Source organism: Tachyglossus aculeatus, chromosome 10 (assembly GCF_015852505.1).
Source record: "Tachyglossus aculeatus isolate mTacAcu1 chromosome 10, mTacAcu1.pri, whole genome shotgun sequence".
Classification (NCBI taxonomy): Eukaryota; Metazoa; Chordata; class Mammalia; order Monotremata; family Tachyglossidae; genus Tachyglossus; species Tachyglossus aculeatus.
The window spans coordinates 32,889,482-33,033,660 of record NC_052075.1 but is presented as its reverse complement, the minus strand read 5'-3'; the positions used below and the strand labels follow the sequence as shown (position 1 = coordinate 33,033,660).

The 144,179-nt window shown below is 44.7% G+C and overlaps 1 protein-coding gene and 1 non-coding gene across 2 annotated transcripts; both read left to right on the top strand.

Annotated features, from left to right (window-relative positions):
• Positions 1-364: 364 nt before the first annotated feature.
• On the top strand, positions 365-504 carry LOC119933799. The gene has a single exon (XR_005452669.1). It is a non-coding gene; the product is annotated as a small nucleolar RNA SNORA7 (small nucleolar RNA).
• A 69,979-nt stretch (positions 505-70,483) lies between these two features.
• BMT2 (base methyltransferase of 25S rRNA 2 homolog) lies at positions 70,484-142,517 on the top strand. Its single transcript, XM_038751972.1, has 7 exons — positions 70,484-70,545; positions 77,606-77,802; positions 77,850-77,951; positions 113,727-113,868; positions 121,076-121,249; positions 137,593-137,707; positions 139,320-142,517. The coding sequence occupies exons 1-7, from the start codon at positions 70,484-70,486 to the stop codon at positions 139,947-139,949; spliced, it is 1,422 nt and encodes a 473-aa protein (XP_038607900.1). The 3' UTR covers positions 139,950-142,517.
• The last annotated feature ends 1,662 nt before the right edge of the window (positions 142,518-144,179 follow it).

Below are 144,179 nucleotides of genomic sequence, written 5' to 3'. Positions count from 1 at the left end.
GAGATGAGAGTGGTGATGAGTCGGCACTCATCCAACCTGGAAGTCTTGCAGTTTGAGAGGTAGATTCCTTTAATATTCTCATAGGCAGGCAGAGGAAACGGTGGACTCTTCAGTAGCTGATCATTTGAAAGTGGGACAGACAGGCCAAGGGCTGGACCAGATGACCTCTCGAGGCCCTTTCCAAGATTCTGACTCATCGGGATTTTTCTACTTCATCACCGGTGAAATACATACCTCAAATCACTTCGGAAGAGGTAAGTCCTCAGCCCAGTAGGTAAGTAGAGAGGACTTACTTCAGCTCATCTGCCCCAGGTTAATTCATTCATTAAGTCATTATTCATTTATTCAACGGTATTTGTCGATTCCCCTCTCAGGATCGCACCGGGAGAGTTTCCAGTGCTCTCTACCAGTCGCGGCTACGGGAGGGAGAGTTAAGCAGAGGCCTATCCATTCCATTCCTAGCTTGGGCAGTGGCTAGCGAGTGGAAGACAGTCTGCTACAAGTCAAAACTCACCTGTGCTGGACGTGAGAGAGAGTCAAAGGAGGAGACGGAAGTTCACTGCATGGAAGAAGGCAATGGTAAACCACTTTCATATTTTTACCAAGATAACTCTATGGTTACACTACCAGAACAATTGCAGATGGAGGTGGGGTGTTCTGGGAGAGATGTGTCCATGAGAGTCGCTATGAGTCGGCGACAGCTCAGCAGTATAAGACAAGACAAATTTATTGAGTGCCAACTGGGTACAGAGCACTGTACCTCAGGCCTACTCTGTGCAGATCACTGAACTAGGTTTTTGAAAGCAGACAATAGATGTAAAAGACACGATCCCTGCCCTTGGAAAGTTTCCAAGTCTAATGGAGGAGAAAGACAGGCACAAATTGTCTACCGACAGTGGGGAACAGAAGGAAAATCTTAGATAAAACCAATTACAGCAATAATGTGAGGTAAAAGGAACAATCAAATACATAAATGACTAAATCTAGACCATATGCTCATTCTAGAATATAAACTCATTCTAGACTGTGAGCCCTATGTGGCCAGGGAATATGTCTGTCAACTCTTATTACATTGTACTCTCCCAAGCGCTTAGTGCAGTGCTCTGCACACAGTAAGTGCTCAGTAAATATGATCAATTCATTGATTAACAGAAAGATTGAAAAATGAATAGAGTACCGTAGAAATGAATTTGGGGAATGCCTTCTGAAAAGGGTAGGCTTTGAGGGAGGGCTTTGAAGATGGAGAGGGATAAGGTCTAGTGGATGAAGCAGAAGGAAGGTTGCTCATGAAACTGACAAATGGAACAAACCCTGTGGTGATAAAGCTCCCAGTTGGGACATTCAAATGACATGGAGAGAGGCAAGGGGATCACTTGGTTGTGCTTGGCAGGTTCAGGGAGATTTCTTTTCTCAGAGGGAAATGTCTCTGCTGGAGGCATGGGCAGGGGTCAGGGAAGGACCACTTTTACCTAGTTATCTACTCTAGCTAGGGAGAGACGAGGGGGAGAGAGAAGAGGGAATGTTGTGAATTGGAGGAGAATCGGAGTCGGATTGTTCTCCAGTACTAATTGTTTTCTCCAGTGTGTTGTTCACAACTGGATGCTATTAAACCTAATAATGACTGTTAATGAGTTCATTTAAATGAGCCCGCACGTATTTCTCCCGCCTAGCATGCTGAAGGTGTTGTGAGAATGGGGTGTGCCTGCAAAATCAGCAGCAGCCCTGGGGAGGAAGAAAAACCCTAATTTAGTTCCCTTGTCTTTCCCTGGTCTGAGGAATGAAAGGAAAGGGAGTGGAGTGCAGGGGGATACATTTTAGTTCTTCCCCAAAGGTTCCTTGGATCATGGTGATGAAAGGCAAGTTGAGCTCTGTGGGATCCTAGGTGACCAAGGGGTAGGAAAGGGCACGCTCCTTTCGCTTTCCTCTCCCCCATTCCACGGATTTGGTCCCCAACTTCAAGGCAGGAGGCCTTGCTGCCCAGCCTGAGCCTGGAAACCAAGTTCATCAGGAGAACCTGAGCTAGCTATCATATCCTCTACAGTCGTGTCTCCCCTACTAGACCGACGGCAGAGATCATATCTACCAACTCTGTTGTAGTCTCCCAAGAGCTGTCCCACATGGGGTTCACAGTCTAAGAGAGAGTAGGATTTAATCCTCATTTTACAGTTGAGGAAACCAAAGCACAGAGAAGTTAAGTGATTTGCCCAAGACCACAGAGCAAACAATTGGCGGAGCAAGGATTAGAACACAGGTCCTCCGAGTCCCAGGCCCGTGCTCATTTCTCTATGAAGGGCTCAGATGATAACTCTGATCACGAAAGACCTCCTAATGTCCACAATTTAGTGGAAAACCAATAAATGAAATGTTTGTCACTGGCCTCAAAATGAACCCCATCAGAATCATTGTGATGGATTTTCCTTATTGCCTGTCAAGAAAGTGGCATGGCATTGTAGAAGGAGCACAGGTCTGAGACTCAGAGGACCTGGGTTCAATCTGCTACTTACCTGCTGTGTCACTTTGGGCAAGTAACTTCACTTCTCTGTGTCCCTTATCTGCAGAACGGGGATTCAATACCTGTTCTCCCTTCGACTTAGACTGTGAGCCCCATGTGGGATCTGGTTAACTTGTATCTACCCTAGTGCTTGGTGCATAGTAAGAGCTTACAAATACCACCATTATTATTATTAGTAGTAGTAGCATTCCTAGACAGATGTTTACTGTGTTTATAGCTAGCTGCCATAATAAAGGTGATCATGGGAAGCAGTGTGGCTCAGTGGAAGGAGCACGGGCTTTGGAGTCAGAGGTCGTGGGTTCAAATCCCGGCTCTGCCACTTGTCAGCTGTGCGACTTTAGGCAAGTCACTTAACTTCTCTGGGCCTCAGTTCCCTCATCTGTAAAATGGGGATGAAGACTGTGAGTCCCACGTGGGACAACCTGATTACCTTGTATCTACCCCAGCGCTTAGAACAGTGCTTTGCACATAGTAAGCGCTTAACAAATACCAACATTATTATTATTATTATCATCAGCAAAAAAAAGCCCTCCTTTTAAAAATGGAAAACTCACCTGAGGAAAGAGAAGACAAAAAAAGCTCATAAAGAGGGGAGGAGGGCAGGTGCAAACAGGAAATCAAGCAGACATAAAGGAGTATGAACAGATTCTTTCAAAGGATGGAAAAGATAATCACAACAACAAAAAATCCTCAGATCCATTCACTTCTCTTTAACACATGTTATCACTGTGGATTTTGAATAGAACACGGATAGGGAATTAGGCAACAGCTTTCCAAACATGCACGTACATCTGGGTAGTATATACAGATATATATGTGTGCGTATGTTATATACTGGATATATAGATATTAGATATTTTATAATTAGATGTATACAAAGGATATATAGATATATAGAAATTAGACATAATATATAGACATGTATGGAAGATATATGAATAATATATATGCATCTACATACATATATATAGAGAGAGAGAGAGACAGAATTATCCTTCATAGATGACAGAAACAGCACTTTGGATAAAGTTTACCTGTGAGAGAGAGAGAGTGTGTGTATGTGTGTGTGTGTGAGTGGTTGTAAAGGTCACTGTGGGACCCATGGTCCTGGACACAGTTTCCACACAAAAAGGTTGTCCCTAGTTGTGTTGTCTTGCTTAGTGTCTGCAGGGCCTGGAATATTTTTCTCTTTGCCTCTGTGTCTTTCATTCCATATGCTCGAAGAGAGCCTCTCCTTTCTTAATAACTGCACGCAAAGCAACGTCAGAAGGCCTGGTCGTGTGCAATAATGTGGTGTTGATCAAGGCACACCTGCTACAACACAAGTTTAATAATCATGGGATTATAAAACTCAACTAAAAGCTAGGTTGGGTAGGTTAAACTAAGAGGCGGCTAAAGGGTAGGAAAGAATAAATATCCATTTTTTGGAAGGGTGAAGTGGTCGTCTAGCCACAGCCATCCAACTGATAAAAACATCTCCCTCTCCTTAGCTTCATTTTCGATCCTAAAGGCAACTCTCCATGAAAGAGGGAGTGCACAGGGAAACTTCCACGTTTGTGGATGATGCCGAAAACTCTTCCTGGTGGCTAAATGCCAGGTAGATGGGATAAACTGCAGAAAGATCTCACAAGACTGGGTGAGTTGGCTAAAAGATGACTGATGAGGTTTAGTATGAACAAGCGCAAGGTAATACATTTAGGAAAAATAATCTAATAAAACTGCATGATGATGGGTTCTGAGGTATCAATCATGATTTAGCAAAGACATCAAGGAGTCACTGTTGCCTCTCCTGCCAGATCAGAAGCAATGTAACCTAGTGGAAAGAACATATGCCTGGGAATCAGGAGACCATCGTTTTAATGCCACCTTGCCACTTGACACTTGTACAGCCTGGGGTACATAACTTCTCTGTGCCTCAGTTCCCTCATTTGCAAAATGGGAATTAAATACCTGTTCTCCCTATTTAGGACAAGGACACGTGTCTGATCTGGTTGTAATGTGTTCACCCAACATTTACTACAGTGCTTGGCACCAGGTCAATGGTAACAAGTTATTATTATTACTATTCATTACTCTGAGTGTTAGCAGAGATCTTGGCAAGACTGTGGGTTTGGCTGGAGTGAAGTGACTTGCCTAAGGTCACACAGCTGACAAACAGCAAAACTAGGATCTTAACCCAGGTCCTTCTGACTCCCAAGCCCGGGCAAGGTGGCAAGGTGAGGAAATGTGGTCCTAGATAGACCCATTCTGGGTCCAGGAAAACCTCCTTGGTTTCCCCACATGTTCATGCCCCTTTGCCCCTCCTCAGCATCATCTGTTTCCTTGAAAACCCAGCAGACGTTTCCTTGAAAACCCAGCAGAAACCACCTCACGAAGCATACTTCCAGTGAGGTAAGTAAACCCATCTCCACCTTCCAGCCCCTGCCCCCTCCTCGCCTGGTCCTTTCTTTCCCCTGACATAATTCTCCTCAGACCCCAAACCCCTTCCCGTCTCCTTCAGGTCCCCTGTTCCTCCCTTCTCCTGCCAGCCTGAATTAAGCAGAGGAGCAATGTGGCCTAGTGGAAAGAGCGTGGGCCTGGGAATCAGACAACTTGGGGGTCTAATCCCAGCTCTGACACCTGTCTGCCGTGTGACCTTGGGCAAATCACTTATCTTCCCAATTGCTTCAGTTACCTCATCTGTAAAATGGGGATTTAATATCCATTCTCCCTCTTACTTAGATTATGAGACCTGTGGTGTCTGATCTGATTTACTTGTATCCTCCCCAGTGCTTAGTACAGTACTGAACCCATAGTAAGTGCTTAGCAAATACCATTCAATTCATTCAATCGTATTGATTTAGTGCTTACTGTGTACAGAGCACTGTAGTAAGTATATACCACAATTACTGTTATTACGGTTACTATTATTATTTTTATCAATCCCTGTAACTGGCCTAGCTTTTTCATTTTTAAATTTTTTATTTAAATTTAGCAACCACTAGGCTGTGATCACACTTCCTTTCCTTAAGGGCAGAGAATGTGTCATTTCTTCATTCTGTACTTCCCAAGCAATTAGTTCAGTTCACTGCAACGGGATCTGGGTCCCCTTCTATTCTCCACCTACACCTAAACCTTTGGAGAACTCATCTGCTCCAATGGCTTCAACTACCACCTCTCTCTATGTGGATATTTCTCAAATCTACATCACCAGCCCCACATCTCTCTCCTTCTCTACAGTCTCTCATTTCCTCCTGCCGTTGGGACACTTGGATATCCCCTTCCCTCCCCTGACCCTGACAACTCAAACTTAACATTTCCAAGACAGAACTCCTCATCTCCCCACTCTCCATACCCAAACCCTGTCCTCCTCCAGACTTTTCCATCACTGTAGACTGCACCACCATCCTACCTGTCTCGCGAGCCCATAACCTCGGCATTATCCGCAACTCAGCTCTCTCTCGGTTAACCCCCACATTCGGTCAGTTACCAATTCCTGCCGGTTCTACCTTCAAAGCATCTTTAGAATCCTCCCTTCCTTCTCCATCCCAACTGCCACGCTAGTCCAAGCACTTGTCGATTCACACCTTTGCGTACTGCATCAGCCTCCTCATTCATTCATTCATTCGATCGTATTTATTGAGTGCTTACTGTGTGCAGAGCACTGTACTGAGCGCTTGGGAAGTACAAAGCGGGAACATACAGAGACGGTCCCTACCCAACAATGGGCTCACAGTCTAGAAGGGGGAGACAGACAACAAAACAAGTAGACAGGTGTCAATACCATCAGAATAAATAGAATTATAGCTATATACACAACATTAATAAAATAAATATAGTAAATATGTACAAATAAAATAGAGTAATACGTAAAAATATATACAAGTGCTGTGGGGAGGGAAAGGGGGTTGGGCAGAGGGAGGGAGGGGTGCGATGGGGAGGAAGAGGAGGAGAGGAAAAGGGGGGACTCAGTCTGGGAAGGCCTCCTGGAGGAAGTGAGCTCTCAGGGCTTTGAAGGGAGGAAGAGAGCTATTTTGGTCCTCACTGACCACCCTGCCTCCTGCCTCTCAACTCTTCAGTCCATACTTCACTTTGCTGACTGGATCATTTTTCTAAAAAAGGAGTTCAAGCCATGTCTTCCCACTCCTCAAAAACCTCTAATGGGTGCCCACCTATCTCCACATCAAACCGAAAGTCCTTACTACTAGGTCTAAGGCACTAAATCTGCTCTTCCCCTCCTACCTGACCTTACTAATCTACAACCCAGTCAGCCCACTTTGCTCCTTTAATGCCAGTCTACTCACTGTACCTTGATCTTGTCTGTCTCACTGCTGACCTCTTGCACACATCCTCCCTCTGACCGGGAACTCCTTTCCCCTTCACGCGTGGTAGATCACCACTCTCCCCATCTTAAAGGCCTTATTAAAATCATATCCCTTTTTTCACCTTTTTATGGTATTTGTTAGGCACTTAGGTTGGACGCGGTCCATGTCCCACATGGGGCTCACAGTCTTCATTTCCATTTTACAGATGAGGAAATTGAGGCCCAGAGAAGTTAAATGACTTACCCCAGGTCACACAGCACACAAGTGACACAGCCAATATAAGAACCCAGGTCCTTCTGATTCCCAGGCTCACGCTCTATCCACTAGGCCATGTTACTTCTCTTCTCCTCCAAGAAGCGTTTCCTAAGTCCCTATCCCCCCACTTTATTTTCCCTCCCAACTGCCTCACTCATGCACTAAGTCCAATCTCTAAGTTCTTAGAAACTCACCTCAAACCCACCCCATCCCCGACATGTCATACATATCCTTATACTTGGTTGCTGCCCTTACCTATAATTTATTTTAATGTCTGTCTCTCCCACTGGACTGTAAGCTCCTTGAGGGCAAGGATTAGGTTTACCAGCAGTATTGTACTCTTCTCGAGTGCTTATTGCACCGTTCTGCACTAAGTGTTCAGTAAATACCACTGAATGATTGGAAGGCTTCCTGGAGGAGATGTGATTTTTGTTGGGCTTTAAAGTTGGGGAAAGTGACGGTCTGTCAAATATGAAGGGGGAGGGACTTCCAGGAGGGAAGGAGGGCATGCGCAAAGGGTCAGCCGTGAAAGAGACAAGAGAGACTAGCTTGAAGCACAGTAAGTAAGTTGGTTTAATGGAGCAAAGTGTGGGAGCTAGGTTGTAGTGTGAGATGAGCAAGGACAATTCGGGGGGAGGGAGCTGATTGAGTGCCTTAGATCAGGAGTTTCTACTTGATATGGAGCGCTTACATAGTAAGCGCTTAATAAATGCTATTATTATTATTATTATTATTATTGTTATTATTATTATTATTATTATCAGCCAAAAGGAATTCTTTTCTGAGGTGGAAACATTTCATTGAAATGGACACCAACGAAAAGGCTTCCTCCAAGAGGCCTTCCCAGACTGAGCCCCCTCCTTCCTCTCCCCCTCCCCATCACCCCCCCCAGCCTTACCTCCTTCCCCTCCCCACAGCACCTGTATATTTGTATATATGTCTGTACGTATTTATTACTCTATTTTATTTGTACATGTTTATTCTATTTATTTTATTTTGTTAATATGTTTTGTTTTGCTGTCTGTCTCCCCCTTCTAGACTGTGAGCCTGCGATTGGGTAGGGACCGTCTCTATATGTTGCCAACTTGTACTTCCCAAGCGCTTAGTACAGTGCTCTGCACACAGTAAGCACTCAATAAATATGATTGAATGAATGAATGAATATGGAGGGGAAATTTCTCTCCCCCTCTAGACTGTAAGTTTTTTAGGGGCAGAGACCATGTCTGCTAATTCTGTTGTACTCTCCCAAGTGGTTAGTCAGGTGGTCTGCCCAGAGTAAGCACTCAATAAATACGATTGATTGCTTGATTGATCGATTGATATGGAGGTCGACGGGCAACCATTGAAGGATTCTGAGTAGTGGGGAGACACGGACTGAATATTTTTTAGAAAGATGATCCGGGAAATAGAGCTAAGCAGAGTGAAATGGTCATCTCTCTCCCTCTAGGCCGTAAGCTCGTTGTGGGCAAGGAATGTGTCTACCGACTCTGTTGTAGTGTACTCTCACGTGTGCTTATTAGTACAGTGCTCTGAATACAGTAAGCACTCAATAAATACCACTGATGATGATGTCCAGGATGATCATCTTCTGTTATTTGAATTCTTCCAAAACAAAGCTTTGGTTTCCAATCTGTCTCTCCCACCCCCTTCTCTGAATACTCGCCTTCCTGAGTAGCAGTAGTGACAGTACTGAGCACCCACTGGGTGCAATGTACTGTAATAAATGCTTGGGAAGACACATCAGAAGCAGGAAGAGCCCACTGTTGGGTAGGGAATGTCTCTATATGTTGCCAATTTGTACTTCCCAAGCGCTTAGTACAGTGCTCTGCACACAGTAAGTGCTCAATAAATACGATTGATGATGATGATGAGAAACTTTCCTTGCCCACAAGGAGTTTAGACTCCATTCATTCATTCAATCATATTTATTGAGTGCTTACTGTGTGCAGAGCACTGTACTAAGCGCTTGGAAAGTACAAGTCGGCAACGTATAGAGATGGTCCCTACCCAACAACGGGCTCACAGGCTAGAGAAGCAGCGTGGCTCAGTGGAAGGAGCCCGGGCTTGGGAGTCGGAGGTCATGGGTTCTAATCCTTACTCTGCCACTTGTCTGCTTTGTGACTTTGGGCAAGTCACTTAACTTCTCTGAGCCTCAGTTACCTCATCTGTAAAATGGGGACTAAGACTGTGAGCCCCACCTGGGACAATCTGATCACCTTGTATCCCCCCCACAGCGCTTAGAACAGTGCTTCGCACATAGTAAGCGCTTAACAAATGCCATCATTATTATTATTATTATTAGAGGGGGGAGACAGACAACAAAACATGTAGACAGGTGTCAAAACTGTCAGAATAAATGCAATTATAGCTATATGCATATTTATATAGAGTAATAAATATGTATGAGTAATAAATATGGACAATTATATACAAGTGCGGTGGGAGGGGAAGGAGGTAGGGCAGAGCTGGGGAGGTGTGATGGGGAGGAGGAGAGAAAAAAGGGGGCTCAGTCTGAGAAGGCCTCCTGGAGGAGGTGAGTACTTACCCTCTAACAGGATGAAATCAAGAGATAAAATCAAAACCGAAATCTAGTGTTGTTTCACCTGGCATCCCCCTCTGGCTTCTCAGGGCTCACTAAGCTAGCTTTCTTGTTGACTATTAGGATTTTTGAAGGTTCCAATTCTGGCTCTCCTGTGAGGGTCAGAGGAGGAGGCTGGAGGCCAGAGGAGTTTGCCGTGGGAATTTGGGTTTGAGACGAGAATGGGCATGAGACTAGCCGGAAGAGGCCAGGACGAGTCTCCTTCTTCCCAGACGCTACTTCATCTAGGCCTCCAGCCCTACTGGGACCAGATGACAAGCCCCTCCCAGCAGTCCTCCTCAATCCCAGTGGAAAGACCATGGGCCTGCGAGCCAGAGACTCTGGGTTCTAATCTCAGCTCTGCCGCTTTTCTGCTGTTTAACCTTGGACGAGTCACTTACCTTCTCTGTGCCTCAGTTACCTCATCTATAAAATGGGGACTAAGACTGTGAACACTAAGTGGGACAGGGACTATGTCCAGCCCAATTAGCTTGTATCTACCCCAGTGCTTAATACAGTGTGTGTCACAGAGTAAACACTTAACAGGTCCCATTAAAAAAAAAAATCCAAGAGTTTGGAAAAGGGAAAGGATTGTCTTTCTCAGAGTTGAAGCTCGACTCTTCCGCTCCAGAGTCTCCCGGCAGTAGCCCACTTGAGAGAACTCAGAGTGTACAGCAAACTGACCCCATCCCCTCCATAGACCGAGGAATTGTCCACCTGCCACTGCACCCCCAAAATACCCCCAAAGTGCTCTTAACTTCTCTTCTCAATTCTGCCTATGGTTGCCCTTGTCCCTCCAGACTCCCTCATATGGTGCTCTGCATCTTTGGGAGTTCAGCCAGTTGTCCAGCCCCCATGGCTTCCAGGCTCTGGGAGCAGAGGGAGATGTTTCTCTCCTCTTTCCCACAAGCCTGTATAGGTGCCCCTCGTCATGGGCTTAGTACAGTGCTCTGCACATAGTAAGCGCTCAATAAATACGATTGATGATGATGATGGGCTGCAGTGAGGCAGCATGGTCTAGGGGGAAAGGCAGGGACCTGGGTTCTAGACTTAGCTCTGCTACTGGCCCGTTGTGTGACCTTGTGTAAGTTGCTTAACCTCTCTGAGCTTCAGTTTCCCCAGTAGTAAAATGAGAAGAACAACTTTTGCCTCCCAGGGGTGTTTTGAAAACAAAATGAAATAACTGATGTGAAGACATTTTGGAAAAAGAAAAGCATTTGTAGGAATTCACAATACTGTTATTAGTAGATAATTTGACTGCAGCCCCCTCCCATATCCCACGTCACTGGGGCCGAGTATCAGCATGATTTTTTTTTATGGTGTTAAGTGCTTACTATCTATGTGCCAGGCATTCATTCATTCATTCATTCAATCGTATTTATTGAACAGTTATTGTGTGCAGAGTGCTGTACTGTTTGGGAGAGTACGATACAACAATAAATAGACACTTTCCCTGCCCACAATGAGCTTACCATCTAGAGAGGGTGAGACAGACATCAATACAAAGAAATAAAATTACAGATATGTACACTGTTCTAAGAGCTGGGATAGGTACAAGGTAATCAAGTTGGACACAGTCCGTGTCCCATATGGAACTCACAGTCTTTATCCTCATTTTACAGATGAGATAACTGAGGCACAGGTAAGTTAAGTGACTAGCCGAGGGTGACACAGCAGACAAGTGGTGAAGCCGGGACTAGGATTCAGGTCCTTCTGACTCCCAAACACCAGAGGCCATCTCTGAAAGGGACAAGCTCTAGGAGGGAAAAGCAATCCTCCAGGAGGAAGCCAAGGGAAAAGCAATAGTTAACTGAGCAGGTCTAAAGGGCATAAAGTCCACAGCTCATTTTCCGAGCTGAATTAGAACGCAGTCTTTGTCTGAATCTAATTTTGACTTTTCCGCTATCAAGGCTGGATGGATGATAAATCGTGACAATCGGCTGAGCCCCATTTTAGAGGTTCAAGAGGGATCTCTAACTAGTCTTCTGGACTCATTCAGAGTCAAGGGTGCGCGTGGAGGCTATTAGTCATGATTAGAGTCATTATGGTACTTACCGGAGGAAAATCTGCACATGCCAGGAATGATATTCCCCCATGACTCTGTCAGTGTCTTTTTCTTCATCTAAAATTACTCTAGTGAACCTTTGTTGTGCCAAAAAATATTAACTGAGGAGTCTGCTTCCTTGGGTTACCTGCTTCTCTTCTCTCATTTTCCATCCTATTATGTCTGCAAGGGAGAATTTAATTCCAGGTTTTCCAAAGCTGAACAGCAAGCAGTTTTTCAAGTTACTCTCCAATAAGAAAGGAGGCTTATTGAGACTAGCCGTCAAAGCTAATGCAAGCTCTTAATCTAATCATTCAAGCAGCGTGGCTCAGTGGAAAAGAGCATGGGCTTTAGAGTCAGAGGTCTTGGGTTCAATTCCCAGCTCTGCCACTCGTCAGCTGTGTGACTTTGGGCAAATCACTTAACTTCTCTGGGCCTCAGTTACCTCATCTGTAAAATGGGGATTAAGGCTGTGAGCCCCATGTGGGACAAGCTGTTCACCTTGTAACCTCCCCAGCGCTTAGAACAGTGCTTGGCACATAGTAAGTGCTTAATAAATGGCATTATTATTATTATTATTATTATTATTATTCATTCAATTGTATTTATTGAGCACTTACTGCGTGCAGAGCACTGTACTAAGCACTTGGGAAGTACAAGTCAGCAACATATAAAGATGGTCCCTACCCAACAGCGGGCTCACAGTCTAGAAGGGGGAAACAAACAACAAAATAAAACAAGTAAGACAGGTGTCAAAACTGTCAGAATAAATAGAATTATAGCTATTTGCACATCATTAATAAAATAAATAGAGTAGTAAATATTCAAGGCCCTGCTGAGAGCTCACCTCCTCCAGGAGGCCTTCCCAGACTGAGCCCCTTCCTTCCTCTCTCCCTCGTCCCCCTCTCCATCCCCCCATCTTACCTCCTTCCCTTCCCCACAGCACCTGTATATATGTATATATGGTTGTACATATTTATTACTCTATTTATTTATTTATTTATTTTACTTGTACATATCTATCCTATTTATTTTATTTTGTTGGTATGTTTGGTTTTGTTCTCTGTCTCCCCCTTTTAGACTGTGAGCCCACTGTTGGGTAGGGACTGTCTCTATGTGTTGCCAATTTGTACTTCCCAAGCGCTTAGTACAGTGCTCTGCACATAGTAAGCGCTCAATAAATACGATTGATTGATTGATTGATTGATAAATATGTACAAGTAAAATAAAGAAAGAAATAAATATGTACAAATATACAAGTGCTGGGGAGGGGAAGGGGGTAGGGTGGTGGGGGCGGTGATGGGGAGGGGAGGAGAGGAAAAGGGGGGCTCAGTATGGGAAGGCCTCCATCATCATTGGTATCTATCAAGTGCTTACTTTGTGCAGAGCACTGTACTATGCACTTGGGAGAGTTTAATACAACAAAATTGGAAGACCCGTTCCCTGCCCACAGCAAGCTTACAATGTAGAATAGTTTGGGAAGCCCCCATTCCCTAGGGTCCTTTTCAGATTTTCAGTCTGAATTTAAGAAGCTGATACATTCTCCGAACAGAGACCAGGTATGTCAAGTTCAATTAGAGGCACCTTTCAGCCATGAGTTACTGTTGAAACCCCTTTGATATCCATGGGTCAGAATATATAATGTAAGCTCTATCAGGGCAGAGACTTGTATTATAGGCTCCCAAAAGTTCTCAGTACAGTGATTGGCACCCAGAAGATGCCCAGTACAATCAATCATGCAATCATTCGATCGATTATTCATTCAATCAGTGGACTATATTGAACCCCTACTACTAGGCTTGAAGCATTTTACTTGCTGTGGCTTGAGAGTCAAACAGAACCAAAACACACATTAACCGCTCTCAAGAAATTTACAGAGGTAAACAGACACAAATTAATACAAATGCGGGGCCGGGGCGGGGGCAAGCAGCAGGCATGAATGTGTCAGGATGAAATAACTAAATATATAATTGAATACACAATTGAATGTGGATATGTGTATAAGTGCTGATGATGGGCATTAAATTAGAGGGACATCTCCTCTGAATCTAATTTTGACTTTCCTGGTATTAAGGGTGGATGAATGATAAATCATAGCAATCCCCTCAGCTGAGGATAGGTATTAAATAACTAAATGTTAAAGGTGGCAGTTGGGTTGATGCAACTTAGGGTGTTGGGAATTAATAAGGGAAGGCTTCCTGAAGGAAGTGGGATTTTAAGGGGGCTTCTAAAATGAGAAGAGTTGTCATCTGCAAGTCCCAGGCCAGGGGAACAGGGTAGACAAGAGGCCCAAGGCAGGAAAATTATGAGAAGTACAGTTGGAAAGTGAGCTTGGAAGCAGTGAGGAGTGTGACCTGGAGAACAGAGGGGGAAGAGGGATGAAACGTAGGATAGGGATAGCTGATGGAGGGCACTGAAGCCACTGGTAAGGAGCCCTTGATGATGAAGAGAGAGGTGGATAGCAACTGAAGATGTCTGTGGAGTGGATAGATGTGTGCAGAATATCATTTCAGAAAGAGAACCTTGGCGGGACTAAGCTCCCTGTGGACAGGGAACATGTCTACCCACTCTGTTGTATTCTCCCAAGTCATTAGTACAGAGCAATGCACACAGTAAGTGCTCACTAAATACTATTGATTGACTGAAGGTGGGAGAGGCTGGAGGCAGAGACACCAGTGAAGAGGCTAACAGTAATTTGACCATGATATGACAAAAACTTGAACTAAGACGTTTTGCATGGAAAGGAAAGGGCAAATCCAGGAAATGTTGTGGAGGAAGACGTGACGAGGATTAGCAGTACAGTACTTTGCCCTCATTCCAGTGCTTGCTGCTCAAAGGTGCTCAATAAATACTGATGGCAAAATGAATGGGAATAATAGCCTGGTTACACTCACCTGCCTCAGTTTATGAACAGTCTCTGGTCTTGCAATGCAGCCAATCTGCAAAAGCTCAATCCATAGTATTTATTGAGCACCTGCTATGTTCAGAGCACTGTACTAAGGCCCTTCAGAGAGTACCATAGAATTAGTAGACATGATCAAAGCCCTTACATCAATCAGTCAGTGTTATTTATTGGGTGCTTACTGTATGCAGATTACCAAGTGCATGGGAGAGTAAAATGCAATAGAGTTGGTAAATACGATGATGATGGTGATATTTGTTAAGCGCTTACTGTGTGCCAAGCACTGTTCTAAGCGCTGGGGTAGATACAAGGTGTCCCACATGAGGCTCACAGTCTTAATCCCCATTTTACAGAGGAGGTGACTGGGGCACAGAGAAGTTGAGTGCCTTGCCCAAAGTCACACAGCTGGAAAGTGGAGGAGCCCTGCCCACAAGGAATTTTCTGTCTAGATGAGGAGACAGTCATTAATTTAAATTACAAATGGAGTAAATGTGGAAGAGTATAAAGATACAGACAAAGGTGTTGTGGGGTTGAGGGTGGGTTGAATATCAAGTGCTTAAAGAATACAGATCCAAGGGCACAGGTGAGAGAGAAGGGAGAATGAGAGGTTAGTCAGGGAAGGCCTCTTGGAGGAGATATGACTTTCGCAGGGCTCTGAAGATGGGGAGAATGTTGATCTATCAAATATGAAGGGGGAGGGATTACTAGGCCAGGGGGAGGAGGTGGGCAAGGGGTCGATGGTTAGAAAGATAAGACTGAGGTACACTGATTAGGTTGGCATTAGAGGAGCGAAAAGTCTGGGCTGGGTTATACTACGATATCAGTGAGGTAAAGTAGTGATTGAGTGAGTGTGTACAATATAGTGGGGAAAACAGACACTAAAATAATTTACAGATAGGAAGAAGAACAAGGGCATACGAAAGATATTTCCAGAAGTCCCGTGCTCAGCCACTGACAATGACAGCATTGTAACTTTTACACCCAACAACAAAAGCAACACTAGATTGGGGGTATAGATGAGTCTACCCACAGTCGCCCCACCCCTACCCGTAGGAATGTCCTGATCTTTCAGGTAGTCACTTGGACCCCGAGATCCAAACTCTGTTGGCCCCTGACTCCCAGGAACAAGGAATGGCCTCCTTTAGAAATCTGGTGGGGATACCCACCTTCACCTGCATTGCGATACTCTCCTGCACCTTCCCAAATCCAGTTTTCAGTTTTCCAGATGGGAATCAAGACCTCCCTCCTTCTCAGGACCGTACCTGCTGTGTCCACAGGAAGCCCTCAGTGAATACTACCAATCAATAAATCACTGGTATTTATTGAGCACTTACTGTGTGCTGAGCACTGCACTAGATGCTTGGGAGAGAACAATGCAGTGAGTTGGTGGACATCTTCCCTGCCTAAAAGGAGCTCAATGAGGTCTAGAGGGTGAGACAGATATTAAAATAAATTACTGGTAGGAGATTTGATTCTACACTGTAACAGAGGCTGTCTTTGAAAGTTAACCTCGGAATGAATGACTGAAATATTAGGGCCAAAACTGTTTAACAAATTAGTTTCATTCTTGCCCCAGAAATTAAAGTGAACACAAAATTGTAGAGAAGCAGCGTGGCTCAGTGGAAAGAGTACGGACTTGGGAGTCAGAGGTCATGGGTTCTAATCCCGGCTCCACCACATGTCTGCTGTGTGACTCTGGGTAAGTCACTTAACTTCTCTGAGCCTCAGTTACCTCATCTGTAAAATGGAGATTAAGAATGTGAGCCCCACGTGGGACAACCTGATCACGTTGTATCCCCCCCAGTGCTAAGAACAGTGCTTCATACGTAGTAAGCACTTAATAAATGCTATTATTATTATTATTATTCACACAAGAGATCAGAGATGCTGCTTTGTGGTTGCTTTAATTCTTCTTAAAATAATGGGTGAGGAATTAAGAAGACAGGCTAATCATAATATAGCCACCCAATTTTGCTAGAATGTAGTTAAGCATTTTTGTGAGTAAGAGTAAATCGTCCTCTGCTTTTCAACTGACATGAGTGTAATAGCTGCTTTTCTCACAGTCTCTTCTGAGTTTCTGCTTCCTTTTCTTTCAGAGGATTCTCTCGTTAGGATGTCACATCACAGTGTGGCTTCCAGGTTATTTAATTCAGCATTCGGCTTTTCTCAAGAGCCTTGGCATCCCTGGCCGCTCAGTTCTTTAATCGCTTCCAATGCGAAACTGGCATCCCACTGATTCACCGATGGAATTTTAAAATACCCCAATGCTCTCGTCCTCCAAAGGGGAAGTCAATTTCACATCAATAGTCCTTTCAATGATAATTCTTTATCTCCAGAAAGAATAACTTCCCTGGAGCGAAGTCCAAAGGGTGGATCCATACAGAGCTGAGAAAAAGACAGAGCCACTCACTGGCAATCCAAGAGAAAGGGTCCTTGGCCAAAGGGCGCTTAGCTGTTCTTCTCCAACCTGTCCATATTTGAGGAAGGAAACAAGGATAGCAGTGGTGCTCTTGGAATCCAACAGGAATCTGTGTTCCAGTGCCAGCGGGACAAAGACCACTTAATCATATGTCATCTTGTCAACAAGGAGTGGTGAGAGTAAAAAAGAGCATTCAAAATCCTCTCTGCTCATTTACCCCTTTCAAAGAAAGTGAGCTTGAACTTGGGAAGAGAAGTTCCCACCCTCATCACCACATGTCCATCCCAGTGAAATGGCCTTCCCCGGGCTCTACGCAGAGCGGGAAGATTGGACCTGGGAGACTGTACCGGAGACCCTTCAGTGAAGCTGTGTGAGGAGGTTGAGGCCCAACGTGGACCCTGTTTTCTGAACTGGAATAAATCCAGGGGGGAAGTTGTGACATTTTCTACAGAGGGGAGGAGTCAAGGCCAAATACTCCAGGAATATCCCCAAACTATTAGTCTGTATCCAACTCCCCACACATCACAAAGCCAGATGGTACCGTGAGTGAAAGCCTGAAAACTTTGGTCCTCCCTGGAACTTCCTGACACAACCCCTGAACCATCTGCTTCTCCTGTTTCTGCATGCAGATATTGAGGACCTACGGGGGAAACACCATATCACCATCATCTTCACCATCATCTCCACTGACAGAACTCTTCATTAACTGTTCCCTCCTTTTTCCCCCCCTTTCTCTTCATTCTCCTCTTGCCCCTCCTCTTTCTTATTCTCTCCCTTGCTCATCTTGCACCTCTTCCACTTCCTCTCCTTCCTCCTCCTCCTTCTCCTTCTTTCCCTCCTCCTAGTTAGTCAGGAATCCATTTCCCTTCCAACCTCCTACCTTCCTCCTCCACACAATCCAAACTCCTTCCATTCTTTTTTCCTTTCTGTCTCTCCTCCACTAGGACATCAGTCCCTAACTTGGTCCACCCCCTGTTACCCTCAATAGATTCTTGTCTCTGGACCCAACTAAGCCCCATCACTCACCTCAGTGACTTCCTCTATGTCTTGACCGCCAGAATTCAGATGAACATAGGTCTGACATTTAACATTCCGAAATGGGGTCCTTCCATACCCAGTGGTTGGTAAGGAAGTGGGGAGTGGAAAAGACTCGGTAGTGGAGGCAGCCAGTGCTTTTTAGGCCCTCAGTAACAACTAGGGCACAATGAGAAGCAGTAGTGGAAAGAGCACAGACCTGGGATTCAGAAGTCGTGGGTTCTAATGCCAGCTCTGCCACTTACCTGCCGTATGACCTTGGGCAAGTCACTTAACCTCTCTGTGCCTCAGTTTCTTCATCTGTAAAATGGGGATTCAATACCCTTTCTCCCTCCTACTGAGGTTGTGAGCCCCATGTGAGGCAGGGACTTTGTCTGACCTGATTAACAGTGCTTGGCACATAGTAAGCACTTAACAAGTACCATTATTATTATTATTATTAACTGTATCTACTCCAGATCTTAGAACAGCACTTGACACAAAAGAAGCAATAATAATAATACTAATGAAAGGGCAGTGTGCTTAGTCTGCATCCTGACTCTGAATCCCCCCAAAAAAGCGTATATTTGGGTCATGATTCTGGATCAAATAACGGTACTCACCTTTCTGGGAAATTCACTAAATCGGGCCTGGATTCTAGAACAGGCTACAGACATCATGGGAAGTCCCAGACACTGTCATTCAGAAGTTGTTACTTGTGGATGCCAGTACCCTAGAGACACTCATCCAAGAAAACTTGCAGCTAATTGGGAGCCTCTTGGCATAGAATCTTCTAGGAATTATAGATTGATGATGGGTCTGATGGAATCTGTACTAATGTATCAGCCTTCATGAAGGAAACTCGGCACAGAACCCAATTATCTTCATTGGCAGCATGGAACTGTGTACCATCACAGAACACAATTGCCTCAGCATCTGGCTATCCGACGATGCTACTTCCTATTCCAGGAAGCAGAAAATGGATTCAAAAGACTGCATGTGCTTTGGGAGACTACCAGAGTGAGGCAAAAACAAGAAATCAGCCTTTGACAAAACTGAAGCTCTACCGAGCTGTAATAATAATAATAATAATAATAACAACAATAATAATAATGGCATTTATTAAGTGCTTACTATGTGCAAAGCACTGTTCTAAGCGCTGGGGAGGGTACAATGTGATCAGGTTGTCCCACGGGGGGCTCACAGTCTTCATCCTCAGTGACCTCCTGCTCGCCAAATCCAATGGCTCATACTCTATCCTAATCCTCCTCGACCTCTCAGCTGCCTTCTACACTGTGGACCACCCCCTTCTCCTCAACACGCTAATTGACCTTGGCTTCACAGACTCCGTCCTCTCCTGGTTCTCCTCTTATCTCTCTGGTCGTTCATTCTCAGTCTCTTTTGCAGGCTCCTCCTCCCCCTCCCATCCCCTTACTGTGGGGGTTCCCCAAGGTTCAGTTCTTGGTCCCCTTCTGTTCTCGATCTACACGCACTCCCTTGGTGACCTCATTCACTCCCACGACTTCAACTATCACCTCTACACTGATGACACCCAGATCTACATCTCTGCCCCTGCTCTCTCCCCCTCCCTCCAGGCTCGCATCTCCTCCTGCCTTCAGGACATCTCCATCTGGATGTCTGCCTGCCACCTAAAACTCAACATGTCCAAGACTGAACTCCTTGTCTTCCTTCCCAAACCCTGCCCTCTCCCTGACTTTCCCATCTCTGTTGATGGCACTACCATCCTTCCCATCTCACAAGCCCGCAACCTTGGGGTCATCCTCAACTCCGCTCTCTCATTCACCCCTCACATCCAAGCCGTCACCAAAACCTGCCGGTCTCAGCTCCGCAACATTGCCAAGATCCACCCTTTCCTCTCCATCCAAACCGCTACCCTGCTCGTTCAAGCTCTCATCCTATCCCGTCTGGACTACTGCATCAGCCTTCCCTCTGATCTCCCATCCTTGTGTCTCTCCCCACTTCAATCCATGCTTCATGCCGCTTCCTGGATTGTCTTTGTCCAGAAATGCTCTGGGCTTGTTACTCCCCTCCTCAAAAATCTCCAGTGGCTACCAATCAATCTGCGCATCAGGCAGAAACTCCTCACCCTGGGCTTCAAGGCTCTCCATCACCTCGCCCCCTCCTACCTCACCTCCCTTCTCTCCTTCTCCAGGCCAGCCCGTACCCTCCGCTTCTCTGCCGCTAATCTCCTCACCGTGCCTCGTTCTCGCCTGTCCCGCCATCGACCCCCGGCCCATGTCATCCCCCTGGCCTGGAGTGCCTTCCCTCCCAACATCCGCCAAGCTAGCTCTCTTCCTCCCTTCAAGGCCCTACTGAGAGCTCACCTCCTCCAGGAGGCCTTCCCAGACTGAGCCCCCTCCTTTCTCTCCCCCTCGTCCCCCTCTCCATCCCCACGTCTTACCTCCTTCCCTTCCCCACAGCACCTGTATATATGTATATATGTTTGTACATATTTATTACTCTATTTATTTATTTTACTTGTACATATCTATTCTATTTATTTTATTTTGTTAATATGTTTGGTTTTGTTCTCTGTCTCCCCCTTCTAGACTGTGAGCCCACTGTTGGGTAGGGACTGTCTCTATATATTGCCAACTTGTACTTCCCAAGCGCTTAGTACAGTGCTCTGCACACAGTAAGCGCTCAATAAATACAATTGATCGATTGATTGATTCATCCCCATTCTACAGATGAGGGAACTGAGGCCCAGAGAAGTTAAGTGACTTGCCCAAAGTCACACAGCTGACAATTGGCAGAGCCGGGATCTGTAGTGAGAAGCAGCATGACCTAGTGGAAAGGGCACAGGCCTGGGAGTCAGGAGACCTGGGTTCTAATCCTGACTCAAACACTTGCCTGCTGGGTGTCCTTGGACAAGTCGTTTAACTTCTCTGTGCCTCAGTTTCTTCATTTGAAAAATGGGGAGTAAATACCTCTTCTTCCTCCCACTTAGACTGTGAGCACCTGTGTGAAATAATAATTATGGTATTTGTTCCTTCATTCAATCGTATTTATTGAGTTCATTCATTCAATTGTATTTAAGTGCTTACTATGTGCCAAGCACTGTTCGAAGTACTAGGGTAGGTACAAGGTAATGACGTTGTCCCATGTGGGGCTCACAGTCTTAATCCCCATTTTACAGATGAGATAACTGAGGCACAGAGAAGTTAATTGGCTTGCCCAAGGTCACACAACAGACAAGTGGCAGAGCTGGGATTAGAACCCACATCCTCCGACTCCCAAGCCCGTGCTCTTTCCACTAAGCCATGCTCGAACAGAGACTATGTTTAATTGGGATGGATTGTATCTACCCCAGAGCTGGGCATATAGTGTTTAACAAATACCATAATTATAAAAAATTAATAGTTATATGGTTGTGGGATCTGGACCCCACCCCTTCAACATCACACCTTGGGCAGCTCCATGAATGTCACTTATGAGCCAAAATGCAGTCCTTAACAACTAACGTGATTATTATTCTCATTAGAATCACACACAACCAAGTCCTGGAATGAAGTAAATCTCCTAGCACTGAAGCTCTACTCACCTCGCCGTCACCACGCTGAGAGAACTGAGGTCAGTAGGGGATCCAAATAGCTGCTGTGAGAGAAACAGAACAAAAACTTTAAGGACAAAATGAAAGACCGCAGAAGCTCAGATGAAGGCCTGGAGAGAGCAGTTGCAGATAGTCCTGTTTGAGAATTGTGAAAGGACAAGAGTAGAAAACTGCTTGAGCGTAGAGATGGTGTATTGTCCTCTGCTAAGAGCTTAGTACTGTGCTCTACACAGAGTAAGCACTCAGTAAATAGGATTTATTGATTAATTGATGGATGGAGTGGCTCTTCTTCAGGAGCAGAAATTTCAAGAGACCCATTTTCAAACCCTATCAACGTTTTGGGCAATGACTCAGTCACTTGTTTTATTAATGGCAGAAATCTAACCTGAGTTCTGGGGTAGTTCAGCTAAATTCTTGAAAGAAGACATCTTGTTAGTGAATCTTTCACCGATTTGAGACTTTAGAGCCAGATTTATTACATTTCCTGACAAAACAGCCAAGTAGCACAGGGAACAGATACAACAATATATTGCTAAAGTAGAATCCACTTGATGAATCATCAGCACAGTTGTCGACGAAACTGTGGATTCCAGAAGGTTTTAGAGCCACTTGATAATGCTGTTGGGAGGATGCGACACAGTGAGGTTTTCAATTTCAAGATATTTTGCTCACCACGTGGAAAGTTGGAGAAGCCTGTTGGCTTGTTCTGGCCTACACTGTCAGTCGAGAGTATTCATTGAGCATTGGCTGTGTGCGGAGCTCTGAACTTAGCGCTTGATCCCTGCCTTCAAGGAACTCAATCTTAGAGAAGGAGAGAGATTAAAATGAATTACAGGAGAGGAGAAGCAACAGCCTTTTAAGACAGTGCAACAGAAGTGCACCAGTGGGTGAATACCAAGTTTTTAGGTGACATAAAGTGGCAGCAGAGGAAGAAATGGGGTAAGGAGATGAGAGATTAGTCAAGGAAGGCCTCCTGGAGGAGATGGGATTTCAAGAGGGCTTTGGAGATGGGTAGGGCAGAAGGGAGGGAAGGAGCAACAGATGAATGGCAAGATGAGAATATCTCTCATCTCTGGGGTGCTAGAGCCGAGACCACCCGTATTCCCTTCCTAAACCCCTCAAGACATTGGGGCTTGTGTTTAGTTACCTGCAACCCTGTGGGCTGGTTGGAGAAATCCCCTTGCTTCTGCTCCACAGCTGCTTTCTAAAACACTTGATGCTCTTTTCCAAACTCTTCGTGTTCCTGCATTCAAGAGCCTCCCTCTGGTGGCTAATTTTCCCTAGTTTCCTCTTGTTTAGGAATGTAAGTGTGGGATACTGGCCATACGTGATACGTGAGTTGGCTCTCGATATTGTGTCTGCGTCTCCTCCTCTTTCTTTCTGTCTGAACATTTTCTCCTGTTCCCTGTATCTCCCAACAACGAGAATACCAGCCTCTAGCTACCTGTGGAAGAGGCACTTAAACTTCTTTCTTGCCCCACTCTAAATCTGGATTTTCATGAAACGGTGCACAGAGGGCTAGAAAACAAAGAACCCATGCCTCAGTTTCCTTTAGGCCCCAGCTGGATGGCCTTTAAGCCAACCCAGCATCTCCCAACCCAGGGCCGAGCACATGAAGGGGAGAGGAAGTTTTGGGAGTCTCAGATCAGCACCACAACTTTCATTAAAGAGAAGACCCGCCGGCTGAGAGAGAGAAAGAAACGTCCTTCCAATTTCCCCAGCCATATTCCCTGGATCATTTTCCTGCTTGTCGGCAGGGAACATGTCTACTAACTCTGTTGTATTATACTCTTCCAAATGTTTAATACAGTGCTCTGCACACTGATCAATATGATTGATTAGGTGACTGAAAGTTTCACTTGCTAAGACAAATTCATTAAGTGCTTACTATGTGCTAAGAAATATACTAATCATTGGGGTAGATAGAAAATAACCAGGTAAGATACAGTCCCCATCCCACATGAGGCTCACAATCTAAGTGGGAAGGAGAACAGGTATTGAATTCCCATTTTACAATTGAGGAAACTGAGGCACAGAGAAGTTTAGTGACTTGCCCAAGGTCACATAGCAGGCTAGTGGCAGAGCCAGAACTAGAATCCAGGTCCTCCGACTCCCAGGTTCATGCTCTTTCCTCTCAACCACCCATGGAAAAACACCAATAACTGACTCTCTGAAACCCAACTACCCCTTGGGTTCTTCCCCTGCTCGAAGGTGGGACAATCCCTTGTTGGGACGATAAGCCCGGTGTTTTGGTGTCAAGAATTGATTGGACTCGGCAGCTGCCTTACAGATCGCAAAAGTCCTCCAAGACCACTGGGTTTTTCAAACTGAGAAATGATGGTCAAGCTTTACATGTCTGTCGAGACAGAGAAAGTCCAGTGAGTGGACTGGGGTCAGAAATCCAATGCTGAGCTGTGGATAGATTACCAAATACCTTTCAAGGGCTGCGTTTACATCCCTAGTTCTTTGGAGGGAGTAGGGAAGTGGAAAGGCATCACATTTGGAATGCAGTCAATCAGTATGTGTATTTTGAGTGCCAACTGTTTGCAGAACAGTGTACTAAGCCTACCATCAACTACCTTCCCTGCCTGGCTCTCCAGAACTTCTGTTTTCCTTTAGCAAGAAAAGGCCTTGGAGAGTTGTAGTCCCTCCAGAAATCTCCTGAGCAACCCCCACCTAATGTTGCTCAGCCCATCCATGCCGCACTGTAACCCAGAAGACATGTTATAAATTCATTCATTCATTTCATTCAATCGTATTTATTGAGCACTTACTGTGTGCAGAGCACCGTGGTAAGCGCTTGGAAAGTACAATTCGGCAACAGAGACAATCCCTACCCAACAATGGGTTCCTCAACTTCCAGGTTCAACCCTGGTCTTGAGACTGCCCCAAGTCTGGGGCAGCAAGTGAAAACTGCAGGAAAGCACAGCACGCTTGGGAGACAAGTAGGAGGGGGAGCTTTCTGCTCCAAGCATTTTGGGCATATGTATTCATCATCAGAATTTTTTGAGCAACTGCTGTATCCTGAGCACCTATACTGGGCTCCTGCTGAGTGCCAAGCCCTGTCCTCAGGGCTCACTCTATGATGTAGTTGAACTTAATTTACCATCCTAGCCAGAAACTTGAAAAATAATTTTCCAATCGTTATACCAAGATAGCCTCATTGTGTATCGATCTGGATTTGGTACAATAAATTAATGTCAGCCTCAGGCAGCTTCCTGACAGTAAAAGCTCTACTGCAATAAGACCACAGCCATGTTTTCACAGGTGAAATAAAGAGTAGTTGGCAGAGAATGTCATAGAATCCACCTGATCTTCACAGCACGGATGAAAACCATCCTACATTAAGGGAATCCGTTGTTGGGTAGGGATTGTCTCTATCTGTTGCCGAATTGTACTTTCCAAGCGCTTAGTACAGTGCTCCGCACACAGTAAGTGCTCAATAAATACGATTGAATGAAATCAGTGAATGAATTTATAACGTCTTCTGGGTTACAGTGCAGCGTGGATGGGCTGACCAATGTTCGGTGGGGGGTTTTGGAGAGACTGCAACTAATTGATCGCCACTCCTGGGGGCACTGATGTCTCCTTCCTGCCCACCCAGACTCAGGCATTGTAGACAGATCCAGCAAAGGAGAGAAAAGAAGCCTAACACGAGGATAATTCTGGCTCTCCTCATCAGGAGGGGAAAACCATCACCCTATCATGAATCCATGTTCACCACATGGTTAATAAAGTTTCAAAGCAGATCCTTCTGCTTAGTTTTTGGGTAACTCTGTGGGAGAAATTAGGGTTCCAAGCTGGAATTTTGTGGAGGCAAAGACTGGAAACACTGTGGTGGGTCCAACAGAGGCATTGTGCCGGGGGACTTGGGGGGAACCATAAGGAGTTTCCAACTGTGCCATAAACTGTGGTCAAAGAGGATGTAACCGTAACTCTTGGCATGGATGTGCCAAGGGTTCTGGATCCATCTGGCCTGTGCCCCTGCCTCTGGAGAAAGTCAGAGAATGGGGACAAGCCAGGTGAGCCTTTATCTGCCCTGATGGTGGTCCAATCTGCAGGCCTGGGGGTCTCTAGCTCCCCGTGTTAGTCAGACAGTCAGTCAGTCATATTTATTGAGTACCTAATGTGTGCAGAGAACTGTACTAAATGCTTGGGATAGTACAATATAACAATAAACAGACTCATTCCCTGCCACAATGAGTTTACAGTCTAGAGGGGGAGACAGACAATAACATAAATATACAAATTACAGATATGTACCTAAGAGCTGTGGGTCTGGGAGGAGGGATGAATAAAGAGAGCAAGTCAGGGTGACGCAGAAGAGAGCCGGAGAAAAGGAAAGGAGGGCTTAGTCAGGGAAGGCCTCTTAGAGGAGATGTGCCTTCGATAAGGCTTTGAAGGCAGGGAGAGTAATTGTCGGATACGAGGAGGAAGGACATTCCAGGCCTGAGGCAGGATTTGGACGAGAGGTCCGAGGGGAGATAGTCGAGGCTGAGGTACAGTGAGGTTAGCATTAGAAGAGCAAAGTGTGCAGGCTGGGTTGTAGAAGGAGAGTAGCAAGGTGACATAGGAGGGGGCAAGGTGATTTAGTGCTTCAAAGCCAGTGGTGAGGAGTTTCTGTTTGATGCGGAGGTGGATGGGCAACCAATAGAGGTTCTTGAGGAATGGGGAGACATGGTCTGAACATTTTTGTAGAAAAATGATCCAGGCAGCAGAGTGAAGTGTGGACTTGCAGGAGAGACTGGAGGCAGGGGAGATCAGCAAGGAGGCTGATATACTAATCAAGGCAGGATAGAATAAGTGATTGGATTAACAGGGTAGCAGTTTGGTTGGAAAGGGAAGGGCGGATTTTAGCGCTGGCCCTGACTCTGCCCAGAACCCTCCAGCCTCTTCCTTTGAGCAGTTTGGGATCTGCTGGAGGCCCAGGGGCACACGTTCAGGAGCCATCTTGTCATCGTGCCTAGCTTCTCTTCCCTAGTCTACAGGGGTTTTCTCTTTCAGCTTTGTGCTCCTCTAACCGTGGGTCTTCCATCCATAATAATAAATGTTAGACCCTCCAAGTGACTCCTTTTTAGACATAATCAGATTTCCATTCTGCACTGCACAGTAAAACCTAGTTACAGTTAACCCAGATTTCCCATTTCTGAGACAAATGCACATTGCTTTCCATGATTACTTCCTTCAGATCTGTTAGACTTTAGGGAGCTTGGAGAAGGCATATGAAGTGAATGCATGTATTATTTGGCATTTTCTGATAGTGCCCATACCAGCACCTCCTGGGTTCTTCAATTCTCAGTGTTGTTGACACAGATGGGTTTTCTGTTAGCTACATTAAGAGGAGGTCTATAATTAAGCGACAATCTTTTATTTCTAAAGGAAAAGAGATCTTTTTCTCCATCCAAACAAAATTAAAATTTTAGTCTCAATAAATAGAGATGACAAAAATGTACATTAGTTTCAAAACACAGAACCCTACACCAAATTTATTTCTCATTATTAGAGCCTTTATTTCTCTGAGTTATTCATCATCTAACAGAGCAGTATAATTTATAACTTAGTCATGAAAAATGTATATAGAGTTTATTTTTAATCACTGAACTTGTTGTAAAAGCTATTGTGGGATCCAAAATATTTCAGTCATTTCTTGCCAAAAATATAGTCTCATTTGAATAGCCAGAAGGCTAAATTTGTCCCAGGGGGATAAAAAGAGAAATATAGCTTCCCAAGACTATAATTTTGTTTCTGAGGAATGAGAAAGTCCTGGGCTAGATCAAAGAGACACTTTTCAGCAACTATTTTCAAGTATTCAGTTGGTTTAAGAAGCTAATTAATTTTGTACACAGTAACATTAATAAGATTGTTAACTAGTAAAGGCTTATAATATTCAGAATCTTTCCATTCGATTTCATGTCTGGCAACACCAGCTAGGTGGATGAGGTCCAAGAGTAAGGGAACTATAAGCATTTTGCATCATTTATCAGGAAATTGTTTGTATTAGTCTTTTGTTACTGGCCAGTTTACTGATAGTAAGTTATCAAGATTGTTTGGCCTTTTTACTTGAGTTATTGGGTGATTTCCTGGATAGATTTGTAGGCATTTGAGAGCAAGAGAAGCTGTAGGTTCAGAGCCCCCTCTGCAAGGGAGTCTCCTGCCACCGTGCTGGTCCAAACATTTTCTTTAATGGTATTTTTTTAAATGGTATTTGCCAAGTGTTTACTGTGTGCTAGGCATCATACTAAGCACTGGGTTTGGTACAAGCGTATCAGGTTGGACATAGTCCATGTTCCACGTGGGGCTCACAATCTTGATCCCCATTTTCCAGATGAGGTAACTGAGGCACAGAGAAGTTAAATGACTTGCCCAAGGCCACACAGCAGACAAGTGGCAGAGTCGGGATTAGAACCCAAGTCCTCTGATTCCCAGATCCATGCTTCCATCCAATAAACCACACTGCTTTTCCCCTCACGAACCTTTCTGCCTCCTGTCTCTCACCTCTGCAGCCCATACTTCACTCTGCTTCCTGGATAATTTTTCTAAAATGTCAGTTTGTCATGTCTCCCCATTACTCAGAAACCTTCACTGATTACCAATTTTTTTAAATTGTGGTACCTGCTAAGTGCTTACTATGGACCAGGCACTGTACTAAATGTTTGAGTAGATACAAGATAATCAGATTGGACATATTCCATGTCCCACGTGGAGTTCACAGTCTAAGTCAGAGGGAGGATGATTTAATCCCCATTTTATAGATAAGATAACTGAGGTATAGATCAATTAAATTACTTGCCCAAGGTCATACAAGAGGCAAGTAGCAGAGCTGGGCTTTGAACCAGGTTCTCTTGTGCCCAGGCCCATGCTCTTTCCACTAGGCCACACTGCTTCCCAATTCCTCTCCACGTCAAGCAGAAACTCCTGACAATCGACTTTAAGGCATTCAGTCAGCTCTCTCTGTCTGCAACATTCCCCTCATTCCCCTCCCACTAATCAATCAATCAATCAATCAATTGTATTTATTGAGCACTTACTGTGTGCAGAGCCCTGTACTAAGCACTTGGGAAGTACAAGTTGGCAACATATAGAGACAGTCCCTACCCAACAGTGGGCTCACAGTCTAAAAGGGGGAGACAGAGAACAAAACCAAACATACTAACAAAATAAAATAAATAGAACAGATATGTACAAGTAAAATAAATAAATAAATAAATAGAGTAATAAATATGTACAAACATATATACATATATACAGGTGCTATGGGGAAGGGAAGGACTAAGCAAGCACAATCCCTGCTCTCAAGGACTAGTCTAGCTGGGGAGACACTAGACACTAAAATTAGAGTTAAATTTAAAGTTAAATTTAGAGTTGTCTAAAATTATTTTAGAGACTAAAATTACAGTTAGTGCAAGGAACTGAGTTCAAGGATTTGTACATAGGTTCTTGGGCGTAGGAGGTGGGGTGAATATCTAAATGCTTAGTGGGTGGGACTAAGTGCATAGGTGAGGGAGAGGAGGGTGGAGAGGGAGTGAGAGCTTTGTCAGGGAAGGTTTCCTGGAGGGCTTATGCTTTTAGTACAGCTTTGAAGTCGGGGAGAGTAGTGTTCTGTCCGATATGAAGGGGGAGTTCCAGGCAGAAAGGAGGATATGAGCAAGGGGTTGATGGTGGAGGGGAAGAGAGCGGGATACATTGAATAACTTGGTATTAAAGGGGTAAAATGTGAGGGCTCGGTTGTAGTGGGGGAGGTGCAAGAGAGATCATTGAATGCCTTAAAATTAGTGGTCAGGAGTTTCTGCTTCATGAGGAGATGGAGTTGGAGTTACTCGAGGTGTGGGGAGATATGGGAACTATTTTTTTTTTTAGAAAAATGATCCAGGCAGCAGAGTGAAGGATGGACTGGTTAAGGGAGAGGCTAGAGGCAGAGTCAGAGTGGAGGCTGATGACAGGTTCTTGGCAGTAGTTTGGATTGAGAGGAAGGGGTAGATTCCAGGGATATTGTTAAGATAGAACTGACAGTATTTGGTGACTGAATATGCAGACTGAAGGAGATAAATGAGTCATGGATAGCGGCAAAGTTTAAAGGTGTGTGAGACAGGGAGGATGATGGTATCATCAACAGCGATGGGAAAGTTGTGGGGAGGAGACCCTTGAGGAAGGAAGATGAGGAGTTCAGTCTTGGACAATTTGAGTGTGAGGTGACAGCGGGACATCCAGGTAGGGATGTCTTGAAGGCCGGAGGAAATGCAAGATTGCAAAGAGGTGGAGAGGTTGGTACTGAAGGTGTAGATTTAGGAGTCATCCAGGTAGAAATGGTAGTTGAAGCATGCAAACAGGAGGGATTTCCAAAGGAGTGAGTGTGAATGGGGACTAGAAGGGGGTCACCAAACTGAGCACTTCAGCACTTCCATGTCAGGAGAAGCAGCGTGGCCTAGTGGATAGAGCACAAGCCTGGGAGTCAGAAGATCATGGGTTCTAATCCCAGCTCTGCCACTTGTCTGCTGTGTGACCTTGGGCAAGTCAATTCACTTTTCCGGGCCTCAGTGACCTCAACTGTAAAATGGGGAGTGAGACTGTGATCCCCCCATGAGGCAAGGACTGCGTTCAACCCGATTTGCTTGTGATCACCCCAGCGCTTAGTACAGTGCCTGGCACAAAGTAAGCGCTTAACAAATACCACAATTATAATTATTAACTATGCCTTTGGTAATTCACCTCCCACCTTCCTACTGGCATTTATGTACAGATCTCTATTCTTTATTGCTTCCCCTTACCTGTAATGTATTTGTGTCCATCTTCCCTGCTATATTGTAAGATTCTTGAGAACAGAGATCGTATCTAATAGCTCCGCTGGAGTCTCCAAAACACTTGGCATAGCGCTTGGCACAGAGTAGGTGTCCAATATTGACTGTTAATTGAATGGTAGAGAATAGAAGTTGTGTGTGGGGGGTGGGGGCGGGCACATTCTTGCCCAGGAAACTGTTCTGGGAAATTCTCTGGGTAGCTTATTGAAAATTTGGTCAAACTTGGGGCTGAAGAAAGTGAGCATGCCTTTATGACTTCAGCTAGAGCAGAGGTCAGGGCAGAAGCTTGGATACACTTGGGCCTGAAGCTCTAAGACCCTGGTGGTTCTGGTGCCCATGGAGGCTACCCAAAACCCAGGATTCCTCCCTCTTCCCGACAGACACAGTGGGAATCAACCCAAAATAATCAATTCTCAGGAAACCGGAAAGGTTGCCGAAGTTTCATTCATTCATTCATTCATTCATTCATTCATTCATTCAATCGTATTTATTGAGCGCTTACTCTGTGCAAACCACTGTACTAAGTGCTTGGGAAGTGCAAGTTGGCAACATATAGAGATGGTCTGTAACCAACAGCGGGCTCACAGTCTAGAAGCGGGGAGACAGACAACAAAACAAAACATATTAACAAAATAAAATAAATGGAATATATATGTACAAATAAAATAAATAGAGTAATAAATACATACAAACATATATACATATATGCAGGTGCTGTGGGGAGGGGAAGGAGGTAATGTGGGGGGGATGGGGAGGGGGAGGTGGGGGTTTGAAACCAAAGGTCACTTGTCTGGATCAGTAAGGCACAGTAAAGATCAGTTAGAGAAGGTCTCCAATTATTATTATTATTTAGTACTTATGTATTTTATATTGCCATTTGGGGCAGTTGGGATTATTAGAGTTTGATTTACCTTTTTTCTTGTTTGGATTGACTACTGCTTACTACTACCACCTTGACTATTGCATCTGCCTCTTAGGCTGACCTCCCTGCCTCCTGTCTCTCTCCACTCCAGTCTATACTTCGCTGTGCTTCCCAGATCGTTTTTTTAAAATAGCCTTGCAGTCCACATCTTCCCATGCCTCAAGAATCTCCAGTGGTTTCCCAGCTGCATCTGCATCAAACAGAAACTCCTTACCGTCGGCTTCAAAGCAGTCAATTACCTTGCCCCCTCCTCCTTTACCTCACTGGTTCCCGAAGCCCACACACTTCGCTCCTGTAGCAACAGCTTGTTCCCTGTACTCCAGGCTCAACTATCTCACCGATGAGCCCTTTCCCACATCCTCCCTCTGGCCTGGAACTGCCTCCCCCTCCATAGACACCAGACCGTCACTCTCCCCACCTTCCCAGCCTTATTAAAGTCACATCTCCTTCATTTAAGCCCTCTTTGCTCTGACTCTGTCTCCCTTCTGCATCACCTGTGCACTTGGATTGTACCCTTTAAGCTCTTGATATTCACCCCATCCTCAGTCCCTCAGCACTTATGTACAAATCCATCACTTATTTATATTAATGTCTGTCTCTCTCTCTAGACTGCATGCTCATTGTGGGCAGGAATGTGTCTACCAACTCTGTTGTACTCTCACAAGTGCTTAGGAGAGTGCTCTGCACACAGTAAGCACTCAATAAATGCCACTGATGGACTCAGTTATATTCCTATTGTTCTGTATGTCTGCCCTTCCCCACCTAGACTGTGAGCCCTTTGTGAGAAAGGAACTGTGCCTAAATGGATTATCCTATATCAGCTCCAGCTGATATAGTATTCAATTAATATTCCCACTTGGGCAAATAGTAGTGGCAATAACAATTATGATAATAATGATAATTACAATTCTCCTAGTATTGACAGTGCAATGGAGGCAGGTTGGAAAGTCACAGCTCTTGGTATACATGCCCTTCAGATTCGAAAAAGATAACTGTGATGATGAAGTTCACCTGTGTGTTTATGGGTGCATATGTGTGACTGGAAAGGCCAATATAGGATCCACAGTCCTGGCCAGATTGGACACACAAGAGGTTGTCTCTTACTATGGTTTTGAATTTAATGGCACTGTTTTCTCTTTTGTCCCCTTCTGTCTCTTTCCAAAAGAAGCTTTTGCTCAAAGAAAGCTACTCCCTTCTCGAATACAGCTCAGTCCTCAGCCCCTGATTCCCAGTTTTCAGCTGAGACTTTGTTTAACCATATCCTAAAAATCTTTCCTCTGCCCTTCTTTGCTTTTGGTTTCCCAATTTCAGGTCTCCTTACAGCAATTGTTTGAGTATCCTGCTGTCACTTATTCTCCTCACGTGCCCCACCCAGCATGGCTGTGTTAAGGTGAGCCTGGCTTTTTGCTAGGAGACTATTTTCCAGAACTCCATTGTTAATGATCTTGTCTTGCCATTTGATATGGAGTCTGGCCCACAGATGATGCTGGTGGAATTGCTCAAGGAGCTGTATGTGGTACCTATATGTGGTTTAGGTGTCACAGCCATTAGAGAAGGTTTGATGATGCTACAGCTCTGTATACCTGAGGTTTGGTCTGCAGACAAATAACTCGTGGCCACCACATTCTGTTTGATAGTCTCCTGAAGGATGTGCTGGCCTGGAGTCTGCTTTCCTTTTGCGCATAGTAAGTCCCTGATCATTATTCTCATTAATGCAAATAATAATAATATGAACAATAGTGATAACAATTCCCCCAGGCCCTGACAGATTCCAAAGGAGGCACATTAGAAAGACCTGGTATTTTTTAAGGCTTATAGAGTATCATGTGAAGTACAGCCTCTGTGACCCAATAAGCATGAACCATGCTGGCTATGTGGCTATCTTAGGGAATATGCACATTTATCGTTCCACCTAGAAGTAGGAAGGTGACTCGGAAAGTGACAGGGCTGGAAGAATCTTACTCTCAGGACTTCCTCTGTGCTATGGCATGCCAGGCCTCAGCTCCGGGATCTGTGGGAAGAGCCTTCGGATCCATCCTGAAGCCCTAGCACCTTGGGCAGAGCCCCAAACCGCTGAGGTGCAGTGGTGAGTAATCTGGAATCCACACAATTTAGAAAGAAGGCTGAAAGCCTCGACACTGAGTGGGCTCTCCCCTCACCTCTTGACCCCAGAGGTTGAGGGGCTGCTCTAGCTTTCTAGTTGACAAGGACTGATTCGGTGGTGGAATATGTTGATGGTGGGAAGGGTATTTATATTCCACTTAGCAGGGGAAGAGTTTTCTGCCTGCTCTCCTATTTTATCAGTGGTATTTTTAAGCTCTTGTGCCAGGCACCGTACTAAGCACTGGAGCAATTACAAGCTACTCAGGTTAGACACAGTCCATGTCCCATGTGAGGTTCCCACTCTTTATCCTCTTTCTTCATATGAGATACCTGGGGCACGGAGGAGTGAAGTGGCTTGCCCACGGTCACACAGCAGACAAGTGGCGGAGCTGGGATAGTTATGTATATAGCCATAATTCATTTTAATGTCTGTCTTCCCCTCTACACTGTAAGATCCTTGTGGGCAGGGAGCATGCCAACCAACTCTGGTGTATTGTACTCTCCCCAGTGCTTGGTACAGTGCTCTGCACGCAGTATGGACTCGACACATCATTTTTTCTAGTATTTAAGTGTTTACTAATGTGCCAGGCACTGTGCTAAATGCTGAGGTAGATTTTTTATGGTATTTGTTTAGTGCTAGGCACTTTACCAAACATTGGGTAGATACAGTCCAATGTTCTAATCCCGGCTCCACCACTTGTCAGCTGTGTGACTTTGGGCAAGTGTCTTAACTTCTCTGAGCCTCAGTTACCTCATCTGTAAATGGGGATTAAGACGTGGGACAACTTGATCACCTTGTATCCCCCCAGCACTGAGAACAGCGCTTCGCACTTAGTAGGCCCTTAACAAATACAAAAAATAATAATAAAAGCTAATCAGGTTGGACACTGTCCCCGTCCAACATGGAGCTCACTGTCTAAATTCCCATTTCACAGATGAGGTAACTGAGGCACAGAAAGGTTAAGTGATTTGCCCAAAGTCGCGTGGCAAGTAAGTGGTGGAGCTGGGATTAGAATCCAGGTCCTTTGGCTCCCAGGCCTGTGCTCTTTCCACTAGGCCACACTGCTTCTCAATTGATCAGCAAAGAAAACATTGATAAATAAGCTATTTTCTCCCACTTAATCACCTTCTTCCTCCATCTGCCAGTCACCTTGGGAGCCCAGACTCCATCCTGGCAGAATCCGGGGGTCTGGCGTCGTGAGAGCTGTAATGGACCAGTCAACTCAGAGCCTGCCTTTGGAAATGTTTGAATGTCGGGACGGCTGCAGTGGTTTGAAATCGAAGACCGTACTTGCAGTGGGGAATATCATCAGGGATGTCACCCATGAGGACTGACTATTTGTCTTGACACTTTGTTTTTCCCCTTGCTTGTGGGACTTGGCTTCTAAGAGCTCCTATTATCCGTCACCTTGTTTTTTTACATTTGTTTCTCTTTCCTGAATTTCGGTCTTCCTTCACTGAGATTATGAGCCCTCTGAGGGGCAGGGATTATGTCCAAATTAATTTGTATTCACTCCAGCCCTTAGTAGAGTGCTCAGCACAAAGCAAGAGCTCAATAAGTAAGATTTCAACTATTACCAAAATAATAGAGTATGTACAGTGGTATGTTCAAAGTGCTATGGATGGCTTGCGGGTACATAAGTACTGAGGAGGTAGTTTGCCCTGGGAGAAAAAAATCTGTCAAGGGAAGATCTCTCAGAGTAGGTGGAGTTTAGGAGGATTTGAAAGGGAAGAGAGTTGTAGGTAGGAGGAAGGGCATGAAAAAGGGGTCAACTCCCACCCCTATTATCTTTATACTTTAATCCTCTGCTCGGCGCTTGCATTTATTTCCCCACCCAATAGATTTTTTACTATTTCTCATGACTTTGACTGCTGTGGTGGCTCTCTCCAGAGTTGGGACAAGGGCTGTTTCTCCCCATGTTGGAAGGATTTGTTTATTCAGAAAGGCCTCATCTTCAGTAATAATCAGCGGGTTGAGGTGAGCATTGAAATGTTCTCACTGTCGCTGCAGGATTCATGTCTTTTCTGTGATGAGGCCGGAGTTGTCCCCACTCATTAGAGATACCACGAAGGTATGTATAAGGCCATATATCGTCTTCATCAGCATGTCAAAGTTCTTGATTCTGTGGCATCTGTTTAGCTATAGACCTCTTCAGCTTTGGCACAGCTCACAACACAGTTTTTTGAAAGCCTCATTCCTGCCTGAGTCATAGGATGCTGCAAGATACCGCTGATGCAGGAGATGTTTACTCTAAGCAGGCTCTTCATCTTTCAGTTGTGTTGAACCAAACCCTCTTCTCCCCTTCTCCCTCTCCCCTCTACATTGTCTGTGCACTTGGGTCTGTATCCTTTGGGCATTTAGTATTCACCCCACCCTCAGGCCCATACCACTTATATACATATCTATAAATTATTTATATTAATGTCTGTCTCCCCCTCTAGACTGTAAACTTGTTGGGGGCAGGGAATGTGTCTACCAAAGCTTTTATATTTACTCTCCCGAGCAATTAGTACAGTGCTCTGCACCTAGTAAGTGCTCAGTAAATATCATTGATTGATTGAACAAAGCCTTTGTAATTTCTCTTGGTCATAGCCAGTAGCTTCACAGCTGCCTGAAATATGGTGGCATGGGAACGGTCTTTTAAAGACTGTTTAAAGGCCAAGGAGATAGAACAGAACTCCATTGCTGCTTTAAGCAAGTGTACACACAAACACACACACACGCATGCACGCACGCATGCCCGCCTGCCCCCAGAGATGATTATCTACGTACAACATTGAACTCTATCTGCCAGCTACTCCTGGAAACTCATACCCATTTCAAATGACACCAGGGATTGCAGCTGACATCTTGCATGCCTGGATTATTTCACATGTAGAGATGTACCCCCTGCCCAAAGCAATGGCACTCAGGCCCAGAATCAAAACCCCCTGCTGAGATCACAAGATGTCCAATCCAGCCTATGATCCATGGGACCTAAATTCTGCCAAAGTGGCAGATTTTTGTTCTCCCACTCTTCCCACGCTTACAGTCTTGGAACAAATTTCCCCAACCAACTGGGACAGAGACATAGAAGAATAATTTCACTTTCATCTTATTAACTCGCACTTAACCCCAGCACTTAGAAGAATGCTTGACACATAGTCGTAATAACAATAATAATAATAATAATTATACACTCCCAAGCGCTTTAGTACAGTACTTTACACACACTAAGCACTCAGTAAATGAGATTGAATGAATGAATTCCTTTCTCTATTTGCTGATCATTTAACATGCCTCTGCTTAATGAGAAAGAAAAGTTAACTCCTTTGGAATGTAATAAACAGGTCTTATACTGAAATAATAAGTGAAAACATTTCTTTGCAACTCCCTTTAAATTTCTCTTAGACAATGTAGTAGATTTCTGTGATGTTCCTCTAGTAAAATGATACATAGACCCCTTGTTCTTTGGAATATCCAGGAGAAAAATTCAAGGAGGAAGATGTCCTCAAAGTTAATAGGGGGTGATTGACCCAAATCACTTGGTGGACAAGCCAAGAAGTGGACTGAAGGAGGTCCTGCGAGGAATTACGGTGTGTCCGAGGATGCTGCAGGAGCAGCCGGATGACGCAGCTGGCAAGAGCACGGGCTTGGGAGTCAGAGGTCACGGGTTCTAATCCCGACTCCATTACTTGTCTGCTGTATGACCTTGGGCAAGTCACCTCACTTCTCTGTGCCTCAGTTACCTCATCTGTAAAGTGGGGATTGAGACTGGGAGCCCCATATAGGACAGGGATCGTGTCCAACCTGATTACCTCATATCTACCCCAGAGCTTAGAACAGTACTCGGCACATGGTGGTAGTTGATCTACCTGTACCCTGGATCCTGGTAGAAGTCAGGCAGGGAGCCTCCTTTCGCTGCCGCCAAGTACCGTGACGCGAACAAGTGTCGGTCAAACCCTTGACCTGAGGGGACGGAAGAGCAGCGTGGCTTGTTAATGATGTGCATCTAGCTTTATTTCTATTTATTCTGATGACTTGACACCTGTCCACATGTTTTGTTTTGTTGTCTGTCTCCCCCTTCTAGACTGTGAGCCCGTTGTTGGGTATGGACCGTCCCTATATGTTGCTGACTTGTACTTCCCAAGCGCTTAGTACAGTGCTCTGCACACAGTAAGTGCTCAATAATTATGATTGAATGAATGAATGAATAGTAAGTACTTAATATCATGATTATTATGAAGGTTAGCTGGTCCTGCAGGCTTATGGGACAAATGGGTGAAACCAATCACATCCATGCGCCCCTTCCAAGATGAAAACTGGCTAAGCCCCAGAATTGCATCCTAATAATTGTAGTACCTTTTAAGCACATCAATGTGCCAAGCACTGTGCTGAGTGCTAGGGTAGATAAACGATCATCAGGTCCCACAGGGGGCTCACATTCAAGTAAGAGGGAGAGCAGGTGAATGAATCCCCATTTTGCAGGTGAGGGAACTGAGGCACCGAGAAGTTAAGTGACTTGCCCAAGGTCACACAAAGTTGTAAGTGGCAGAGCTGGGATCCTCTGACTAACAGCTGCTTCCACTAAGCCATGCTGCTTCCCCACCTGCAAGAGTTCACTCAAAAAGTGAACTCCTCCCTGATACACAATGCTGGATCCTCCCAGACATCCTCAGACCCTCTGAGCAGAATGATCCACGAAAGCAGACCCTAGGAATTGGAAAGGAGAATCTCCATCTGCATGAAACCAGGTACGTTTTTGTGTAGAACCAAAGGGATTTTCCTTGTGTATGCTATTAATAGTTTCCAGGAGCAGCCTGCAGGTCTAATTCAGTGTTGTATGCAGATAGTCATCGCTTGGGAGAGCATCTGTGGAGGTGTGGGGGGTGTGGGGGGACTTAAAGCAGCAATGGAGTTCCATCTCCTTGGTGCCTTTAAAGACTGTCTCCATAGCGACAGCCAATGAGAGGGGTTTTGCAGGCTGCTTGCTTGGTACCGACACATCTCTTTCTGTGCCCTGGTGCTCGCTTCTGATCCACTGTAATGGCTGCCTCCTTGACAACAGGCAGGGAAGCCCTGCTGATCCCTGGGCACCTTCTAGGGTCACTCCTCTGGGTGGTCCTTCGGCGGGCCCCACATGGCCTCAAAGACATCATGGCACAAATGTGTCCAGTGAGGTGGTTGCCTCTCGAATTTCTCACAGTCTTCCCTACTGTTTGTCATCTCAGCATAGGGAAATTGTCCCAATCTAGATGACTTCACTCCACCCCGGCATGCTATCCTCTCTTCTCACCGTACCTCGTTCTCGCCTGTCCCGCCATCGACCCCCGGCCCACGTCATCCCCCGGGCCTGGAATGCCCTCCCTCTGCCCAACGGCCAAGCTAGCTCTCTTCCTCCCTTCAAGGCCCTATTGAGAGCTCACCTCCTACAGGAGGCCTTCCCGGACTGAGCCCCTTCCTTCCTCTCCCCCTCGTCCCCCTCTCCATCCCCCCTTCTTACCTCCTTCCCTTCCCCAAAGCACCTGTATATATGTATATATGTTTGTACATATTTATTACTCTATTTATGTATTTATTTATTTTACTTGTACATATCTATTCTATTTATTTTATTTTGTTAGTATGTTTGGTTTTGTTCTCCGTCTTCCCCTTTTAGACTGTGAGCCCACTGTTGGGTAAGGACTGTCTCTATATGTTGCCAATTTGTACTTCCTAAGCGCTTAGTACAGTGCTCTGCACATAGTAAGCGCTCAATAAATACGATTGATGATGATGATGATGATGATGCCCTGGGAGCCTGAGGAGCAGAGATCTCTCGGCTTTGGGTTACCCAGGGCCTGGTGGTTCCTGGTAATGCTGGTGATAAAATAAGAAGGGCCAGTCACATGCAGGTGTGTTTCCTCAAGATCGGGGCAGCTGATTCTCCCTTTCATACTGCCTCTTTTCATGCGTCACCCGCAGTAAGCGCTCAATAAATGCAATTGGACGAATGAATGAATTCAGCATGGTAGCAGGCAGAACGGGAGCCCCTTTCGCTCCCCGTTTTCACGGTCAGCCCAATTTCTGTCTTGACAAGTGGAGCCACGGTCAGCCGTCTGTCCTGAAACATGATGAGCCTCATCCTGGGAAAACCAGGCACAGGCTCTTTCCCTCCTCTCAGAGACATCCGGAATGTTCTGTGGAGCGGATTGCAGGTATTTGGAACTGGGAATGCTTTGTTTTGGGTGAGATGGGATGGAAGTCCCAGCTGGTATAAGAAATCATTTAATTTATTGTATTTATTTATATTTATGTCTGTCTCCCCCATCTAGACTGAAGTTCACTGTGGGCAGAGAATGCGTCTGTTTATTGTATTGTACTCCCCCAAGGGTGTAGTACAATGCTGTGCACACAGCAAGCGCTCAATAAATACAAATGAATGAATAAATGAATGAATGAAGAAATCATGGTGGAATTTGTTAGGTGCTGACTATATGCTGAAGTCTGAGTGCTGGGGTTGATTCAATGCGATCAGATTGGACACAGTTCCAAACTTACTGTCTAATGGTATTGAATTCCCTTTTTGACAGATGAGGAAACTAAAGTGCAGAGATGTTATATGTTGCCAATTTGTACTTCCCAAGCGCTTAGTACAATGCTCTGCACATAGTAAGCGCTCAATAAATACGATTGATGATGATGATGATGATGTTAAGTGACTCTTCAAGGTCATTCAGCAGACAAGTGGTGGAGCAGGATTTAGAACCCAGGTCTTCTGACTCAAACTTCTTTCAAATTTTATGATCAACTGGATCTTGGAGTCATCTGGCCCATCTTTCTCTTCATGAGGGTGCAAACTCATATTTGTGCTCTTGGGGGATGGGGAGAGGAAGCTCATTTTCCCACCCTATTGACCCTCCCTTCTGCATCTTTTATGCACTTGAGTCCGACCCCCTTAAGCACTTTGATACTCACCTCATCCCCACCCCCTTAGAGCCTGGGCTTGGGAGTCAGGGGTCATGGGTTCTAATCCCAGCTCTGCCACTTGTCAGCTGTGTGACTTTGGGCAAGTCACTTAACTTCCCTGTGCCTCAGTTCCCTCATCTGTAAAATGGAGAATAAGACTGTGAGCCCCACTTAGGACAACCTGATGACCTTGTATCCCCCTCAGTGCTTAGAACAGTGCTTGGCACATACTAAGCCCTTAACAAATACCATGATTATCCGGTGCTTAGAACAGTGCCTGACGCTTAGAACAGTGTTCCAGTGCTTAGAACAGTGCTTGACACATAGTGAGCATTTGGCAAATACTATCACTATTATATACAGATCCTTATATTCTGCTCTTTCACCTATGTGGTGTATTTTAATTTGTCTCCCCCTTAGACTGTAAGCTCCCTGTGGGAAGGGATCATGTCTACCAACATTATTGGATTGTTCTCCCACAAGCACTTATTTGAGTACTCTGCAATCAGCGTCTTTGATGTATTGACTGATAGATGGGATCAGGCATGGGTGACCAGAGAGGAGGGCTCCATCTCTGCACTAGAGATTGTTGTACCTACAATGGGAAGCGAGAATGTAGCTGGCTGGGAATCCTATAGATTTGCGTCCGGGTCAGGTCATTAACTGGGATGACTGAGTATCTTCCTCATGTGAGCCCTGGTTTAGCTGCTGCAGGGAATTACAAAAGAAAATAAGGCCTTCCCTAGACTAACTCACTGTGGGCAGGGAACATGTCTGCCAATCCTGTTATATCATACTCTCCCAAGAGTGTAGTACAATGCTCTGCACATCGTAAGTGCTCAATAAATATGAATATGAATATAAAATGTTTGAGGCATATAAGCAAGGGCTAAATAATAATAATGGCATTTGTTAAGCACTTACTATATGCAAAGCACTGTTCTAAGTGCTGGGGGGCTATACAACGTGATCAGGTTGTCCCACGTGGGGCTCACAGTCAATCCCCATTTTACAGATGAGGTAACTGAGGCTTAGAGAAGTTAAGTGACTTGCCCAAGGTCACACAGCAGTCATATGGTGGAGGTGGGATTCGAACCCATGACCTCTGACTCCAAAGCCCGTGCTCTTTCCACTGAGCCACTCTGCTTCTCTAAAGAGATCTCGAGTGGAAGTTGTAGCCAGGGGCTGGACTGGGAGTAAATTCACAGAATAGAGGGAATTTAAGAATGTGGTTTGATGTGGTTTGGCCATGTAAAGGAAGGAAGTGGGGAATATCTTAGTAGTTTGGTGGGAAGGTGATGAGTAGGTTTGGTTGGGTGAAGTGAAGATCATAAAGAAAAGGAGATCATTGAAATGACATTTATGTATATATGTATATATGTTTGTACGTATTTATTACTCTATTTTACTTGTACATATTCTATTTATTTTATTTTGTTAATATGTTTGGTTTTGTTCTCTGTCTCCCCCTTCTAGACTGTGAGCCCACTGTTGGGTAGGGACCGTCTCTATATGTTGCCAACTTGTACTTCCCAAGTGCTTAGTACAGTGCTTTGCACACAGTAAGCGCTCAATAAATAAGATTGAATGAATGAATGAATGAATTTAGGAAAGCAAATCTTAACTGGATTAGGGTATTAATCGGAAGGAGTCAGTGGAAGACAGAGGAGTACAAGGACAGACTCAGGAACAAGCTATACCGGTGCAAGGGGCTGGGTTCTAATCCTGGCTCTGACACTTGCCTGATTTGTGAACTTGGGTAAGTCACTTAATCAATCAGTGGTATTTATTGAGAGCTTACTGTGTGCAGAGCACTGTACAAAATGGTTGGGAAAGTACAACCGTGAGAAGCGGTGTGGCTCCGTGGAAAGAGCACGGGCTTTGGAGTCAGAGGTCATGGGTTCAAATCCCGGCTCTGTCAATTGTCAGCTGCGTGACTTGGGCAGGTCACTTAACTTCTCTGGGCCTCAGTTACCTCATCTATAAAATGGGGATTAAGACTATGAGCCCCCCGTGGGACAACCTGAGCACCTTGTAACCTCCCCAGTGCTTAGAACAGTGCTTTGCGCATAGTAAGCGCTTAATAAATGCCATCATTATTGTTATTATTACAACATAACAGATTTGGTAGACATGGTCCCCGCTCACACGTCTCTGTGCCTTAGTTACTTCATCTGTGAAATGGGGATTAAATCTTCTTCTCTCTAATTTAGACTGTGAGCTCCATGTAGGACAGGAGTGTTTCCAACCTGATTATCTCGTATCTACCCCAGTTCTTAGTACAGTATCTGCTGCATAGTATGCACACTTAACCAGTATCATTTTTTAAAAAAAGATAAAAACGGTAACAGGATGCTAAATTGGATAAATCCAGAGGTCGAGAAAGAGCCACAGGATAAATGTGTTTATTTCCAAAACCAGCTTGGGCTGTTGAGTTTTTCTCTGTGAATGCATCCCAATATCACTGCCAATTGCACGAGGCTGAAGGCGTTTTGATGACTCTTCACTATGAGCAGGGCTCTTTCAGAATGCCCTACAAGCATTCCTTACCCCGGTCAACCCTTCTGAGCTACAGGATTGTGCTCACTAGGTCCCTGGAATTTCTTCAACAGGGACCCTGCAGTAGAGCCAAGTGGAAGACTCGCTGAAACTTTTCCCCTTTTCTTATTCTTACCTCATAGCTACACTTCCACAGCTGCCCGCAAGCTCAAGAGTTTTCCTTCTAATTGTATTTTCCATCTCCTGCGATGTCAGATTTGCCACCGGGTGCTGAGCTGGCCTGCCGGATCTGGAAGGACATTTATAATCGTTCTCTGCTTTTCCCTCTTTGCCACCTGCCACTGCACGGAAATTGTCCTGACCGGGCTCATGGGGCTTTCGTTCTGTCTCCTTTTGATGCCGACTATTAAAGTGTTGGGAAAAATCAGGGGCTTTTTCGGGAAGCAGAAATGGCCTTTTTTCACGCACAGTTCATGCCAGGAACACCCATTTATCCATGCTACTGCCTCCTTGATCTGTGACTGAACCTACAGTTAGGTAAGAGCAAAAGTCTTAATGTTTATAGGTTATGCAAACACATAGAAATTGGTTTACGGCTGCGAAGAATAGCATTGCAGTTCACTTAGGTAAGAGCTTAAGTCCTTTTCCTGGAAATCATAGTTTATCCGATTAGGTGATAAACGTTAAAGGCATTATAATTTATGTGCAGTACTCTGTTGAGACCCTTGATCTCCTCTCAGACACCTGTAGGGTAGAACTAGACCAGAGAGTTTTGGGAAAGTCTGTTGTTCTGCCAAAATGACTGAGGGGTGCCCAGAGAAATGTCAGAAGCTGCAGCCCCACGGAGAGGCAGTGCAGATAGTTCCAGCTCAACCCTCATGGTATCCTGGGGCCTGTCTACTAAGTGACCTTGGGCAAGTCACTTAACTTCTCTGTGCCTCAGTTCCCTCATCTGTAAAATGGGGATGAAGACCCAGCCCCATGTGGGACAACCTGATTACCTTGTATCTACCTGAGTGCTTAGAACAGTGCTTAGCACGTAGTAAGTGCTTAACAAATGTCATCATTATTATTATAGATGAGGTAACTGAGGCACAGAGAAGTTAAATGATTTGCTCAAGGTCACACAGCAGACAAGTGATGGAGCAGGATTAGAACTCAGGTCCTTCTGACTCCCATGGCTGTATCTTAATCCTTAAGCTATGTTGCTTCACATTCTTCTGGATCTTTCTCCCCCTCAGTGGCAAAAACCCAACTTCTTAAAAATCCTAGCCCCTGGACCCTAAATTTCCAGGGTATTCTAACCCCAACCCGGGATCATTTCTGATCCCTCCCTGTGCCCCGGGTCTTTCCAGGGAAATATCTCCAAGTCCACCCCATCTAGACTGTATAGTTTTTGACGTGGGGGAAAGGTGTCTACCACCTCTACTGTATTGTAGTCTCCCTAGGGCTACACTAGTGTTATTTTACTTGTACATATCTATTCTATTTATTTTATTTTGTTAATATGTTTTGTTTTGTTGTCTGTCTCCCCCTTCTAGACTGTGAGCCCGCTGTTGGGTAGGGACCGTCTCTAGATGTTGCCAACTTGTACTTCCCAAGCGCCTAGTACAGTGCTCTGCACACGGTAAGCGCTCAATAAATATGATTGATTGATTGATAGGGCTTATCACAGTGCTTGCACACGGTGGTCTTCCTGCATGCAGTGTGGAAAGAACTCTGAGTCCTCGATGGTGTCATCTCTGATAAATGAAGTTTTAGTTCTGTGGGAACTGTTCTGTTCTTTCCCCCTTCCTGGACCATAAGTGTCCAAGCGATCAGGCTCCTTGTTGAGGCCCCATCAAGTCCGGCTAAACTCCAGAACACGCCTTTCCCCTACCCCTTAGGGTTAATAGCACCATAATGGGACCACACTGCCTCCTCTGAGAGATCATCGTCATCATCATCAATCGTATTTATTGAGCGCTTACTGTGTGCAGAGCACTGTACTAAGCGCTTGGGAAGTACAAGTTGGCAACATATAGAGACGGTCCCTACCCAGCAGTGGGCTCACAGTCTAAAGGGGAGAGATGAGGAGAACCAGGTGCCAGACAAGGCAGAGAGCAGCCCAGAAGGCAGAGGATGCTCCCGCCCCCTCCCCGTCCCTGGGGAGCTCTGGATGAACTTCCAGGGAAGCAGTGTGGCCTAATGGATAGAGAATGGGCCTGGGAATCAGAATCGGGTTCTAATCCCGGCTCTGCCACTTCTCTGCTGTGTGGGGCAAGTTACTTAACCTCTCTGGGCCTCAGTTTCCTCATCCGTGAAATGGGGATTGAGACTGTGAGCCCTGTGTGGGACAGGGACTGTGTTCAATCTGATTAGTTTCTATCTCCCCCAGGGCTTAGTGCAGTGCCTGGCACATATTAAGCACTTAACAAATAATAATAATAATGGCATTTATTAAGCGCTTACTATGTGCAAAGCACTGTTCTAAGCGCTGGGGAGGTTATGAGGTGATCAGGTTGTCCCACGGTGGGCTCACAGTCTTAATCCCCATTTTACAGATGAGGTAACTGAGGCCCAGAGAAGTTAAGTGATTTGTCCAAAGTCACACAGCTGACAATTGGCGGAGCTGGGATTTGAACCCATGATCTCTGACTCCAAAGCCCGGGCTCTTTCCACTGAGCCATGCTGCTTCTTTAACAAATGCCATAAACACACAAAAAATGCCCCACAAAACAGCTCACAAAAGAGCAAGGTGCCTTAACCCACCCACACGCACATCAGCTGCACAGACGCTATAAAACCTCTGCATCTTCACCAACCAGGGACCTCTACAAAATAGTGCAGGTGTGCAGTCAGTCAGTAGTATTTATTGAGCGCCTACTATGTGGAGGGCACTGTACTAAGCGCTTCGGAGAGGACCATAGAACAATAAACAGACATATTCCCTGCCCACAATGAGCTTACAGTCTAGAGGGGGAGACAGACATTAGTATAAATAATGAGAAGCAGTGTGGCTCAGTAGAGAAGCAGTGGAAAGAGCCCGGGCTTTGGAGTCAGAGATCATGGGTTCAAATCCCGGCTCTGCCAACTGTCAGCTGTGTGACTTTGGGCAAGTCACTTAACTTCTCTGTGTGCCTCAGTTACCTCACCTGTAAAATGGGGATTAAGACTGTGAGCCCCCCATGGGACAACCTGATCACCTTGTAACCTCCCCAGTGCTTTGCACATAGTAAGTGCTTAATAAATGCCATTATTATTATTATTATTATTATTATTATTATTATTATTATGTGTGTGTGTGTGTGTGTGTGAGTGAGATTCCAAGTCTCTATGCTGGACCCTATTTTAAAAAGTCACACCAGTAAAGGGAAATGGAGAGCAGGGAAAAGCTAGGAGTGGCACGGGCCTCAGCAGGCGGTGGTGATAGCTTTGTTTCAAGGGAGCGGGCAAGGCTTCCATCTGCTCCCCCATTCCCAAGGCTCCCCCCCGGGTGCTTGACAGGAGCCGGGGGAGAAGCCCCGTTGGCCCCTCCGAATGAAGGGATCTAGGGCTGCAGGGGAAACAAATTAAAGCTAAGCTCTGCGTGGGGTTCAGCGCGGTTTCGGAGTCTGCAGCCAAGCAGAGGCCTGTCCCATCGCTTCACCACTGACTGATGGCCGCCTCCGGGCCCCCGCCACCCGAGGCCGGCCACCCCTTCCCGACAGGAGCCGGTGAGTGTTGGGCCTGGGGCGGGTGGGTGGGACTGTAATAATAATAATAATAATAATGATAATATATTTATTATCATTATTTTTATTTATTTTTATTTAATTTTTATTTATTTATATTTATATTTAATAACATATTTATTACTCTATTTATTTATTTATTTTGCTTGTACATATCTATCCTATTTATTTTATTTTGTTAGTATGTTTGGTTTTGTTCTCTGTCTTCCCCTTTTAGACTGTGAACCCGCTGTTGGGTAGGGACTGTCTCTATATGTTGCCAATTTGTACTTCCCAAGCGCTTAGTACAGTGCTCTGCACATAGTAAGCACTCAATAAATACTATTGATGATGATGATGATTGATTGTTGGTGCTGCCACCCTCCCAGTCCCATCCTTGCCCCTTCTCCTCTTCCACATCTCTATTCTAACGGCTTCTCTGCCATCGGACTGCCACTTTCTCTGCCGCTACAACCCAACAGTGGGTTTCTTTCATCTCAGGAGAAAGATGAAATGAATGAAGGAAGTCAACATTTTCCTAACAAACGGTCTTCATTGCTGAGTAAAAGATGGGCGCGTGTTCCTGTCCATGGGTAAAGTGTTTCGCCGACAAAAAGCTGCCAGATTTTCTCATTTTTTAGAAACCGTGCTAGCGTTCGTCTGGCTGCGGGAACAGCTGTCAGCTTTGGGAGCGGGATTTAGCAGAGTAAATGGGTAGCTCAGACTCAAAAAGCCATCTGTGGCTTTTTGCTCCAATTGAGTTGCAGCCCACCTGGCAGGTCCTGAAGTCTGAGGGATCGGAGTTGCAAGGTTCGAGCAGTAAGGGACTCAGAATATAAGAGCTGTTCTGGGAGGGCCAACTGCTTCTCTTGCTCAAGAACTAAAAGGAATTCCCAGGTCTCTTTTGTTATTTTTTATCCAATGCTACTGTGCAGTGTTTGCCTATGAACATGAGGCAAACACGAGTGATTCTTTTCACTCTCCAGGTATCAGTTCCATCTGTACCTAAGTGTAAATCTCAATTAAAATGGTATCAGTTCTATCTGTACCTAAGTGTAAATCTTAATTAAAATAGTATTTCCTCCAGGAAGCCTTCTCTGACTGAGCCCTCTTCTCCCACTCTCTCACTCTCCAGGTATCAGTTCCATCTGTACCGAAGTGTAAATCTCAATTAAAATAGTATCAGTTCTATCTGTACCTAAGTGTAAATCTTAATTAAAATAGTATTTCCTCCAGGAAGCCTTCTCTGACTGAGCCCTCTTCTCCCACTCCCTCACTCTCCAGGTATCAGTTCCATCTGTACCTAAGTGTTAATCTCAAAACAGTATCAGTTCTATCTGTACCTAAGTGTAAATCTTAATTAAAATAGTATTTCCTCCAGGAAGCCTTCTCTGACTGAGCCCTCTTCTCCCACTCCCTTCTGCGCCACTCATACTTGCTTCTTCACCCTCTCTCCCTTCCCCATAGCACTTATGCGTATCTCTGTATATATCTGTAATTTATTTATTTATATTAATGTCTGCCTCCCCCCCACACTGTGAGCTCGTTGTGGGCAGGGAATGTATTTGATGTGTATTCATTCATTCAATCGTATTTATTGAGCGCTTACTGTGTGCAGAGCACTGTACTAAGTGCTTGGAAAGTACAATTCAGCAACGCTTTTGTACTCTCCCAAGTGCTTAGTACAGTTCTTTGCACACAGTAATCGCTTAATAAATATGATTAATTAACAATTATAATGATAATGTTCAATCATTCATTCATTCAATCATATTTATTAAGTGTTAATATTAATTGAGTGTTAATGTTAATTAAGTGTTAATGTTAATAATAAGCAGTGTGGCTCAATGGAAAGAGCACGGGCTTGGGAGTCAGAGGTCATGGGTTCAAATCCCAGCTCCGCCAACTTTCATTCATTCAATCATTTTTATTGAGCACTTACCGTGTGCAGAGCACTGTACTAAGCGCTTGGGAAGTACAAGTTGGCAACATTTACAGATGGTCCCTACCCAACAGCGGGCTCACAGTCTAGAAGGGGGAGACAGACAACAAAACAGAACATATTAACAAAATAAAATAAATAGAATAAATCGGTACAAATAAAATAAATAAGTAAATAGAGTAATAAATACGTACAAACATATATGCATATATACAGGTGCTGTGGGGAGGGGAAGGAGGTAAGGCGGGAAGGATGAGGAGGGGGAGGAGGGGGAGAGGAAGGAGGGGGCTCAGTCTGGGAAGGCCTCTTGGAGGAGGCCAACTGTCAGCTTTGTGACTTTGGGCAAGTCACTTCACTTCTCTGTGCCTTAGTTCCCTCATCTGTAAAATGGGGATTAAGACTATGAGCCCCATGTGGGACAACCTGATCCCCTTGTTTCCTCCCCCGCGCTTAGAACAGTGCTTTGCAAATCGTAAGCGCTTAACAAATGCCATCATTATTATTATTTATTATTATTAATGGTGAAGATGGATTCTTCCATCAGAGATGAAGTCACATAGTTCAGAGTGTTGAAGGCATTGGGACTGAAACTCTGCAGAAGCACTGTGGCCTAATGGAAACAGCACAGACCTGAGAGTCATGGGACCTGGGTTCTAATCCCAGCTCTGCCACTTGTCTGTGGAATAGACTCTGGGTAAGTCACTTAACTTCTCTGGGACTCAGTTACCTCATGCGTAAAGTGGGGATTAACACTGTGAGCCCTATGTGGGGCAAATTCTGTGTCCATCCCGATTATCTTGTAACCACCCCAGTGCTTAGTAAAGCGCCTAGCATTTAGTAAGCGCTTAATAAATAGCATTTTTGAAAAAATCCCATGGGAAGGAATGGATTTTAGAGCTAGCTGCTCGCATTCCACTATCCCTGCCAGTTGTGTTCCTGCTGGAGCAGAGGGTGCAACAAGTGAATAGGCAGATAGATGGGTAAGCAATCAATCAATCAGTGGTGTTTATTGAGCACTTACTGTGTAGCCCAATGCAATATGCCTCCAAGAGTTATGCATACATCTGGCCCAAAACACTGCCAAAGCGGCAACCTCTGGAAAGAGTTCTTCCTGAAAGGAATATTTTTCTACTGAAAAGCCTCAACAATTTTACTAATCATCAACTTTTCCACTGTGCTACTTTTAAAAAAAACCTAGGATTTGTTAAGCGCTTACTATGTGTGAGTCACTGCAGTAAGTGCTGGGGTAGATACAAGATAATAATAATATATATGGTTGTACATATTTATTACTCTATTTATTTATTTATTTATTTATTTTACTTGTACATTTCTATCCTACTTATTTTATTTTGTTGGTATGTTTGGTTCTGTTCTCTGTCTCCCCCTTTTAGACTGTGAGCCCACTGTTGGGTAGGGACTGTCTCTATGTGATGCCAATTTGTACTTCCCAAGCGCTTAGTACAGTGCTCTGCACATAGTAAGTGCTCCATAAATACGATTGATTGATTGATTGATTGATTGGTATTGGTTAAATGCATACTATGTGCCAAGTACTGTTCTAAGCACTGGGGTAGATACAAGGTAATGAGGTTGTCCCACGTGGGGCTCACAGTTTTAATGCCCATAATAATAATAATGACATGGTATTTGTTAAGCGCTTACTATGTGTCAGCCACTGTTCTAAGCGCTGGGGTAGATACAAGGTAATGAGGTTGTTCCACGTGGGGCTCACGGTCTTAATCCCCATTTTACAGATGAGGTAACTGAGGCACAGAGAAGTGACTTGCCCAAAGTCACACAAGTGACCCCCCCGCCAAGCCTGTGCTCTTTCCACTAGGCCACACTGAATAATCAGGTTGGAGGCAGTTCATGTCCCACATGGGGTTCACAGTCTTAATCCCCATTTTACAGATGAGGTAACTGAGGCACAGATAAGTTAAATGACTTGCCTAAGGTCATAAAACAGATAAGTGGTGGAGGTGGGATTAGAATCATTCTCCACACATATATTCCTTCTTTATTCTGTCTTCCTGCTTCTGGGGCGCACCTTTGGGTCTGCTGGGGTTCTGGATGGTATTCAGTGTCTTAAGGGAGTTAAAGGAGAAGGTAATCAATCAATGGTATTTATTGAATATTTAGTACACGCAGAGCACTGTACTAAGCGCTTGGGAGAGTACAATACAACAGAATTAGCCGACCCATTCCCCGCCTATAATGAATTTACAGTACAGAGGTTATCGTTTACAGTCCAGCAGTTAGAGCCTGGGCAAGTGATGGAGCAGAATCGCACAATGAAAGCAGTCACCCTATGACTGGGGCAGACCCCCCACTGGAGCCTGAAACCTGGGAATTAGAACCTGTAACAAGTCTCTATAATGTTGGGAAGGGTCTTCTCGCTATTCCTAACCAAAAGGACTGCTGCCCTCCCCTCCCAGAATTGTCCTGGCTAATTATTTTAATGTGTCTCATTTGGATGGTTTTAATCTTGAGTGTATTCCCAGTGTTGTTTGTATGTTTTTGTTTTGGGCAACGCACTACATCGATCAATGTTTCTGTCTTTCCCTTTAGACTGTGAATCCCCTGTGGGAAAATTTCATGGGTTAAGTGTTTATCATGTATCTCCCCCAGGGTCTAGTGCACTGCTAGTCCTAAGTGCTCAATAAATACCTCAGAAATGATCATCTGAACCCAAGTTTTGACAGGTAGGGTGCAGTAGGTTCTGAAATTCTTCCTGGAAAATCTCTGGAATAAAGGCCTGAGAATGAAGGGAAAGGGAGGATGGATTTGAGCAGAAGGAAAAACAGCATGGGTTAATGGAAAGAGCACGGGCCTGGGAATCAGAGGACCTGGGTTCAAATCCCAGTTCTACCACTTGTCTGCTCTGTAGCCTTGGGCAAGTCATTTTACTTCTCTGTGCCTCAGTTACCTCAGTTGTAAATATTTGTACATAATAAAATAAATAATAAATAAGTTTGTACATATTTATTACTCTATTTATTTGTTTGTTTTACTTGTACATATCTATTCTATCTATTTTATTTTGTTGGTATGTCTGGTTTTGTCTTCCCCTTTTAGACTGTGAGCCCACTGTTGGGTAGGGACTGTATATGTTGCCAATTTGTACTTCCCAAGTGCTTAGTACAGTGCTCTGCACACAGTAAACGCTAAATAAATACGATTGATGATGATGATGATGTAAAATGGGGATTAAGACTGTGAACCCCAGGTGGGAGATGGACTGTGTCCAACCTAATTAGCTTGTGTCTACCCCAGTGCTTAATACAGTGCCTGGCACAGAGTAGGCCCCTAAAAAACACCATTTAAAAACAAAAAGTTCCTTTCCTTTTGGCAGTTTTTTTCTTGAAGACTTTAGAGCTGTCTGGATCTTGTAAGGTGCTTCCAGCTTCATCTCCCAACATCTTCCATGGCCCAAGATGACCTTTGGAGTCAATGGCCCACTAGAATTTTTCTGGTATCCTGGGGCTGCCATCTGTAAGGGACACTGGATAAAAAAACCAAGGTGGCAGCTGAAATAATCTCCCTAGTCTAACAATTAGTTTTACATGCCTAGGTATTTTTAACATTGCTAACCTTTTTGGATTACCTCAAAAATAGTCATATAGCAGGCTAAGAATAACATTCTGATTGCCTCCTGCCCTTTATCATCTTTCTGCCAATCATGGCCTTGATTCTTTTCTCATCTTAGTCGTTTGGAGAATACCATCCCATTTATCACTGCCTTTTTCCTACTGTGCATTCTTCAGGAAATATATCGTACATGGTTCAAATCAAGTTGAGCAAATCCTCCCATCGCATCACACTCCAGTTACCCTATAGTAAAGCAGTAGGAACCTCGGTTCAATTTGAAGTTACTCAGCTGACAAATGATCTCTGTGTTCCTCTATTCTAATTTAAAACTGACAGAACCCAAAACTTAGTACAGTACACTAGCCCTCATAAGTTATACATAATAGGGGATGAATCGAATGTCCAGGAGGAAGAACTTGAACAAAAACATTCCTCTCCAAGATCCTTCAAGGTGAGAGCTTTTATCTTGGCTCTTCGGGAGTTGCAGTCTTAAACCTCACCGGTCTTTTCAGACCTCAGACAGTCCCCAGATCTGTGTAGGGCAGTTAAGGACTCCCTCTTTCTCAACCAACAGCCTTTACCTCTGTCCCCCTCATATTACACGCGTCAATAACGAGGAAAGCAGTGTTGTCTAGTAGATAGAACACAGGTCTAGGAGTCAGGGAACCTGGGCCCTAACTCTGGCTCCACCCCTTGTCTGCTGTGTGACCTTTGGCAAGTCACTTCACTTCTCTGGACCTCAGTTACCTCATTTCTGAAATGGAGATTAAGACTGTGAGCCCCACGTGGGACATGGACTGTGTCAAACCTGATTTTCTTGTATCTAGCCCAACATTTAGTACAGTGCCCGTCACATAGTAAGTGCTTAACAAATACCATTAAAAAAAATAGTCTAAGATCCAGGCCCAACTCACCTCTGATCTCTGAAGTCACTTAGTCCATCTGCCTCTGTTTTCCCATTCTTTCTGTTTCCCATCCATGTTGTGAAGACACAATAAGATCATTTATGTTTGGTTTTGTTCTCTGTCTCCCCCTTTTATACTGTGAGCCCACTGTTGGGTAGAGACTGTCTCTATATGTTGCCAACTTGTACTTCCCAAGCGCTTAGTACAGTGCTCTGCACACAGTAAGCGCTCAATAAATATGATTGTTGATTTATGTGAAAGCCCTTTGGAGAGAGTAAAAAAGTTCTATTTAACCACAAGATAGTAATAACAATAGTAGTTGTTGTAGTAGTAGTAATAGGAGAAGGAAGGAACTGATGCTCCTCTAGACTGTAAGCTTGTTGTGGGCAGTGGATGTGTGTTTATTGTTATATTGTACTCTCCCAAGTGCTTAGTATAATGGTCTGCACACAGTAAATACTCAATAAATACAATTGAATGAATGACTGAATGAATCTCCCTCAGTTCCCTGCCAGCCCATGAAGCGGTATCTTGCAGATGGCCTCCCCTGAAATTCCCTTCTTTTCGAAGGATCTCTCCCCTAAAAAATCTTCTTGTCTGGAGCGTGGAAAAACTTGGCTCCAGGATTGACATCCAGATAAAGACAGAGCAAATAGACCCACATGTGGATAGAGTTGGTTAGCAATTTTTTTTATCGCTGATGCAGGGGGAATGGACTTCTTTCATACAATGGCCTCTGGGTAATTCTGATAAAGAACCCTTCAGGGTTCAGCTTCTGAATAAGTAATTGACCTCAGCCAAGGAATAGACTGACAATTTTCACAAAGATGTCAGGCCCATCCAATTATCCTTGACATTTAATGGAAGCAACCTCCAGAGGGGAAATTTCTCAGTATGACTAGATAAGCAGTTATCTTCTAAACTCCTATGTGAAGTTTCCTTATTCCTCATTTTAAATGTTAGAATCATTTTCTCCTTCTGTTGGTGGCATGTTCTTTAACTGCAGTCCTTTCCGTTTTATCACCCTTTTGTCTTATTCCAGAAACTCAAGATCATTTTGCAATCGGCTCTTTATTGTCCACACAATCCTTTTCATTTGATGTTATCTCTGACCTAAGAGTGCAAAATTACTTCATGTACATAGAAAGCTCTCTCCTTGATGAAGGTTTGTGCAGTGAATAGTACCTGTCAAAAATCAAATCAAGGCAATGACTAATTCAGACGCCTCCATGAAGTTGATTTCAGGGAGGCAGAATAATGAGAACGCTTATAGTTTATTTTCTTCTGTTGTCCTTAAGAAACTTGATAAGCAGTCACCCCAGATAGTCAGAACCATCCAGATTCAAACAACCAAATCTTCATGTGCTCTCCTATATTTTATTTCCTGGATCTGGCCACACCCTAAAACCAAAGCACACACATATCTCTGGCAAGATTTTCATGAATAATGCAGCCACAGACCTTTAGGACAGATTTTCAGGACTACTCTGTGAACCCCAAAGTTTCCGGTACATGTTTCCCTCTTGGTGTCACAATTCTCCCAAAATATTTGCTCCAAGACAGTAAGCTCACTTTGGGCTGGGAATGTGTCTACCTACTCTTTTATACTGCACTCTCTTCCCAAGTGCTTAGTACAGTGCTCAGCACACAGTAAGTGCTCAGTGAACACCATTGATTGACAATCCTGCCATTTCTCACTGCTGTACACTAAGCTGATGAGCTGCTGGCATCCAACACTCCACTGATGATACATCACCTTTTCAGGTTCTGCTTCACTGCTTCTTTACAGCACCTCTCTCTCTACAGAGCCATTGTTTGGGAATCTTTCTGCTGCTCATTTTCTTCAAAGATTCCATTAAAAAGCGTGATATGCTGTGATGAGAAACTCTTCAGAGCTAGTGATCTACTAGATTGTAAGGTCTTTGAGAGCGCTGACTGCTTAATACAGTGCTCTTCACCGAGTAAGTGCTCAATACATTCTGATTGATTGGTCCAGGAGGACATTGCTTGGGATCTAGTCATGAGATTAAGAATTGGTTGTAGGTAGGGGTGGTGAAGCAGCTTTAAAGGTCCAATGTGACTTCGGAGAAAGGACTCAGCCATTAGGAAGGTTTGACACTACAATGGCTCTGAAAATCCCCATGCTGATGCCATTTTGGGCCCACGTTTGTCTGTTTGTCAGTCTTCCAACAGACATACTAGGCCTCTGGATTCAGTTGTCTATCTCCTGACTGGACAATTCCTAGAGACAATGCCTAGAAGACTGAAATGACAACCTAAATCTCTGGGTCACCAATGGAGAGCCTTGATTCTCTACAGTATTTGCCAGACTAATTGCGGGATCTGAGCATTGGTTCAAAGTCGCCTACTAGTTTTCTTGGCTGGGCGCTGGGATATAAGTGATTCAAGGTTTTTTGATGATGTTCTTTTTTTACAGTATTCATTAAATGCTTACTATGTGCCAACCCTGCATTTTTCAATGGCTTCTTCCCCACCGCTTTCAAACAAGTTCACGTATCCCTTATCCTAAAAAAGTGAAGCGTCAAAGGCAGCTGAAAGATTGGGGAGGTTTCGGATGGATTAGTGGCCGTTGGATTTAGCAAAAAGGAGCTCACTGATGATCTTTGAGAGAGAGGTTTGTGTGGAAAGAAAGGGGTGGAAGCCAGATTGGAAGGGGTCAAGGAGAGAATTGGAGGAGAGGAAGTGGAAACAGCAGGTGTAGAAACTTGCTAAAGGGCGTTGAAACATCAACTGCTTTCTTTACATTTATCGTCAACTCATAATACCTGGATGATTTAGTTTGCAACCATCCACATGTCTTCTTGAGTGAGGGTCTCTATGTTGCAGTCATCTCCTTTCTTTTTTTTTAAAATGTAATTTCTTAAGCGCTTAACTCTGTGCAAGGCACTGTACTGAGTCAAGCGCTTAGTACAGTGCTCTGCAGACAGTAAGCGCTTAATAAATACGATTGAATGAATGAATGAGTCCTGGGGTAGATACAAGCTAATCAGGTTGGACACAGTCCATGTTCTATGTGGGGCTAAAATCTGTACCCTATTTTCTGATGAGGAACCAAGGTACAGAGAAATTAAGTTACTTCCCCAAGGTCAGAGTAAACAAATGGCGAAGCTGGGATTAGAACCCAGGTCCTCTGTCTCCCAGGCCCTGGCTCTTTCCACTAGGCCAAGTCACTTCTCAAATTCTTGAATTATAATTATAATTAGCATTGTGATGATATTATGGTATTTAGAAAAGTACTGTGGCCTAGTGGATAGAGTATGGGCCTGGGAATCAGGAGGACCAGGGTTCTAATCCTGGCCACTATGTGTCTGCTGTGTGACCTTGGGCAAGTCACTTAGATTTCCTGTGCTTCAGTTACCTCATCTATAAAATGGGATTAAGACTGTGAGCCCCATGTGGGACAGGGACTGTGTCCAGCTCAATTTGGTTGCATCTGCCTCACCGCTTAGTACATTGCCTGGCACATAGTAAACACTAAACTAATACCACTATTCATTCATTCATTCAATTGCATTTATTGAGCACTTACTGTGGGCAAAGCACTGTCCTAAGTGCTTGGGAGAGCACAATTATTTTTGTTATTATTATTACTACTGTGTGTCAAGCACTCTTCTAAGTGTTGGGATTGATAGAAGTTAATCAGACTGGATACAGTCCCTGTCCCACATGGAGTTCAATGTCTATGGGTGAGGGAGAACAGGTATTGGACCCCATTTTCCAGTTGAGGAAACTGAGGCACAGAGAAGCTATGTGACGTCTAAGGTCACAACGCAGACAAAGGGCAGAGAGCCAGGATAAGAATTTAGATCCTCTCACTCCCAAGCCTGCACTCTTTCCACTAGGCCACCTGTTTCTCCAGGCCTCGCTGCTTGAATAAGATCTGTAAATACATTCAAAGTCCTTCTAAAACCCCACATCCTCCAACCAGCCTTTCCTGATTAACTTCCAGGACTCTAAGCCATATTAACTCTTCAGCCAACTCTGGCCCTTAGGAATTTATTTCTACCCTCCTTGGCACACAGGTAAATGAGTGACTCAATTATTTACTTTGACCACTCTCATTGTAAATATTCTTGTGTTTTGTCTCCCCCATTAGACTGTAGACTGTAGCTCTCCATCACCTTGCCCCCTCCTACCTCACCTCCCTTCTCTCCTTCTACTGCCCAGCCCGCACACCCCACTCCTCTGCCACTAACCTCCTCACTGGACCTCATTCTCGCCTGTCTTGCCATCGAGCCCTGGCTCACGTCCTACCTCTGGCCTGGAATGCCCTCCCTCCACATATCCGCCAAACTAGCTCTCTTCCCCCCTTCAAAGTCCTACTGAGAGCTCACCTCCTCCAGAAGCCCTTCCCAGACTGACCCCCTCCTTTTTCCTCTCCTCCTCTTCCTCCTCTCCCTATTCCCCCTCCCTCCCTCTACCCTTGTGTCAGCTGCTTGCCTTGTCTGCTGTGTGACTGTGACTCTGGGCAAGTCACTTAAATTCTCTTTACCTCAGTTTCTTCCACCATAAAAGGGGATTAAACACCTGTTCTCCCATGTAGGACAGGGACTATGTCCAACCTGACTGTAGTAAGCGCTGGATAATCAGGTGGAACACAGCCCTGTCCCACATGGGGCTTAGAATTCATTCCTTCATTCATTCAATTGCATTTCTTGAGCACTAACTGTGTGCAGAGCACTGTACTAAGCACTTGGAACGTTCAATTCGGCAACAAATACTAATTTCAGATGCGGTAATTGAGAGAAGTGACGTGACTTACGCAAGGTCACACAGCAGACACGTGGCAGAACCGGGATTAGAACCCAGGTCCTCCAACTCCCAGACCTGTGCTCTTACCACTATGCCACGCTGCTTCTCCCCAATCTCCTCTACTTTGTTCTGAAAGCCAAGTAGGTTGGAACAAGACTTCAGGGCCCCACACTGCAACAAGGTTAAGGGTTTGATTCTCAATGGGAAGACTGTGGACAAGCCCATTGGAACTTGGTTTTCAAAACTCAAACATAAATATAAACATAATATAATATATAAACATAATATAAACAAAACATAAACGTATTGTTAAATCATTTTCTTTTACGTGCAAAAGGTAAGCTTGCTTCAGTAGTGTCATGCAGATGACAAACTGAAATGGCTACCGAATGGCTATCGATGGAGCAAAAATGTGAGATTCATAGATTAAGTTCTTATTTGGGCATGAATTTTAATTGGACCATATAGACCTTTTTGCTTAAACTCCTTCTTAATTGGACCATATTTTTTTCCATCCTTCCACTATCCCTCCCTCACCCATATCAGACTTTGTCTGTCTCCCCCTCTAGACTGTAAACTCCTTGTGGGCAAGAAATGTGTCTACCAACTCTGCTACATTGTACTCTCCCAAAGGCTTAGTACAGTGCTCTGTATACAGTGAGCGTTCAATGAATACCATTGCTTGATTGAGGAAACAGTAAATCCAAAGAGGAGGGGATGATTTAAGAAACAAGCAAAAGTTCCTGCAGGTAGTGTACGTCTTCCTCTCTTTCATTAGGGAAAGAAAGCTTCCCTTAATTTCACTGGACACCGAGCTGTGAAAAGAACATGTACTGCTGTCTATTTTTTTCCAGGAAATCCATTTTTACCATGAAGAAACTCCCCCCGATCCCCACATCTATTACTTCCTAGAATTTCAGGTGCCATTATATAGATGCAAATCTAAGATAACCATCCATCTGGGAAAAGCAATAGTAGCGGTATCGATTAAATGTTGACATTGTGCAGAGAAATCAATGGTATTTGTAGTGAACCAACAATAAGCTGCCTTTTTAGTGACTGACTGTGATCCCATGACCAACAACAAGGAAGGGATTTTGCAAAGTCACTGATGTGTGCTACCTGAGGCAGGTGATAGCGGGCCTGTGAGGGCGGAGTATGGAGGGAGACGGGGCTTTCTCTCCCTGTTCTACCCAGTAATGGGCCTGGACCCATTACTGTCACGTAGAGTCACAGCTGCCATGCCTAAGGCAGATAAAAGGCAGATGCTTTGAGGCACAGACAGAGGCAAGCAGCGGGGGAGCAACACTTGGAAGCAGAAAGAAGAAGCTTTGGCAGAAGGGGCTCCTTGGACCACACACTGGTATTGGACCCTTGGAGTGGAGTGAGTATGTGTCACTCCCTTGCACATTGGTAAAACTAAGTAAAAACCTTTCCATAGTAACCTTGGTGATCAGAAGTGTGGTTTGACTTCTACTATGTCTCACTGAGGCTCCCCAGGAAGGTCCTGGTTGGTATGAACCGGGGGCTCATGACATTACTGGGTGCACAGCATTGTACTAAGATGTTGGGAGTGTAAAAATAATAATAATAATGGCATTTATTAAGCACTTACTATGTTCACAACACTGTTCTAAGCGCTGGGGAGGTTACAAGGTGATCAGGTTGTCCCACGGGGGGCTCACAGTCTTAACCCCATTTTACAGATGAGGTAACTGAGGCACGGAGAAGTTAAGTGACTTGCCCAAAGTCACACAGCTGACAGTTTGCCGAGCCGGGATTTGAACCCGTGACTTCGGACTCCAAAGCCCGGGCTCTTTCCACTGAGCCACGCTGCTTCTCTTATGTGTACCACAGAGTTAGTAGACCCTGATTCCTGCTCATAAAAAGCCTTCAGGGTAGAGAACCCTGGGCTGATCATTGGAAAAAACACACGCAGGTGAAAATTAGATGGAGTCCTTGGCTCTCAGGGAGCTCACAATCTCAGAATAAGGGGAGAGGGTTCAAGTGACCGACACATAAAGAAGGTGGAATCAATGAAAACCACAAACAATATACAAAACAAGGACAATGGTATATACAAGAGGGACAGGGAACTAGAGGAGTAGTTTCGGGTTGCAGGCATACACATTTTCAGAGTTCAACTGTGGTCTTCTACGCTGACAGGCCTAATGGTATTATACTTCATCTTTATTTTCACTGTTTTTACAGAATTGTCTTTAATGATTTTGTCTAGCAACACACCTTATTCTTCCATCCTGGCTTCCAGACATGCAACCTTTCTGTCGATCTCATTAAGACTTGCACTCATTTTCTCAGGCTTCCTATCAATCGGGGAAATTGCTTCTTCCACCAAGCCCAGCCTCCTATTAACTGCCTCATTACTTTGAGCTAGAAGTTCAGAAACTTCTTCAAATTGCAATCACTCCAAAGTCCTGAAAGTGCTGACCCATCTCTCAGCCAGGCAATTTTGGTGGAAATTCACAGTTTTACTCATCACATCTTCACCCATGGCAAGTTCTCAGATCACTCAATTCCCTCTTAGCTCACTTCTCACCAACTTCTCAAAACACTGCATAATTATCTCTTCCCACCCCGACCCGTGGCAGGAGGAGATTTCCACCATATGCGGTATGGAAGGGGAAAAGATACCAATTAGCTAAAGCTCTCGTGCCCCGAAGATGGATATATCAATGATGACTCCATCAGGACTGCCCTGTTTTCAAGGCAGGAAGTGGTAACAGAATTTCTTTTCATTCCCTTGACTCCTCTGAGACTTTACTCTTCATTATCGCCAACCTCCACCTTGCCAAATCTAATGGGTTCTCTCCTGATGTTCTTTGACCTCTCAGCTATCTCTGACTTGTGGACCACTACCTCCACCTGGAAACACTATCTAATCTTGGCTTCACCCAGAGAGTTCTCTCTCAGTTCTCCTTCCACATCTCTGCCTGCTTTTCATAGGAATTTCAGTACCTCTTCAGCTCCTCACCCCCTAACTGTGGGAACCAGCCTCAAAGCTCTGTTCCGTAACCTTACTCTTGTCCCTTTATACTCACTCCCAAGGGGAGCCCATATCCTCTCATGGCTTCAGTTCCTAGCCCTAAGCAGAAGACTCCAAAATCTGTCTAGCCCCAACTTCTCTTCCCATTTGCAAGTTCAGATTTCCTTTCACCTGTAGGACATCAGGATGCCCACCAGCACCCTAAACGTAATTGCTTCACCTTGCCTCCCAAATCCTCTTCAGCACCTAAAGGCCCAATTACAATTGATGATACCATCTTCCCTATGTTTGAAGTCTGCAATTTGGATATTATCCTGGATTCCTCAGGCTTTCAGTTCTCACATTATCTGTTAAATCCTGTCAGCTTTTCCTGGCTCCACCCTTTCACCAAGTTAGTCCAAGCACGCATCAGGTCACTTTTGACTAGCATATTAGCGTTTTTCTTGATCTCTCTGACTCCACCCTCTCCAGCCTATATTTCACACTGCTGTTCAAATCACCTTTTTAAAAAAGTGGTTCCGTACACATCTCTCCACTCCTTCAAAACGTCCAGGGTGGTTACCCATTGTCTCTGCATCAAACAGAAAGTCCAGACCAATAACTTTGACACTCCATCGGCTTCCTCCCATCACCTTCTCCTTTCACACCTTATGTGGCACTCTGTTTCTGATGACATCAATGTGCAATCAGGTATATTTATTCCCTGTAGACATCTGGTAATTTTAGATCATAAACTTTCCAATGACAACCAAAAGCAACCTGTACAAAAGAACTTGCTGATAGGAAAAAAAAGTTATCTCCAAAAGTCTTTGGCCAGTTCAGACTCTGCTGGCGATATAGCCTGTGAATCATATTTTTTAAAATAATGGCCGTCAATTTTGGGCCCCAGCTGCTTAATTTTGAATATTAGCATTTCAGAAACTTACTTTATATTTCAGAAACTCTGGCCTGCTTCTAGAACAGTCACCAAGATGGAATGAGGCACTTAGAACAGTGCTTTGCACATAGTAAGCACTTAACAAATACCATTATTATTATTATTATTATTATTATTCTGAGGCAAAAAGTTTCACAAAATCAAATTCCCTGTCATTTTCATTCATAAATGAAATATGGTAGTGAGACTAAAGTTGAGAAACTACTCGAGTTTCTGGCTTTCTGTTATTTGGGCATGTCAAATATCTTCAATGCCTGTCTGCCAGGCAAAAGAGAAAGTAAAAATATCAATAGCAAATCTCACACAAGCAAGTCGGCACCTAACAAATGAAAAGTTTTAATAAAAATCCAGAGTTGTTGGCGGTTATGTTTGGAGTGTGACTAGCATAGTCTGAAAGTAAATTAGAAACATGATTGCTTTAATTAAAATACCACATGTGGCAGCAGATTAAATGTGGCTTCTGGGGAGAGGTAAATTATTATACTCTACCTCCTGACCTCTTATCCAGAGAGCAGGATATTGTCAGCAAGGCAGGCACAACTTTGAGTCTTACAGGTACCCCTCTGATATTAGAATGTGGGTTCTAATCCCGCCTCGCCACTTGTCTCCTGTGTGTCCTTGGGAAAGTCACTTAACTTATCTAGGCCTCAGTTAACTCATCTGTAAAATGGGGATCAAGACAGTGAGCCCCAGGTGAGACAGGGACTGTGTCCAACCTGATTACCTGTACATCTATCACAGCATTTAGAACAGTGCTCGGCACGTAGTATGCACTTAACAAATACCACAGTTATTATTATTATTCTCCCAAACTTTCACTCAGATCACAAAGGAGGTATTTTTAAGTATGCTCCATCCTCATTTGGGGATTGATAGTGAGCTCACCCTAGCCCCACAGGACTTAAGTACATATTTATAAATAATGTATTGTAAACTATTTTTATATTGATATTTGTCTTCCCCTCTAGACTGTAAACTCACTGTGGACAGGGAAAGTGTCTTCCAACTATTTTGTAATTGTACCCTCCAAGTGCCTAGCACAGTGCTCTGCACATAGTAAATACCACTGATCATGATGATCCTCAAACAAGAGAATGACAAAGCACTTCGGCGGTGAATCTTTTTTTAAAAAAATGCAAATCCTAACATTGGTGTAGAGTGCCTTGTAAACGTTGAAAATCAAACGGGGAAGATGAGCTAATTTTCTTGAGAACAGGCTCCCCCCACACAATTCTGTCTCAGTGAAGTGGCCTTTTCACTGGCCCTTAAAAACAATGCTTCTCTTGAAAGTTATTTTATCAGAACACCATTCCAACCTTGAAAAATTTCCCTTCTCCTCCACTGGCCGAGAGAGCAGGGGGAGTGGAGAGAAGGGAGAAATGAGGGATATAAACCTGCAACATTCTGCGACATTCTTACTACCCAGAATAATGGGTGCACTGACATGAATTTGGATAAAACATGTCCCGGCCTTGAAGTTCAAGGCCGGCATTGCAGGGAGTAATATGCTTGTGGTGAGGGCAAGCTAGGTTGACAAGTTTAACCAAGACAGCCCCAATTCCAAGGTATTTCTAATCTTCAAAAATTACTCATAACAGTTTACAAAGATCCAGACTACGCCATCTTAAACGGGATGTACGGTCAGCCTACCTTAAAATAAAGGTTCGGGCTCAGTAATTTAGCTTAGATGAGACCCTTTCAAGTCCTAATTATGTCTCCTGGAACAAAATCTTCCCTTCTTTCATCTGGAACGGATCCATCGTCAGCCCAGTTAATACTATTGAACTCAATTCACGAGGCAGCCCGTCCCAAAAGGACCATAAATTGTGAGGCTTCACTTCTTGAAAGGGAAAGTGGTTAGCGATGGTTATCATGAGTTATAATTCCCAAGAGTCTCATCACCATCCTACTTGTTAGACCAAGAAAATAAATTTTATTAGCTTTTTGGTTTTAAAGTGTGTTTTTATTTTTAATGTACTATCAGATGGTAAAGCAAACATCATTCATTTCAGGCCTATCATTTTAGACAACAAGATGGTAAAAAAAAAAAAAAAAAGATTTAGGGCAAGTAGTACGTACGCCAGATTCTGATTTCAAAATTATAGCCAACCATTGCCGAACATATATCTGGCCTTATTCTTATGCTCAGCTCTGACAATAGGTACTTTACCAATCATTTCTCAATATAAGTCCCCAGGTAAGTTCATTCCAAAAGATGTCAGAAAGGTAACATTTCTTTTCCCCAGCTCTAAACCGTACAATCAGTGTTAATACCTGGCTTCCCTATACTGTAATTAGTGGATGTTCTGGCACAAATCTAGGTGAATCAGAGAAAAGGAATTCTAAGTAAATGTTCAAAACTGATATTTCTTGTAGAATTTTTTTTCCAGAACCTTCTTTTCGGGAAATTTCCATTTCTAAAAATGAGGTATTTAAATCCATGAAAAAAACAGCATTTTAGGAATGCAACACATGAACCCTTCCTTTGAATATTATTAGACCCCAAAAGATGAACATGCGACAAACATCTTTTACCAATAAATGAAAGTACTATCTTTAGGACAGAGTTGGTTAAAGATTGACATTGTTTATTAAGAGTTTTGCCCTTCAACAATATAAGAACAAAAAGGAAAGAAGTATTTGTTATTTCCATCAGCCTAAGGTCATCTCCAAAACCACATAATGAGCACACTGCTCTAATTTTGGAATACTAAAGAGTATTTGTAGTCTTTTCTAAGCGAGATTGGGGTAACAAGTTTATGGAATTCATGGCGGAGAACAAATGCCCTTCGTTCTGTCCTATTATGAGTTAGACCATAATTAGAGAATGAGGGAACATTCTTTCAGTAATCCAAACCTGTCATGATTCAGCATTTTGTGTTACCAAAGAAATTGTTTGTGTTTCTGCAGGTGTGCCCATGGGCTTGGCGTAAGAGCGGGTGAGTACCTCAGCACGTGCTGTCCTTATTGTGCAGTTCCAGAAGAATACAACTGTTGTGTTATAGACCTGGGTGTAATCTAAAAAGAATGCTGCTCTTTTCTGAAATGAATGACGTTTGCTCTAACATCTGATAGTACATTAAAAATAAAAACACACTTTAAAACCAAAGCTTTCTATGCAGAAATGTATGGAGAAATTTTTGCTTGTGCCATTATTCATTCATTCATTCATTCAATTGTATTTATTGAGCGCTTACTGTGTGCAGAGCACTGTACTAAGCACTTGGGAAGTCCAAGTTGGCAACATCTAGAGATGGTCCCTACCCAACAACGGGCTCACAGTCTAGAAGGGGGACACGGACAGCAAAACAAAACCTATTAACAAAATAAAATAGAATAAATATGTACAAATAAAATAGAGTAATAAATCCGTACACACATATATACATATATACTGGTGCTGTGGGGAGGGGAAGGAGGTAAGGTGGAAGGAGGGGGAGAGGAAGGAAAGTCACACAGATGACAGCCCTAGAGTTGGAATCCTGCCACGGTCCTGAAGTGGGCACTTGCCAAGCTTTGAATCTCATCCCTTCTCAAAGCACTTTGGCCAGTGCCTTGATATTGAGTGCGAAATATCAGCATTTAGAACAATGAAAACAAAATGCTCATTTGGAAGCTTTGGATTACTCCCAGAAAACATGGTATCCAAGACCCCAGATATTTAGGGTCCTTGCCTTTCAACTTTACTTTCAAAATATGCAAATGATGTTAGTGAGAACTCGTTTTCAACACCTATCAAAGCACTGAACTACATGCTGACCACAAAAAAAAATTTATAAAGTCTAAGCTTTAGGTGACCCCCAACGATACAGGCAGTCTGGAAACTTGTCATGCATTAATTGCTGATTTATCTCAGGTTCTGTAAGCCCACCCCTGAAGTTTCATCCTCTCACTGCCAGTAAAGCAATCCTCTCTGTCCCCTCTTTCCCTCACACCCTCTCCTTCTGCTGTGTCTCCTGTCTGCACTGGTTTAAATTACTGACACACTCGGCAATATGCACTTCCAATGATCTCAGAGGGAGAGGGGCAGAAAGATATTCCCAGGATTCTGGCTGAGGCCCTTCTGAAGGCCAAAGGCCTGGACCCACTCCTTGTATCAAGTGGCTGAGAAGTCAGCTTGATTTGACCTGGATATCTGTCTCCCTCCTCTGCCTGGCGCTGACTAAACTTCTTACCTCTGGTCGCACGCACCTATGTTTTGGTCTCAGCAGTTCATCTCCCCCTCCCACCCACTTCCCACCACCACCCAGGTTTCTTCTCGAATGGATGAGCCCCAGCCCCTGGGGCAACGGGGCTGACCAGCCAAGCACCCTGCAATTTCCACCCCCTCAGAGGCTCTCCAGTGGCTGTCGTCAACAGCTAGGGCCTTGTTAGCTCGTTGGGATGGTGGTCACCACCACCGGTCTCCAGGGTGATACAGCTGACTGCTCTGCTACAGACAATGACCCCAGAATCAATCAATCACATTTATTGAGCGCTTACTGTGTGCAGAGCACTGTACTAAGTGCTTGGGAAGTACAAGAAGGCAACATATAGAGACAGTCGCTACCCAACAGTGGGCTCACAGTCTAAAAGGGGGAGACAGAGAACAAAACCAAACATACTAACAAAATAAAATGGACTAGATATGTACAAGTAAAATAAGTAGAGTAATAAATATGTACAGACATATATACATATATACAGGTGCTGTGGGGAAGGGAAGGAGGTAAGATGGGCTCCATTTTCCAGTTCACGAGAGAGAGAGAGAGAGGAAATCACGGGGGTGTTGAGTGGGAAGGAGGAGGATGGGAGAGACATACAGACATCAGTGAGAGGAGCCAAAGATTTCAGAGCCATTCTCAGGGGCCTTTGGAAAGACTCTTCAGAGGTGGGCCTGGTTTCAGGCAGGGAGCATGTCCACTAGTTCTATTATGCTTCGTACATAGTAAGTGCTCAATAAATACCACTGATTAATTAGTTGATTGCACATGGCTGACCTTGGTGGCATGGTTTCCAGAAGCAGCCACAGCAGCCCAAATGGGACTCTGGTTGGGGCCAGGAAAGACAGGCTGCTGAAACCACAGAGCCTGAGCCCATGGTCAGTGTGTAGAAGGTGGGAGCTTGACAGTGACTAGAGCAAAGGAGGTGGCCAGGTCAAACCAAGCTCTGCCATTTGGGGCAAGTGGGTGGGGCTGGGACCCAGGCATCCTGCATTCTTGGCATCAGGAGGATCCCAGCTGAAACCCTGCTAATATTTTCCTTCTCCCACTCCATCTGGAGGCAGCGCGTAGCTTGAGAAAGACTGCGTGCAACAGTGCTTTAAGAAAAACTACGGAGGATGGAGAAGAGAGCTGGGGAAGAGGGGACCAAGTACAGCATGGAGTCAGGAAAGCCGCTAAGAACAAGGGCGGGGAAGGGGATGAGGAGAGAATGGCAGAGAGGAGCTTACAGTGTAATTTTTACTTAACTGAAGGGCTCAGCCATTAAGTTGGGGCAAGTTCTGGAATCAAACCATCAATCTTATTTATAGAGTGCGTACTGTGTGCAGAGCACTGTACTAAGCATTTGAGAGAGTACAATATACTAGAGTTGTTAGACATATTCCCAGCCCATTAAGAGCTCACAGTCTAGAGGAGGAGCTTACAGTCTAGAAGAAATGGAATTCATTCATTCAATCGTATTTATTGAGCACTTACTGTGTGCAGATGGAACCTAATTGCATGTAAGTCTATAGGAAAATCTACCCCGCAATTCAGGCTCATTTGGGAGGAACAGTTTGTAGGAAACATCTGTACGCAGTCAGTTGTCTGATAACCTGATGGTTACGATCTCCAGCAGCTTTGTACTAGAGAAAACTCAATGGTGGTAGTAGTTGAGTTGTCTTTCAATTAAAAAATGGCAGCACCAATCAATCGTATTTATTGAGCCCTTACAGTGTGCAGAGCACACTGTAGCTTAGAGCACTACACTAACCATTTGGGAGAGGCCAATAAAACGGTTAGCAGATATGATCCCTGCCCTCAAGTAACTTACTGTCACCCATGAGTGTGACTGAGAGGAGCTCTTGCACATTTATTGAGTCTGTCTAGTACCATTTCAGGGAACTTACATTCAGGTTTTTGCACACACGTCTTGGCCGATGTCCAAGGCACGAACACACAAGTTTCCCCTGACATCATATCTTGTTTTATCCAGATACATATCTTTCAAAGAGCATTCCCTAATTCCCTAAAACACATTGGGAATATTCACTATGACAGAACACATTATACATATAACCTAGACATTGAGAGGGACAGAGAATGAGAGTGCCATTGCAAAAACATACAGGCACTTTCTTGCTGTACTGAAATTAGTTGTATCCAAGGCCTCCCTCTATTTTCAAACCATCGATCTGTTGTGCAGAGCACTGTACTAAGTGCTTGGGAAAGTATCATATGGCCCCTGTTGATAGGCACCATCCCTGCCCATGGGAACTTAGTCTACAAGGAAAGACAGACATTAAAATAAATTAGGGGTAGGAAAACTGAAGAGTATAAGGATATTTATGTAAATGCTGTGGGGTGGAGGTGAATATCAAAGTACTTGAGGAATATCTCTCTGTATCCTAAACTTCATGGAGACTCTGCCCAAGAAGAGCAATCCCTTTCTTGATTCCCAGGCAGGTCAGTCTGCCAAAAGCGTTCTCCGAACAGCCCACCACTTATCAAATTGTTTGAGACAGCGTTTTACTGGGATTTTGTGTATAGGGCCATCTGGGTGTCAGCTGGCATGCAACTGCAGGTTTTTGCAAGGCTATTGTCAGACTATAATGATGTACCAGTGTGGCAAAGTGATTCATAATCATCTCCATGTTTTCTTGTGTTTAGTTCTCAAGGCCCCAGTTTGCAGCCTACAGCAGTTCCGAGATGATGATGCTTTTAATGTGAGTGGGATGAGATCCTACTTGATAGGAAACATACTTGAACTCCAGTTTCCAGGTGCCCTGTTACATCCTCAAGTGGCATAGACTAGGTTACCGCACAGTCCCGGTTAATGCCAGTGGTAATGGTTAACCCCAATGGAACCTCCAATTTGCATCTCAACTGACTAGACTGATGTGAAAAATAGGCTAGGACTTTGGTGAACTTTCTCAGGGCGGCCAGGTTTACTGAGCAGTAGCCATAACGGTGTACCGCTGATAGCGTCAAATCCTTTTGCAAATGATAAGGAAACATTATAGAGGTCTTGGTACTTCTCCCCGCACTTTCCATGTCTCTGTCTTGCCGCAAGGATTGTATCTGTCGGGCTGCACTTCAGTCTGAGAGCACAGTGCGATTCACCTGGTGTTCAGTCAGTGCTCTGAACATTAATAAATAAATTGATTAACTACAGTCATCAATCCAGAACTGTCCAGAATTCTGGCTAGAATCTTGCCAGCTATGTACACAATCCTCCCTTCATTTCCACTGTCACCGCTCTCCCATCTCTTCTTGAAGATGATGATTACGCTAGCATCTTTGAAGTCTTGAGACATCTTCTAGACTGTGAGCCCACTGTTGGATAGGGACCATCTCTATATGTTGCCAACTTGCACTTCCCAAGCGCTCAGTACAGTGCTCTGCACACAGTAAGCGCTCAATAGATACGATTGAATGAATGAATCTTCTCCGGGTTCCATGTTGAGGAAGATTGCATATACTTTTCTGAGGAGTCGATGGCCTTCTGGGTTGCCAAATTCTGCTGGAATACCTTCAGCTCTTCCAGGCAATTTTAGGTGCCTTGGATGTAATCGTAGATGAAGGCCTTTGAAGGATTCCTCAGTCATTCGATGAATCAGGTTTTGGAAATAATAATTGTGATATATGTTAAGAGCTTACTATGTGCCAATGGGGTGAATAGCAATAATTAGATAAGACATAGTCCCTGTCCTACTCGGGGCTCACAGTATACAAGGGCAGGGAGAACAAGTGTTTATTAACCATTTTACAGAGGAGGAAATGAAGGCACAAAAGAAGTGATTTGCCCAAGGTCCATAGCAGGTGGTCCACTTGGCCATTAAAAGCAGCAAGACCTAGCAGAAAGAGCATGGGTCACAGGATCTGGGTTCTAAACCCGGCTCTGCCAATTGCACGACCTTGGGCAAATCACAGCTTTTCGGTGCCTCAGTTCCCTCAACTGTAAAATGGGGATTAAATACCTGTTCTCCCTCCTACTTAGACTTTGAGCCCCTTGCAGGGCAGGAACTGGGTCCCATCCAATCACCTTGTACCTACCCCAGGGTTTAGAACAGTGCTTGGCATGTAGTAAGTGCATAACAAATATAATAATAATAATAGTAGGCCATGCCCCTCCTCAGCATCAGATGTGTAAAATGGCATCATATCCTTTGTTAGTTGCAATTTGTAACAATTCTTTATCTGGCAGTGGGGCTCAGATGTAACCGAGGCATGTAATATGAAAGCAAGGACAGAAATATCACGAGATCAGATGACACCTCTATTGTTGACAGCTCTCCCAAGTGCTTAGTACAGTGTTCTGCACAAACTAAGTGCTCAGTCAACACCACTGATTCATTTATTCATTCAATCGTATTTATTGAGCGCTTACTGTGTGCAGAGCACTGTACTAAGCGCCTGGGAAGTACAAGTTGGCAACATATAGAAACGGTCCCTACCCAACAGTGGGCTCACAGTCCAGAAGATGATGAACTAAAGTTAGTTGCTCTCAGAAGTATAGGATCTGTCAGAACAGTCATCGCCGCTAATTTTCAGTTATTCATTGTTATGCGCTGGTTAAGATACACGCACATAATACGTGATTGGATCAATGATTGAAATGGCATTCTTCCAGGGAGCTTGCAATGCTACTGATAATCTGGAACAGAATGGGTCAGCTAGGGCTCCTAATAAATAAATTATCTTCCACTGAGTAGCCCTGCTCAGTGTGGGTGCCGTTTCGATTCAATTCAATTAGAGAAGCAGCATGGCTTAGTGGCCAGAGCATGAGCTTGGGAGTCAGAGGTCATGGGTTCTAATCCTGGCTCCGTCACCTATCAGCTGTGTGACTTTGGTCACAACTTCTCTGTAACTTTTTACCTCACCTGTAAAATGGGGATTAAGGCTGTGAGCCCCCTGTGAGACAACCTAATTACCGTGTATCTACCCCAGCGCTTAGAACAGTGCTTGGCACATAGTAAGCACTTAACAAATACCTTCATTAATTAATTAATTTCAAGGGTATTTGACTGCCATTATCTAATGGAAAGTTGTGTCATACTGTACAGAGGGCTTCTCCTGGAGAGGACTCAACCGTAAAAATTTAAGCAATGTTTACTTTGAAGGCCACAGGTTATATCAGGACTATTTTCTACTTATAATAATAATAATAATGACATTTGTTAAGCACTTACTATATGCCAAGCACTGCGGGGCACACAAGGTAATTAGGTTGTCCCACATGGGGCTCACAGTCTTAGTCCCCATTTTACAAATGAGGTAATGGAAGCACAGAGAAGTTAAGTGACTTGCCCAAAGTCACACAGCTTACAAATGGCATAGCTGGGATTAGAATCCATGACCTCTGACTCACAAGCCCGTGCTCTTTCCATTGGGCCACACTGCTTCTCTGCTTCTTCTACTTTTCAAATGCCAATATTCATCATGTCATGATTTAAAAAAAAATGTTAATCTGTTCCCATCCACCACCTCAAGCAAAAACTCAACATTGGTTTCAGGGCACTCAATCAGCTCTCTTCCCGCCTACTTCTTCGCACCTCTCCCCCTATATCCCAACCAACATACTTTGCTATCGCTGTGCTTTAAGCTCGTCTCTCAACACCAAACTCTTGGCACTCTCTCCCCCTATACATTCATTCAGCAGACCATTGCTCTCCCCCATCCTTAAGACCCTTCTGAAAAAAATCACATATCCTGCAGCGTGGCTTAGTGGAAAGAGCACGGGCTCGGGAGTCAGAGGTCGTGGTTTCTAATCCTGGCTCTGCCACTTGTCTGCTGTGTCACCTGGGGCAAGTCACTGAACTTCTCTGTGCCTCAGTTCCCTCATCTGGAAAATGGGGATTAAGACTGTGAACCCCACACGGGACACCCTGATTACCTTGTATCTACCCCAGTGCTTAGAACAGTGCTTGGCACATAGTAAGCTCTTAATAAATACCATTATTTATTATTATTATTATTATTTCTCCTCCTACTGCCACTTCAGCACTTCCACATTACCTGAGTACTTCTCATGTCTGTCTCCCCGAGTAGATTTTAGCCGCCTTGAGGATACAGACCATGTCTACTGAATCTACTGTACTCTCCTAAGTGCTTAATATAGGGCTCTGCACAAGATAAGCATTCGATAAATACTAGTTGTTTTATTTAATATTTTCCCGAGCATCCAGTGTCCTGGATATTGCAGAAGGAAAGACAAAGCACTCAAACTCCCCCATTAACATCCCTTGCAATCCTGAGTCTTTGATCTTCCACAGTAGAATCAGTTGTTTCTCTTTTCCCCATTTTTCAAATGACTTTCTTTGCCTTTTTTCTTTAGCTCTTCTCCCTCTTTTCAAAGTTCTTGATTGACTTAGGGATTCAGCATTCCAAACTATTTCTTCACTCCATGGCACCGCACTGGTATATATTCCCCAAACTGGAGACTTTGATTCATTTTTAAAAGGAATATGAAGTCTCTGATCTTACATTTTTTCCATATAAAGTCCCTCATTAAGTCTGGACAGATTGTTTTCCTTCCTAATGAGACTAACTCTGTTTGGTAGTTCCTTGAAATACATGTTTCATCATGACAAAACTGCCCAGGCAGGGGGAAGTGTGCAGGAGCTGGTCGGGTGATGCCAAGAATGAGGATGAGAAATCCAGTTATCAAGTTGGTTGCGGAGGTTATAACCCCTTCACAGACTGGCTTTTCCTGTTTCGCAGGGACAGCTAATTCTTCCTCCTCCTCCTCCTCCTCCTCACAGTCCCCCAAATGCCACCCCTTCCTTTATTTAATTTCAGCAAAGGGGGCAACAAAACTGAGCCAAAAGCCACATAGCAGGAAGGGAGGCAACGGCTATTCTCTTTCACTATACAGGGCAAGCTTCATGGATAAAGTCCTGCTGCTCGTACTTCAATCATGTCACCAAACATTATTCTGGAACACTGAAAACCTTCTCCCCAGTTCATTCAGTGGGATTTATTGAGTGCTTACTGTGCACAGAGCACTATACTAAGCACTTGGGAGAGTACAATACAACAATAAACAGACACACTCCTTGCCCACGAGCTTCCACCCTCTTTTCTCCCAAGAGTCTATGACTGCTTTTCATAATGCATGTAGGGGAAATGGGGAGTGGGAAGAAGAGGTGATGATTTGGGGGATTGGAGGGGCAATCAGGGCAGATATTTAGTGAGGATCTACTGAGTGCTTGGGATTACAAAAACCTGTTCTTCCCTCCTTCCTGAACCGTGAGCCCAATGTGGGGAAAGAGCTGGTAGCCAACCTGATTATCTCGCATACCCTGCAGTGCTTAGTACAGTGCTTGGCACAGTTATTATGATCACACCATTAGCAAGGCCTGTGTTCCCCACCCTCAAGGAACTTACAATTTAATGGGGGAAGACAGAGAGCAATGAATTTCTGATCCTCCTAAGCACCGTAGGTAACACTATCAACCTCCCTGCCTCACAAGCTCATAAACTTGGAATTATCCTCTACTCCTGTCTCTCACTCAACCCACATATTCAAGGTCATTAAATCCTGTGGTCCTATCTCCACATCTCTAGAATCCACCCTTTCCTCTTCATCCAAATTGCTTCCACGCTGATCCAGACACTCATTTCCCACCTCACCCACTCCAACAGCCTCCTCGCTGACCTCCCTGCATTCCTTCTCTCCTCTCTCCAGTCCGTACTTCATTCTGCTGCCCGGATCATTTTCTGAAAACTATTCATTCCATAGCTCTCTATATGTTGCCAACTTGTACTTCCTAAGCGCTTAATCCAGTGCTCTGCACACAGGAAGCGCTCAATAAATATGATTGATTGATTGATTGATTGAGCGCTTAATAAATTGATTGATTGATTGATTGAGCACTTAATAAAAATGATTGATTGATTGATTGAGCGCTTAATATGATTGATTGGTTGATTGATTGATTGAGCGCTTAATAAATACGATTGATTGATTGATTGATTGAGCGCTTACTGTGTGCAGAGCACTGTACTAAGCAGTTGGGAAGTCCAAGTTGGCAACATATAGAGACACTCCCTACCCAACAGTGGGCTCACGGTCTTAAACGGGGAGACAAAGAACAAAACCAAACATACTAATAAAATAAAATAAATAGAATAGATATGTACAAGTAAAATAATAAATAAAGAGTAATAAACATGTACAAACATGATTGATTGATTGATCTGCAAAATGGGGATTAAGATTGTGTGACTTTGGGCAAGCCACTTCACTTCTCTGTGCCTCAGTTACCTCATCTGGAAAATGGGTATTAAAGACTGTGAACCCCCCGTGGGACAACCCGATCACCTTGTAACTTCCACAGCGCTTAGAACAGTGCTTTGCACATAGTAAGTGCTTAATAAATGCCATTATTATTGTTATTATTATTGGGAGCCCCACGTGGGACAACCCGATCACCCTTGTATACGATTGATTGATTGATTGAGTGCTTAATAAATATGATTGATTGATTGATTGATTGAGTGCTTAATAAATACGATTGATTGATTGATTGAGCGCTTACTGTGTACAGAGCACTGTACTAAGCGCTTGGGAAGTCCAAGTTGGCAACATATAGAGACAGTCCCTACCCAACAGGGGGCTCACAGTCTAAAAGGGGGATACAGAGAACAAAACCAAACATACTAACAAAATAAAATAAATAGAATAGATATGTACAAGTAAAATAAATAGAGTAATAGACTTGTACATATTTATTTTATTTTGTTAGTATGTTTGTTAGTATGTTTGGTTTTGTTCTCTGTCTCCCCCTTTTAGACTGTGAGCCCACTGCTGGGTGGGGACCGTCTCTATATGTTGCCAACTTGGACTTCCCAAGCGCTTAGCACAGTGCTCTGCACACAGTAAGCGCTCAATAAATATGATTGATTGATTGATTGAGCGCTTAATAAATACGATTGATTGATTGATTGATTGAGCGCTTACTGTGTGCAGAACACTGTACTAAGCGCTTGGGAAGTCCAAGTTGGCAACATCTAGAGACAGTCCCTACCCAACAGTGGGCTCATGGTCTAAAAGGGGGAGACAGAGAACCAAACCAAACATACTAACAAAATAAAATAAATAGAATAGCTATGTACAAGTAAAATAAATAGAGTGATAAACATGTACATATTTATTTTATTTTGTTATTATGTTTGTTAGTATGTTTGGTTTTGTTCTCTGTCTCCCCCTTTTAGACTGTGAGCCCACTGTTGGGTAGGGACCATCTCTATATGTGGCCAACTTGGACTTCCCAAGCGCTTAGTCCAGTGCTCTGCACACAGTAAGCGCTCAATAAATACGATTGATTGATTGATTGAGCACTTAATAAATACGATTGATTTATTGAGCGGATCGTCTCTATATGTTGCCAACTTGGACTTCCCAAGCGCTCAGTCCAGTGCTCTGCACACAGTAAGCGCTCAATAAATACGATTGATGATGATGCTGATGATTGATGGATCGATCTGCAAAATGGGGATTAAGATTGGGAGCCCCACGTGGGACAACCCGATCCCCCCTTGCATCCTCCCCAGTGCTTAGCACATAGTAAGCGCTTAGCAAATAGCGCAATTATTTTCCTTCCTTCCTCTCCCCCTCGTCCCCCTCTCCATCCCCCATCTTACCTCCTTCCCTTCCCCACAGCACCTGTATATCATCATCATCATCATCATCAATCGTATTTATTGAGCGCTTACTGTGTGCAGAGCACTGTACTAAGCGCTTGGGAAGTCCAAGTTAGCAACATATAGAGGCAGTCCCTACCCAACAGTGGGCTCACGGTCTAAAAGGGGGAAGACAGAGAACAAAACCAAACATACTAACAAAATAAAATAAATAGAATAGATACATGCAAGTAAAATAAATAGAGTAATAAACATGTACATATTTATTTTATTCTGTTAGTATGTTAGTATGTGTGGTTTTGTTCTCCGTCTCCCCCTTTTAGACTGTGAGCCCACTGTTGGGTAGGGACCTTGTCTATATGTGGCCAAATTGGACTTCCCAAGCGCTTAGTCCAGTGCTCTGCACACAGTAAGCGCTCAATAAATACGATTGATTGATTGATTGAGTGCTTAATAAATACGATTGATTGATTGATTGATTGATTAATGGAGCGGACCGTCTCTATATGTTGCCTACTTGGACTTCCCAAGTGCTCAGTCCAGTGCTCTGCACACAGTAAGCGCTCAATAAATACGATTGATGATGATGCTGATGATTGATGGATCGATCTGCAAAATGGGGATTAAGATTGGGAGCCCCACGTGGGACAACCCGATCCCCCCCTTGCACCCTCCCCAGTGCTTAGCACATAGTAAGCGCTTAGCAAATAGCGCAATTAGGAAACTCCATCTGTCTATGGCGAGAGAGAGAGTGTGTTTGTGTGTCTGTCTAGATGGTGAGTCCACTGTTGGGTAGGGATTGCCTCTATTTGTTGCCAAATTGTACTTCCCAAGCGCTTAGTCCAGTGCTCTGCACACAGTAAGCGCTCAATAAATACGATTGATTGATTGATTGAGCGCTTAATAAATACGATTGATTGATTGATTGAGCGCTTAATAAATACGATTGATTGATCGATTGATTGAGCGCTTACTGTGTGCAGAGCACTGTACTAAGCGCTTGGGAAGTCCAAGTTGGCAACATACAGAGACAGTCCCTACCCAACAGTGGGCTCACGGTCTAAAAGGCGGAGACGGAGAACAAAACCAAACATACTAATAAAATAAAATAAATAGAATAGATATGAAGTAAAATAAATAAATAAATAAAGAGTAATAAACATGTACAAACATGATTGATTGATTGATCTGCAAAATGGGGATTAGGACTGTGTGACCTTAGGCAAGTCACTTCACTTCTCTGTGCCTCAGTTCCCTCATCTGGAAAATGGGGATTAAAGACTGTGAACCCCCCGTGGGACAACCCGATCACCTTGTAACTTCCCCAGCGCTTAGAACAGCGCTTTGCACATAGTAAGCGCTTAATAAATGCCATTATTATTGTTGTTATTATTGGGAGCCTTGAGTGCTTAATAAATATGACTGATTGATTGATTGAGCGCTTAATAAATACGATTGATTGATTGATTGAGCGCTTACTGTGTGCAGAGCACTGTACTAAGCGCTTGGGAAGTCCAAGTTAGCAACATATAGAGACAGTCCCTACCCAACAGGGGGCTCACAGTCTAAAAGGGGGAGACAGAGAACAGAACCAAACATCCTAACAAAATAAAATAAGTAGAATAGATATGTACAAGTAAAATAAATAAATAAACAGAGTAAGAATAGATATGTACAAGTAAAATAAATAAATAAAAAGAGTAATAAACATGTACATATTCATTTAATTTTGTTATTATGTTTGTTAGTATGTTTGGTTTTGTTCTCCGTCTCCCCCTTCTAGACTGTGAGCCCACTGGTGGGTAGGGACCGCCTCTCTATGTGGCCAACTTGGACTTCCCAAGCGCTCAGCACAGTGCTCTGCACACAGTAAGCGCTCAATAAATACGATTGATTGATTGATTGGGCGCTTAACAAATACGATTGATTGATTGATTGATTGAGTGCTTAATAAATAGTCCAGTGCTCTGCTCACAGTAGGCGCTCAATAAAGACGACTGAATGAATGAATGATTGTTTGGGGTCCCGGGGGCCGCTCCAGCCGCCCGCCGATTGGTGCGGGGCGCCGTCCGTCCCCGCCCAGCCCGCGGCCTCCGGCCAATCAGGGGCCGGGGCGGGGACTCACCCGCCAATCGGGGGCCGGAGGCGGGGTCTCGCCCGCCAATCAGGGGCCGGGGCCCCCCTCCTGGCCCCGCCTCCTCGCGGTCGTCGTCTTCATCGTCGTCGTCGTCGTCGTCGTCGTCGTTCTCCTCAGCGGCGCGGCGGGCCGGGAGCCATGGAGCCCGGGGCCGGGCCCGGGCCCGGGCGGGACCAGGACCAGGACCAGGACCAGGACCAGGACCAGGACCAGGACCGAAAGCTGGAGCAGGAGAAGCTGTCCGGCCTGGTGAAGAGCGTCCACCGCAGGCTCCGCAGGAAGTACCGGGAAGGTAACCCCGAGGGAGCGGGCTGGACCGCAGGGAGGCCTTCCCACACTAAGCCCCCTTCCTCTCCATCCCCCCCATCTTACCTCCTTCCCTTCCCCACAGCACCTGTAGAAATGTACATATGTTTGTACATATTAATTACTCTATTTATTTTACTTGTACATATCTATCCTATTTATTTCATTTTGTTAGTATGTTTGGTTTTGTTCTCTGCCTCCCCCTTTTAGACTGGGAGCCCACTGGTGGGTAGGGACTGTCTCTACATGTTGCCAGCTTGGACTTCCCAAGCGTTTAGTCCAGTGCTCTGCACACAGTAAGCGCTCAATAAATACGATTGATTGATTGATTCTCTTCCTTCCTCTCCCCCTCGCCCCCCTCTCCATCCCCCCATCTTACCTCCTTCCCCTCCCCACAGCACCTGTATAGATGTATATATGTTTGTACATATTGATTACTCTATTTCACTTGTACATATCTATTCTATTTATTTTATGTTGTTAGTATGTTTGGTTTTGTTCTCTGCCTCCCCCTTTTAGACTGGGAGCCCACTGTTGGGCAGGGACTCTCTCTATATGTTGCCAATTTGTACTTCCCAAACGCTTAGTACAGTGCTCTGCACATAGTAAGCGCTCAATAAATACGATTGATTGATTGATTGATTGAGCCCCTTCCTTCCTCTCCCCCTCGTTCCCCTCTCCATCCCCCCCATCTTACCTCCCTCCCCTCCCCACAGCACCTGTATAGATGTTTGTACAGATTTATTACTCCATTTATTTTACTTGTACATATCTATTCTATTTATTTTATTTTGTTAGTATGTTTGGTTTTGTTCTCTGCCTCCCCCTTTTAGACTGGGAGCCCACTGTTGGGTAGGGACTGTCTCTAGATGTTGCCAATTTGTACTTCCCAAGCGCTTAGTCCAGTGCTCTGCACATAGTAAGCGCTCAGTAAATACGATTGATTGATTGATTCCCTTCCTTCCTCTCCCCCTCGTCCCCCTCTCCATCCCCCCATCTTACCTCCTTCCCCTCCCCACAGCACCTGTATATATGTACATATGTTTGTACATATTTATTACTCTATTTTACTTGTACATATCTATTCTATTTATTTCATTTTGTTAGTATGTTTGGTTTTGTTCTCTGCCTCCCCCTTTTAGACTGGGAGCCCACTGTTGGGCAGGGACTCTCTCTGTATGTTGCCAATTTGTACTTCCCAAGCGCTTAGTACAGTGCTCTGCACATAGTAAGCGCTCAATAAATACTATTGATTGATTGATTCCTCTCCCCCCCCATCTTACCTCCTTCCCTTCCCCACAGCACCTGTCTGGATGTTTGTCCAGATTTATTACTCTGTTTCTTTTACTCGTACCTATCCATTCTATTGATTTTATTTTATGTACAAGTAAAAGAAACAGAATAATAAATCGGTACGAATGGTGGAAAGGGTGTGAACAATGAGATGCCAACATTAGTTCTCAATACGTTTGTGCATATTTATTACTCTGTTTATTTTACTTGTACCTCTCTATTCTATTGATTTTATTTGGTTATGTACAAGTAACAGAGTAATAAATCTGTACAGATGGTGGAAAGGGCGTGAACAATGAGATGCCAATATTAGTTCTCAATACGTTTGTCCATATTTATTACTCTATTTTACTCGTACCTATCTATTCTATTGATTTTATTTTGTTATGTACAAGTAAAATAAACAGATGGTGGAAAGGGCGTGAACAATGAGATGCCAACATTAGTTCTCAATACGTTTGTCCATACCTATCCATTCTATTTATTTTATTTTGTTATGCACAAGTAAAATAAACAGAGTAATAGATCTGTACGAATGGTGGAAAGGGCGTGAACAATGAGATGCCAAAATGAGTTCTTAATATGTTTGTACATATTTATTACTCTATTTATTTATTTTACTTGTACCTATCTATTCTATTTATTTTATTTTGTTAGCACGTTTGGTTTTGTGCTCCGTCTCCCCCTTTTAGACTGGGAGCCCTCTGTTGGGTAGGGACCGTCTCTCTGTTGCCAACTTGGACTTCCCAAGGGCTCTGCACACAGTAAGCGCTCAATCAATACGATTGATTGATTGATTGATTGATTGATGGGAGCCGCCATCCGGGCCTCTCCTTTCTTCCCCCTCCCGCTCTGGCCGCCGCCTGGGAAGAGCCAGCCTGGAGCCGCCCCCCAACAGTGGGCCGAATTGGGGGGCTCCCGCCTCAGAAAGGCCAAGGCCCGGTGGAGCTGGCGGCATCTCATCCCTTCGGGGAGTATGTTTGGTTTTGTTCTCCGTCTCCCCCTTTTAGACTGTGAGCCCACTGTTGGGTAGGGACCGTCTCTATATGTTGCCATCTTGGACTTCCCAAGCGCTTAGTACAGTGCTCTGCGCACAGCAAGCGCTCAATAAATACGATTGATTGATTGATTACAAAGGTACGGCCCGCCGCTTCCCAACAATCCCGGCGATGGTGCTTGGTGAGCGCTCACTCTGCGCCAAACACCGCTCTGAGCGCCGGGTGGGCCACGAGGCATCTTCTAGACTGTCAGCCCACTGTTGGGTCTCTATGTGTTGCCAGCTTGGACTTCCCAAGCGCTTCGTACGGTGCTCTGCACGCAGCAAGCGAGCGCTCAATAAATACGATTGATTGATTAATCAATTAATCAATCAATCAGTCGTATTTAGTGAGCGCTCTTCTAGACTGTCAGCCCACTGTTGGGTCTCTGTGTGTTGCCAACTTGGACTTCCCAAGCGCTTCGTACGGTGTTCTGCACGCAGCAAGCAAGCGCTCAATAAACACGATGGATTGATTAATAATAATAGCATTTGTTAAGCGCTTACTATGTGCAAAGCGCTGGGGGGGAAACAAGGTGATCAGGTGGGGCTCACAGTCTTCATCCCCATTTTACAAATGAGGCTCCGAGAAGTTAAGTGACTTGCCCAGGATCACACAGCAGGCATGTGGCGGAGCTGGGATTCGAACCCATGACCTCTGACTGTGAGCCCACTGTTGGGTAGGGACTGTCTCTATGTGTTGCCAACTTGCACTTCCCAAGCGCTTAGTACAGTGCTCTGCACACAGTATGCGCTCAATAAATACGGTTGATTGATTGATTGACTGTCTCTATATGTTGCCAACTTAGCGCCTAGTACAGTGCTCTGCACACAGTAAGCGCTCAATAAATACGATTGATTGATTGATTGACTCCGAAGCCCGTGCTCTTTCCACTGAGCCACGCTGCTTCTCTAATTGATTGATCAGGTTGTCCCACCACGGGGCCCCCTGGCTTCATCCCCCTTTTCCAGATGAGTTCACCGAGGCCCAAGGAGTGAAGGGACGGAGGGGCGGAGCCGGGATTAGAACCCATGACCTCCGACTCCCCAGCCCGGGCCCTGTGATGGGGTCATCGGAGGTGGGTGATCGTCCCAGAGGGACGATCGATTAACGTGCTCAGCGCTCGGAATAATAATAATAACGATGATGGTATTTGCTAAGCGCTTACTATGTCCAAAGCGCTGTTCTAAGCGCCGGAACGGTGCCTGACACATATTGAGCGCTTCACAGATGCCGTAAGGATGAACAGGACTTTTCTCCCCTCCCCTAAAGTGGATCCCTGCCCACCTCCCCCGTGCCCCTGGTGCGAATCAAAGCGTGATATTTATTGAGCGCTTACTTTGTGCAGAGCACTGTACTAAGCGCCTGAGAGTGTACAGGACAACAAGAATCGGTAGACGGTGGCCCTGCCCACAGTGAGCTTACAGACTAGAGGGGGTGGTAGGTCTTAATATAAACAGGAACCGATCCCTGACACATATTGTCACTTCACTTCTCTGGGCCTCAGTGACCTCATCTGGAAAATGGGGATTAAGAGTGTGAGCCCCACATGGGACAAACTGATCACCTCGTAACCTCCCCAGCGCTTAGAACAGTGCTTTGCACATAGTAAGCACTTAATAAATGCCATCGTTATTATTATTAGTATATTGAGCGCTTAATAGATGCCGTAAGGATTAACAGGGCTTTTCTCCCCTCCCCTAAAGTGGGTCCCTGCCCACCTCCCCCGTGCCCCTGGTACGAATCAGTCAAAACGTGATGTTTATTGAGTGCTTACTGCGTGCAGAGCTCTGTACTAAGCGCCTGAGAGTGTACAGGACAACAAGAATCGGTAGACGGAGGCCCTGCCCACAGTGGGCTTACAGACTAGAGGGGGAGGTAGGTCTTAATGTAAACAGGAACCGATCCCCGGGGAACTCTTGAAAGGTTAAATGCCAAACCGAGACGAGTCCTCATATAGTGTAGGAGGTGTTTTGATCTGTAATCCCGATACCTTGGATTGACACTTGAAGACCTTTTGAGATGTTCTCTCCCCATCTGGTATCTCGAACCATCGTATTTTTGATCTGGTCGTGGTTCCGAGCTGTTCCATTCAACTCCCGTGTGGGTTTTTTTTTTGGTTTTTTTAAAATGAAGCCACTCATGCGCTGGTCTGTTCAGTTGACACTCTCAGGATTGCATTCACTCTGCTTATTCTCTAGAAAGAGGTCAAAAATGAGATAAACAAGTAAGCCCTCTCATTTTGAGAATCTCAGGGTCACACAACATGAAATCGTTCTTTTAATAATTATAGCGTTTGTTAAGCGCTTATATTGTGTGACGAGACGAGCACTCATCTAAGCGCTGGGGCAGACACAAAGTAATCAGGTTGTCCCTCATGGGGCTCACAGTCTCAACCCCCATTTTACAGTTGAGGTAACGGAGGCACAGAGAAGTGAAGCGATTTGCCCGGGGTCACACAGCAGACAAGTGACGGTACCGGAATTAGAACCCACGACCTCTGGCCCCCAAACCCGTGCTTTTACCACTAGGTCATGCTGCTTCTCGATTAGTGAGTCTTTTAATCTTACTGACTTAAAAAAAAATGCTATTAGGTATGAATACTCATGAAGAAACCCTCAATTCTCATGGCCCTCAAGTGATAAGATAGACACTTAATTGTGATCACTTGACTTTGGAGGCCCCAAAGTCAGGGCTCACTTCTCAGAATTTTTGCTTACTTTTGCTATGTTTCTGTAAGTATTTTATGGATTGAGATTTTAGGATGGTGGGGAAAATTTAAGCATACAGAGGAAGAACGTGGCAAAATTTGCGATTTCTTTCTAGCAATAAGCAGTGATGTTTATTGATGATGATGGTATTTGTTAAGCGCTTACTATGTGCCAAGCACTGTTCTAAGCACTGGGGCAGATACAAGGTCATCAGGTTGTCTCATGTGGGGCTCACAGTCTTAATCCCCATTTTACAGATGAGGTAATTGAGGCACAGAGAAGTTAAGCGGCTTGCCCAGGATCACACAGCAGACAAGTGGCGGAGCTGGGATTAGAACCCACGTCCTCCAACTTCCAAGGCTGTGCTCTTTCTCTAAGCCACGCTACTTCTCTAGAGCAAGCACTTGGTGTGGTGCACTGTACTAGGCATTTGAGAAGTTTAGACTAATGAAGTGGCATGTTCCCTGCCCTCAAGGAGCTTACTTTTTTAAAAAAATTAGAAAATTCAGGCCTTCATTTTTTTTTTTTAACACTGTGCTTCATATCACATTTTTGCTACCGACACTTAAGTGAGCAGTTCAGGTTTCTAAAAAGTCACTTTTTAAGTTTTAAACTAAACACAAAGCACTGTATTTTTTTCCACTCATAGAAATCTAAAATAATAATTTTAGATTATTAGCACTATACTAAGTGCTTGGGAGAGTACAGTACAAAATCGTTGGTAGACATGTTCCCTGATCATGAAGAATTTACAGTCTGGAGCAGGTGGCGGACTTTGATAGAAATAAATACGTTCTGGATGTGTATGTAAGTGCTGTGGGGCTAAGGGTGGAGTGAGTATCAAGGGCTGAAAGGGTACAGATTCAGCTGCATAAGGGATGAGGGAAGGCCTCTCAGAGGGGATGCGATTTTAATAAGGCTTTGAAAGTGGGGAGAGGGGTGGTCTGTCTTATATGAAGGGGAAGGGAGGGTGTGGACTAGGAGTTGGAGAGAGACGAGATCGAGGCACAGTAAGTGTGCGGACTGGGTTATAGTGGGAAATCAGCAAGGTAAGATAAGAGGGGCAAGATGATCGACTGGTTTAGAGCCGATGGTAAGGAGTTTCAGCCTGATGCGGAGGTGGATGGGTAGCCTCTGGCCGTTCTTGAGGAGTGGTGGGGTGAGGACTGAATTTTTTTTTATTTTTTTTAACAAACGGGGTAACTGAGTTGGGTAAAGACTTAGAGTGGGGGAGGATCAGGAAGCGGGGAGGTCAGCAAGGAGGCCGATGCAGTAGTCAAGGTGGGATATAATTGCTTCTACAGCTGCAGGGGAGCAGTGTGGATGGAGAAGAAAAGCCCATTCTAACGCTTTACTCCTCTCCTAAAGTTGCGAAGCTTTGACGTTTGTGTGGTTTCGTGTTTGCGAGTTTGTGATTGAGCCGTCCCACTTCTCCAAACTTTGTTTTTGAACGTAATCGTTAGAAACTAGTTTCGTTCCAGAAGCCAAAACCAGCTTAATGAGAACAGGGCCTGGTGAGGCACCTCCAAAGGTAACTGCTGTTTGAGGATTTAGTAGGTAGCACCGGGAAAAGGGACTATGCTGATGGTGGAGTTAAGATGTTGAAAGTTGTTTTTTTAGAGGATTCTTTTTCTTCAGCCCACATCTTAGTCAATAAAAAGGAGCAGTTACCATAGCAACTGTTGCATCATTCTTGATCTTCAGAGAATGCACTTACATAATGGCATTTGTTTTAGATTTTTACATTGTTTAGAGAGATGTTGAAAGAAATGGATGGACTTTCCTTAGGTTTAGTGGGTGTTGATGACTTATCCATACCCTCCTAGTGAGATAGGCTTTTCCTCACCTTCCTAGTAAGATGAGGTGATTACATGGGGTAATGTAGCATTTCAATTCCTGACCTTCTTGATGAGTAGGAATAGGTATCTACTTAGTTTACGGGGGGTTGCTATCAGCACATGTGCGATCATCTTGAAAAGGCGTGTTGACACACGCTCACTGCTCACGTGTTAAAACCTGGATGTTAATCATGGGAACACCTCTTGTTTCTAATTAGGGTTCGCAGTTGAGGGTGATCCTGCCGGGTGGGATTTGTGAAGTTGGGAAGTGACCTGATCCGTTTCTGACCACCCACGACTTCTGGCAGTCGTTAGAGATTGAAAGCAAGAGATTGTTTCTTAATTACCTAAAGTGTTGGAACTTGGATTTTGTCAATAGTCTAGACTTCCTCTTCCTAGGTCCCAGGCCTTCATTCACAGCATCTCTCTGGGAGCCCAGGGGAGGGTCTCGAAGGCCAAATTGGCCTGGTGAGCAGGTTCTTCTCCATTTACAGTTCTGGCACATTGCAGGTCAGAACTCAGCTGCCATTTTATCACTAGGAGAGTGAGGAAGAAGGCCTGCAGGAGCAGCTGAGAAAAAGACTGTGAGGGCCTTTACAGCATAGTTTTTTAAAAAATTTGTGTGTGTGTATGTGTTGCCGGCTTTGTTTAGGTGATTTCTGATCATCTAATAATAATAATTGTGTTATTAAGCGCTTACTATGTGCCAGGCACTGTAGTAAGCGCTAGGGTAGATACAGAATAATCAGTTTGGACAGAGTCTCTGTCCCACATAGAGCTCCCAGTCTCAATCCCCCTTTTACAGACGAGGTCACTGAGGCACAGAGAAGTGAAGCATCTTGCCCAAGGTCACCAGCAGACAGGTGGCGGAGCAGGGATTAGAACCCAGGTCCTGACTCCCAGGCCAGTATGCTGTTCCAAGCAAGAGTAGACCTTTTAGGCAACCACTCGGGTCCAGATTTTTTATTCACGTCACAAGAGCCGTGGGCAGGCATATAATAAGAAACAGCATGTTTTGCCCTCCTTAACAAAGACTTCATTGTTTAATCAGATCAGCCTGATATCTACACCACCGAGCAGGGGGCTGAAGTAGAGGCATGTGTTATTTCAGATGCCTTTGCATGATTTTTCCCGTAATCCCACACTTTGAAAGAGAGCTTGCATCATACCCACTTTACTTGATGATACTTCTTCATGAGTTTAGTGTAGCCCTTGCCAGAATTCAGGGAAATATGTTGAAAGGAGCCCAGCACTGGCCCTAAAGTTCCCCCTTGCTTTTGTGCCGTGCCCAGCTTATTTTTTTTTTGTTTTTGTTTTCCAAACCTGTGATCCACCAACTGCACCTTGGCAGCACATCAGCCTTCCTTGTTGATTCCCCACATTCCTATCCTCTTCCCTGAGGGCTTCTTCTGTGAAAAATAATCCTTCGGGGAAGCCTGTCCGGCCCAGAAGCAACTACAAAGAACTGAGTCCGCTGGATGGATCTGCCCCAGTGACAGAGTTCCAAAGAGAATGCAGCCATTTTCACCACCCCAGGCCACTAAACTTGCAGTACAACAGGTTGGGATGAGGTGAAAAATATATTTTTCAATTAAGTCACTTCTTTCATGTAAAAAAAAAATCCCTGGAGGAGGGAGGGGAAAGATTGGGGGGGTTAAAAAAAAAAAAAACCAAAACCAAAAAAACCCAAAACTCCAATCAATCAATGGTGTTTAAGCGGTTGGGAAAGCATACGATCCCTGCCCACAAGGAGGCCTCTTGACTGGAGATGTTTTTAAACCATTATGGACAAGAAAGAGAATTTTCATGCTCATTTTCCCAAGAACAGACTTTTGAATTTCCTGTAGAAGATTGGGATAACCTGTCATTCATCTGTTTTTAATCACAGGTTTCTGGGCCAACTTTTTCCTTCCAAGGTTCCCTGGGAAATGTGGGGCAAGAGGGCCTGAGGCTGGAAAAAAGCAAGGCAACTGATTTAACTTATCCACTCGTGCCCGACAAACCTTAAATAAGCTTACCTTTGAAAGCTTTCCTTTTTCTCATTCATTCGTTCATTCAGTTGTATTTATTGAGCGCTTACTGTGTGAAGAGCACAGTACTAAGCGCTTCCAAACTAGTTCCTTCTCTGTCAGAGTAGAGCCCATCACACCCATTCGGGTAGAGGAAATCGGACGGGATTCCCTTCTAGGAGAGTGCCATGACTTAATTCAGCAGACCAAGTGAGGCGGAGAATGATTGTCCAGGAAAAGGCTAAGCGAGATGCAAAAAGCCACTCCAAGGGTGGAAGTTTAATAATCTGCCACACTAAAAAGAGAGGAAACACAAATAAAAAATAGTCACTGTTTGTTCACACCAGTTCGAATAGTTCCTTAGTCACTTGCCAGTTGTCACCCACATGTATGCATGGCTCAGTGGAAAGAGCCTGGGCTTTGGAGTCAGAGGTCATGGGTTCGAATCCCAGCTCCGTCACATATCTGTTGTGTGACCTTGGGCAAGTTACTTAACTTCTCTAAGCCTCACTTACCTCATCTGTAAAATGGGGATTAAAGACCGTGAGCCCCACGTGGGACAACTTGATCACCTTGTATCTCCCCACCAGCGCTTAGAACAGTGCTTTGCACATAGTGAACGCTTAACAAATGCAATTATTATTATTATCTTATTGATGAATTCTAGACTGTAAACTCACTGTGGGCAGGGAATGTCTGCTCCCCGAGCCCTAATTACCATTCTCTGTACATAGTAAGTGCTCAATAAATATCATTGATGGATTGATTTTTAATATTTTTAGCGGTTGAATTTTCCCTGTTGAAATCTCCTCAGAGCTCTTAGATGTTAGCTAAGAGTAGCTGTTATAGCCTATTCCATCAGCAGTTTTTCCCGTAATGTCACCTCTACCTGTAATCATTTTATAAATGGAACTGTGTTTGTAACAATGGCCACGTCAGAACGGGTCATGTGAAATTTTCGAAGAGGCTTTTTTCAGAATAAAGAAAAATCCTCTTATGGCAACTACTAGGGAGAAAATTAGCCTCAGCGAGGCTTATTCTATGCAATTAGGACTGAGCAGTTTTTGAGTGATGCACTAGTCATATCATGGGACCTCTGACACATTCACTCTCCCATCTCCATCTCCTACCTGTGTCCAACCCAATTTGCTTGTATCCACCCCAGTGCTTAGTACAGTGCCTGGCACATAGTAAGCGCTTAACAAATACCATTATTATTGTTGTTGTTATTACCTGTCTTCCTCTGTACATAACTAAGGTTAGGAGGGAGTATAGGGACTCCCGCCTTCTTGGGCCGACTGCTGGATTTAAGGGGGCACATTCAAGAAAACAGTTTCCTGGGAGAAAGTCCCGTCTGCACATTCTCAGTCTTACCTCTTTCACCCTTTCCATGCCTAGTGACAAAAGTCTAGTATCCCACACCTCTAACACAGGATTTCTCGGCAGGTCAGATTCTCTCAGCGCTATGAACATCACCTTTTCAACCTGTCATTAGTCAATCCAGCAATCTATAGTATTGATTGAAAACTGCAGTAGTGCGTGCAGAGCACTACTCTGAGCGCTTTGGAGAGTTGTTGTCCTATGCTGTCGAGTCGTGTCCGACCCATGGCGACACCATGGACATATCTCTCCCAGAGCACTTCCATCTGCAATCAGTTCGGTAGTGTATCTGGAGAGTTTTCTTGGTAAAAATACAGAAGTGGTTCACCATTGCTCTCTTCCGCTCAATAAACGAGTTTCTGCCCTCGACTCTCTCCCACAGGTTAGTTTTGACTTGTAGCAGATTGCCTTCCACTGCCCAAGCTAGGAATGGAATGGGAATGCCTCTGTTTGACTCTCCCTCCTGTAGTCGAGACTGGCAGGGTGATGGAAACTCTCCAGGTGTGACCCTGAGAAGGCTCTTGGAAGAGTTCAGTAGAGTTAATATACTCGATCCCTGCCCTCCAGGAGTTTACAATCTAGCGGTGGAGGTTTGTGCTGTGAAAACACATCCCAGCTCAAGGCTTGGCCACATTCCTACTGTTCCATCATCTTGGGCCGTCTCTGCCTCGACAGAAGTGTCTGTGAGAGGAGTCTGTGGCCGGGGCAGTCGGCATTTGGTGGCTGGTCAGGTGGGGCCCCTTAGGGCAGCGCTTGGCCGCGTCCATCCTGGCCAAGGACACAGCCGCACCCTGGATTAGAGCTGGGATCAATCAATCAGTTGTATTTATTGAGCGCTTACTGTGTGCAAAGCACTGTACTAAGCGCTTGGGAAGTACGAGTTGGCAACACATAGAGACGGTCCCTACCCAACAGTGGGATGCGCCCCGTGCTAGCCCTTGTCAGACCCAGTGCTCTTTGGAGGCTGTGCGGGGTTCTGTCTTGACTAAGCCATGCCATAGGTGGTCCACAGCTGCTCTGGCTTTGGAGTAAACTCACAAAGTGTCATCAGAGGATGATCGTCCCTCTTTAAAAATCAAAAAGCCTTTCATCCGAACTCAGCACTAGTTCCTTCATCAGACAGCCGCTAAGGAATTGCCTTCATTTTTTGGAAGGGGGAAAGGGATTTGAGGCGTGAAGACTTGGGAAGAGGAGGAAGGGGGCCGGGTGGTGGCGGGGGGAGCCCAATCCTGCATAGGGAAAGCCCAAAACTCTTGATAGACTAGGACTCTCCTCCCCAAAAGTTAAGAAGCTAGGCCTCTGTTGGAGAGTTTTGAAGGTGGCAGCCTACCCTGGAAAATGCCCAAATTTCAGTTACTTGCTGAGAGAATCACCAGGCCTCCTAGAGGATTCTCACCCCTTCCTTCCATGTAGCCTGCCTCCCCTTTCCACCCCATCCCCACCCAGCATTTGCCTGTTCCCAACCATACCTTGGGGGAGCACCCTCTATCCTGGAAACCCGTTGACCGGTTCTCTCGTGACTTGTTGCCCAATGACTAATTCCTTCTGTCTACGTGATAGACAGCCATTCCCCAGAGTTTGAATTTCTGAATTGTCAGCAACAGGGCTGCCCCTGATTTCAAGTTCACAAGGCAAAATATCCTCAAGTAAATCAGTTTACATATCACTTGGATCCTTGTGATTGAATAAGCTCGGTGGGATTCCTAGGTGTTGCAGTTTAACTCGGGTGGTTTGGACAGCTTTTCCCTTAACTATGAGTATTTACACCAGTTAAATTGTCCGAACTGCCTTGTAGGATTATGTGATTAAAAAGTTCCGCAGATACAAATCTTTGTGTGTGTGTGTGTGTGTGTGTGAGAGAGAACTCCTGATACATGTGATGTGTATTAGAATATTATTCTGATGGTATAAACTCTTTAACTTGATAATAAGCTTCCCTACAACTGAAGCACATCTTGTACTTGCTTTAAATTAGAATAGAGCAGAGGGTAATGATGGAGGGTAATGATGGTAATATCCTTGTTTTCTCCCTATACTTCCTACCCTGCCAGTCATTCACTATCCTCGTCAACTCCCATCTCATCCCTCCCTTGTCTCTTCCTCAGTACTGCTCCTCTTCCTCCAAATTCTTTCTGGGTAGGTTGGCAGCTCTGTTTAGCAGCTGTTTAGCAGGCTTCTCGATTCACTTCTGTAATATTGGTTATAAGATAGCAGCTGTGAAACTGCTCCCTTTCTGGAAGGACCTTCCTCCGAGGTTCCCTTTTTAATTACATGGCTCTTTTGTACTTTTAAAACAGATCCAATTTTGGTAGGGATCAACAGAGAGAGAGAGAGAGAGAGAGAATATGCAAGAGCTAGAATGCTATGAAGTATTTTCTGCCGTGGGAATTCAAATGGCTTTTTTCAAGCTTTTCCTATTCTCTGCATACATATAAAGCCATGCAAAATCATGTCATCCATGCACTTTTCTTTTTCTTTCCTTTCTTTTCCTTCTTGGGATGGGGAGATGTTCTGAATCATCTGATATGAAAATCTCTTTGCTTGTGTGCTCCTAGAGTGCTGCAGTATGTCCTCCACTGGCATGTTATGGGAAGTTGATTGTCCTTAAGACAGGAAATTAGTAAAGTTTAACGATAAAGAATGATAAATATGAAGAATTTTGAAAATGCTGCCCTTTAAATTAGTGTCAGTACTCTGGGACAGTGGAATGTCTGTTGCCTTCTTACGTAGGTTTTCCATTTGTTTTAACACTCTTTCTAAAAAGAGGAAATAACACACCCACATCAACAAAGTACTTAAGGCAAATCTGTCATACCGACAGAGTCAAACCACTTCCCTTTCAGCAGTTCTTGTTAACTTTTAATATACCAAAAAGCGTCTTACTTGCCCCACATCCTTTCAGAGATCATTTTGGCCTGGGTGATCTTAAAATAAAATAAAAATTGAACTCAGAGACCATTTAACTCCTTTTGAAATGTAAATATGTAATATTCAAATTGCAACCCTGATGTGAGTCTCCAAATGTAAACTATTCCCATTTAGCTCAATCAGTGGTATTTTTGGAGCATGTACTGTGTGCGGATGACTGTATACATGGCGGTATTTGTTAAGCGCTTACTATGTGCAAAGCACCGTTCTAAGTGCTGGGGGGGGGGGAATTCAAGGTGATCAGGCTCACAGTCTTAATCCCCATTTTACAGATGAGGTAACTGAGGCACAGAGAAGTTAAGTGACTTGCCCAAAGTCACATAGCTGACAAGTTGCAGAGCTGGGATTAGAACCCATGACCTCCGACTCCCAAGCCCGGGCTCTCTTCACTGAGCCATGCTGCTAAGCACTTGGCAGAGCACAATGCAATACACCTTCCCTGCCTACATTGAGCTTACAGACAGACATCAAAATAAATCATGGATACCTTTGTAAGTACTGTGGGGCTGAGAGTGGAGTGAATATCAAGTGATTAAAAAGTACAGATGCAAATACATAGGTGTTACAGAAGGACAAGGGAGTAGGGGAAATGAGGGCTTATTTGGGAAGGCCTCTGGGAGGAGATGTGATTTTTAATAAGGCTTTGAAGGTAGGGAGAGTGGTGGTCTGTCATATTTGGAGGGGGAAGGAATGCCAGGCCAGAGGGAGGAGGTTCCTGAAGAGTGGGGAGATGTGGACTGAATGGCTTTTTTAGAAAAAAGTTTAAAAAATAGTTTTTTTAGAAAAAAGCAGAGTGAAGTAAGAACTGACTAGAGTGGGGAGTAACAGGAGGCAGGGAGGTCAGAAAATAGGCCGGTGCAGTTGTCGAGGTGGGATGTGATAAGTCCTTGGGACAGCCTAGTGGCCTTTGGATGGAGAGCAAAGGGCCGATTTTAGTAATGTTGTGAAGGCTGAACTGAGAAGATTTCATGACAGATTGAATATGTGGATTGAGTGAGAGAGATGAGTCGAGGATAAATCCCAGATTATGGGCTTGTGAGACAGGGAGGAAAGAAGTGTTGTCTGCTGCGATGGGAGAGACTGGGAAGGGGCAGTTCTGTTTTAGACACAGCGTTGAGTTCCAGGTGTCAGTGGGGCATCCAAGTATAGATGTCCTGAAGGTAGGAGGAAATGTGAGACTGTAGAGAGAAGGAAAGAGGTCAGGCCTGGAGAGTTAGATTTGGGAATCATCCTCTTGATGATTTGTAGTTGAAGCTGTGGGAGTGAGTGAGTTCTCTGGGGGAATGAGTGTAGATGAAGAATAGAAAGGACTCTAGCGAAGCGCTGAGTTCCTCTTCCACAGCTTAAAGCTATCCAGCTTCATTATTATTAGCATCGAGTGGCCGTAATGTTCTAGGCTCTGTTGAGTGACCTAGAAGTGCCCAAAGTCATGGTGCCTCACGTCATCATCAACATCAGTGGTATTTATTGAACACTTATTGTGCGCAGAGCAGTGTACCTAAGGGCTTGGGAGAGGACAATATAACGGAGTTGGTAGAACCGTTCTTTGTCCACAATGAGTTTACAGTCTAAAAGGGAAGACAGACACTAATGTAAATAAATAATTTATAATATATAATTTGTAATGAATAATTTATAACCCCTGACACTAAAACTTCACCTTGACTTCTGTCACAGTTGTCTAACAGCTTCTAGATCTTCAAAATGCTGGTTCATTAAAAAAATGCAATGGGTCATGAAACACAGTCGAAGATGTTACGCTGCTGGTTAACTGTGGTGTCTGATAAACTGAAGGCCAAAAGCCTCTAGCCTCCTCTGCCCTCTCCCTCCCTCTGCTCCACTCTCCACTCCTCTCTGGCCTCCCAGCAGCTGCCTTTTTCAGGAGAGCCATGGTAACTTGGATAATAATAACAACTGTGCTATCTATTAAGCTCTTACTATGTGTCGGGCACTGTACTAAGAGCTGGGGTAGATAGAAGAAAATAAGGTCCTTGTCCCATGTAGGGCTCACAGTCTTAATCCCCATTTTAAAGCTGAGGTAACTGAGGCCCAGAGAAGCGAAGGGACCTGCCCAAAGTCAATCAATCAATCAATCAATCAATCGTATTTATTGAGCGCTTACTATGTGCAGAGCACTGTACTAAGCACTTGGGAAGTACAAATTGGCATCACATAGAGACAGTCCCTACCCAACAGTGGGCTCACAGTCTAAAAGGGGGAGACAGAGAACAGAACCAAACATACCAACAAAATAAAATAAGTAGGATAGAAATGTACAAGTAAAATAAATAAATAAATAGATAAATAGAGTAATAAATATGTACAACCATATATACATATATACAGGTGCGGTGGGGAAGGGAAGGAGGTAAGACGGGAGGATGGAGAGGGGGACGAGGGGGAGAGGAAAGAAGGGGCTCAGTCTGGGAAGGCCTCCTGGAGGAGGTGAGCTCTCAGCAGGGCCTTGAAGGGAGGAAGAGAGCTAGCTTGGCGGATGGGCAGAGGGAGGGCATTCCAGGCCCCGGGGGATGACGTGGGCCGGGGGTCGATGGCGGGACAGGCGAGAGCGAGGTACAGTGAGGAGATTAGTGGTGGAGGAGCGGAGGGTGCGGGCTGGGCAGTAGAAGGAGAGAAGGGAGGTGAGGTAGGAGGGGGCGAGGTGATGGAGAGCCTTGAAGCCCAGGGTGAGGAGTTTCTGCTTGATGCGCAGATTGATCGGTAGCCATTGGAGGTTTTTGAGGAGGGGAGTAATATGTCCAGAGCGTTTCTGGACAAAGATAATCCGGGCAGCAGCATGAAGTATGGATTGAAGTGGAGAGAGACACGAGGATGGGAGATCAGAGAGAAGGCTAGTGCAGTAGTCCAGACGGGATAGGATGAGAGCTTGAATTAGCAGGGTAGCGGTTTGGATGGAGAGGAAAGGGCGGATCTTGGCAGTGTTGCGGAGCTGAGACCGGCAGGTTTTGGTGACGGCTTGGATGTGAGGGGTGAATGAGAGAGCGGAGTCGAGGATGACACCAAGGTTGCGGGCTTGTGAGACGGGAAGGATGGTAGTGCCGTCAACAGAGATGGGAAAGTCAGGGAGAGGACAAGGTTTGGGAGGGAAGACAAGGAGCTCAGTCTTCGACATGTTGAGCTTTAGGTGGCGGGCGGACATCCAGATGGAGATGTCCTGAAGGCAGGAGGAGATGCGAGCCTGGAGGGAGGGGGAGAGAGCAGGGGCAGAGATGTAGATCTGGGTGTCATCAGCGTAGAGATGATAGAGAAAGTCACACAGCAGACCAGTGGCAGAGCTGGGTTTGTGCCCTCACTACCTTCAGAGGGAAGAGGCTGTGGGATGCCGCCAATCTGATCTTTTTTGCCCTTCTTCTTTCCCCGCCCATGTTCCACCAAGAGTGATGAGGTCTACAGAAACGGGAGCCGTGGAAGACCGCATTTCCATTTATGAGGTGGAAGAAGCAGCCCTGGAGATTCGCATTGCTTAGCCGGGTGGACTCTTTCCTTCCCCTTCCAACAATTTCTCCCGCTGCCCCTGCCTCTGTGGGATCAGTAGCACCACAGCGATCAAGGAGGTTAGGAGCGAGTCTCTGCCAACTCGGGTAGGCCGGGGAAAGGTCTGTGCCGGGCTGCACTGGCAGTTTGGAGTCACTGAGCTAGTCTGGCAGCTCCCTCTTCCCATCTCCTGATCAACCACGGAGACCTTTCAAACCACGGCTCTTTTGGGCAACCGACCCCACATTCTAAAGGCCTTTTACTGTAAATCCCATCGCAAACACTAAAAGAAATCAATTCTTGTGCCAGGCTCAAGTGTTGCATTCAACATACTTGGTTTTCATTTGGGAGGGTGACAGTGATTCCTTGATTTAGTTACTGTTATGATCTACTAAAACTAGATTAGGCATTGATGGCTCCAAAATGTAACCTCAGAATTTTGAGCCCATAACTTTGCGCCCAGCCCGTCACACCATTTTAGTAAATCACAACTCCTCATCCCTGCCGTTTAGCAACACGGTTCAGCAGGCTGAACCACAGACTGGAAACTGGGGCTCCTCAAGTTCTAGTCCTGGGTTGTCCACTCGTTTTGACGTTGGGCCCGTGGCTTATCCCCGCCGGACTCCAGGGTCCTGCGACACACTGGGAAACATTAATGATGTTGATGTCTTCGATCCAAGTGTGGTGGAGTCAGGTGTGAGGGAAAATGTGTTGCTGTAGAGTACTAGTACATTTCAGAGGGGTCTTACAGCCTGTGAGAAATAGCACCTTTTGGGCTGAGACTAGGGGTGGGAAGGTAGGAAATCCCAGCCCAGCTGGCAGTTCTACCCGTCGTCGTGTGACCTCCACTGCTCCACTGTCCCAGCGACAGCTCAGTGTGGCTTAAAAGAAACTGGAAGAGAGCAGAGTAGGTGGCAAGACAGGCAGCAGCCACCCTGAAAACGATTTTATGCTTATAGTGGATGATTTAGTTTCCAGGGGAGAACAGGTGGATCGCAGAGGGGAGGGAAGGGGAACGAGAAGCCCAAAGGATTGATTTTTTTTTTCCCCCTTGAATGCATCCCAAGTGTCTGTTGCTATGCCCTGGAGGGTCTTGGCTGACTGTGGTGTTTATCCATTGTAAGGCTCTTTGTAAATGTGTATTCAAAATAGGGGCAGTCCCCTTGCACATGAAAAAGTTTCTTCTGTACCCAAGTTTGCATTTTTTTCTCTTTGTTTCACAGTAAAGGAGTTACCTCAATCCAGGACTTTCTTGTTCAGGACAGGTGGAAAAACTTTTCCTCTCCCTGCTTCTCTCCCCTCTCTTCCTCTCTGATCTTTCTGTCTCTTCCTCATCCGAAGCTATCAGCTACTCTCTCATCCAGGCACCAGGCGTCTCATCCGCACTCTCCAGAAGGTAGCACTCGCCGAATCACCCAGGCCCCTTCGGTGGTCCCTTCTGGAGCCCTGTCTGGTCACCCCGGACGTCCCCTGCTCCCCGGATCCCTTGGGTGGGTAGAAGAGGCCTGACCTGAGTGAGGCCTGGACCTCAAAGTGGTGGTTTACTGCTGCAGCGGTAGCAGCAGAAGCTTCCTCTGGGAAGCCAACATGCCCCTTGTTTCTGTCCTTTGAGATCCACCAGAACACAGCCTTGCCCTCTTGCCCTGATGCCTGGCTGCTTGGGTGTGCCATCCCTCCATTTCTCCATCATTATGCTTTCGTGGGGTGCCTCTGTAGCTGTTTTCTTTCAAGTTTGTCTGTCTCCTCCTTCTAGACTGTGAGCGCGTTGTTGGGTAGGGACCGTCTCTATATGTTGCCATCTTGTACTTCCCAAGCACTTAGTACAGTGTTCTGCACACAGTAAGCACTCAATAAATACGATTGAATGAATGAATGAATGAAAGTTCTTGGAGGTTTTTTGTTGGACTTCGTCCCCTCTGTTTTCAGCCTATCTTTCCTTGTTTTTCTACTGGCCTTGTGAGCATAATTCATTTCAGCTGTTATCATTTTGCTAGAATGCTTATTGACCACTCCGATTTGGTTTCCGTGAAAGACAATGGGCGTTGGACTCGATTTCGATTTTTGTGTTTTTCTTCCTCTTTGGTTTCTCTGTTAATTTGGTAGCGAGTCTTCCCGGCCTGCTTTCCGAATCCTTTGTAGCATGGCTTGGGCCTTTCTGCCTTCCCAACTAAGGATTGTTCTTTTTCCATATCCATGTTGATTGTGTGCATTCGTGGCATGTCTTCTTCCTTTCTTTTTGACAAGAACACCACTCCAGTCTCGTTAACATTGTTTGCTCCCTCCCCTTCCATCTCTAACCCCGCTATTGATTCATGTGCCCCAGAAGCCCAGAATTTAGTATTTTACTCATTTTAGCCTGTGATTTCTGTTTCAGTTGTAGTCAATGGACAAATTTTTCCCCAAGATACATGATTATTTCATTAAAAATAAGCAGGAAACCATTTCTGTGGTGTTTTAGGAAGGCTTCAGCAGTGCCCATGAGAGGTGGCATCCAGGACATAGCTGGGCAACCTTTGAGCCCTTGGTTGGTATTCTGTGAATAGACAGCTGGTTTTTGTTTTTTTTCCCCCGGTTGGAGCCGTGTTTAGTAGATTCGTCGATCAGTGAATGGTACTGTATTCAACGCTTAGGTGAGTAAAGTACTACAGAGTTGGTAGACATGTTCCCTGCCCACAACAGACCTGTGGTATAGAGGGGGAGACAGGTATTAATATAAGTAAATAATTTATGGATATGTGCTGTAGAGTCAGGGGAGGGGTGAATACTGAGTGTCCAAAGATCCAAGAGCATAGACAACGTAAAAGGGAGAGGGAATTGAGGAAAGAGGACTTAATTGGGGAAGCTCTTGGAGTAGCTGTTGCCTCAATAAGGCTTTGGAGGTGGAGGGAGTGGTGGTCTGGTGTATATTGAGGGGGAGGAGTTCCAGGCTAGAGGGAGGATGTGGGAAAGGGATTCATGAAAGGAGAGCCATCCCTGAAGCTCGTAGAAACTTCTTTAGTAATGATGGGGCCAGTATTTGACTTAGTGGACTGGAGTTGGAACTTCTATTCCCAAGTGCTGTTTACAAAGTGTTGGCAGGAGATTTGGAAGCCCTTTAATGAAGAAAACCAAATAGCTATTTTTGTTCCATCTATATTAAAAAGAAAAGAAACACATTCATTGCAAGGAAGGGTAACAGATCAGGACCTGCTCTCTCCCCCTCCCTCCAGGCTCGCATCTCCTCCTGCCTTCAGGACATCTCCATCTGGATGTCTGCCTGCCACCTAAAACTCAACATGTCCAAGACTGAACTCCTTGTCTTCCCTCCCAAACCCTGCCTTCTCCCTGACTTTCCCATCACTGTTGACAGCACTACCATCCTTCCCGTCTCACAAGCCCGCAACCTTGGTGTCATCCTCGACTCCGCTCTCTCGTTCACCCCTCACATCCAAGCCGTCACCAAAACCTTCCGGTCTCAGCTCTGCAACATTGCCAAGATCCGCCCTTTCCTCTCCATCCAAACCGCTACCCTGCTCGTTCAAGCTCTCATCCTATCCAGTCTGGACTACAGCATCAGCCTTCTCTCTGATCTCCCATCCCCGTGTCTCTCCCCACTTCAATCCATACTTCATGCTGCTGCCCGGATTGTCTTTGTCCAGAAACGCTCTGGGCATGTTACTCCCCTCCTCAAAAATCTCCAGTGGCTACCAATCAATCTGCGCATCAGGCAGAAACTCCTCACCCTGGGCTTCAAGGCTGTCCATCCCCTCGCCCCCTCCTACCTCACCTCCCTTCTCTCCTTCTCCAGCCCAGCCCGCACCCTCTGCTCCTCTGCCGCTAATCTCCTCACCTTCCCTCGTTCTCGCCTGTCCTGCCGTCGACCCCCGGCCCACGTCATCCCCCGGGCCTGGAATGCCCTCCCTCTGCCCATCCGCCAAGCTACCTCTCTTCCTCCCTTCAAGGCCCTACTGAGAGCTCACCTCCTCCAGGAGGCCTTCCCAGACTGAGCCCCCTCCTTCCTCTCCCCCTCATCCCCCTCTCCATCCTCCCGTCTTCCTTCCTTCCCTTCCCCATAGCACCTGTATATATGTATATATGTTTGTACATATTTATTACTCTATTTATCTATTTATTTTACTTGTACATATCTATTCTATTTATTTTATTTTGTTAATATGTTTGGTTTTGTTCTCTGTCTCCCCCTTCTAGACTGTGAGCCCACTGTTGGGTAGGAACTGTCTCTATATGTTGCCAACTTGTACTTCCCAAGCGCTTAGTACAGTGCTCTGCACACAGTAAGCGCTCAATAAATGCGATTGATTGATTGACCTCTGTTAATATCCAAGCATTCAGAATTTTTAAAAATATTTGAGTGCCATACTGTGTGACACAGGGGAAAGGGGTTGGGTTGACTCCAGCCAAGACAGAGTGGAACAAAAGTGACTAGATATTCACTGGGGTAACTTTGGACTTTCTGCCTCCTTGCTATGCATGGTGAACTGGAGTAAATAGATGCAACTATTTTTAGTTTGGAGTACTTGATATGCTGCTATTTTCATCATATTTACCTCAGGCCAAATCGCCAAGGAAGAAATCCCTCCTATAATGATTGTCACTATAATCTATTTTCTGTGTTTCACCTAAGTCAAGGTCTGGTCTTGACTTAGTGAACAGTCAAACTTTGAATTTTGAGGTCAGCTTTTTGTACTTGGGGACTCTCTGTCAAATACAAATACTCAAGTTAGTCTTTTAGTTTAAAATAGTTTTCATTTGGGGTTGGTAGAAATAATAATAATGATGGTATTTAAGTGCTTAGTATGTGCCAAGTGCTTGGGGTGGTGGGGGAGATACAAGGCAAGGTTGTCTCATGTAGGGCTCCCAGTCTTAATCCCCATTTTACAGATGAGATAACTGAGGCACAAAAAAGTGAAGTGATATGCCTAAAGTCACACAGCTAAGTGGTGGAGTCAGAATTAGAACCCATGACCTCTGACTCCCAAGCCCGTGCTCTTTCCACTGAGCGATGCATGTTACCACATCGGATCTGACCAGTGAACCAGATTGTCAAGAATTCTGCCTTTCACAGTGACATCAAAGGAGTCTTGACAGAACAATGTGATGATTGCCAATTTGCCATCCGACCTCCTAGTTGGAGATGTCTTTTTAATAATAAGAATAAAAAGGTAAATAACATGTTTCCCAAGACCTTTCTCAAACCTTTCTCGATATTTTCTGTCCGGGCACCTTCAGTTGTTCAAAAGTTGCCCAGACAGAAAGTATAACAACAAATATATCTAGATATATACAACATATACATATATACATATATATATATATATATATATATATATATATATTTGTGGTTGTGTTCTGACAGTGAAATTCATTTATGGGTGGTTGGAAGTGAGTGTGGCTAAAGAAGCCAGTGTGGAATTCACAGTCTTGACCACAATGGAGTGAGAGACTGCCTTTGGGCCATCATGTTTGTTATTGATATGAACAGTTTTTTCCTTTCGTCTGTCTTGAACTTGTGAACTTCATGCTTCAATGGCTTGGCTCCTCCTAGGTTTAGGGTTTAGGATTTGATATTCACTGCCTCCTCTCCCAAGCGTTTAGTTCAGTGCTCTGCACACAATAAACACAACTGATTGATTTTTGTAGACTTAATTGAGTGCCCTTCAGCTTTCAGAATGAAGAATATTACTATTTTCAGTCTCTCCCTTAATGGAAACTGTGCCATGCCTGTTGATTTTTGATTAATGGAAACTGTGCCATGCCTGTTAATTTTTGATTACCTTATTGGACCAGTAGTGTAAAAAATATCCTGGCACAAACCAAGTATCTGGGCTGCCTTGGTTTTTAGATGAAATTGCCAGTCATCTAAATGCTTTGGGATCAGTTGTGTTATGGCAAACCACACTATGCAGTAGAATTGCATTGCTACAGGAGAGGTTTGAATATTTGAACATTACTATGTCATAAACCTGAAGGAATGTTTGTGATCAAAGTTTCAGGATAACATAAGTGCAGAAAAGGGTCAGAGCTGCGTTAGCTAAAAACTTTGTTCCAGAAGTCAACCAGCTGATTTCTGTTATCTCATCCTCGGGAGGATTTGAGCTGATTTTCGAAACTGAGTTAATATTGTTTGCCTGATCCCTTATTTATTTCCTTCTAAATATTACCAAGATCTGAAAGGGACTTCAGACAAGTGAATGCTAAGCCAACCAGGACAGGTGGAGAGCGAATATTTTCCTTTAAGATTTTCAGAAATGAAGACAGCACAAGCTGTCTTGGGAGAATAGTCCAGCTTATTATTATCATCCTGATGGTCAAGCATTACATTTTTAATTTTAATGAAAAGCAACGGGGCCTAGAGGAAAAAAGCACAGAGGATAATCATGATGCTACTTGTTAAGCACTATGTGCCAAGCCTTGTACTAAGCACTAGGGTAGGCACAAGATAATCAGATTGCACCCAATCCCTGATCCTTATGGGACTCACAGACTAGTAGATAGAGCACGAGGCCGGGGAATTAGAAGGACCTGGGTTCTAGTCTGAACTTTGCCGCTTGCCTGCCGTTTGACCTTGGGCAAGTCACTTGACTTCTCTGTGCCTCAGTTTCCCTTCTGTAAACAGGATTCAATATGTATCGATCATTCTCTTCATTGTTGTATTTATTGAGCGCTTACCGTGTGCAAAGCATTGTACTAAGCGGTTGGGAGAGTACAATATAACAATAAACAGACACATTCCCTGCCTACAAAATGGTATTTATTGAGGGCTTACTTTGTGCAGAGCACTGTACCGAGCACTTGAGAAAGCACAATACAGCAGAGTTGGTAGATGTGATTCCTGCCCACAAGGACCTCACAATCTACAGGGGACAACATACATTAAGGTAAATTACAGAGAGGGAAAATAGGGCTTAAGGGATCATATCCAAGAGAAAATGAGGATCTAGTTTTCCCTCCCTCTCAAACTGTGAACCCCATGTGGGACAAAGGATTGTGTCAGATCTGATTGCATTGTATGTATCCCGGGGTTTAATACAGTGCTTTATACCTTGCCCTTAATAAATGCCACAGATTATTATTGTTGTTGTTGTTATTTAAATTGCTCTTGCTATATTTTAAGCCTCCCTTTTCCTGTTTCTACTCTCATGGAAATGGAGAACAGCTGGTCAGTGATGTCCCCATCAGAAATCCTTTATTGACTTGCAAGCATTTACATGCCCTCCTTAGCCTTCTCTTCTCCGATTCCTTTAGTGTTCCTCACTGGACCTACTTTCTAGGCCATCCCCAAATTTTGTCACTCTTCTTCAGACCTTCTCCATTTTGCAAGCCGTACTTCTTTTTTGCTTTTTGCATTTGTAACATTGTGCTATTACTGACTAGTGCTCAGCTTCATTTTGCCTGCTAAAAGATAACCTCCAGGTCCTATTTTGCCGAACTCAGAGTAGAGCCAGACTTTTCACCATCCATTTGTTTGTGATGTCTGTTTTTGGCCTCTGAACTACTGAACATATGGCTCAAATCGAATTTCATGCTGGGCTTGTAGGACCAATTTTCCAATTTCACAAGGTCACTTTGACTTCTCTTCTGGTCTTCCATAGTGTTCGCGCTCCTGCCCTATTTAGCATCATCTGCCAATTTGATGAGCACAATCTCAGTTTCTTTTTTTTTAGGTCATTAATAAAGATATTGACTAGGCTGTCCTCAGGACAAATCCCTGTTGGATACCATTTGCTTCATTTCCCTGTTTGACACTGAGCCATTGATAGCTCTCCCTTGGGGGCCAACTATGTACTATTACAGTAGCTAGCTTGTCAATGAGAATAGCACATGGTGTGGCATCAAAAACTCACTGAAATCGGTCGATTCTCTATTGCTTTTTTCCTGTGTCTACGTGATCTGTCACTTTTATAGAAGGAAATGAAATTGGTCTGGCCAGATTTGTTTTTCTCAAAGCGTTGTTGGCTGTCTCCTTGCACCTTAAGCTCTGATGGCAAATTGCAGTTTGATACTATTTTAGGGTCTTCCAACTGGTCTGTTATTGTCAGTGGCATCTTTTTCTTTTTAAAGATGGGACAATATTTCTCTTTTCTCCAATCTTCCTTGAGATCCAAAACATAATAGCTAAAGCTTCTACCACCACATCTGCCAACCCCCCAGTATGCTAGGATGCAAACCGTTAGGTGCTGCTGATTTAAATTCACCTGCGGTTTTTGGGTTTTTTTCTTAAGTTTCTCTTGAAGTATTTCTTTACCTATTCTAGTAGGCTGTGCTCTGGTCAACTGTTCACATTTGATTTAACAAAGGGAAATCACTTAACTTCTCTGTGCCTCAGTTTCCTCATATGTAAAGTGGGGATGAAATCCTCCTCCCTCTGATTTAGACTGAGAGCCTATGTGGGATGGGGACTGTGTCCAACCTGATTAACTTTGATCCACCCCAGCACTTAGGACAGTGGTGGACACATAGTAAGCACATGACAAATGCCATAATATAAATTCATTCAGATATCTTTAGTTTTTTTCCCAGTCATCCTTTACTAGCTTTTCCCCCTCCTTTCTACTAGGTAGAGGATGAGTGGTGGGAATGCAATCACATCTGTTTCCCAGTGCTCTTTTTTGTTTATTATAACTGAATACCTCCAAGGGAATGTCTCATCGTGGTTCTGCCACTTGTCTGCTCTGTAACTTTGGGCAAATCACTCAGCTTCTCTGTGCCTCCGGTTCCTCGTATGTAAATGGACATTAAGACCGTGAGCCCTGTGTAGGACAGGGATCATGTCTACCCTGATTAACTTGTATTGACCCCAGTGCTTAGTACAGTGCCAGTCACATAGTAAGTGCTTAACATATATTTTGTGCTAATCACATCTCCATTTTAGCATTCTCTTTTCCACCCTTGTCACAACACAAGCAGACTCTTTTTTTAGTATTCTTTTTGTAGCTTTCTTATTTGACCTTCAGTTCTCTTTATAATCCTAGGTTTGGCCAACTTGGTATTTTGTTACCCTTCGGGTCTCTTCCTTCCACTGGCATGGTTTGCTTCTGAGCCTGCAGAAATATTTTCTGGAAAGCTGCCAGTTTTGGGGGGCTTCTTTACCTCTTAGGTTTTCTTTCCATTGAGTTCTTCCTACTAGTGCCTATAAGTCTGCTGCGAAGACTTGCTTTCCTAAAGTTCCTATTCTTTCTAACTACTCCTTTCACTTAGTATCTTGTGGTCACTTACTCCATGGTTTCCAACCATTTTCAGAGTCTTTTAAGACGGTGAAAAATTATCTGCCTTCAATAATTCCTCTACTTTCTGAAGTAGAAAGTTATCCCTAAAATCTTGTTTGTTTATCAGTGACCTTCTGAATTGTGTTTTTGGCCGATGTTGGTTTAGATAACCCCCCGCACCCTTCACCACCAGATTCTGACGTGAAATCACTGTGATAAGCCCCTCAAAGCCAGAACTGCCAACCTTCCCCTAATTCCCAGGTCTGCCGTAGACCCCTAGCATCATGTGATCCTTTTTCTTTTCCCCTTTCATCTTGGTCCAGGCGCTGTCTACCTATTGGTCCTCTGCAGTTGCCTGGGTCTCTGAACATGTGGAGTTAGCCTTAATTTACAAGGCTATAATGCCTTTCTTTTATCCCTACCTACCTTCCCAGAGCCATGCCCCCTTCTTGTCCAGCAGTCCAACCACATATGAAAATCCATCACGTCTCAGTTATTCCCATTTCTTTATACCTTTGTTCGTGAACCTCCAATTCCCCCTACTTTCTTGTGCTTTCTGGGTTTGTCTACAAACATTTTAGGGCTTATTTCCTTTCTCTCCTTGTTCCTTTGTTATTCATAGTATAATTTTGTAATTTTCAGGTCTCCCTTCAGATCGATACAAATTTTATTTCGTCTTTAGAGCTTAACGAGCCAAACCCAGGTTGATACCCAGCCAAACCCAGGTTGATACCCTGCCTACTGCCTAGTCACTCTGCTCCTTAAAGGCACTAATCCCTTACCACCTCAAGTTGGTGACATCGTCAAGGAATCTGCAGTGTTCCCATGGCTCCCAGTAGACCCATCCAGAGATTCAGAAACAAGACATCTGGGTCCCTTCAGGAACCCTTGCCACAACTGGGAGGTTTGTGAAGAATACGGTAGTAGTCCCAGCCTCCTTCACTGTCACTTCCAGAGGGCTAGTCGCTCCTAATATGCTGGGGGTGAAACTGGGAAGGAGGATTCATTTCCACACAGAGAAGAAGCATGGGGAATCATCCAGCCTGATGAGCCTTGTCTGATTTCTTTGATTGGACAGGCGAGGCTAGAAGCTGCTTGTTAGAACGGCATTTCTGTCCCATTCAAAGTCACTGACCCTCAGCTCCTTCCTCTCCTTCCTTGAGTCCCGTGACCTCTTGGGGTCTCCATTTCTAACTCCTAAAGTGGGAGCAGTCTCCTCTGGAGAACAGCCCCCAACACTGGCGCCTGTCCTGTTGGTAGGGTAGCCGGAGTGGAACACCAGCCAGCCACCTTCCCAAAGGAAATCCCTCCTCTGGTGGACTTGGAAGGGAACCAGATACACTAGGCAACCTCCTAGACCTTTCACAGCCAGCTGGCCATCCCTTGAGCCTGGGCAACTGCCCATTGAGTGCCATCTTAAGGACCTGGCCTGTCATCTGCCGAGGTCCAACCCTCCCCTGTCCTTCAAAGCCTGCAGAAAAGGCTGCAAGGAGTGATGCTTCTAGCCACAGAGTGCTGCCCAGCATTCTCACTTTGTCTTTCACTGTATCCTTTCTTCCATTTCTTTCCGTTTGCACTCAGGATCACCACCAGACATCCAGAACACCACCCAACTGCCTCAAATGCCCTGTTCTTTGTTCTCCATGGGGGCCTTCTGCCTCCCTTTCCCTGGCAGCTATTCTCCAGTAATAGTGGAAATGGTGGTACCCAGGCATTCAGATGTTTGACTGACACACTAGCTGATAAGCTGGGCAGCTTTGTACAGAACCAAGCCGGAGGCCCTCGAATTGTGTTCAAGGGACCCAGCGGGTAGGCCATCGCCGAAATCCGTCTCCACCTCCTTCTTACCTCTCAGTCGATTGCTGGTATTTCTTGACCCCTTTCTGTGTACTAAGCCCTTGGAAGAGTCCAGTACAACAGAATTAGTAGACACAATCCCTACCCACAAGGAGCGTTCAGTCTACAGGGGGAGACACAGCCCATTGTTGGGGAGGGACTGTCTCTATGTTGCCTACTTGTACTTCCCAAGCACTTAGTACAGTGCTCTGCACACAGCAAGTGCTCAATAAATACGATTGAATGAATGAATAGATTGCAGAGAGAGAAAATAGAGTATAAGACTACGTACACATGCTGTGGTACTGGGGTGAATTTTAACTTCGTTTCTTCTCCTCTTTCCTCATCTTTCTTTCTTCATCCTCAAAACTATCCTGTTTTTCTCTCCTTGATGATGAAGATGATGCTGCTGCTGATGAGAATAGAAGGGGAAGGGGAAGCCTTGAAAGATTCCCGCAGTTAGGAGGTGGGAGACAGGAGGAGCCCATGAAAGAGACTGAGAAGGAGCAGCCAGAGAGAGGAGGAGAACCAGAGGGGATAATATGTGTGAAGCCAAGGTTAGATAATGTTTCCAGGAACAGGAGGTGGTCTACAGTGTCGCAGGCAGCTGAGAGGTCGAGGAGGATTAGGATGGGGTAGAGGCCATTGGATTTAAGAAGGAGGTCATTGGTTGGGGAGTGAAGGGGAGGAAGCCAGGGTGGAGAGGGTCAAAGAGAGAAGTGGAGGTAGTGGGTGTAAAGAGCTCCTCGCTAGCTTTCCCTTATCATCATCGTCATCATCAATCGTATTTATTGAGCTCTTACTGTGTGCAGAGCACTGTACTAAGCGCTTGGGAAGTACAAGTTGGCAACATATAGAGACAGTCCTTACCCAACAGTGGGCTCACAGTCTAAATTTCCCTTATGGGAAATGTTCTTTAGCCACTAATTGCCCTCAAACATTCCTAATCATTGAAAATGGAATTTCTAATTGTGGTTACATTAGGGAATACCGTCCCTGATCTACCCACTCATCAGCGGGTTTGGACAATGGGAAGTAAGTGAGCATACTGGGGCAGTTTTGCACACCAGTTTAAATCTGGTAGAAGTACCGTGGGTGGCTCTTCGAGCTGGATTGATTATAAATGATTAGAATTCAGAACGGCCCAAACCCACCTTGGACGCGGCCAGTCTCCTCGCCCCAGGCACCAGCTCCGTGGGGCCGATGGGCACGATAGCCCTCACCGCTTCGTGAGCCAGGCTCCTAGACTTTCCCACTTGCTCATCCCAAGGCTGCGGCGAGACTTGACGATTTCCAATCGGGGCCATAAAGACCCCAAATGGCAGCTTTTTGTCCCACTATAATAATAATAATATGGGCATTTATTAAGTGCTTACTATGTGCAAAGCACTGTTCTAAGCGCTGGGGAGGTTATCCCTTTGAACCCCATCCTGTGCCAGCCTCCCCATCCTCCCCTCTCCACTCCTGTTCTCAGAAAGAAAGGTTGGCACCTCTGAACAAAGTCCTCAGTTCGGAGATGGCCGGAAGGAGAAGTGCTTCCAGATACCATGCAGGTAGCTACAAGAGACAACTGAGTAATAGTAGTAGTAGTATTAAGCACTTATTCTGTGCAGAGCAGTCAACCAGTGGTATTTATTGAGCGCTTACCATGCGAAGAGCATCCTACTTAGGATACAGTACAACTGAGTTAGTAGTCCCATTCCCTGCCCACAATGAGTTTACAGTCTAGATGTCAATATAAAGAAATATACTGCAGTATAAAGAAAGGAGGATATAGAGTGTCCCAGTTCTCTTGCACTGAAACTACTGAGAAACAATCCAAGGTTGAAAGGGGTTCACGACCGGTCTAATTACCAGGACGCCTATCGTGGAGGGCAGCCATGATCCAGCGTTAGAGCCTGGTGCTATTCTTCTCCTGGCACCAAGGGTAACTTTGTTTTTAGCCTCTGAAATCCGTCAGTCAACCGGTGGGTATTTAGTGAGTGCTTATCACGTGCAGAGCCACTGTACTAAGCACTTAGTAGAGTAAACCAGAATTTGTAGACACCTCAACCTGCCCACGAGAAGCTCACAGTCTTGGGAGCTATATTAAGCTCTGGGGCTGGGTTCCGCAGCTGCTATGGATGGGGCATATTGGGAGGAGGGAACAATATACTAGCCATGTCTCCTTTTTTATGGTATTTGTTCATCGTTTACTGTGTGCCAGGCACTGAACTAAGCGCTGGAGTAGATACAAGCTAATCAGTTTGGACACAGTCTAAGTCCCACATAGGGCTCAGAGTCCTAATGCCCATTTTGCAGATGAGCTAACTGAGGCACAGAGAAGTGAAGTTACCTGCCCAAGGTCACTCTGCAGACGAGTGGTGGAGCCGGGATTAGAACCCAGGTCCTCTGACCCCCAGGCCTATTTTTTTAATCCACTAGGCCACACCGCTTCTCTGCTCCTAAATCTGCTCCTAACTCAGACTCCTTCTTGATCCGGCTTGGAAAGCGACAGCTGAGTGAGGTTTGGGGTGGGTGGCAGGGTAGCCCCTGTCCGCTATCGGTCCCCTATCAATCCCCTCCCTTCCTACACCATCCCACCACCCGCTCCCTGCCCCATCGTTGTGAAGGAGGGGAGAACCACTCAAGGGACGGTGCCATGGGGAACTTGAATGTGTTCTTCAAATTTTTATTCTTTGGTTCAAGGTTTTTACCCAAACAGTTCTGATCCCAATGCTGAAACTTGTCACTTCTTCTGTCACCAAACGCGTATCATTTCAGATGTAAAGAATGGATAATTGTATCCTTGATTCTTTATTAATAATGATTTTTTGGATGAATCATTTATGGCACCAAAAAGGCTTGTTTGCTCCTCATGGTTCTGTGGGAGATTGAGGTAGTTATTAAACCTTCTCAGAAAATATTATTTTGCTGCAGTCTTAGCCGTACTCCCCAGGTAGCTAGATAAAGAAGCCACAAATTTCTCCTTAGGTTTTTTTTCCAGAAAATACCCAGCAGCAGCCATGGGAAAGAAGCCTTGAGTGATTCCTTTACCTTCAAGAAGGCAGTGGCCTTCATCCCTCCTTTAAGCACATTAAGCCAAATACCATTGTTTCTTTGCTTTTTATTCTGACTCACTGCATGTATATTAAGTATATGTATCGTAAGTATAGTTTTAGTAACAAACCATTAAATGTCATTCAATGAAAATTTTCTGACTCAGTGGAAAAGCAGAGGAACTCAGCCCGTTACTTTGGGAAATCAGCATGCAGGGGTCAACCATCAGTCTCGAGCCACTCTATGGAAAATTAGCAAATGAAATGACTGCCATTCAGATCGAATACGGCCTTCATTTGAGGGAGCCGCCGTCTTGAACTCCATCCTTTTAGTGGTCACAAAGCCGTCATCGTCAATAGCGGTATTTCTTGAGCACGTACTTTGTGCGCAGTCCTGAACTAAACACTTGAGTGAGGACGGTAGAGTTAGTAGAACTTGATCCAATGGGCTCCACTCAGCTCCTTGACCTCTCAGCTACTTCGATACCTCGGACCTATCCTCTCCTTGAAATACTGTCAGGCCTTGGTTTTGAGAACACACCAACTCAAATTGCTTGTACCACCCCAGCGCTTAGTAGAGTACTTGGCACATTTTAAGCGGTTAACAAATACCAAACTTATTAACATTATCTCGTTTTCCTCCTTCCTCTGAAAGCCTCTTTCCAGTTTTGTTTACTGGCTCCTCTAACTCCTCACTGCCCCTAACTCTAGCCGTCCCCTACCTCTCGTCCGCTCACATGGCTTCAGCTATCACCTCTTCCCAAATCTTCCTCTCCAGCTCCGGCATCTCTCTCACGGAACCCACAGTCCTGTTATTTCGTCCTACCTCTATGACATAGCCACTTGGGTGTCCCATAGGCACCTCAAACCTAACAGAAGCAAAACTGACCTATCACCTTTCCTTCCATACGAAGTGCTTGGGAAAATGCAGGAGAGTGAGTGCTTGTGGAGTGGGCGAAAATTGTTATAGAAAGATGATCTAACAATCAGTGTTATTGATTGGGCGCTTATTGTGTGCAGAGCACTGTAGTAAACACTGGAAAGGCCAATGCAACCGAGTTGGTAGATGCGATTCCTGCCCACAAGGAGTATACCACTTACTGGGGGAGACAGACATTAACATAGATTAGGGATAGGGGAAACATTAGAGTATAAGAATATTTACAGAAACACCGTGGGACTGGGGTGGGTATCAAAGTACTCAAGGGGTACATAGTCAAGGGCATAATCTGGGCAGTGGAGCAAAAGCTTCTTGTGGGCAGGGAACATTTTTACCGATTCTGTTATAGGGAGTCACCCAAGCTCCTTAGTACAGTGCTCTGTACCCAGTAAATTCTCAATAAATCTGGTAGATTGAGGCACTGGAGAGGGGAGAGACAGGAGGCAGGGAGGTCTGTGAGAAGGTTGATGAAGTAAGCAAGTCAGAGGTCAAGTAGAGGCCTAGTGGATAGAGCATGGGCCTGGGAGAAGAACCTGAGTTCTATTCTGGGCTCTGCCACTTGTCTGCTGTGTGACCTTGGGCAAGTCACTTCACTTCTCTGTGCCTCAGTTATCTCGTCTGTTAAAATGGGGTTTGAGATTGGGAGTCCCACATGGGACAGGGACTGGATCCACCCTGATTATAGCTTTGTATCTACCCCAGCGCTTAGTACGGTGCCTGGCATATAGTAAACGCTTAATAAAAATCATTAAAAACCAAAAAAACGACAGGATTTGGTGATTGACTGAATATGCCAGAGTAGTCAAGAATAATGCCCAGGTTGCAGACTTGAGACTCCAAGTTCGACTGTGAGTCCCATGTGGGATAGGGACTGTGTTCAACTTGTTTCTCTTGTGTCTTCCCCAGGGCTTAGTGCAGTGCCTGGACCATAGTAAGCACTTAATAGATACCATTAGAAAAAGAGAGGGGATTGTCAGCAGCGATGGGAAAGTTACGGGGAGAAAGGGATTTAGGAGGGAAGGTGAGGAGTTCAGCAGGCATATTTTGAACTTACGATGACTGCGGAACAACCATTTCGACTTGTCCTGGAGGCAGGAGGCGACTTAAGAATGCAGAGGAGGAGCGAGGTCCAGGATAGTAAGGCAGATTTGGGAGCTGGCAGTTGAAGCTGTGAGAGTGGATGAGCGCCCCGAGGAAGTACGGGCAGGTTGATTGCAAACAGACGGCAACCCAGAAATGAGCCTTGAGGGACAACCATAGTTAAGGAGTCAGAGGCAGAGGAAGAGTCAGTGAAAGAAACTGAGGAGTGACCAGAAAGTTAAAAGGAGGACCGGAGAAGCAGCTCTTCATACAGTGCTTGGCATATAGTAAGCACTTAACAAATACCACGATTAGTGGAAAGAGCTCGGGCCTAGGAGTCAGGAGGCTTGGGTTCTAATCCCAGTTCTGCCACTTGCTTTGTGACCTTGGGCATGTCACTTAACTTCTCGGTACCTCAGGTACCTCATCTGTAAAAAAAGGATTAAGACTGTGAGCCCTGTGTGGGACAGGGACTGTATCCAATCTGATTATCCTTTAGGTACCCCAGCGCTTAGTACAGTGACTGGCACATAAAAAGCATTTAACAGATACCATAAAAAAAGACTGCCAGAGAAGCCAGGTTTGCCTGGGGAAGAGGGTGGTCCGTGCTGCCAGGCAGCTGCGAAGTCAAGGAGATGAAGGTATCTCTCCATGAAACGAATCCCTTTAAGCCAAACCTTCGCCTACCAATTTGGGACATGGGGCATAATCATTCAATCAGGTCATCGGTCTTGGGGCTTCGGGGCTAAACCCCCAAAGCTTTATCTTGATTTTCTTGGGACTAGCCTTTGAACTCATCTGTCGACTGATGTCTTCACTCCAGCTGCTGCCTCAGACCGCTCTTTTGTCCCAGATCCTTTTAGTTCAGGATCTTCCCCTGGTGCCGCTTTGGGAACCCGTAAGGAGGCAAGAGCCCTGCTCATGGTGTTTTGTCCATATTTATCCCAGCCATTTATCTCAGGAAAGGCTTTTTGCAAGAAGGCTTTGGGGTGAAAATCACTAGCACTGCTGTCTCCTGAGCCCCCCAACAGTTTTCTAAGGCAGGCGCTGGCAACCAAAAATAGTGGTTGACCAATGAGGTCCATGGAGGGAGGGTCCTGCATAGGGAGAAGGAGGAGGAGCTGCCCTTCTCAGTCATTCATTCAGTCGTATTTATTGAGCGCTTACTTTGTGCAGAGCACTGTACTAAGCGCTTGGGAAGTACAAGTTGGCAACATATAGAGACGGTCCCTACCCAACAGCGGGCTCACAGTCTAGAAGGGGAAGACAGAGAACAAAACAAAACATTAACAAAATAAAATAAATAGAATGGTAAATATGTACCAGTAAAATAGAGTAATAAATATGTACAAACATATGCAGGTGCTGTAAGGAGGGGAAGGAGGTAGGGTGGGGGGGGATGGGGAGGGGGAGAGGAACGAGGGGGCTCAATCTGGGAAGGCCTCCTGGAGGAGGTGAGCCTCAGTTCTCCTAAGGCTCCATGGTTTCTCAGCATTTCTGTCCTCACTACACCACCTTCCTTCCATCAGGATGGCTGCTGCCGAGTCCGGGGCGCCACTCTGTCGCCCCAGACAAATTACTTCAGTTCCCTGCACCTCAGTTACCTCATCTGTAAAATGGGGATGAAGACAGTGAGCCCCTTGTGGGACATGGACTATGTCCAACCTCGTTACCTTGGATCTACCCCAGCACTTAGTACCGGTGCATAGTGAGCACCGAACAAGTACCATAAAAACAAAAACAAACTCGCCTTCCCCTGCGGAGGGCCTGTGTAGTTTGCAGAGTTGTTGTTCCACTTGTCATGCTTCCCCGGGACTACAGGAGCCGGCACAACCAGCTGGGTCTGTGGAGGGAAGGGCAGACAAGAGAAAGCAGAAGACGCAGTGGCAGAGATCTGGGAACAGTGGCCCAAGCAAGACTAGAAAAGAAACAGAACCGCGGAGCCCCAGGGAGGTAGCCCACGGCCCAAGCCTGATGAGCCACTCTGGCCCAAGTGATAGGGATTGCTGATACCTCGGTTTGGAACAAACAACCCAGGAGGTGAATAAAATACATCTACTTGGGACTCAACATTGGCGCTTTTCACCTGCTAAATCCTCCCGAAACGTCCGGTGTCCGGGAGTCCGGGCCAACCCCAGACAGCATGTAAGAAGCCAGCTTTTTTATTCGGCTCTCTCCTGTGGGACCAAATTGGTCACGGAAAGTTGGATAAGCCAGCCTTTTTATTCAGCTCTCTCCTGTGGGACCAAATTGGTCACGGAAAGTTGGATAAGGAAGACCCTTATGCTGTTCTCGATATGTCTGTCTTCAGTCCTTCCCCCTCAACCTATATCTATAGATTATGAACCCATTTGAAGCCCCGGTCTAATTAAGAATAATAATTACGGTATTTGTTCAGTGCTTACGTTGTCCCAAGCAGTGCATAAAGTTGTTGGAGTAGATACAAGATCATCAGGTCAGACCCAGTCCTTGTCTCACTTGGAGTTCCCAGTGTTAGGGGCAGGGAGAAAATCGGTTGAGTCCCCATTTTACAGTTGAGGAAACTAAGGCACAGAGAAGTGAAGTTACTTGCCCGTAATGAATTTTCTCTTTCCCAGTGTTTACTACAGAACTCTGCACACAGCAAGTGCTTAATGAATACTATTACTACTATTTCTTTCCCCCTGCCAACACCCAAAATTGATGGCTCTAGTCTACAGAACCTCCCCAGAGGGCCACCAACGGGCAGTTTACTGGCCATTCTTAAAGCCACAGAGCCCACACTGGCAGCGCCTGGGTTTAGAACGTATTGGATTTGAAAAAAAAACCTCTAGCTAAGATCACCTCTCTTAAACAGGGAGCACTTTAGAATGACGGTTTCCCCGCACACAGGTTCCTTTCAAGATACTTACCTAGGAGATGGACCTTGAAAATGTCTGGAATATTGATCGGATAAATTACCTGAACTAAACGTCTTCCTTTTCCCTTTTGCAGTGGGAGATTTTGACAAGATCTGGCGGGAGCACTGCGAGGATGAGGAAACTCTCTGCGAATATGCCGTGGCGATGAAAAACCTTGCAGATAATCACTGGGCAAGAACATGTGAAGGGGAAGGTCGCATTGAATGGTGCTCCAGGTAAAGCTCTGAATTCACCAGCAAGGTACCCAGTCCCAGATAGACTCTGCTTGACTCCTGACTCTCATCACCTCTGTCATACCAACTTTGAGGATGCAGAACTAACAATCTGCTCTTTTTTATGTGCGCTAGAAAGCTTGCGTCCTGTCAAGCACAAAAACGTCTTTTATCACTTTCTCATTTAGGCAGCTTTTCGGTGGGTATTATGCTCTGGGCTACGACTCGGCTCCGTTTTAAGGAGAGGACCCAGAAGTGCCTTCCGATTTATTTAAAATTGTTTGGCAGGGCAATCCTTCCTGCCAGTGGGGGAGCGGCTGCAGTGCCTGGCCTTGCTGCGTTGCCGGCGGGGGAAAGCCGAAATCGGGTGAGGGGCAGGATGGGGAGCGACAGTGGTCCGGGTAAAGAGATCTTGGCGAGCTAGCGTCACCGGGGGAAGTAGCTGCAGGCAGCGCCATTGGGGCATCTCCCTCACACGGTCCGGTCCAGTCAACACGCCCTCTCTGCTGCCTGTCCGGCTGGCCAGGTACCCACTGCCCCATCTCGCTTTCCACCCTGCCTTTGTACTCCACCTTTCTGCCACCTCTGAGGTGCTCGGGGCCGCCGTTACTGTCCCAGTGCAAAGGAAGACCATGGCTTTTTGCACATCTGGGTTGGGGGAAGAACTGCTCCAGGCACCGGGGGAGGGAGGGATGAATAATGATCCCTCTTTGGGAGTTTGCAGCCCTAGCCTGGTAGGTAGAGCTAGGAGAAGGGGGGCCTAGGTACCCAGCCCAGGACGTCCTCACGATATGCCGCGTGCCTGGGCTAAAGTGCAGTGTCCAGAGGGTTAGGGGAAGACGTTTTTAACATTTCATCACTACTTACGCTGTTACTCCAAATTCAGTCTTTCAACTGAAAGGCAATTTTGAGTTGCTGATTTTTGCATTTTTTTGTATGACCCAACCGATTTTGCAGTCCATATCGGCTTTGGTCGTCATTTTGCCCCCTTCCCTTCCCCCCATCCCGGGCCCCGCCTTCCAGAATGGAAGTGCTAGCAAAGTCTAAGTATCTGGTTTGCATTCCATAAACTAATTAGCAGGTTTCTTTTGTGGGTGGCCCAGTCATAAAGGGATATCAGAGAAGGAGATGGGGCATAGTCCAGAAATGCCAATACAGAGTCAGATCCACGGTCCATCCAGGCCAAGATTCGGGCTGACAGAGACATCAGGATGCTTGGAGGAACCATGTGATCGGCTGCTCACCAAGACATCCATCCTCATAGCTAGGGATGGAGTATCTAACACCAACAGTCTGCTGGTTCTTCTGACTACATTCAGACTCCAGACCTCAAGCTCACTTCTTAAAATAGGCCTCAGGATGTGAGATGCACACTAGAACTTTTGAATTTCCACGGGAGTGATGGACAGGTCTCCCTCTAATCCCTCCTATTCATGTTCTCTCTCTTTCTCTCTCTGTCTCTCTCAGTCCCTTGGGTGTGTTGTGGCAACAGTTGTTGGAGCCAAACGTTTTTTTATTCTTTTCCAACTCTAACAGATCAGGTTGGCCCACTGAAAAGAGCAAGGGTAAAATCATTTCATCATTGTGGATTAACCCCCCGGGAAGGGATGAAAGCTGTTATCACTTTGCATATAAAAACAAGACTAGCAAAAAGACAAGGTGTTCCGTGTGAAGTGAACCTTCCAAGCAAAGATGAGAACCCAGCCTGGGCTATTAGTCTTTTCCAGTCCTGCTTTCTGTGAAATGTCTATTCCCCCCGTACTCGTTGTTATTTGGAGGCAGTAATATCATTTGAAGGTCAAAATGAAGCTTAACTAGACCATGACCATAGCTTGTCTCCATGTCTGCATTTGAGATATGCCTTGTAGAAGAGGAACCTTTTCTCAGGAGACCACCCTGAGCACTCAGGTGGTCAGGAGAATGCAGGAGGAATATATTTACTGTTTTTCACTGGGTTATTTGAGATATTGCAACCACGGCAGGACAGGCTGGGGAAAGGGGAAGCCCAGAAAGCGGATTTTCCCAAATCTCCAAGTCAGTCAATTCCAGATGCTCAGATGAAAGTCAGTGGGACAGAAAGAATTTGGCTGGTGGTGAGGCCCTGGCATGCAGTCCCCTAAAATCTTGAACCTAAATATAGAGAGATGAGGGTCTTGGTGTTGATGGAAAGCCCTAGGCTCTTCAGAGATTTCTAGGTACAGATATCTGTCTGTCCTTCATTTTTAGAGATGAGGCTAGGGTTGGTAAGATCCTCCCTGAAAACAGTAATGTGTCTTAACTCTCCCTTCTGCACTGTGTGCACATAGAGCTGGGCCGCTCTCTGTTTTCAAGCTTCCCTTTTATTCCATTCCAATCTTCCTGTGACTTCTCCTCTAAGACAGCAGCCCCACCGTGTTTTTTGATGTTGATTCTGCCCTCTGGCTTGTGCATACCCCCTGACAGTTCACCATTCAGCAGCTGGTTGGCCTGTTCAAGTTTGAAGGCATTTGAGAGAGAAGTTGGTGTTTTTCAAAGTTCGTGGTAATAATGACTGTGGCAAACATAGTTGCCTAGCGTGATCTGTCGTGCACACTGAATCAGTATGAAACATGAAGACTTGTCCTCTTGAGAGCTGGAATTCCAGGCATCCTTTCTAAGCACTCGTCCATCACATGCCAGAATTTTACAATATCAGAAGAAGGCTGTTTGAAAAGCCGTTAGCTTCTGTGGTTTCTAGAATTCACTAAGCAGCATCAGGAATCAATCTATCCATCAGTCGTATTTATTGAGTGCCTCCTGAGTGTGAAGCACTACGCTAAATACTTGGAGAGGATAAATGAAGTAAGACACATACTCCTTGCCCTCAAGCAGCTGTGAGCCCTGTGTGGGACAGGGACTGCGTCCAACCCGATTATCTTTTTTCTACCGCAGTGCCTAATACAACAGTGTTTGGCACAGAGTAAGTGCTTAACAAAACCCATAAAAGAAAAAGTGCTTGTTATGGGCAGGGAACGTATCTGCTAATTCTGTTGTGCTCTGTGCAGTGCTTTGCACATAAATATGATTGATAGTCTCATGAGCACTAGGTTACCGTGTAGTGCGTTTCCGCAACGTAGATTCAATGTAAGTAGTAATGTATTATGCCTCCCGCAGTGATCTAAAATAGTTATTTTTCCTCCCCAAATGCCTCATTACTAATGGGAGTAGCTTTTGGTATTGAGAGAATTGGACTCATGGAGAACTGTGACTAGAGAAATATCTTTAGGCCAACGTCCCTCCTACTTAGACTTTAAGCCCCATGTGGGAACGGGATTGTGTCTGACCCGATTAACTTGTATCTACCTCAGCACTTAGAACGGTGATTTGTACATAGTAAGCGTTTAACAAATAAAATAAAAATTTTTTAAAAAAACTTCCCAGGGGAGTGCTTGATTCCCTTAGTTAAACACTAGGAAAATAGTGTTTAACACTAGTTGTTCTGTCTAGTCAAACTATGTTGTGAACCTTTGGGAAATTAAGAAAAATACAGAATCACACCGAATTACTTCATACCAGTGTAGTTCAAATTCAAACTGCTCTTGCCGTTTGTGTGATCAATCTTCACTCTAAGCTGCACCAGTTCAGCCCCAAGTGGGCAGTTAGAATCATTTCCAAAGCCACAAAATGCAGGACTTAAGAAGATCAGGAACTCCCATATCAGAGCTCCGAAGGAAAGGAGTCAGTTTGAAAGGAAAAAAGCAAGTTATACATTGTCTGATACGTTAAATTATACGTTCAGTTATACATTTTGAGTGAGTCGCAGAAGTGGGAACAAAATTGGGGTGGGGGGGGAGGTGCCCTGATGTGTAGGTGAAAATCTCCATGAAAAAACCTGGAAGAGCTTTTCCTTGCCAAGCAACCAAGTAGTCCTAAAGATAGAGAGTTGGGGGCTTCTTTGATTTCATCTCTGTTGTCACAGTGTTTTTGGAACCTTCACCGTTTAGTGGTTTAAGGAAAAAACGTTTAGTCCTGGTAAGTGTATACTCACTGAATATATATGTTGTCCATTCTAAGTATTAGTTGGACGGTGTATTGGTTTGATAGAGCAGCCTCAAACACCTTTCCTCGGGAAGCAGCCTGGCTTTGGGAAGCAGCATGGCTTAGGGGAAAGAGCACGGGCTTGGGAGTTAGGGGTCATGGGTTCTAATCCCGGCTGTGCCACTTGTCTGCTGTGTGACCTTGAGCTTGTGACCTTAACTTCTCTGTGCCAGTTACCTCATCTGTAAAATGGGGATTAAGACTGTGAGCCCCTTGTGATTACCTTGTATCTACCCCAGCACTTAGAACCGTGCTTGGCACATAGACAGCTCTTAACAAATACCACCATCATCATTATTATTATTATTACTTTCTTATGTTAAAATTTTATCCCCCAAGTAGATATTTGTAGCAAGGCAGGAAGAGGTTCAGGCCACAATGACTTCTTCTCCATACCCATCCTTAGGTTGAAACTATCATCTGGTCTGATCTTGGGAAATTACTAAGCACGTTGGAGTAACTGGAGATGTTGTGTAAGATCCTTAGGCTGCTTCACACCAATGAGTGTGGTTGAATCAGAGTTGGAGGTACCCTGACTGATTACTGGCCTGAAGCAGAGACAGTCACAAAGGAACTGTTGTATCCAAATCGTCCCATTCAGGAGGCAGGCACATACGCAAGAAGCCTCCCAGGATAATAATGAACCACTTCACACATGCAGCCTGATCCTGTGGTCGGATGGTCCGCCTGAAGAAGACTAAATTGTACTAATCTACAATTGGGAAGTCCTGAACACAACCAAATATATTTACATTCCACAGAGAGCAAATTACAGTCACCGAATTCTGCCCTTCAAGCAGGGCAAGGTGAAAAATGCCCACATAGAGAATTACAAAGTCTCTCCAACTTCTCTAATATCTGTCATTTCTGTAATCCCTGGGAAACAGCACAATTTAGTGGAAAGAGCACAGGCCTGCGAGTCAGAGGACCTGGGTTCTTATCCCAGCTTGCTGTGTGACCTTGGGCAAGTTACTTAAGTTCTCTGTGCCTCAGTTACCTCATCTGTAAAATGGAGATTAAAACTGTGAGCCCCATGTAGGACGTGGACCATGTCCAACCCGATTATCTTGTATCTACCCCAGCACTTAATACAGTGCTTCACACATAGTAAACACTTAACAAATAAGTGTTAAAAAGTGTTAAGTGTTAAAAAGTCACACTTTTAGACTGTGAGCCCACTGTTGGGTAGGGACTATCTCTAGATGTTGCCAACTTGTACTTCCCAAGCGCTTAGTACAGTGCTCTGCACACAGTAAGCGCTCAATAAATATGATTGAAATACCATTGCATGCCTCAGTGGAAAGAGCAGAGGCTTTGGAGTCAGAAGTCATGGGTTCAAATCCCGGCTCTGCCAGTTGTCAGTTGTGTGACTTTGGGCAAGTCACTTAACTTCTCTGGGCCTCAGTTACCTCATCTGTAACATGGGGATTAAGACTGAGCCAACCGTGGGACAACCTGATCACCTTGTAACCTCCCCAGCGCTTAGAACAGTGCTTTGCACATAGTAAGTGCTTAATAAATGCCATTATTATTATTTAAAAATCACATCAAGAAGACCTGCTTATCCATGGGAGGTGGAGAAGGGCAATGGTGCAGGAATAGAATATATAGGTATAAATCTTTTCAGTCATACCCACATTGGATAGAATCTCACCAACCAGTAAGTAGTTATCTCTAAATATGTAAGGGAGCTTTATTCTCATAGTAATAATGATGATATGGAATTCATTAAGCACGTTCTAAGTGCTAAGTGCTGGGATAGAGGCAAGGTAGCGGAATGGGAGAGTGTGTCTGTTCCTCACGGGACTTGCAATATCTCATTTCCATTTTACAGAAGAGGAAACTGAGCCCCAGAGAGGATTGCTCAAGGTCTCACAGTAGGCCTTTAATGGGTATAGGCTCAAATGCAGATCTCCTAACTTCTGCATGCCTGTGCTCTCCCCATTACGCCATGCTACCTCCTTGTATAATACAGAGTGGAAACTTGAATTCCTGCTCTATTTTCCATGCATTCCCCAAAGAAAACTTGGGCCAACTATTTCTTTGTTTTTCCTCATCTGAGTATTCAGATTTGGTGACCTTATAATATCTATTATTGAATTCCCATCCATTTCTGAACGTCAGTGATGTCCTATTTCTCAAACCCTTTCTCCAAACTCCATTGTTGTTGCTGTGATACAATTGTAGGTAGCCTGTGTTTTTCTTCCTTCGTGGCGAGCTCCTTGTCAGTCTAAAAAGTACACAGAGTGATCCGTTTTATCTCCTAGCAGGAATGAAATCTCTGAAGTAAATTAAACGATGAAATTCTTCACAAAACCAAAGCAACAAAAGTTGGGTGGTATGTTGCTAGGGGCTGATGGCAGTGAATTTGCTGATGAACATTTTTATTAAGGCTTACTCGGTGAAATTCTGTTTAGGCTTAATTTGACATCCAGAGTTTCTTCATAACCAGGAACCTGATTTTGTGTCCTAAAAGCAGTTATTTCTAAAATGTGAACTGCAGTTCTTGAAATATATCTCCCATTCTGATGTGCTAGTGCAAGTATTCTCATGTAACGTTTATTAAATCCTGTGTGCCTATGCCACCTGAAGGATCATGCGAAGGATCATGCGGTTTCAGTAAAGGTTCAGGGTATGCTGTAAACTAATCCGGACACTCCCGAGACCCTCAAAGAGCACACCACATCGTACCTGTGCCTTCAGTGATCATAAACCTAGTGAAAAGAAAACATGTTCAGAGGCAGTCCATCATAGCGTGCTATTTTACAAGCACTTAGTACAGTGCTCTGCACAGTCAGCTCTCAATAAATACAATTGAATGAATGAATGAATGAACAAATAGTTTTTATTCAGGACAGTTTCTGTCCTTCAGTCTTGTATTTTGTACTTCAGCTGTAGGTTTTCTTCCTCATTTAATAGTCTTTGTTGTGCTTGGTATTTCAGTTACTTCCTCACTCACTACAGTTTTAAGTCCCCATTTTTCCTCTTTCCCTTATTTAATGGTGACACTTCTGATAAAAACCATTGGTGGGAAGGGCAGGTGTAAATAAATATTGCATGTCGTACTTGGGTGAACTCTGTACTAGTAACAGGTGTTTTGAAAGTGTAAATACTTTTGTGGCATGATTATTTTTTTTCTGATTCCACATTTTAGTGTATGCCGGGAATATTTTCAAAATGGTGGAAAGAGGAAAGCCCTGGAGAAAGATGAAAAAAGAGCAGTGCTTGCTTCTAAAACCTCGCCAGCCTTAAATGCACATGGAACGTCCAAATTTGAAGATCATATAACAAGCTTCAGCTTCGTAAACACGGAAATCATAACTCAGGAGTAAGTTGCCTTCATTGGACCACTTTCCCTTTAGTGCGTCGCATGCAGATTTGACAGTCACATTTTCAAATGTTCTCTCATTGTATGTTAGGCCAGATTTATTCATGTGCCTTATCCTGTTTGGCACCAATGAAATTTTAAAATGTTACAGCTTTAGTGCAAGTGCTTACTTCAGTGCTGGTGCACACAATAAGCACTCAAGTACCATTGATTTATGAAATATCTTGGAAAATATTAATTTTTACTTTAAAAGTCTCTCTACAAATGAATTGGCTTAAAATTTCTGAGAACTGATTACAGTCTCTCAGTGAAATAAAAACTTAAAGTTCCATTTGTATAAAGAAAGCTTTGAATCCTATTAAAATTGAATTTTAAGTATGGTTACTAGGGTCAAGAGGGAAAATTAGGAGGGTTTGATTTTTATGTGAAATGTATCAAGGGAAATCTAGTATTGCTAGACTGCTTTTAGGGAATTAAAAGCAAATTTTATTTCTTTTCATGCATTTCCTATGCACTAGGGTTTTAAGGTATATTTAACATGCCAGGCATATTATTGGAACCCTTTACTGCAAGCTAATTCTTTTATGACTAATAAGCAACCTGAAGGATTTTTGATTCATTAATATCATTAGTGGAACAGTAATGCTAATGAATTGTGTCATGCTTTGGGGCTTTCGGCCTGGAAGCAGGCATTAAGTATCTTTTCCCATTATGCTTTTGACTTGGAATGTGTTCTTGGGCACAGGATTTTAGTCATTTTGTGTTCAGAAAGGAGTACTTCCTCCCAATAAAACTGGGAACCCCATGTGGGACAGGTACTGTGCCCAACCTGATTATCTTGTATCTACCCCAGAGCTTAGTATTGAGCCTGGAACATAGTAAGTAGTTAAAGAATATCATTAAAAAATGTAAAAAAAAAACCCTGCTTCTTGAAAAACTTTTCACTGAGGCTGGCAGTAAAAACAAATTTGAAATCAATAATAATAATAATGATGGCATTTATTAAGCACTTACTATGTGCAAAGCACTGTTCTATTCAGTGCAGTATAAGTGATCAGTTTTAGTTATTAAATATATTTCCATCTGTGTTTCCTACAGATTGTCGTGCTCCAAGATATAATAATTGTGGTATTTGTTAAGCACTTACTAAATGCCAAATCAATCAATCAGTCGTATTTATTGAGCGCTTACTGTGTGCAGAGCTCTGTACTAAGCGCTTGGGAAGTACAAGTCGGCAACATATAGAGACAGTCCCTACCCAACAGTGGGCTCACAGTCTAGAAGGGGGAGACAGAGAACAAAACCAAACATACTAACAAAATAAAATAAATAGAATAGATATGTACAAGTAAGATAAATAAATAAATAGAGTAATAAATATGTACAAACATATATACATATACACAGGTGCTGTGGGGAAGGGAAGGAAGTGCTGGAGTAGGTAGAAGATAATTAAATCCCTAATAACAATAATAATAATAATGTTGGTATTTGTTAAGCCCTTACTATGTGCCAAGCACTGTTCTAAGTGTTGGAGTAGATACAAGTCGATCACGTTGTCCCATGTGGGGCTCACCGTCTTCATCCCCATTTTACAGGTGAGGTAACTGAGGCACAGAGAATTTAAATGACTTGCCCAAGGTCACATCGAGCCGGGATCAGAGCCCACAACCTCTGACTCCCAAGCCCGGGCCCTTTCCACCAAGCCCCAAGGGCTCATAGTCTAAGAGGGAGAATGGTAGTGAATTCCCATTTTGCAGATGAGGGAACTGAGGCTCCAGAAATCAAATAACTTGCCCAAGATCACACAGGGGATAAGTGACAGAGGCAGCATTAGATCTCCAGGCCCATGCTGCTTTTCTTTCTTGATCTGGAAGGTGTGTGAAGGTTTAGGGCTGTGAATACCGCGCTGGATGCACAAGCCAGAAAGATTCTGGGTTACCAGGGTTACCTGGCTGTTTGGCCCCCAATCTAGCATGGGGTCAACCTGCCTCGTTGACCTGGGTTGAATGTGATTCTCCTTAGGTCATTGGGTCCTTTCTCTCACTGTTCTCCTTCTGAGTGAACCAAAATGCCGGCTGAGAATCCTCTGTTCTCTGAAGCCAACACAACTCAAATGTCTCTGCCTTGTATGCTTGATATTGGACTACAGCTGTTTAACTTGGAGAGGGGACAACGGCAGAGGATTAGTGTACGGAAAAAAGATGGGTGAGAATTGGGGTATTTGAAATTACGTAGAGTTACGGGTTATTTGAGCTGCGGGATCTGCGGTGTTGTTAACTCTAGGGATTGAGTGATGGGATAAAAGCCATCCTGTACCATCGTTTTCTGGTCTGGAGCGTGGGTAAAACAATACAGACACCCAGGAAACCCGGTGTGAAAATACCATTGATAGCAGAACTCGATTTGATTGAGTCATAAATTCTCATAATGGAAGTGCATTGGGGTTAGTCCCTTAATTTCAGTATTGCTATTATTCGGTTCCAATAACATTTGATTTGATTTTTTCGGTTCTACTCTTGTTTCTTTTGAGTTTAAGCTGCATCGTTTAACCAAAATCAGAATAGAGCTCTCACTTGTGCACTCTCGTATGTGCTTGCGGTCCCTCTCTCTCTCTGTCTCTCTGTCTCTTTGTCTCTCTCTCTGTCTCTCTCTCTCCCCCCCTACTCCCTCCACTCACCCTTTGTAGGTAGGACGAGGGATGGTCTATCAAATATGAAGGGGGAGGGAGTAGAATTAAATCACACCTTCTTCAAGAGGCTTTCCCAAACTAAGCCCTCATTTCCTTTAGTCCCTATCCCTTCATAGTTGATAGACTACCAACTATCTTAGTCTGGGAAGGCCTCTTGAAGAAGGTATGATTTAATAATGCTCTGAAGGTGAGGAGAGTGGCAGTCTGTCAAATATGAAAGGGGAGAGAGTTCCAGGCCAGAGGCAGAACTTGGGCAAGGTTTTAACGGCAAAATGGATGAAATCAAGGTACACTAAGTAGGTTGGCATTAGAGAAGTGAAGTGAGCTGGTGGGGTTGAAGCAGGAAATCAGAGAGGTAAGAGAGGAGGGGCATGGTGATTGCTTAAAAGCCAGTGGTTAAGCGTTTCTGTTTGATGCAGTGGTGGCTGAGTAATCACTGCAGGTTCTTGAGGAGTGAGTGTTTTTTGTTGTTTTTTTTTTTTTTTTTGAACAATGATCTGGGCTGCTGAGTGAAGTATGGACTGGACTGGAGAGAGACAGGTGGCAGGGAGGTCAGCAAGGAGGCTGATGCAGTAATCACGGTGAGATAGGATGAGTGATTGTATTAATATGGTAGCAATCAATCAATCAATCGTAGCAGTTTGGGTGAAGAGAAAAGGCCGGCTTTAGTTCCATTGTGAAGGTTGAACCGACAGAGTTTGGTGACAGATCAAAAATGTGAGTTGAATTTCATTCATTCGGTCATATTTATTGAGCACTTATTGTGTGCAGAGCACTGTACTAAACTCTTGGGAAGTACAAGTCGGCGACATACAGAGACGGTCCCTACCCAAGAACGGACTCACAGTCTAGAAGGGGGAGACAGACAACAAAACAAAACATGTAGACAGGTGTTAAAATCATCAGAACAAATAGAATTATGGCTATATGCACATCATTAACAAAATAAATAGAATAGTAAATATGTACAAGTAAAATCAATCGAGTAATAAATCTGTACAAGTGTTGGGAGGGGAAGGAGGTAGGGCGGGGGGATGGGGAGGAGGAGAGGAAAAAGGGGGCTCAGTCTGGGAAGGCCTCCTGGAGGAGGTGAGCTCTCAGTAGGGCTTTGAAGGGAGGAAGAGAGCGAGCTTGGCGGATGTGTGGGGGAGAGGGCATTCCAGGCCAGGGGAAGGATGTGGGCCGGGCGTCGACAGCAGGACAGGCGAGAACGAGGTGCAGTGAGGAGGTTAGCGGCAGAGGAGGGGAGGGTGCGGGCTGGGCTGTAGAAGGAGAGAAGGGTGAGAGCTATGAGTCAAGGATAACGCCAAGGTTACGGGCTTGTGAGATAGGGAGAGTCATTCAGTAGTATTTATTGGGCACTTACCACGTGCAGAGCATTGTACTAAGCACTTGGGAGAGTACAATACAACAAAATTAGCAAATATGTTTACAATCTAGAGGGATAGCGGTACTGTCTAAAGTGATGGGAAGAACAGGTTTTGGGCGGGAAGATGAGGAGTTCTGTTTCGGATATGTTAAGTTTGAGGTGTCGGCCGGACATCCAAGTGGAGATGTCCTGAAGGCAGGAGAGAATGTGAGATGCGGAGGGGAGAGGTCCAGCCTGGAGAGGTAGGTTTGGAAATTGTCCATGTGGAGCTTAGAAAGGAAATTGTCTATGTAGAGCTTAGAACAGTGCTCGGCACACAGTAAGCACTTAACAAATGCCAATGTTATTTAGAGGTGGTAGTTGAAGCCATGGAGATGAATGAGTTCTCTGAGGCAGTGGGCGTAGACAGAGACTAGAAAGGGACCCAGAACTGAGCTTTGAGGCACCCCCACATTTAGAGGGAGGGAGGCAGAGGAGGAGTGCACCAAAGAGGCTATGAAGAAGCAGCCAGAGAGATAGGAGGAGAACCAGGAGATTACAGTGCCAGTGAAACCAAGGTTAGATCATACGTCCAGGAGAAGGAGGTAAATGGTGCTTAATTGACTCTTTATGGACTTCATGAATTTTCCTCCCATATTGTGCTTAATCCACCTATCGCTCCGCTTTGAGTGTGAAAACTGCTTTCCAACAGATATCGGCTTAAGATAGGGTTTGACTTTCTATCTTTTCTCTTCTGCATTGTGCCAGCTTTTCTGCCCGATCTGCCTGGGAGGCCCCCACACAGTGAGGAAACCGAAACCTTAATTCCAGACTGAACTGCTAACTGCCTTTTTAGCTCTACCTCTCAGTCAACAGGCATGTGTCACACCATTTGTAGTAGTATGCCCTTGTTCAGTGTAGCCTCTGATCAGAACCCTAAAGCCATCAGAGAGCAGGCCTTGGAGAAATTTAATGTCTTACCTCCCCCACACCACCATTTTAAGTAGTTTGCCCGTGGTGGTTTAGCCTATGTTAAGAACCCCAAAACTATCAGAGAGCAGATCTTGGAGAAATTTAACATCTTACCTCCCCCGCAGCACTTGTGTACATATCCGTAACTTATTTATATTAATGCCTGTCTCCCTCTCTAGACTGTAAGCTCATTGTGGGCAAGGGAACATGTCTACCAACTCTATTAAATTGCACTCTTCCAAATGCTTAGTACAGTGCTCTTAGTGCCCAAAAATGCAATTGATTAGTTGATGCCATTTCCCTTCGGTCAGGCTTCCTTGGGAATTGGGCTGTTTTAGTGAACCCAAGTCCTGTGGGACCCTTTTACCTTGTCAATTAGTCAGTCGGTGGCATTTATTGAGCGCTTACTGAGTGTAGAGTACAGTATTAAGCGTTTGGAAGAGTTGATGGACACTTCCCCTGCATACAAGGTTAGTGAAGAGAGAAGCAGTGAGAAGCTGTGCTTAGGGCAAGCGCTGCATGCTCAGGCATGTTTTAGTGGTTCAAAGACAAATTTATTTCCTTGGCAGGAAAGCCAACTGAATCTACCTGTGGGTGTGGGTCTGTAGGTATCAGTTACCTGCTTCCCAGCCACCTGGTAGCATATGCCTGGAAGGGATCCTGCTTCTTTACCTGTTCACCCTCTCATTCAGATTTTTTCTATTGTCCTTGTTAAACTCTTACTTTGCACCAAGCACTGTACTTAAGTTGATACAAAGATGATCAGTTCGGACATGGTCTCTATCCCACATGAGGGATAGACAGGTATTTAATCCTCCTTTTTTGGATCAGGAAACTGAGGCATGGGAAAGGTAAGTCACTTGCCCAAGGTCACATAACAGGCAAGTGGCAGAATTGGAATTAGAACACAGGCCCCTACGACTCTCAAGCCTGTACTCTTTCCACTAGGCCACACTGACAGTTTGACCACTCTCTTGTGTTTTGTTTTCTTTTTATTAAAAGAAAACTTCACCAGTTTAGTCCTTTTTAAAACATTGAGTTCCAAGGTGATGCAATAATTGCATTCCTGTCTCGTAACAAAATATTAAGAATATTTAGGCTCATGGTGCTATGCGAAGTACTTTACCCATTAAGGAGTGCTGAAGATGTCAGCTGAAAGTGCTTAGCCTGCTGAGTAGAAAAATCACAATTAACGAGCCACGGATGGATTTACAGTCAGCATTCTTCATGTCGATCGACAGGTTAAAGTTTGGGTTGACTGTATTTTTGTCCATTATAGCAGGCCCTTTTGCCCTGGTGAGTGGGGAAAATGGAATATTTGCTGTTGGCAAGTAAAGAAAAGTTTGTTTCCTCCCAGATGTGAAAAGATGGTTATTGCATAAGGGACTTTTATGATCGAGAAAAATTCCTTCCATAATGATCCTAGGGGGCTGAAATGTCTACTGACTCCTGAGATGCTCAACATTTGAAGATGGGGGAAGCTTGTGGGCACTAGCACATTTGAGATGTAATTTTGTGAACTAGAAGGCACAAAATATTCAGGGGCTCCTTACCTCACCCTCCCTTCACAAGCCAGAGAAGCTCAGAGTTTCAGAGGTTTTCCCTAAAGTTCAGGTGACAGTCTTGATTGACACAATGCCTGTGGAGAGTGTGGAGCTCTAGACTCCTCAGTAAGTTCACTCAGGTACTGGGTTTAAAATATCCTGCTTGGAATAGTGAAAAGACACTCTCAAAATGTAATTATTAAAGCTTACTGACTTAGTTTTCAAGTAAGTTGTAGGTATTGATTTTTTTTTTTGTATCCTTTTTATTAGTTTCTCAGGCACTATTCAATCTTTCCTGGTGTCAGGCCTCTATCAGGCAAGCCCAAGAAGGCTGAAAAGCTAAAATTTATCAGGTATTCTTCTGGCCTCACTACAAGTCCCGGGAGAAGTAGAAATAATCTGGTAGAGGCCAAAGGATGTGCCGTATTCTTCTGTCCCAATTCACTACCTAGAACACGACAGCTCTTTCCTGGGAGGGAAAGGCAAGAAGTCTCTCCCAGATGAACTAGCTGAGCTGAGCTTCCCTTGTTGAATAGCCCAGAGTCACTGTAAATTTTCTCTCCAGAGATAATTGTCGTATTTAAAAACTATCTCATTTTCTGAGCTTACTGTTAATAGGGTAGAATGCTTTTTAATATCTCCTTTGACTTTCCCCCTCGCACACTTCAAACTGCTGAAGTGAAAATGGAAGCTATTTAATTATACTGCAGGGGAGAATGTTACAAATAATTAAGGTTGTGATTTCAGAGATCGAATATGCTGGCTAAGGAATACTGTCAAAATATGAAGTTCTGTCCAAAGCTTGGTGGGTTGTAACCTTTTATTTTTGAACCCCCTCCTTGCTGTATCTGCAGAATCAATTTTCAAATAGCCCAGCAGCCTAAGAATGTTTTTTTTCCAGAAGGTTCCAGTTTTAATCCAAAGTTTAATATGCTGACGACAACCCAATCGCCCTTCCCATTCGGGAACTAGGAAGTCTAGATTCTGTCCCCATCTTGCCCACAATTCACTGAATGACCATAGGCAACTCACTTAACTTTCAGAATCTCATTTCTCATCTTAAAACAGACTACTATCACATCTGTCCCCCAAGCTATTGTAGAGGGATTTGGGGAGGATCGACTAGATGGAGCCGATAAAAAAAACTCTTTGAACTCTTGAGAAAGAGGTATTTTGTAAGTGCAGGGTGGAGTTGGTTCTCTACATTAAAGCATCCTGTGGGTAATAGCCGCAGTGTATCTCCTGAAAAGAAGTCAAGACCAAACTTGCGTGCTAAAGTCTGTACAAAAGTTATGTCTGCTCATGCTTGAAGAAAACACGTGTGCGTGTGTGTGCGTGTGTGTGTGTGTGTGTGTGTGTGTCCGTTCTCCCATTTCTCCTCTCCTAGAAACCAAGTCAGGATCATTTGGGAGATTCTAAAAGAAAGTAGAGGGTCAGACAGGGTATAAACACTCACCTTCCACGCTTGGCTGGGCTAGTTTGGCCTAGTCATCCAACTCAACTCTAGTGAGCTTGGTTTTTGACTCTCCACATAATAGTGATAATAATAATAATAATAATAATGGTATTTATTAAGCGCTTACTATGTGCAAAGCACTGTTCTAAGTGCTGGGGAGATTACAAGGTGATCAGGTTGTCCCACAGGGGGCTAACAGTCTTAATCCTCATTTTACAGATGAGGGAACTGAGGCCCAGAGAAGTTAAGTGACTTGCCCAAAGTCACACAGCTGACAAGTGGCGGAGCCGGGATTTGAACCCATGACCTCTGACTCCAAAGCCCAGGCTCTTTCCACTGAGCCATGATGATGGTGGTGGCATTTCTTAAGCTCTTAGTATCTGTCAAGCACTGTGCTAAGACCTGGGGTAGATACACGCTAATCCAATTGGACACAGTTCCTCTCAATCAATCCTCTCCCACATGAGCCTCAAAGTCTTAATCCCCACTTTACAGATGAGGTAACTGAGGTAACAGAGAAATTAAGTAACTTGCCCAGGGTCACACAGTAGACTAGTAGCAGAGCCAGGATCAGAAACCAGGTCCTTCTGGCTTCCAGACTTGTTCCCTAATCCACTAGGTCATGCTGCTTCCCAATTTACTGTTAGCTCCTTGAACGTGAGAGACAGACATTAAAGTTAATGTAAGGGAAGCAATTGAATATAGGGATACAAACAGAAGTGATCTGGGGATGGGGGTGGGATGAGTATCTAAGTAGTACACTTTATTAATAATAATAATGGCATTTATTAAGCGCTTACTATGTGCAAAGCACTGTTCTAAGCACTGGGGAGGTTACACGGTGATCAGTTGTCCCACTGGGGGCTCACAGTCTTAATCCCCATTTTCCAGATGAGGGAACTGAGGCAGAGAGAAGTTAAGTGACTTGCCCAAAGTCACACAGCTGACAGTTGGCGGAGCTGGGATTTGAACCCATGCCCTCTGACTCCAAAGCCTGTGCTCTCCCCACTGAGCCACGCTGCATAGTGTACCTAAGAGTAAGGGTACCAATTACTAGGTTCTGCAGTATGCAGAACACCACCATTACACAATTAAAATCCAGGAAACTGAAATCCTATCTCCTCCAAGAAGCCTTCCCTGACTACCTCCTCATTTCATCACCCTATTCACTCTCCCCTCCGCGAGAGTGCACTGGGGTCTCTACCTCCTAAGCAGTTTGATACTCATCTCACTTGCAGCCCCACAGCATGCGTGTACATATCCTTATATTCTGCCATTTCTCCTGTTTGTAATTTATTGTAGCATCTGCCTCCCCAATTAGTCTGTAAATTCTTGTAAGGTACAGGGATCATGTGCATCACCTCAATTGGATTGTGCTCTCCCAAGTGCTTTGTGCAGTCCTCTGCACACAGAAAGTGCGCAGTAAATTCCATTAATTGTTTGCGGAAACAGCTAGCTCCAGGATATTTTGTGTCTGGGTACCTACTTAATCCCTCTCAGCTATGTATTAGGGAATCATGAGTTTACCTAACCCAAATTAACTGAGATTAAGAGTGTCTGGGAACCAAATCCCAGGAGCTTTGCAGATCCTGTTGTAGATGTAGGTTCCCAGTTCATTTGCGTGTGCACGCACGCACACACACCCTTATATCCAAAGATGATGCAGTTTTTAAAAGGATTTTTTGAGTATCCATAAAATCAGGTATTCACATAGAAATGTAATTGAGCTCAAGACAGGTCTGGAATTTTTTGATGTTCAATGTCAAACAATAATTACAAAATATTTTCTTAGAATGGAGAGCCATTTCTATATTTCTATTTATGAATCCTACCATCTGAGTTGCGTTTCCAAATATCTTATTGGCTTTCTGACGTACCGAATGTAAATTTGAAAGATTTTAGATTGGAGGTTATATTCTGAGAACAGAACCGAACGGGACTCTAAAATTCTCTTCCTCAATCTGCCCAACCTTGAAGTTGTGCTTCAGCTCACACATAAGATTTCTTGTGCCTTTGGGTATCCTATGTCATGGCTACTTCCGAGGCATTCAAAACCCATGGAAGACCTTGGGTTCTTTTCTCCAAAGAACACACAAAAAAGCACCATTTACGCCCTCCCGTGTTCTGTGTTCGCCCCAGGTCCACTCCCGTGGCATATCCAAGACAGCCACAAAATCAGGGTCCCTGCCTCCAAGTTTCCAGCCGGAACTTAAGCTCCTCTAGACTGTAAGTTCACTGTGGACAGGGAATGTGTCTGTTTATTGCTATACTGTACTCCCCCCAGGCGCTTAATACAGGGCTTTGCACACAGTAAGCACTAAATAAGCATGACTTAGTCAAGACAGAAAAGGGGAGTAAACATTAACCTCCTCTTCCCTCCATTACTCCCACCTCACACAACCCAGAAATTAGAGTGGGAGAAATTCAGCCCCAGCCCCGCTCAGACTCAAGAGAGGAATTGGAGAGAAAGTGAAGCACCCTTCCTCGGTGGTGGTGATTATTTTTATTATTATTCTTGTTACGTGCTTACTATGTGCCAGACACTGAGGTAGATACAAAATAGGTTGGACACAGATCTTGTCCCCCTCAAGGCTCACAGTCTAAGTGAACCTGAGGAGAGGAGCTTCAGCTTCTCCGGGGTTCAGATTTTCCCCGTAATGATTTTATTGTCCAAGGTGGCACCCTGTGCATCAGTGGATGGAAGAACCTAAAGAGGAAATGAACTTTTCCCCCGGGGGTGGTTTCTGATCAGCACTGACGTGGCGGGCCGGGAGCGAACACTAGGGAGATTTGCTCCGTCAGATTGAGGGATCTAAATCATTAGAGCTGGGCGATGCTAGCTGAAAATAGCAGGCATTCTGTCTCAACAGTTCAAATATTTCAATCCATTGTCCTTCAGGAAGCCATTTACTCTGTTTCCCCTTGACAGCTCTGATCACCCCTTTGGTTCAGCTGTTTGGTTCAATTATCCAGTGATTAAATCTTCTAGACTCAGTAGCAAGCAACTCACTCATGTTCCAAGAATGTGCTTCGACAATGTAAACCATTGGATTCAGGGGTTCCCTTCAAGTACTATCCGGTATCACTGCTTTGCTAAAGATCAGCGCTTTACAGTCCTCTAGACTGTAATCTCCTTGTGGGCAAGGAATGCGTCTACCAACTCGTATTGTACTCTTCCAATTGCTTAGTACAGTGCTCTCCACACAGTGAGCATTCAATAAATACCATTGATTGATGGCGTACAAACGGAGCCACCTTTGAGGAGCTTTTGTGCTAAAGTCTTATTGTCTTGTCTTATGCCGTCGAGTCGTTTCCGACCCATAGCGACACCACGGGCACATGTCTCCCAGAGTGGCACGTTCTCCATCTGCAATCGTTGTGGTAGTGTATCCGTAGAGGTTTTTTTGGTAAAAATACAGAAGTGGTTGACCATTGCTGCCTTCTGCGCGGTAAACTCGAGTCTCCGCCCTCGATTCTCTCCCGCGCCGCTGCTGCCCAGAATGGGTGAGTTTTGACTTGTAGCAGATTGCCTAGCCAAGATAGGGATGGAATAGGTAAACCTCCGCTTGACTCTCCCTCCCATAGCCAAGACTGGTAGAGTCCTGGAAATTCTCCAAGTGCGACCCTGAAAGGCCAGCTAAAGACTTATACTGGTACCCTATTTTGCATTTTGTGCTGTGATTCATATGGGTAGTTGGGTAGAGCATGGTCATGGGATCTAATCCTGGCTCCACCACTTGTCTGCTGTATGACCTTGGGGAAGTCATTTCACTTCTCTGTACCTCAGTTCCCTGATTTGTAGAATGGGGAGTAAGACTGTGAGCCCCATGTGAGACAGGCCCAGCGTCCAGCCTGATTAACTGGTATTCACCCCAGCACTTGGAGCAGTGCTTGACATGTAGTAAGCTCTTAACAAGCTTATTATTATTGGTATTATTATTATTACCGAGTGTTGAATGCCACTGTAAATTGTGCTGCATTACTTTAAATAGGTAGACTTTGTCAACCGGGTACTTAATATTCACTCACCTCTTTGATTATTTGTTTCCTGTTTTAGTGCTAGTATCGTCTCTGGGTTTGAATTACCTGTGGTTGGCTCTCAGGCCTCTATTGGTGGGGTTTAACCTCCGAGCTCTATTTGGTTTATTTTTGAGGGTACATTTGTAACCTCAGCAGGATGGAAATATTATTTCCTGCATATTAATGCAGGAAGAGCATGAAGTACAATTTCCAAGTAATTTAAATGTCCTTTTATTGTCTTGTACATGTTAAACTATGGAGCATTTACGATCTCATCCTACCGCATTAAGAGGAGCTTGAGAAATTATCAAAATGTGGTTATTATCTTGATGATTATGCCTCTGCTATTAAAACTGGAAGACACAATAGAAACTCTTTTATTGCAGATGAAATAGTGTGAGGCTTTTTCTATGGCAATCTGTGTAATATTCTGAATCAGTTTTCCTCAATTTGAGTCTCCTAATGTGTATGTGTGATGCAGCTAAATCATGGTTGCAGACAGTGAGGTTTCTGTCTCCCATCTCATGCTCCCCGGGGGCACCAGGGTATAATTAAGGTTTTGAGGGGTCAAAATCACGTAAGATAGTGAGGTTCTTGTGCTCTTTTTCTCACAGTCGGGGGAACAAGGAAGAAGGAACTGGAAGAAGAGGGGATAAAGGAAATGCAGGGGAAAGAGAGAGGAAAGCGGGAGAGGACATCTCCCTCAGACATCTGTTTCCATTTGACCACCTGGGTGCCCAACTGATTAAAAAAAAAACTAAAGCAGGAAGCTGACTTAAGGAGTCAGTGGAGTCGTGGGGTAAAGGTGTACTCAGGGATAATGAGACTGCCAAGGATCAGTGATTTCTTTGATTCGAACTTGGAGAAAAATGTAAGAATGCCACTCTCAGATTGTCCAGAGGAACTGGTTCTTGTGGGCAGGGGCCGTGTCTATCAACTCTGTTGTTCGTTACTCTCCCAAGAGTATACAGTGCTCTGCACACAAGTGCCCAGTGAATACCGCTGATTGATTGAAGGGGATTGCAGTAACCATATTTTAGACCAAATTCATAAACTCTTTTCAGTTGGATGGCATCCTCCAAGGGTCCTAAAAAAACTCGAAGGAGAAGCTGCCAAATTCCTACTGGGTTGTCACAAATGATGATCTTGCTATTAAGGACTGGAGGATTCCCAACGTCCGTCTCACTGCCCCATTGTACCTCCCAACTCATCCATTCTCCAAGAGGTGTGGTGGCGAAGAGGAAACGTGCATACACTGGGGGTGCAAATTGTGAGTTCCCCAATACCACAGCTGCCTCACGATATATAAAATAAAAGCAAAAACAAGTGGCGGGGGTCACTGCCACAGTGGCTCAGTGGAAAGAGCCCGGGCTTTGGAGTCAGAGGTCAGGGGTTCAAATCCCGGCTCCGCCACTTGTCAGCTGTGTGACTTTGGGCAAGTCACTTCACTTCTCTGGGCCTCAGTTACCTCATCTGGAAAATGGGGATGAAGACTGTGAGCCCCCCATGGGACAACCTAATCACCTTGTAACCTCCCCAGCGCTTAGAACAGTGCTTTGCACATAGTAAGCGCTTAATGAATGCCATCATTATTAGTATTAGAAATCCTGCTTGCAATCCTGCACTCCATACTTCCTTTGTTGTCATCGAAATCAATCCACAGATCGATTGGTGGTATTTATTGAGCACCTATTATTGGACACCGTCTGAGTTGTAGACTGTGTTAAGCACTTGGAAGAGTTCTGTAGTGGTAAGACATGGAGCTGACAATCATCATCATCAATCGTATTTATTGAGCGCTTACTATGTGCAGAGCACTGTACAATCAAAGGAAGAGCAGGTTTAAAGCAGGAAACAGGCAAACATATCAGGACCAAATAGCCAAACAATTAAAAGTGCATTTCAGATAAAGGTATGTGTAGGAAAAATTGTGAGGCTAGGCTCAAAACACCCAAGTACTAAGGGTGCAGCCCTGGGAAGACCTGGAAGATGTGGGATTTTAGGAGGGCTTTGTAGAATAGTAGTAGTAGTAATAATACTATGTGTCAAGCACTGTTCTGAGCACTGGGGTAGATACGGGGTAATCAGGTTGTCCCGCGTGGGGCTCACAGTCTTAATTCCCATTTTACAGATGAGGTAACTGAAACACAGAGAAGTGAAGTGACTTGCCCAAAGTCACACAGCAGACAAGTGGCAGAAATGGGATTAGAACCCACGTCCTCTGATTCCCAAGCCCGTGCTCTTGCCACTAAAAAGCCTCTATTTGCCCTCGACAGAGTAAGCATCTGTTAATTGTGTCAGAGGTTAAGTGAGATTTGAAATCCCTAATTAACCAAAAATGCAAACTATCAGGAGATGTTATCCGTGCTCTGCTCCTATGAATCATTTACACCGCTCCACCAGGAATAGAAAGAGGAGTCATTTTAGATTTTCGGAAAGAAAGTAGCATTGATTTTGGTAGCTGAACCTTGGGGAATTTTTGAATTTACTCATTTGAATTTGAGTTTAGAAGGGGAGATCCGTGGTCAGGCGGATTTAGGGGGACGGAATTCCAAGCTGATGGCACAGCGTGAGTTATGGGTGGAGGCGGTTGAGTCAAATGTCCAGTTAGAAGGTGAGTTTGGGAAAAAACAATGAATGCGACTTGGGGAGTAGCAGCTGAAGAGAACTGGTAAGGAATATGGAGAGAGTTGGGACTCTGCTTGATGTAACTGGGGGTTTTTTTTTTTCCCAATTGGTCATTACATGAAAAATACCTCATACTGAGGTTTTGCACTGAAGTCTCACCGTTTCAGAGTTCACGATTGCTTGTTTGAAACTGCATTTTCAGTAGTCGATCCTATACGTGATAAAATTTGGGGGGATTGGAGAGATGTATGTCGAGGGATGCCGCAAGAAGCCGACTCAGGCAGCTGCACAGAGTCTGGATGAAAGAGCAGAGTGTGGTTGAAAGAAGGTTGATGCAATAGTTCGGAATCAAGCCAGAGCTCTGTATTGTCAGCTTTAAATCACTCAATCAGCTTGCCCCCCTCCTAACTTACCTCGCTGATTTCTTCCTACAAACCAGTCTGCACATTTTGCTCCGTTAACGCCAGCCTAACTCACTGTATCTCCATCTCGTCCGTCTCCCTGCCGACCCCTTGTCCATGTCCTCCATCTGGCCTGGGGCTTCTTCCCTCTTCAAATAAAGCAGGAAACAGGCAAACAAGTAAGGACCAAATAGCCAAACAGCACTCTCCCCACCTTCAAAGCCTTGTTAAAATCACGTCTCCTCCAAGCGACGTCCCCCGGTTAAGCTATCTTTTTCCCTACTCCCTCTTCCCTCTGCATTGCCTATGCACTTGGATCTGTACCCTATGAGAAATTGATATTCACCCTACCATCTCCTCCGTGGCATAATTTATATATTTTAACGTCTGTCTCATTCATTCAGTTGTACTTACTGAGCGCTTACTGCGTGCAAAGCACTGTACTAAGCGGTTGGAAAGTACAATTCAGTGTCCCCCTGGAGGTTGTGAGCTCTTTGTAGGTAGGTGACTTGCCTACCAACTCGACTGTATTTTACTGTCCCAGATGCGTAGTACAGAGCTCTGCACAGAGTTAGCACTCAATAAGTACCACTGATTGAATGATTGAGAATGCCACTTTTTCAAGTCTGGGGAAGATTGGCAAGCCTGTAGTTTTTTTTCAGTCTTTGAGCCAGTTCCCCCAAGACTTCATCAGATCATCTCGTAAGCTCCTTCACTAGACTTTAAGCTCCTTGTGGTCAAGGGTTGTGTCCTGACAGTCTGGAGGACAGATAGATTATTATTATTATTAAGTGCTTCTGAGTCATTTCCGATTCATAGCGATTCCATGGATATAGTTTCTCCAGAACGTCCTGTCCTCTGCCGTAATCCGCAACCTTTCTAATGGTTCTTCCATAATCATTGTTATGGTCTCTATTCATCTAGCTGCCGGTCAGCCTCTTCCACATTTTCCCTGGACTTTTCCTAGCACTTCTCGAGAGAATTAATCCTCCTGATTGTGTCCAAAATATGCTAATTCAAGTCGAGTCATTTGGCTTTCCAAAGGCCACTTTGGTTTAATTTGCTCCAAAATCCATTTGTTTGTTTTTTGGGCAGTCCGTGGTATTCGCAAAAGCCTTCCTTCCCCAACACCACATCCACCCAGAAAAACTGTAGACTTTTTCTGACACATCAAACATCTCACCACCATCTTTATGCTCGTGTTGCTCTCAAAAGTTCCCTGAGCTCAAATTTTCCAGCAGGAGTACATAAAACTGGTCATCTTTTTTTTTTTTTTTTGCAGGTTACTACAGCCTTCTGGAAAGATCAGACTACTTGATGTTGGCAGCTGCTTTAATCCGTTTCTGAAGTTTGAAGAGTTTCTGACTGTGGGCATAGATATTGTGCCTGCTGTTGAGGTACGCATCCTCAGGACAAGAGCTCTGAAAACCTCGCTCCCAGAAAGATTAGAGGGCCAGAATGGATGGATGTGGGGAGGTCACAAAGGCGTAGCAAGTCATTTGGGCTCTTCCATTCCTGCTGTCTTTCCTGTCCTGTCTCCTCCTTTCTCCACGTCCCTTCCACCCTATCCCCCGTTCCATATTCCCACTTACTCTTGCGGTCCTGTTTAAAGCCTAGTGAAACAGAACACGGGGCCGGGAGTCAGAGGACCTGGGTTCTAATCCCGACTCCGCCATTTGCCTGCTGAATGATCTTGGGCAAGTCATTGAACTTCTACGGGCCCAGTTCATCTGTAAAATAGGGATTAATTATCTGTTCTCCCTCCCCCTCAAACTGCGAATTCCTTGTGGGACAGGGTTCGTGTCCCACCTGCTGAGTCTACCTCAATGCTTAGTAGTATACTGCTTGGCATATAGAAAGCACTTAACACATACTGTGATGATTATTTTTTATTATTACCGTTATCACCCTGCTGCCCCTTCTTCAGTCCCCTCTCATTTACCCACTGTTAACCCACTCTCATAGCCCACTGTTGGGTAGGGACTGTCTCTATATGTTGCCAACTTGTACTTCCCAAGCGCTTAGTACAGTACTCTGCACACAGTAAGCGCTCAATAAATACGATTGATTGATTTACCCCATCTTTCTCTGCTCACGCTCCCCTCCACACCTACTTTACATCTGTCCCAGCTCATCTTTCCCATCCCTGCCTCTCCCCTTCTCATCACTACCGTGGCGAGCAGATTCAAGTCCGGGATGGGGATCTCCTTCCCAGAAATTAGCACCCTCCTTCCTCGGGACAGTGGCAGCAGCCACTGTTACCAGAAGTGAGACGCTCACCTGTTGGGTGAATTCAGCTCCGAAGAGCCGCCGTCACGCTGAGTGTGGCCACCTGTGGGGCACCGACACTATTTTTGATGTCCGAGAGTGTGGTGGAGGCTACGTAGGTGAGGGTAGGGAGAGAGAGGAGGGCGGAGGCGACCCCTTCTGCTAAGCTACACAACTCTGCCAGCAGCAGCGGATGTAGGAGTCCCCACTACCTTCCTCACTCCCTGCATCCACCATCGTCTCCACCCATTGCCATTCCTCCTCTTCATTCTCCTGTGGTCTCCCTCCACAACACCCACACACACACTCGACACCTAGCAAACCAACAGGGATCACTCCACGCATTCTGAAAGTAGACTTTTGGTAGAGGGGCGAGCGGAAAGTCGTAATGAATGACGGGTGGGCGGTTGAAGAGGGCCGGCCCTGAAAGCTTGGGAGAGGACTGGGGAACAACCCAGTTGTGGGAGCGGGGAGGAGAGGCGTAACTTGCCATCCCTCCCAAAGCTCCCCTGGGCCCGCTCTCTCTCCCTGGCCTTTCTGCCCTCCGCAGGGGAAGCAGCCCGATCGACAGGATTGGGGCAGAGAAACCCCTTACGTCTGCGCGCGCAGGCATTTCTACTCACCAACCCGCACCTTGGCAGCTTTGGGATAATGCATTATTGAAGTCTGTCGGTTTCCAATCTCATCACCTCTCCCTGTGGTAATGTAGAAAACCTTTGTTGTTCTTTTTCTCCTTGCCAGAGTGTGTATAAATGTGACTTCTTGAACCTACAGCTTCAGCAACCACTCCAGCTGGCCCAAGATGCTATAGATGCTTTCTTAAAGCAGCTGAAAAACCCCATCGATTCTCTTCCCGGAGAGCTTTTTCACGTTGTGGTTTTCTCTCTCCTCCTCTCTTACTTTCCCTCACCTTACCAGCGGTGGATTTGTTGCAAGAAGGCTCACGAACTTTTAGTCTTGAACGGTTTGTTGCTCATCATCACCCCTGACTCCTCCCACCAGAATCGCCACGCCATGATGATGAAGAGCTGGAAGATCGCCATCGAGTCTCTGGGCTTTAAGCGTTTCAAGTATTCCAAGTTTGCCCACATGCATCTAATGGCCTTTCGGAAAATTTCTCTGAAAACCACAAGCGACCTGGTTAGCAGGAACTATCCCGGCATGCTGTACATCCCCCAGGATTTCAACAGCGTGGAGGACGAGGAGTTTTCCAACCCCTCCTGCTACGTCCGGTCCGACCTGGAGGACGAGCAGCTCGCGTACAGTTTCACGGAGTTGCCCGACGCCCCGTACGATTCGGATTCGGGGGAGAGCCAGGCCAGCTCCATCCCTTTCTATGAGCTAGAAGACCCCATCCTACTTCTAAGTTAGTACGGCAGCCGAGGCGCCCCTTCCCGTCCCAGACTACGGCCTAAACTAATTTGGGATACTAACACGGGCTCAGTACTTAACGACGTGGTTTGCATAGAAGAATTGCCAAGGTTTACAGAGTTTGCTATTTTTTTCTACTTCTGAATTTTAAAATTTATTCTTGTATAGAAAGCGTAAAGTTCCATGCAGAACGATTCCCGTCGTAGCGGAAACAACTGTTACTTTCTCTAGGATTTGTAGCACTAAAAAATGTCTCACAGAAAGGTACCGTCTCTTTTTCCTCCCGTGACGTAAAGCGGGAACTGATACGGAATAAAATACGTGTTTTCCCGGATCTTGTGAATGTTTCCAGAGCAGGTGAACGTCAGACCCTGAAGCATTTGTGTAGAAAGCTGTAGATTGCACTTTGATTGTTCAGTTTGACGTGGACTAGGAGGTTGGGTTAGGTTTAGTCTTTTGGTATTTTTGTTGTTGTTGTTATTGTTGGTTTTTGTCTGGGTTTTTTTTTTTTTAGGATGCACTTATCGACGTTTTTGGAACAGAGGCATTTCTTCTCGCAGAAAGTGTCTTTACCGTCTTGTTCTACGTATTAGAAACCCCACTGGCGGCCCCAGGTATTGGGAGACTTTTCTAGATAAGTAAAAGCATTTCACTGGGATTTTTCATTTTCCCCCGTGGGCAAGTTAGTAGCGTTATTAAGCACCAAACTGCCCAAATGGTGGTTCGCTAGATTCCAGATTTCTCTGTGGGTGGAAGGAAGCTTGTGTTTTACATTTTTTCATTTGGATCTCTTCTGATTAAGAAGGACCCGCTTCACTGCTTTCACTTTAGACAAAAACCTCTGTTTTAAGTAAGACTTTTTGAGCCCGTGAGGAGCTGTGAATTAGTGACAACTTTTGTGATGGTGGCACCTTTCAGTTTAGGTAATGCTGCTCTAACTGCATGTCTGAAAGTTGATTCCACTTTTGTCACCAGATAACTTCTCAGATATCTTTTTGACATTGTAGTGTTCTATTTTTCTATCTACATCCTAGCAAAGAAACTCCTCTTTAAGGCTCTATACGAAAGAGGCTGTGGGATTTCTTTTTTCTTTTTTGCATTGACAAATCGATTTGCTTCTGAATCAGAAGCAAATGATGAAGAGAAAATCGGCCCAAGTAAATGAACAGGACAAGCTAGTTTCAACCACAACAAAAATGCTTGGGCCGCATTATCTTGTTGGCGTCAGCCAGAAGTTATCAGATAAACTGTCAGTTTTCAGAATGCCACTGTGTGGGTTTTTTTTTTTTTTTCAAATGGTTATTACATGAAAAATACCTCATACTGAGGTTTTGCACTGAAATCTCACCATTTCAGACTTCATGATTGCTTGTTCGAAACTGCATTTTCAACAGTCGATCCTACGTTTCATGAACTGCCCTTCTGTACTCTCAGAAATGAACTGATGTTTTTGTGCTTATTGTGAATTGCTGTAGTTAACAATGAATGTCCAAATTTATATAGAGAAACAAGTTATCTTTTTAAAATGTAAGCACTTGAGTGCTTACGCCCAGCATTTCCAATTAAACTTAACACGGTAAGTGACAGAGACTACCCAGATTTTTAATTAACCTAAAGTCATTTTGCTGAATGAGATGTATAGTCATGGTTGAAGTAGGTCAGGTTTAGCTTTCATTTTCAATAGCCTGAGGTTTCCCAAATTCGTTTTTGTTGTTGTTGTCCCCCAGTTAAATACTGCTGGGCCTTGTTTTCTTTAGCCAAGAAAAAAAAAGCTGTATTTAGGGAAGTGGTATAATATCGTGAAGGTATTCCACCCTGCCAGACGGCACATTTCTTTGAGTTTGGCTAAATTTGGCCCGAGAGCAAAGAGAGCCCAGCGGCAGGTCTTAAGGGTGTCGAACATCGGTAGCGGTACAGTGCTTTTTATGGCTACTGTAAGCATGCCCTTGGAGTCAGCCGTTTTCCCAGCTAAAGTGCGGGTGCTAGAAATTCTTTTGGATTGTTTACAGATATCTCTGAGTCTGCTTGTGCTCCAAAGTGTGCATGATGTATTTTAATTATTACTTTAAAAAAAAAAAACAACTCCACAAAGGCTACGACCACCTCGTGTAAATGTATTTGAATCCATGGAATCATTTGTTACTCTCACTTCAACCGGGGATGGCGAAGGATCCGGAACAATTCTTGCTCCACTGCAGCAGGTGAAACGTCGGTGTGAGGCGGTGAGACGGTGGAGGAGCCTTTGGTGGAGAGCAGTGTTAGCCCCCCTAAAAAATCCCCCCGCCATCCCATCCTACCCAGGTTCTTCCCGAAATTATTCTGGTTGCAGGGCCCCGTCTCCGTCCAGGCCCACCCGTGGCGGGATCGTCTAGAAAAGAATCGTTTGGGAGCTCCAGAATGAAGCGATGGTCTCTAGGTTGGATCCTCTGGGATCGTGGCTAGTTCTGGTGTGGGAAAGGCACGGTTGCCAAGGGATGTAAGGTAGCACACCAGAAAATGTACGTTTGAGTCATGTTGTCTTTATTTCACTATTTTTTGTGAACAAAGCACATTTATTAAAAAAAAAATACTCTAGCGTTGTCTGGCTCTCATTTGAAAAACCTGCCGGGTCACCCTGAGGGATTTCAGTAGATAATGTCAGTATCAGGCGGTTAAAATTATAAGCCCCATTTGGAAAATCAGTTGTTTGGGAATAACGGGGACATTTTGGGAACTCCCTCCCTCTGAAACATCCCGCTTGGAAAATTACTGTTTCGGAGAAATAAAATATTCCCTGGAAGAGGTAGAAGACGAAAGGATTTGCCAGTAACGATGCTGAGAGAATCTTGCCGGAAAGTTTGGTGAGAGTGAATGGTAAGAGTAACTCTGGGATAATTCTCTTGAATTTTCCTGGAACTGCCGGGGAGTTTTCAAAGTTACTGTTGCGGTGTCTGTCAGTGCTGATGGTAGATTCAATAAGTGTGCTGATGGGCAAGTGAAAACTTTATATTATTCACTTAAAGCCCTGTAAGTGTTCTTTATCTCCAGTCATACACCCAAAAGTCCAAATTAATAATGAATACAGTGTTTGCCTGATAAAAAAAAAAAACTACCCCAGTAGTTACCCATACGAATTTATTTTGTCCTTAGGTTTTGGAAATGTCTGTTATTGAGTATAAATATTGCTACCTATGAACTATCTGAATTTAGAAGCTAGGTATCAGTCCATATACTGTGACTGATGAATATAATGGATGCACGCTTGGCTTCTCCAACATCAACGCATTCACTGTTCCACGGTCTCATCTATCCTGTCGCCGACCCCTTACCCTCTGGCTTGGAGCTCCCTTTGCATTCATATATCAAGCAATCAATCAATCAATCGTATTTATTGAGCGCTTACTATGTGCAGAGCACTGTACTAAGCGCTTGGGAAGTACAAATTGGCAACATATATATGATAGACCCCCACTCTCTCCTACCTTAACGGATTTTATAAAATCACATCACTTCGAAGAGGCTTTCTTCAGCAAAGCCATCTTTTCCCCTACTCCCTCTCCCTTCCGCATCACCTATGCACTTGAGTCTACCCTTTAACCACTTAAATCCTCCCCACCCTCAGCCCCCCAGCACAGATGTAATTTATCCGTAATTTATTGTAATGTCTTTCCCCTCCTCTAGACTGTGAGCTCTTTGTGGACAGGCAACATATCTACCAACTCTGCCCTACTGTATACTCCCAAAGCTTAGTACAGTGCTCCGCACACAGTAAAAGCTCAATAAATACCAGTGATTGATTGGTGAACTCTGCCATCGTAAACAACAGATAAACCTCAGCCTAGTCACAAGATTTTTGGACCCCCATTTGGCAGGTAAAACCAATTTAAGTTGAATGGTGAAGACAAAGCATCCAGTGGTTTTCCGCTTCATAAGGTAATGAATATATCGATTTTACTAATGGTGTGTATATAACTATAATTCTATTTATTCTGATAGTATTGACACCCGTCTACTTGTTTTGTTGTCTGTCTCCCCCTTCTAGACCGTGAGCCCATTGTTGGGTAGGGACCGTCTCTATATGTTGCTGATTTGTACTTCCCAAGCGCTTAGTACAGCACAGTAAGCAGTCAATAAATATGATTGAATGAATGAATGGGGTGATCAGTGGCTCAACATAACTGGCCCATCAGGATATTGCCCTTGAGCAATTCCCTATTCATTTTTCCAGTATCAATTTGCATTGGTGAAAAG

What these genes read in the sequence shown, in the direction of transcription:
- BMT2 (XM_038751972.1), top strand. Translation starts at nt 70,484, where the DNA reads ATGATTGAAATGGCATTCTTCCAGGGAGCTTGCAATGCTACTGATAAT. An exon ending in ACGGAAATCATAACTCAGGA is followed by an intron (nt 121,250 to 137,592) that starts GTAAGTTGCCTT and finishes TTTTTTTTGCAG; the next exon opens with GTTACTACAGCCTTCTGGAA. An exon ending in ATATTGTGCCTGCTGTTGAG is followed by an intron (nt 137,708 to 139,319) that starts GTACGCATCCTC and finishes TCTCCTTGCCAG; the next exon opens with AGTGTGTATAAATGTGACTT.